At 35.5% G+C, this 143,964-nt stretch overlaps 1 protein-coding gene and 1 long non-coding RNA gene across 20 annotated transcripts; both read right to left on the bottom strand.

Moving 5' to 3' along the window:
* Nucleotides 1-15,673: 15,673 nt before the first annotated feature.
* LOC149772940 (uncharacterized) lies at nucleotides 15,674-19,189 on the bottom strand. The gene is made up of 2 exons (XR_016417521.1): nucleotides 18,190-19,189; nucleotides 15,674-16,369 (listed from the first exon to the last, which is right to left on the bottom strand). It is a non-coding gene; the product is annotated as an uncharacterized LOC149772940 (long non-coding RNA).
* Nucleotides 19,190-49,013: 29,824 nt separating this feature from the next.
* Nucleotides 49,014-127,785, bottom strand: LOC149772939 (scavenger receptor cysteine-rich domain-containing protein DMBT1-like). Of its 19 annotated transcripts, none has more exons than XM_089947056.1 (30): nucleotides 126,485-127,774; nucleotides 124,467-124,608; nucleotides 123,876-124,051; nucleotides 122,917-123,058; nucleotides 122,541-122,719; nucleotides 99,275-99,416; nucleotides 97,351-97,535; nucleotides 95,082-95,223; nucleotides 93,835-94,019; nucleotides 91,578-91,719; nucleotides 89,692-89,876; nucleotides 87,438-87,579; nucleotides 85,532-85,716; nucleotides 83,258-83,399; nucleotides 81,384-81,568; nucleotides 79,115-79,256; nucleotides 77,866-78,050; nucleotides 75,594-75,735; nucleotides 73,774-73,958; nucleotides 71,503-71,644; nucleotides 69,715-69,899; nucleotides 67,443-67,584; nucleotides 65,616-65,800; nucleotides 63,347-63,488; nucleotides 61,519-61,703; nucleotides 59,250-59,391; nucleotides 57,901-58,085; nucleotides 55,629-55,770; nucleotides 53,724-53,908; nucleotides 49,014-49,228 (listed from the first exon to the last, which is right to left on the bottom strand). In XM_089947056.1, the coding sequence occupies exons 1-30, from the start codon at nucleotides 127,629-127,631 to the stop codon at nucleotides 49,221-49,223; spliced, it is 5,718 nt and encodes a 1,905-aa protein (XP_089803182.1). In that variant the 5' UTR covers nucleotides 127,632-127,774; the 3' UTR covers nucleotides 49,014-49,220. The 19 variants fall into 19 exon arrangements, 16 of the variants coding, with proteins under 16 accessions (XP_089803182.1, XP_089803183.1, XP_089803184.1 ...); XM_089947057.1 differs by having other exon boundaries at nucleotides 122,541-122,716; XM_089947058.1 differs by lacking the exon at nucleotides 53,724-53,908 and having other exon boundaries at nucleotides 126,485-127,776.
* Between the last annotated feature and the right edge of the window lie 16,179 nt (nucleotides 127,786-143,964).

Genomic DNA, 143,964 nt, shown 5'->3' with positions numbered 1-143,964 from the left:
AGACAAAAAAATGATGCACCGAGAATCTTGCGCTTGTTCCAAGTCGGAACTGGATCTGTTTGCCATGCCCCCCCCCACCATGATGACGATGCAAGAATCCCAGTGGGTGGAATTTCATCCCGTCTCCTCTTTGACCGATTCCGCTCCCATCGAGTTTGAAATCAAAGGACAGCCCCAAGATTACATCGATCTGAATAGCAGTTACTTGTACTTGAAAGTCAAAGTAACCGAAGTGGACGGTGACGCTCTCATTGATACGTCCAGAGTAGCTCCCGTCAACAATTTCATGCATTCCTTGTTCAGTGGAGTGGACTTGTATTTGAATAACAAACTGGTCAGCAGCAGCATGGATACTTACCTTTACCGAGCGTACTTGGAAAATCTCTTGGCGTACGGAAAAGAAGCCAAGAATACTCATCTGGATGCTTGCGTGGTATGGAAGCCTGACGCATTAGGTGCAAAGTTCGACAGCACTATAATTGCTGGGGATGATCAAAATACAACGGGATTTATAGAACGAAGAAAGAAAATTGCACTAAGTCGTAGTTTAGAACTGATGGATCGTTTACATTTGGACATGTGGTTGCAAGAAAAGTATTTGCTGAACGGAGTGGATGTCCGCTTGAGACTGAATCGCAGCAGTGCCGCTTTCCATCTGTTGTTTAATGCTAACGATTACAAAACTGTCATCCAAGAAGCCAGACTCTACGTGCGACGTGTGGAAGTGTTACCTAAAGTAGGTAACGACATCAGTCAGACGTTGAGCAGAACGACCGCCAAGTATCCGATCCGACGAGTGGAAGTGAAAACCTTCACCATTCCCGCTGGACAGCGATCCATGATCGAAGATCATCTGTTCCAAGGACAGCTACCCAAACGTTTGATCCTTGGTATCGTCGAGAATACAGCCTTCAACGGAACTATCGATAAAAATCCTTTCAACTTTCGACACTTTGGCGTGTCCAAGATCGAAGTCAGTCGCGATGGCAAGACCTTGTGTACCCGACCTTTCGAACCTAACTTTGGTGCCGCGAAGAATTACTTGAGATCGTACTTGTCCCTGTACGAAGCTACCGGACAGTTAGGAACCAACACCAGTCACGGTATTACGTACGAGGATTATGCAGGAGGCTATGCTTTGTGGGCTTTCGATTTCACTCCAGACCAAGGCAGCGACGAGGGACATTTCCACCCTATAAAATCCGGCCAAATTCGAGTGGAAATTCAGTTTGCAAACCGAGACCCTGATGTAACGGTGAACGTCATCCTGTATGCCGAATTCGATAATGCCATAGAAATCAACAGTTTGAGAGAAGTCATTCTAGATTATTAGAAGCTATGGAAGACTGTTATCCCTCTTTACCTAGTGAAGAAACTTTGGACATGGAATGTGAGGAGACTGTGAAAGAAGAAGAAGTGATCATGATGAAGTCAAGATGGCCAGAACAAGAAGCCCATTTAGTCTCCTGTTTTGCCAAACACTTGGTCGAAAAAATGACGGAATTGATCAAGAAAAATTGCTATGGATGTCAAAACGATCATCCCAGTCAAATTCAACACGATAAATGCCTGATGTTGAGTCAAGAAGAAAAATTGGACGAGTACCTGGACGAAGCTTGGAGTCTCATCTCGGACGAAGACGTGTGGCACCAGTGGTATAAAGACTTGCGTGAACATTCTTGTCCACCATTAACCACTCAAGAGATCGATCGTATCGAAGCTCTCCTGAATCAAAGTGAGGAAACGAAACGAAGAAACGGTTATTTGTCAGACATTTTCAAGCAAAAAGTCAGGATCGAATTGATGACTTATTATTACCTGTGAAGAAAAAAACAACACACAAAACATGGATACCTGGGAACTTTATTACCTTTTGAACCACAGTTCGTATACGGCTTCTTGGAATCCTGTCGTCTGTGCTAAAGATGAACTCCCTCATCGCAAACCTCAAGACCATCAAGCTTATGTGATCAACACGGACGACAGTCATCTCCCAGGAACCCACTGGGTAGCCGTTTACTTTCCTCAAGAAGGATGTGTGGAATATTTCGATTCGTATGGATTGCCACCTTTGGAAGGCGATATTATTGGCTTTATGAGAAGAAATGCTCAAACCACCCGATTCAATAATGTGAAATTACAAGGCACAGATTCCTTGGTGTGTGGACAATATTGTGTGTATTTTCTGCATCATCGCAGCCTGGGCTATTCCTTAGAACATTTAGTGACTCATTTTGATCCTCGTTCTTCTTCTAGAAACGATGTGAAAGTAGATCGATGGTTCTGTGACCATTATGCTTATCTTTTGTCTCAAGCTAGGAAACGTAGCGTCCATCAATGGCCTAATGACTTCCAACAGTGGAAATCACAATTTCATTCACAACGTTGTCAGCCCTGTTTAAAGTAGACTGTAAATTGAAAAAAATGTTTGTGATTTGAAAAAAATGTTTGATGTTATAATGTTGGATTATTGTTAAAAATGTTAGAGTTGTTGTTGGTTAGTGCTAAGTGATTATTGAATAAAAAATGTTGTGTTTTGAAAAAATGCCTTTGTCTTTTGTTTGGCTATAAGAATGTTTGATTGATGCTCTTTAATTTCTTACTATCCCTCTCATGTCACTCATTGAACGTTGCGGCTCGAAAACCGTGGAGGGATGTTTTCCTTCACGTCCGCGCTTTGACTTTAAGAACCGGGTTGTTTCCAGTCTAACCATCCATTGTCGACTCATCCTCCTACGAAGATGTGCTCCAAACTAGCTAAGCTAAATGAAGCCTACGTGAATTTGCATACGGTCAGACACAGTCTATTACCGAAGCCAGAAGAGATAGAGAATGTGAGAATGTTAAAAGTCACTGAAGACCTAATAGAAGAGCTTTTCAGAGAAGAAGTGAACAGGGAGAAAGAAGAATGGACAGAGAAGTACAGACTTCAGAGACAGCAGCAACAGCAGCAACAGCAACAGCAACAACAACAGCAGCAGCAGCAACCTGAACCTGACAGAGGCTTTGTCGATTGTCGTATCGACACCAAAGAGTTCTTCTTCTCTTTCCGAAGAAGCAGACCTATCGCCAGAAAGTCTATCCTCAGAGGACATCGCATTCTTAGAAACTAAAAGATTGCCATAGCAAACAAAAAAACAGCCCTTTTCAGGGCTACCCCAATACTCAAGAAAAGAAATAACAATCGATTTGCCAATGTGTAGGTAGAGTAGTGTGAATATAAACACTAACTCTTTTTTAATAGCGCGAGTGTATGTGTTTGTGTATAAGTTTGTGTGTTTGTAAGTGCTCACGTACGTTGGTATGGATAGTAGATTAAGATCATGTTTTTTTTGGTGTTTGAGGTGTGGGGAGAGTAGATTTGGGGGTTTGATTGGATTGCTTTGCGTATGTGAATAGTCTATTGAAGTGATTAATGAAAAAAAAAATTTACAATAGGAATGGGTAGTATAAAAAAGTGAGTGAGTGTTTCTTTTAGGTCCGCGCGTTGTTTTTTTTTGGTCATGATCTAGGTAAGATCAATTTTATGTTCTTAGGGGGGAATGTTTTCCTTCACGTCCGCACTTTTAGTATAAATTGAAACTCGTTCGGCAGTCCAGCTACCCTTGTTGATTGATCAACACCAAAAATGAACACCAGACTAGCGAAACTGTTGGAACTTCATGTGCATCTGAAATATGCCAGGCGCCTGTTGAACGAACTGGCCGCGGAAGCCATTGTCGAAGAGGGAAGGATGAGAGTGGAGGAGGAGAGAAGAAACAAAGAAGAGGAGGAGAGAAGATACAAAGAAGAGGAGGAGGAGGAGAGAAGAAACAAAGAAGAGGAGGAAAAGGAGAGAAGAAGAAGAAGAAATTTCAGAATCCCAGAGACCGAAAATTGGGATTCTGAAGCTATTTATCCTGCCTCTGCTCTCTCCCCCAAAAAAGTAAAAAGCAACTGGGGAACAAGATGTGTATGTGGCGCCAGGCCTGGAAGGTGCCGCCATTAACGAGGTGTCCATGAAGTTCCAAAAAAAACAGCCCTTTTCAGGGCTACCCAATACTATAGAAGAGAAATAACTATCAATTTGCCAATGTGTGTGTAGGTAGAGTAGTGTGAATATAAACACTAACTCTTTTTTAATAGTGTGAGTGTATGTGTTTGTGTGTTTGTGTTTGTGTTTGTAACAGTTCACGTAAGTTTGTGTGAATAGTAGATTATGGGTTTCTTTATTGTTTCTTAGCGTATGTGGAGAGTATAGTTAGGGTTTTATTATATGAAATGAGAAAGTGGGAGATGTTTTCCTTCACGTCCGCGCGTTGTTTGGTCATGATCTAGGTAAGATCAATTTTATGCTTTTAAGGGGATGTTTTCCATCACGTCCGCGCTTTCACTATAAGAACCCACAGTATTCGTCGTTCAAACCATTCTACAAAGAATAAAAAAAGAAGATGGAAGTGTCCCAACTGTTCAATGATTTAAGGCATGTTTATTTTTGGATGGTGGATGGTGAATATGGAGTTGAAAGGATTGAAAGAGATTGGAGGTTAAGAACCAGTGTGCACTACGTGAACGAACTAAAATTAGCCAGGGAGATGATAGAAGGATTAATTGAAGAAGAAGTGAAGAGACTGAGAGGGCTAATAAATCCCCCTTATGTCAGAGTGGGAACATTAAAAGAGGCCCTGGAGAAGGTAGAAGAAGTAAGAAGGTTTATGGAAGAGATAGAAAAAAGGTCAGAGTGGCCCTTTGTCAAAAGGACTGTTGAAAGATTGAAAAAATGGGAAGAAAAGATGAGAAAGGTGATAGATGAAGAAGTGGAGAAAATAAAGGACAGGTGGGCAAAAGATAGAAAAGAAGAAGAAAATAGAAAGAAAAAGGAAGAACTAGAGAAACTGAACGCTAACTGGATAAAAATCCAAGAGAAGTTCCGAGCCATGGGTTACCCGGACTGGATACCGGAAACAGAAAAGAAGAAGAAGAAAGGAATGATGGAAAAAATAAGAGGATGGTGGAAGAAGTTAAGGAGTTAGAAGAAGAAGAAAAAACCCAAAAGCCCTTTTCAGGGCCACCCATATTTCTCGAAAAGAGAATGACTTTCAATTGCCCACCCCTTTTTTTAAAAAAAAATTTTTTTTTTTTTAAAAAAAAAAAATTAAAAAAAAAATCCCATATTCAATTTCCCTTGACGCTAGATAGTCCCACGATTTTTTCTCCATATTCAATTCCCCTTGACGCTAGACAGTCCCACGATTTATTCCCATGTTAAATTCCCCTTGACGCTAGATTGTCCCACGATTTTTCTCCATGTTAATTTTCCCTTGACGCTAGAGTGTCCCAGGGTGCTTTTTAATGATAAGTCCCATTGATGCAAAGGTATCCCCATTCACTACTTACATTAACGAAAGAAACGAACATAACCATGGTAGTATTTAGTGTGTGAGTAATATTACAAAATATAGTTCTGTCAAAATTTATAAGCGTGAGAATATTTAGTGTTTGGATGCATTTTATCGCAGAGAAAGAAAAACGTCTATGAACAATATTACGAGGAAAATAATTTAGTACAAATCATTATGAGAAAATTTAAAATAAAATGAACGAAATACACTTGCAATGAGGCTGGAATATGCAAATGATTACAAGGAGGTAGACAAGTCCTGACCGTTCAAAAACGATCTTATGGAATCAGATGTATATCTCATATCATTATACGAACTGATGTAATGCCATCAAATAAATATATCATATCATTATACCAACTCAGTTCAATCCCATAATATTATATTACTCTTTATAGTACTGTCTAATTAAATTCCTATCATGGTAGGATCTAATTAAATTCTTATCATGGTAGGATCTAATTAAATTCCTATCATGGTAGGATTGAATTAAATTCCTATCATGGTAGGATCTAATTCAATTCCTGTCATGGTAGGATCGAATTAAATTCCTATCATGGTAGGATCGAATTAAATTCCTATCATGGTAGGATCTAATTCAATTCCTATCATGGTCGGATCTAATAAATTCATATCATGGTAGGATCTATATAAATTCCTATCATGGTCGGATCTAATAAATTCATATCATGGTAGGATCTATATAAATTCCTATCATGGTAGGATCTAATTAAATTCCTATCATGGTAGGATCGAATTAAATTCCTATCATGGTAGGATCTAATAAATTCATATCATGGTAGAATCGAATTAAATTCTTATCATGGTAGGATCTAATAAATTCCTGACAGGGTAGGATCTAATTAAATTCCTATCATGGTAGGATCTAATTAAATTCCTATCATGGTAGGATCGAATTAAATTCATATCATGGTAGGATCTAATAAATTCCTATCATGGTAGGATCTAATTAAATTCCTATCATGGTAGGATCTAATTAAATTTCTACCATTTTAGGATCTAATTAAATTCCTATCATGGTAGGATCTAATTAAATTCCTATCATGGTAGGATCTAATTAAATTCATATCATTTTAGGATCTAATGAAATTCCTATCATGGTAGGATCTAATTAAATTTCTATCATGGTAGGATCTAATTAAATTCCTATCATTTTAGGATCTGATTAAATTCCTATCATGGTAGGATCTAATTAAATTCCTTTCATGGTAGGATCTAATTAAATTCCTATCATGGCAAGATCTAATTAAATTTATATCATGGTAGGATCCGATTAAATTCTTATCATGGTAGGATCTAATTAAATTTCTATCATGCTAGGATCTAATTAAATTCATATTGCGGTAGATCTAATTATATTCATCTCAAGGCAGGATTTAATTCAATTCAGATCGCATTAATTTATATTTGGTTAAATGGAAAACCCTCATACATTTCATATTTTATATTCGTGTTCATCGTACATTTTTGGGTACCACTGCATACTTTTCTTTCGTCTTTGTCATTTCGGAAAACATATATCTTTCTTCTTAAAGCCCACAGTTCGTGTACAGGCACATAACTAAATCCATCCTTGAAAAGTACTATTATTTAAAATATTTTTATATAATTGTTCAACAGCGAAAAAATTATCATGTTTAAAATCAGCTGTTGATAAACTGAATATCACTCTTTATGTCATTGCCAAAGTTATTTATCTCGAAATGAATACATAACTAATCTGAGTCTGTCATTGACAAGCTGATTTGGTTACCATATTTTCTCTTTTAAGCTCGTTGTTGTAGAGGTGATTCGCCACAGATTTTTTTCTAACATGGTAGAAACACCATAAATGGTTTTAATATTTTTTCTTGTGTTTTACACTTATTAAAGCTACATTTTCTCATCGGATCGTTCTTTTTTAAATTATTTTCTTTTGATATTTTAAGTATTTATTTTCATCCGTTCATGTGTTTACATTCCGTCTTTTATATAGATACTCCATCTCTTTACCGAACTCGAAATAGCTTTAAGAAATCTTTTTAAATAAGCGATTGATTTCTCAGTCATAGTCTAGTTCAATTGAACGTACGTGTTTTAACACAATGGCAAAAACAAAAACAAAACAAAAACGAGCAAAAAGCGAAGAACCCTAATCCCCCAACCCCCAAAAGAACAAACAAAAACAAACAACTTTTACATAGCGTATTCCACATCATTTCGTATCCGTCCATCTTCCGTCCAGGTAGTATGTGTGATTGATATTCGCGTATTGGTTTGGTGTCATATATATTCCTCTTCTAATTCCCGACTTAACGATCAGGAATATATCATATGTTTTTAGCATTTCTAATTTCCGTTACTTGTTTTAAATGTAGCATCGTACGTTAGACAAGGTACTCGGACATAAGTGTTGAATCTAATGTAGAACTTAACATACATACATTTATAAACGATTACAAATTTCACAGAACAGTAATATCCATCTTCACGTAGTACTTTTTTTTAAAGTCACACACTTAGTTCAATTCAAAATGTCTCATACAATCTTCTACATACTGATAATCATTTTGTGTTACGCATGACCCACAAAGACCGGAATACAATTTTTCTGTTTGTCGTAAATTAGTTTTCTTAAACTTCTTCTGGCCATCCATGTGTTTTTCATATTTTGGTTCCATGTTTAAGGTGTTGTTACCTTTGGTTCCTCTCAATTGTTTTATAGTTTCAGTAATATTTTTGTTCAGATTCCTTGTAAACTGATCTACCGATTGTGGCATGCACAGAGAATCACGAAGGAATCTGATCACCTCTAAACTACAATGCTTCTATGGTCTTTTTCAAAACTATCAACTATTAAGTTCGTTACTAAGTAAATGTATATTTCATCTAAATTTAGTCTTATCATTAATTCTTGATCCAGTTCGTTATTCACTATGGTTTTCATAATCAGATGAGAATCATAACTGGTAAGTAATGTGGGTGCCTGTAATTCACGTTTTACCATATACGATCAATACAGATCTGTATTAACTGGTTCAATTATTACGATCTCTTACTTTCCTGCTGGAGGTGTCGAGTGTGTTGACTTCAGCTTTGTGGTTGCTTTACTTCCACAAATATGACACATGTTTCTGTAATGAAAATGCTTCCATTATTTTACAAATATGTTTTAGCAGCTTTACTATTCTAGTTCGTACAACTTGTATGCAGTATGTTACGCAGTATATTTTAGTCTAATTGTCTTTGCGAGCTATTTAATGTGAAGGCAAAATCCTAATAGTATATGTTTTAGTTCGTCTGTTTGGTTGGTTTTTGGCAGGGGGAAGTTGTAAACGCCATTTTCAACACCCGAAAAACAATCCATGACAGACAGTATATTTACTGCAGAGAGAACCCGAGAGGAACTACCTAACTACCGGAAGCTACTGACAACCTTTCTAACATATCCACGTTATTCGAGTCGAGATTCAAAGTCGCGCCTGTAGAAGAGAGAGGTGTGAGTGTTCGCTCTGGTCGCCAAATACTTTAGATGACTTTATTGTCCATGAAATATTTATGTCTTTAACTGGTGAGGTAAGTATGTAAATTTAACAACATAACACCTCTCTCTCTCTCTCTTTCTGTATATATATATATATATATATATATATATATATATATATATATATATATATATGTATGTATATGTATATACTCTATTGCATAATGATTTGTATTCTTGTAATTTACTTCAGTATTAAATTTATTTAGAGATGCTTTGCTAATATACTTTCTTGGGGTGCCTGTTCACTTAAGATGGCACCAGTTCTAATGCATTCTTTATTCCGCAATAATATAATAAATTGTATGTCTACAAATTTGCATATGTGGTAAAGTACACAGTTCAGTCTAACAAAGTGCGTAACGACTGTGAAGAGATTTAAAATGCATGTTATTCTTGGATATTTTCTGTCCTGGAAATATGGCAAGTATTGCTCATCCTGGCTCAGTGATACGCTACGTGACATCTTGTGGAATAGCGTATGGACTAATGAATGAACCACCCTGACTGATATGTGCAGGAATCGTCATTTCGTTTACAATGTTTGATTCAACTGCGGCTGGTTGGGAGTGTTTCACGAAGTTTGAAGAATCAGATAATTTAAGCTTCTTTTAATGACGCTAACCTGAAAATTTGATAAGTTACAGATATGATAAATATTCGCAATGCTATGTGTAGTTTCTTGCATAAAGCCAATTAATTTCGTCTGCATGTGTTTGGCTGACTCTCTCAAAATGTTTTTTTTATGCTGTGTTATCTAAGTTGTAGAGATCTTAAGTTGCTTTATGACTAAATGTATTTTTGTTATATATCTGTTGTTGTTGTTTGATTTTCTAACAACTCTGTAAGGCACAGCAGAAGACAACAGGGCTTTTTTTCTTCTTCTTAAAAGTACTTTCTAGGGCGTGGATGCCATGACTGAGACGACCTGTCCGAGACAACCAGACTAAGATAATTTAAATAAGGTTAGCAAAATACTAGATTTCTCTGTCGTATGGGTGAGAAATGTATCTATATGCAATGATAGAGATGTATCTATATATAATGTTAAATATATAGCCATATGAAATGTTAGATATGTATCGATATATAGTGATAGGCATGTATATGTATGAAATGTTAGATATGTATCTATATGCAATGTTAGATATGTATCTATATATAATGTTAGATATGTATCTATATATAATGTTAGATATGTATCTATATGCAATGTTAGATATGTATCTATATATAATGTTAGATATGTATCTATATATAATGTTAGATATGTATCTATATATAATGTTAGATATGTATCTATATGCAATGTTAGATATGTATCTATATATAATGTTAGATATGTATCTATATATAATGTTAGATATGTATCTATATATAATGTTAGATATGTATCTATATATAATGTTAGATATGTATCTATATATAATGTTAGATATGTATCTATATATAATGTTAGATATGTATCTATATGCAATGTTAGATATGTATCTATATATAATGTTAGATATGTACCTATATATAATGTTAGATATGTACCTATATATAATGTTAGATATGTATCTATATGCAATGTTAGATATGTATCTATATGCAATGTTAGATATGTATCTATATGCAATGTTAGATATGTATCTATATGCAATGTTAGATATGTATCTATATGCAATGTTAGATATGTATCTGTATATAATGTTAGATATGTATTTATATGCAATGTTAGATATGTATCTATATATAATGTTAGATATGTACCTATATGCGATGGTGTATACATATCTCCATGCAATATTTGACATGTATCTGTATGCAATGTTAAATATATATCTATATGCAATGTTAGATTTGTATCTGTATGCAATGCTGTATATGTATCTATATGCAATGTTATCTGTCTATATATTTATCTATCTATCTATCTATCTATCTGCAGTCTTAGATATCTATTTATATGTCATACAATACATGAATCTCTATACGATGCTATATATGTATATGTATTGTATATGTAATGTCAGATATGTGTCTTATATGTAAGGTCAGATGTGTTTATATGTAACGTCAGATATGTGTTCATATATAATGTCAGATATATGTTCATATGTAATGTCAGATATGTGTTTATATGTCAGATATTTATCTTATATGTAATATCAGATATGTGTTTATATATAATATCAGATGTGTTTATATGTCAGATATTTATCTGATATATAATGTCATATATATATATATATATATATATATATATATATATATATATATATATATATATATATATATATATCTTATAAGTAATGTCAGACGTATATTTATATGTGGTGTCAGATCTGTATATATCTACAGGTTTTCGTCAGTGCATGTAATAATCTCTGTTTCTATTATCTGAAAAGCTTTCATATGGTCTCACCTAAACCTATTATTATCTGCGAGGAGATAACGGTTACAATTTAGTCACGGTTGGAATTATATTGTCATAAATATGTTTGGTGCAGCACATCTGTTGAAATTATTTTTATCGATGTCCCAATATGTATATATATATATATATATATATATATATATATATATATATATATATATATATATATAATTGGGTAGACAAATCTTCTATGTTTCATTTGTTTAATAGACACCGTATTTTGAGCGAACATGAGCAGGTAAATTAATCATCCTATCCTTATAATTTGTATAGCACGTATTTATGCTTACAGGTTACTGTTTTGTTCTTGAAAGTCTTTCCCATTTTGAAGACGTCATTTAGTTTGTCGTGTGGAGATAATTCCTCCTGGTAAAATATGCTTCCAATATTCTTTTATTTTAGATATTCCAAAATTATACCCAACGGGTAACCTAAAAATTGCCAGTTTGATTTTACACAACTGCTTGAAATGTGGCAAGAAACCTGTCCTACCAGATTTATATATTAAAATTCTAACTGTCTGACCAATATTATATATTGGAAGTACACGTGTATCAGTTATAGGATAAACCACAATGTTGAACTTTACTTCAGATTTGTTTCTGTACCTGCTCGCTTTAATTGGAGTCATATAAATTGATCATGACATATTAAAGGTGTTACTGTGTCCATTCATAAAGGCAAATTATATATCGACCAATTTTCAAAGCGGCATTTTGAGTACAATATATGATCATTCTAGTTTAACAATTCTTGTAAACCTTTCTGTTACTGAACAATGTTTGTCTAACCATATATAAAATTATTCGAAATGTTCTTCTCCAATATCACTTTAACTATGTGATTGCCAAATCTGTTTCACTTTACCGAATACTCTCGGTTTTACGCCATTTTAAGATTCCTGTAAATTCGTCCTATGCAGCATGTCTTCTTTATACTTTACTTTCTTAGCAAACGAATGATTGGGGGAAATATAAATCGCTGTCAATATGCATTGATATAATTGATATTTCTTCTCCTATAATAGCGTGTAATAATATATGCGTGTCAGTTGTCATTATCTTCTTTAACTTAGAACGTCTGTTGGGAAATAAATGTCTTGCTTGTTGTGCAGTTTGTAGTTAGACAATTCAGTTATTCATTGGTTCAATTCAACTTCTTCTATTTTCGTTTTTGTTCTGTCTAATACGTTCCTACAAGTGACTAATACTTTTGCAAGGAACTTGACCTCAGAGATCATGTTATATATACATAAAATGCTCTTGTCTGCCAAATATAAATTTTAACATTACTAACATATTGTAAAAGGACAGTTTTGTATTTTAACATGACTGTCACATTTTAAATGAATAATAGTGTACTTTAACATAACTGCCACATTTTAAATGAACTGTTTTGTACCTTAATAGTTCTCTCATGTTAAATGGGCAGTTTTGTACTAAATTTCAAATTGTTTGAAAAAATAATATGGATTTTATTCTTTCGTAGTACGGAAAGTATATTGGTACTGAAAGTAATGTTTGTTTCTACGTTTAGAGGTTGAAAAGAATACTTAATTATTTCAAAAATAATATGTGATAATTTTCTTTTCGCAAGACACGTAATTGCATATAACATTAAATGAACATCACCCTGGAATTATCATTAACTCTTTCATTCTCTCAGAGGACAAAACAAAATATTAGACATTATTAGATACTTGAGAGGAATGATATTCATGTTTAGCTGCTGTTATATTTACAGCTTCATTACGACTATAAAAAATAAATTGAATTTTTAAAAAATTTCATATCGCTCAAGTTAAAAATTGCAAAAATAAAAATAACAGAAATTTCCGACTTGTTTGTAATAAATGCATCGTTGAAAAGGAACATTTGTATGAAATATTGTATAACATAATAAGAATTAAAGAAAAGACCTATAGTTTTGGGGTCAAAATTATATATTCACATGTTGATCTAATAGTACCACACTGTGATGAGTTGTCAAGTATGAACAAAATCCATTTCATGAGTTTATCTCATGTAATTCAAGTGTATTTGTCTGTTACATAAGAAAGCTAATATTCCTAGCGAGCATCGTATGGTTATTTACCCGTAACAATAATTATAGGTTACTGCATAAGTATGGGAAACTATGAACGAGTTTTTTGGATGGAATACTGTACTCCCTTGGGAGTGCATTATATCCATCCGACAAAACGAGTTCATATTTTCCGATAAAAATGTAGTAACCTTTTTATTATATACTCATTTTCTTATTCTACCTAAGGCTTAATTAAATAAACAAAAAACACTACAAGAAACAACGTAAATGAATGTATGCCTTATTCCAAACTAAATAAACAGGCGCAGATTCATCATTACCCAACAAGATTACTAATGCACACATAACTCCGCCCGGATAAATCTGAACTTTTTGCGCGCTAGACATATGTTTCGAAAGAAAATGGTATTTTTGTCCACTTAAAATTGAAAATTGGAGTCATATTGTGTATGAAGGAGAATTGCAGCAAGTTTTACATTTGATCTGGAATGAATAGATGTTGGTATGTGTATCGATTCTACGAAATTATGTGATTATGGACTGGATTCATCTGTGCAAATTGTACCTGAAATACATCGGATTGAGGCACTGCGTGAGAAGCGTGTTTTTATCTGCAAATGTGTTTGTTCTTTCATTGACTATTTGAAATCATAATGTGGGAAAAATATGAAGTGTTTCAATTGCAATTATCAAAAAGACGATATTGAATTTGATGTTAATTTCATTTTGAGGGCAGTAAGGAGGATGTAATTACACCTGGAATATAGTCGAAATTACAGTAAAATTTCCAAATGTGAAATCAGGCTTGAGAACTCATAACATGGCTCATGTAATTTGGATTTGCAGAACATTATAAGGAAATTCAGAATATGAAACTGTAAGTATATTTTTTGCCATTCTTGTTACCAGCTATTTATAAATTGCATGTTATTTGTAGGTACCAGGCAATTTTATGAAATCTGGATTCTATCACGAAAATCCAAAACATTGTATCAAAAATGTTAACGCGGAATATAACAAAGCAGCTAGAATGTGGCAGTCCATGAAACATCTGCTTTAGTTCATTCAGAAACAAATTTATTCAACCAAAACGAAGTGCGTCTGCTACACGAGAGTACATGATTTGTTTACAAAGTAGTTCCTAATACACTAATGGGCACATGTGGCAACCTGCGCGTGAGTGAAATATGAAGGTGTGCAATGCGTAAAATACTGAACGATTCTGACAATGTAAAGTTAATGGAGAAAAAAATGAGTATATAATAAGTACGGATATTGACGTCGAGAAGAAACTGACTCTTTCACACTTGGTTTATTTACAGCAGCCTGTTAGATGGGATTACCACTAATACCCACTGAACATGAGTTTAATTGCTAATGGTTTGTGAGCATTTCTAATTATTTTTGTTTGCACAATTTCCGAAGATAGCTAAATGTACATATTTGCATTCTTTCAATAGGTTTCATTGTTGCAAGCTTGTTATGTGCACACGTAACGTTTTACTATTCATCGACTTAGAACAAACACTATGGCCATTTAATTTTTACGTTAATGAAAATAATACTTTGCTCAATCCTTCTAACTAAATTGTGCATCTATTAGACACAGATTTCATTTGAACATTGTTAAATAGTTTGTTCTAACCATGTGTAGCCGTGCATGAATACATGCAAAATGACAACTGTATTCGTAGTTTGCATGAAACCAATTTGAAAATAAAAACCTGTTTCCTGACAACATGATATAAACTTGCCTTTGGCCATTCAATCAATGGATGAACAATCTCAAGTGAACAATGCACTACAATTACTTTAACACATAGTGAAAAATTCACATTTGATTAGTGGCAACATTAATTTCAATTCGTTTAATTACTTATGCCTCAACATTCACTATATCCCTTGTAATAATCGGGTATCTGTCTACGAAATATGTTCTTGACCATAAAAAAATGTAGCACAATCGAAGGCAGACAAGGAATATATGAAAATCAATGTGAAACCATGTGGTATTTTAATATTCAGACCGGAGCAGAGATATAAAACAGGAGGTCAGATATCATTCCTCAAAACAAACATCGAGTATGGCTGGGCAAACCAAGTGGTCAAACGACTAAAGTATACAAAACAGTCTAGAAAAACCCAGATAAAGCATGCCGTGCAAATCACATGAGGACGTATTGAACAAGGTACTCTACTTAACAGCAAAAATGCCGTATCAAGTAGTGTCGACATTAGACAACATAATGTAGTTTCAGAATAAAAGAGAGAGAAACACCATTAAGAGATAATAATAATAATATTCGTTATTTCTTATGCAAATATCAAGCTCAAAATACAAAATCATCAATTGAGACATTACAAAAGTCTAAACGTCCAATCTGCACCACAATTAGATTTAAAAGATGGAATGATAATCAATATAATTCCTTTATTTTCAACAATATTAACATACAATTGATACATTCTTATAACTGCAATGTCATTTATTACCTCATAAACAGACTTCTAGGAATATAATTGGTCACTCATGAAGATCTGAATCCCATATTCATTATATCATTGTTGCTAACCTTACATATGGTATTTGCAGTTTAATATATTTGATATGTCAAAACGATAACATACCCCTTAAGTGTTACTGATTTGTCCAAATATCCCCCTTCTCATTACTGATTGGATACGACTGTGGGAATTTTCTTTGTTCCGCCTTTCTTTACCATTCATATATGGCGCCAGGTATAGGACATTATTTAAACTTTTTTTTTCTAAAATTTTCATGTATTGGCATGCACTAGTATTTTGATGTATAGAGAAACAGGGACGAGTGGAAAAGAAAATAATGAAGGACTTATACAAACGATGTACAGACTAAACTAGGATTCATTGAGAGTTATGCTTCAACAACCCTCTATGGAAACAATCCACCGGACCTGTGTCTCTTCCGTTACAGGTTACCTCGTCCAGCCGGAAGACCTGGTAAACATTTGATAATTTGTTTGCAATAATTCACAAGACTAAATACTTGCCATTCAGCAGTGGCATGATTCATATAAATGAGAGAGAGAGAGAGAGAAGCACAGAGAGAGAGAGAGAGAATTGTCAGCTTCAAATTATACAAATGTTTCCCCAGTGTTTAATGCTAGTCTAGTTGTTAGTAAATGAATGATCAGTTTACAAAACGAATCAAAGACGTAACGCAAATGCTAAAGGACCCTCTGGAATATTTACATATTTATACCACAGAGAACGCTACAGAAGAGAAAGCAGATGAATAATTGTACGATAATATGAAAATTCCATGTCAATTTATGTGCTGGTCGAAACAAATAAAACTATGATGTGTGTATAAAAGGAATACGATCATCTAAAATCCGAAACTACAAAATGTGCAAACAAACTATATAAAGGGAGAAGATAGCAAACAAGTAGTTGAACTTGACGAACGGTGCGGCTTTTGGTGGGAAAATAATTTTTTTATGGATTAAAGCTACATCGAACATGCTTATCATATATCAAAAATTGAAATTGATGTTGTGAGGGAATGCATCATTGTGTCTTGATATCAATGATATTACAACAAGTGCGATATATTTCATGTGCCTCATTATTTGGGTGTTTATTTCCTGCAAATAAAGTAATATTTTAAATAGTTTCCGATACCAGTTCTTTCAAGAAATGTCACATGATTTTTTATTTTCACTTTTCTCAACGCAATTAATTTACAGCATTTTGTCAGCACAATATTCTCATCAACAATACTGCCTTAACAAGCCATTTCCACATAGCGATTTGACAATGACACATCATTGTCCTGCTGAAATGATAGATTCAAATTTGTTTAGTACTACATAATTGCACTATTATGTCATTGCTATTTCGTCACTTCTTCAGTCACTAGTTCGTGACACAATGAACAATGGGAGAGAGTAGACGTCTGTTGATATGATTGCGAGTGTGGTATCTTACTGAATACTTAATAATTAACGCTTATATATAATATAAATGATCTTAATACGATTACCATAGTAGAAATAAACTAAGGAAGCTGTATAGGATCTATGTTTAATTTAACGAGCTGCAACTTCTTTCAAAAAAGGATTTTTCTATTTAATTAGTTTTGATAATTTTTTTATATACATATTTTATGATTTCAGTTTTTCTCATAGTTCCTCCATATGTTTTTTTCAATGGTTTTGCATCATATTTTCAATTCAATATTATTATCAATAATGTTGCGTTTCTCATATTTTTGTATGGCTACACAATACAACTAGTTTATAATGAACCAAAAGAAATAAATGGCAAGAATATTTCGAGATGCAACTACCTTACAGTTAGAATCAGAAAAGAAAGTGAAATTGAAGCTAAATACCGGATAGTTTTCCGCAGATGACTCCTCCTCATAGTCCTTACTACCAGAGGACCCACAGGGTTTATGAAGGCAATCCACCAAGGCTGTATGGTTTCAGATTTTCTCATATTTTTCGTATATAGTTTTCTATAATGGGTTTAATCACATTTTCAATTCAATATTATTATCAAACAATTATGCCTGATCGAGCTACCTTTTATTCAATGTTTTGATAATGCCTAATTATACTTCCGATCACATTATGAATTATCCACTATTAGCAAACATGTTTTCACTACACAGTTTTTATATGGCGTGACTATGTTGCAGAAATTTGTTTGATCCAACACAATCCAACTCTTTCACAAGAAAAACCCCACAGAATACGTCGAAATGAAACTGCCGTACTGTACCCAAACCAATTGAAATTGAAGTTGAATACCTGGTAGTTAGCCACAGATAACTCCAGCATCCTCTTTGTGACTACATCCCCTGGGTCCCCAGGTAGAATGAGGGCAATCCACTATGGTTGTCTCAGTTCCTTTACAATGTAAAAAGGTCAGCAATATTGGTCCAGCGCCATCACCATAAAAAGCATTCGCAACTGCATGGCCAGGCCCACTAAAAGGAACAAGGGGTTTGATGGGAGTGGTATTACAATGTGCACTGGATCCCCATAAACTATTTATAAACTGCATGTGTACTCTGAAGAAAGTATTACACGTGGGCATTCCTTATTTAGTTGGTTATACAGTAACCTCGACCCTTACATGCCAGTAATTAAAGACTAAACAGCAAGTGGATGAGGAAACAAGCCGGACGTACTTTGCAATATGAATTGTAACCATTTTCAGATTTACTGCCAATATTACCATTGATTGGATCCTTTTGATATCAGTTAGGATTTCCAGTGCTAGATTGGAAAATCATTTGGGACTATTATGTCACAGCAATGTGAAATTGTTTGACCTCGGATCAACTATAATCGCCTGACCAGCAGGCCCACTAAGAAGAGCAAGGGTATGGCGAAAGTGGTATTTAAATGCACACTGGATATCCATAAAATGATTTATAAACTTCATGTACACTGAAGGAAATAATAAATGTCCGTAGTTAGAGACTATACAAAGGGTGGACGGAGAAACGAACCGAACGTATTTTACAAAGTAAACTGTCAATAGCCTATTTATTTCGTTTTATTAAGGATTCTTTTTATAATCGTGTATGGTTTCCACTGCTAGAATATGAAGTCATTTGTGATTGTCATGATATAAGAATGTTGTACTTGGTTGAAATCGGACCAAGTATAATCGACTAGAAACATGAACCAAAATGGCATTAAGCCATATTATAAAGATAATGCATTAAACAGGATTATAATAACGTCTGAAAGAAATACAACCTCTTGATATGACTTGTATAAAGTACACTATAGTGGTAAATCTTGCTAAAAGTCATGAGATACGTTATCAAAAATCCCACTAGGTTGCTTTCTGTTGCTTGATAGCCATGCACATGGAAGGAACATAATAATTTAGACCAGGTAGAAAACCTAACAAAACCAATGTGTTTTAGTGCAAATAGAGTACTGATGCATGAGCTAAAAAAGAACAGCTATAATGAGATAAAAAAATAAACTATGCATGCAAATATTACTGTCAATTACCTGTTGTTGAAGATTAAATGAAGGTAAATAATGATGAACTAAAGAAGCTGTTTCGTCCATTTGAAAGTAGAGATGCTAAAGTAAAATAAGAGAACGAACCTGATGTGATATTCACAATGAGCTCCATAAACGTGAGAGACGCATCATCAAAAACACCACTTTGATCATCTAAACAGTTTTAGGAGAACCATTCCATTTATTTGTCATAAATAGAATGGTTCAGAGTATGGTCAGTTCTCACTGGGGTTGTAAAAATAACATAGAAAAACCATATATATATATATACATATAAGGTCAGGGAGTGCATTAAAATGTTGATATTTTACTCACTTACTCTTGACTTGAAAGAAATCTTCAAACACACACACACACACACACACACACACACACACAGATATAAATATAGATATATATAAAGAGAGATAGACAGACACACATACACACACACACACACGTACACAAGTATACCTAAAGCAGTGGTTAGGAAGAAACAAGGAGAGAGGAGATTCTGTTACGTTCCGTGTATCGAAAAATCTCTCAGCGGTTAGATTGTGCTTGTAATTTGTGTGGATTCTGACCAGGCGTGGTACTAGTATGTTTCCTAGTGCCTGTTTTCGGGAACACCGCTAATAGCTAGAGTTCTTATTGTGAGAAAAAGGTAGTGGTTAGTTGTGTCATTTGTCGTATTTATTGTCTATGTTTGAAAATCACACAATGATATTTGGTGCTTTTATCATGTGTGGACTCAATCCAGTCGGTTCTAGTATGGTTCCTAGAGACTGTTTAAGAGAATAGGCGGCAAGCTGAGTAGATACGGACTTTATTATAAGTAAGGTAAAACATATTATAGTGAGATGTAAACAGCACATAGTTTAAATTGTCCGCAGGCTTAGTAATTTTCCTATCTTGTACTAAAGTACTTAGTTATTATACGAGGTGGTATGACCCAAAATGGCTGCGTGGCGGTCAGTTTGGCTGGATTTCCTTTGTCTGCTCTGGTCAAGATGGCGGCTAAGGGCTGCTAGTCGGTCAGATTAGGTCCGATTTTATGGGTCTTCTTCCCTCTGTGGCTGGATATGTAAGCTGTGTGGATTTGGCGGTCAAAGGATTTGAAATCCAAAAGTCGAAGAACAAACCATCTATCAGAGCGGAGTGCATGCCTAGATAGGTATAGCGTATGGGTCCGGTGTCAAATTAGGTCTTCTCCCTTCAGTGGTCTTAAAGTGAATGACAACACGACAGGATTCCAAGAAGCAGTGTATGAACTGTGGTTCAAAAGGTAATACAGTTCCCAGGTATCCATTTTTGTCTTGTTTTGTTTTTTCTTGTCTTTTTCTTCACTGGTAATGATACATGATCAATTCAATCAGAACTTTTTGCCTGAATTTGTCTGTGAAGTAAACGACTATTAGCTCCGTCTTCAAAAACTGGGCCAAGAGAGTTTCGATGCGACGGATCTCCAGAGTAGTTAATGGAGGACATGAATGTTCACGCAGGCCTTTATACCACTGATGAAACACGGCTTCTTCCTAGATGAGAACCCAAACTTTGTCCAGATACTCGTCCACTTTTTCTTCTTGACTTAGCATCAGACATTTATCATGGTGAATTTGACTGGGATGATCGTTTTGCCATCCATAGCAATCTTTCTTGATCAATTCCGTATTTGGTTCTGCTAGATGTTTGGCAAAACAGGAAACTAAATGCTGTTCTTGTTCTGGCCATCTGGACTTTATCACTATGTCCTTTTTGTCTTTGTGTTGGGGATCTGTTTCCACGGTCTCCACACATACCATGTAAAAAGATTCTCCACTATGTAAAGAGGGATAACATTCTTCCATGGCTTCTAATAGTCTAGAATGACTTCTCTCAAGATGTTGATTTCTATGGTATTATCGAATTCAGCATAAAGGATCACGTTCACCGTCTCGGTTGGAGCTCAGTGTGCAAAGAAAGTTCCACACGAATCTGGCCTAATTTTATAGGGTGGAAATGTCCCTCGTCGTTGCCTTGGTCTGGAGTAAAATCTAACGCCCACAAAGCGTAGCCTTCTGAATATTCTTCGTACGTAATGCTGTGATTGGTGTTGGTCCCAAACTGCCTTGTACATTCATACAGGGACAAGTATGATCTCAAATAATTGTTCTGGATAAAGTTAGGTTCGAAAGGCCTGGTACACAATATTTTGCAATTCGATTTTGACCACGTTCTTATGCTGAAACTGGAAAGGATTTGCATTGTAAGCTCCGTTGAAGGTTGAATTCTTGACGATACAAATGATCAAACGCTTGGGTAACTGTCCTTGGAATAGATGAACTTGAATCATGGATCGGAGTCCACCAGTGGGAATAGTGAAAGTTTTCACTTCCACGCGTCGTATAGGATACTTGGCGGTCGTTCTGCTCAAAGTGTGACTAATATCGTTTCCCACTTTAGGTAACACTTCCACACGACGCACGTAGAACCTGGCTTCTTCGATTTTAGTTTTATAATTGGCATCAGCTGCAGCTATCAGATGGAAAGCGGCACTACTGCGATTCAGTCTCAGACGAACATCCACACCCTTCATTAAATACTTCTTTTGCAAACACATGTCCAAATGCAAGCGATCCATCAGTTCTTAACTACAGCTTGCTTCGATTTTCTCTTTACGGCTATTGCAACCTACATTTCAAAGAGTGGCACCTTCTGGCGCAGTTATGTCGTTAAACTTGCCTGCTGTGTTAGGTTTCCATGCCACGCAAGCATCCATATGAGTGGTTATCGTCTCCTTTACGTACGTCAAGAAATTTTCCAGGTAGGCTCGGTAAGGGTAAGTATCCATGCTGCTGCAGACCAGTTTGTTATTCAAGTACAAATCCACGTCACTGAACAGGGAATACATGAAATTGTTGACGGTGGCTACATTATCATCGTCGACTGTATTGCTACCGTCCAATTCGGTTACTTTGACTTTCAGGTACAAGTAACTACTATTCAGATCAATGTAATATTCGGGTTGTCCTTTGATTTCAAACGCGATGTGAGCTGAATACGTCAAAGAAGAAACCGGATGAAATTCGACCCATTGGGACACTTGCATCGTTATCATAGTGGGTGGCATGGCAAACAGATCCAGTTCCTACCTGGAACAGGCACAAGACTCTCGGTGCATCATTTTTTGTTTTTATGATTTAATAATCAAAAACGTCTAAGTCTCGGGAGGTGCTTCTTTTCTTAGTATTTCTAGCTTTAGGTGTATGAAGTCTTCTGAAGGGGTGTTTTTTGCGTAGTCTCTTTCTGTCTTGTCCTTGCTGTTTCGTCAGGGACGTAGGAATGCCTGATTCCGCAGCGTTCAGGGCATTTATAGTAGTTTCTCTTCGGCCCAAAATGTCTTTGCCTGTCTGAAACAAGATATTTGTGCCTGCTCTCAAGAACGCTTCTTTAGGGTTTTGTTTGCCAATGATGACATTTTGGAAAAATTCTTTGCCGTGGGTCAATGCGGCATCATTCAAGGCGTGCAATCCTCGTGTCACCATCGGTTTCAACACTGGGGCCACCGAACGAAAGACCGATTTCAACATATCTCCTAAACCGTGTCCTCGCTGTCGAGCGACGCCTCGGTACACTGGATACATAACTTACAAGATGTTAGGGATTCGTTTTTCGAAAATGGAGTTTCACCGTGACTTTTCCTTTGGTGAATGGAATATTTTGTCCCAGATCTTCTTTTATAGTAATGTCGACAGTATCGAAATACGACTTGCTGACGGGTAAATAGTGAGGATAAACAAATTCCACCTTCCTCGTCAGCGTTCGTGATAGAATCCACTTTAAAAGGAATGAACGCAGTAAGGTACGAAGGTGTGCCCCACTACCTTGTACTCCACCATATCTTAGTACACAGTCAAATTTAGTCTTTGGTTCAGTTCTACCGGGGAACGAAATAACCTGGTAAAAGAATCGTTGTTGGAAATACCAATTCGTCTTTTTTTCTATTTCCTTCCTCATTGCATTGTCCCCGCCCAAAATGTCAAACAATTCAGGACAAAATAAAATAGAAAACACTTTACCCTCTGAAAATGTCACCAGTAGGCGACGAGCTACTTCATGGTACTCAAGGGTGACACTTTTTCTGACACTCTCCAAAGCTTTAAGAAACACGACGCTAAACCTGGAAGCAATTGTGCTCACCATATGTTGACCGCTAAAATAATAGCCTGGGTAAATTATCAAGTGATATGACCACTTTTGAGTTTTTGAGTTGTGTTTTATTCTCATATTTTACATGGGTATCCAAGTACTTTTTGCATTTGCACGTCATGAAGTTCGACCGTAAAAATTTGATTTGGAAGGACATTGAGGACTTGATTCCGGTGAATGATTTCCACCAAAGCCACTTTCCAATGGGCTTCGTGATCTAACTGGATGGCCTGAGGTAATTTCGCCGTGTAACAACACAAAGTGTTACGGGGAAACACCTCCATGGAACTGTCACTGGGTAAGGTTAAGTAAAATTGGTTATTGTGGTTCATATTTCCAGAGTTATGTAGCTGTCAGAGGGGTCAATGGAAGTCAGAGGAGTGTCTCCGCCCAAAGTGTTGTTGCTGTTGTTGGAGTGGTGACTGACACTGGACGCAAGATTCCCCTTGATGTCGTTCGAAGAGAATTTCAGGGAAGGATTGGGAAGAAGGTAACCGATACAACTGCTCAATAAAATGGTCCACAATTGTTTCTCACCTTGTTGCAAAGTCATATTGGCGATGGCCGCACCGATGATACAATACACCACAAAGATGTGGCAAAGAAAGACGATTTGCCTTTTAGGCACACGTTCTCCACACCACACCCACAAAGGATGCTTTTGTAGATATTGCAGAGAAGAACTGGGTGAAAGAGTGGTCACTGTAGTGGTAGCGGTAGCTGCGGCTATGTGGAAGGGCATGATAGTCACTTCTTTTTATAGTCGATGACATGTGAAGCGTTGATCCAAGAATCAAAACAGGGAGGATATCCATTCCAACGCACTTTGAGTTCTTTGGCACGTAGTTTTCACACTTTACGGGTTCTTCGTTCGAGAATGTTTTCGATGTCGTACACGTCGTCTTCTTTTTTGGTCACGCGTTGTAACTCAGAGCACAAAAACACTAATACCCATGCTTTCTCTCAGGCCTTTTTTATACTGGAACCCATCGCCAATGATTATCTTTACTTGGTATCAACTTGATCACAGGCGTCACGCGTCGTGGAGTGGTTCGCAACGGACTAAATCTGGACAGTTCCTGCTTGGACAAATCCAGTAAACTCTGTAACATGCCCGATCTCTCTTAGACTTTGATTTTGGGAGCTTATGCTTTGTGAGCAGCTACCACTACAGCTAAAGAGGAGGAGGGTGTCACCGTTGGAGGTGAAGATCTTGGAGACGTGGGTTTTGCATGGTTTCATGAACTGAGGAACAACTGGTGTCAAATTGGGTTGGGCAGATATCACCAGCAACGGAGAAGTGGAAGAACCTGAGGCTACCGGAGACGCGGTCACCGTCATTGTAGGCCGTTGTTTTCGCATGTAAGGTTGCGTCCTGGCCTAAGTGCCTCTCTTGCGGGTAGAGGCTCTTTTCTGAGGGCTTTTCTTTTTATGGGGACTTTTTTCTTTTGCTGGGGTTGTGACCTGGTCTTGACACCGTTGCTCTTTTTCTTTTTTGGGCTTCGTTGGAATTTTTGGGGAGTGGCTTTTTATCTCGGGGAGAACTTTGGTGGTATTAGAATGCCATCTTAGGAGGGAGCGAATGATAACACCTCCTAGAGTACCGCTCCGTCCAGGTTTCAAAATGTTTTGTATTCTGGTTTAAGTGTCGATGCGGGGATAGGCCAGTAGTGTTACGGCTACTTTGTTTCTATTAAAAAAGGGTTTGGTTTGATGAGGAATCTGAATGATCCCTTGTATTAATTGACGTACTGTCACCGTAAACCATCGTACGACTTCTTTGAGACTGGCTTCTAAGACACGAGCACGTATTTATGGATTTTGTTCGCGACTGATGCCATACAAAGCGCGTATCACCTTGACGGGAAGATGAGACTGAAGAACGTCATGTTGACGATGTATGAGACAGACGAAAAGTGTCCGAGGTTTTTATAGATTATTTTGGTTAAGTCGACAACGGACACATGCACAGGAAAGGCCCTCCGTCTTGACACTAGTGTTGAAACAAATGGATAAGAAATCGCAAATAATCGTGAGTGGTGGGTTTTAAATCGACGAGTGAATAGGCATGTGGGGTTTGAGTGGCATCGTTGTGCGCATGAGTTAGGCAACGCATTCCTAACTTTTTGGCTAAGACTTGCACTTGCGATTTATCTCTAGGGCTTTTAAACAAGACCACGTAATGAGCAATGAGACTGTTGGTGCGATGGGCCTTACTTTGTTGAAACAAATTTTGAGTAATATAAATGGCACTGGCATTACGATGATGCCCTTTGCGCGTAAACCAAAATTTAATTACTTCTTCGCCTTCTCCTAACATGTCGAAAATGACCAGATGAGTTAGACTGGGGTCAGACACGATTCCGTTGTCTTTGTTAGGAATGTCTTCCACAAACACGATGGAATCGCCTTGACTTTCTCGCAAGAGACTGTACGTCGAGTGCCACTCTTTGTAACACCACACGATTCGTTGAGGTGGACGATCGATCAAATGATGTTTATGTTCGATCAAACGTTTGACAAATTCGGTTTTGCCTGAACCGCTAGGTCCAGCAATGAACGTTTTAAAGGGATGGCGACGACACAAAGCCTCCCAACTGGCACAAGTGTTCTTCGATGACTTTGAAAGTGGAGGAAGAGTGAGCAGAGACAACAGAGATAGTCATAGTGCAAGGAATGTCACTTTTGACACGAAGACAAATAAGACAAGAGCTTGTATACTTGTTTCAGGACACGTTTATTGATTTTTTAAAAATAACCACGAAAGACAAAAATACATAAAAGCCAAAGAGTTAAGTACAACGATAAAATACACATCAAAACGATCAAAGTAGAATAGAAAGAAGTATCTGTACAACATATTTTGGGTAACCAAGATGTCCTAGGGCGAATGTGTGACATTCTTACAGTCTCTACATGTGGTAATGTCACACAAGTGTCCTCCCGGAATGGTCTTTCGGGAATGTCCATGACAGTCCTGTCCTGAAGGAAGTGATTGTCCTCGGTGACGGGCTCTTCTGGCACTGTCACTAACACAGGATTAAAAGTGCCTTTTTACCTAGGACGTTTGAATGGAAGATCACAACTCTCGAGCATAATGGGTCACTTCTTGGGTCCAAGCCTCAAAACCCCAATTTTTCCAGTCACGTACATCTGTCCAATGAGGGTGTAAGTCACAAGCTACACACACATCGTCATTCACATCTGCGGTACCTAAAAGTTGACGAATCTTTTTTCCCGTAGAGGTCGAGAAGTATCCAGATGAAAACACGAGCTTTGAGCAAAATGAGCCTCTCGAACCACTTTCATGTTTTATTGTGTAGTAAGTACTGTTCGTAAAGAGTCCACAAGGAATCGACAGGTAAACGAAATCCCAGAAAACAAGTCACTTAGACACACGTCACACGACGATCCCAATTGAATGAATACAGTTCTCGTAATAAGTGTTTGTAATCTTCCACTGTATGAATAGTGCCATTGATTTCCTTGCACGGAATCTGTTGAATCACTTCTGATAAAGGTTGTGGCATGGTAGCCTGTGTTTATACCTTCATTGTTCGGAAGCAATAAATGTACTTTCAGCACAGAGATAATCGGACTCCAGTAGCGGATCTAAATGGTTCAGTCACTAACATACACATCACCGTTTGTTCAGAAAATCATTAACATACCGATACTTCCGATACATCGCGTCCACGAACAGTTGAACAAGGTCTGACGACTTAAACAGTTTCAAATGAATTATTCCTCTTATAGCATTCAGGTACCAGTGGTTTAAAATCCGGTGACGTAACAGATGCAATTGTTCTTTACGTTTCACTTGTATTTTGACCAACTATCGGGAAACGGGTTCTCTCAACTCCACAGGCAAACCATGAATGTTTTCTTGTAAAGTATTCATGATCATGTCATACTAAACTCTCTTTTGTAGGAGGTAATAAGTGTACTTTCTAAACAGCATCGGTTTTATTTTAGTTCCGTACCAATTTGATTTAGTCACTAACTCACACACCACACGTCGTACAGAAGTTTCCTCTTCAACCAAGATTTCTTGGTGCAAAAGATTGTGGTAATCCTCTATCTCGTCCGTTGGAATTCGGTGTATTATGATCATCTTGTAAGTAGAATCAGTGTCATCCAAAACTTTACGAATCTCACGAGAATCATCAATGTCCGACCAATGGAACACTTTGAAATGAATCGGTGCTCTATAGCATTCAGGTACCAGTGGTTTAAACATCTAATATAATTGTTCTTTGCGTTTCACTTGTGTTTTAACCAACTCTCGGTAAATGCTTTCTCTCAACTCCACAGATAAACCCCGAATGTTCTCTTATAAAGTATCCATTCAAGGATTAGTGATATCGTCCCACTAAAGGTAAATAGTGACAATTCGGGGACCATCGAACATGTTCCAGGTATGTTGAATCTGATTGTTTCCACTGGTGTAGTGACACACCACAACTGAAGCAGTTTACTTTATCCCCTTCGCCCATGTAGAAAAATCCGGCTCTGGCTAATTCTTCGGGGGTCGGTCCTGCCAGATATCTAGGCCATTTTCCTTGGAAGGTTTGAAAACGATTTCCAGAGTCACTGTATTCAGGCAAACGCACAGAGAACGAATATCAATCTTTCACAAGTTCGTTTTGATCAGGGTAGGGTGACATAGACAGGAGTTTGCTTAGTGTTGGATGACATCCGCAGGGTGGTAGACGCATGGCCTCACGTGAAGGTGGACACTGACAATGCAAACCAGTAAAGAGTCCACGATAACGAGTGGCATCACTTTCACATCCGTCAAATTTGACACGAACATCATCCCTTTCTATGGTAGGTGTAGTGGTCGTAGTAGTGATAACAAATTTCCCATGATGCTTTACTGCATCACTCTCATCGCAAGGCACAGCATCGCACTCTACATGAGAATCAACGAACTTGAATGATGTCTGTTTGAAAGGATTCATATTTTTCACTTGGTTTTGGTAGTTACAATGAACTATCAATCTTGTATATTGTGACCGTACAGCAAAGTGAAGTGGTTGGGAAGCCGCACTCGCTTCTGGAACACAATTTGATACAGTTTTTCGAAGGGTCGACTGACGATTTTGGTTAGTGGGTAAACGTACAATCTGACCCAGGCGATCGATTTAGATACAATTGTTAGTGTCAAAGTACAGGACACGACCACCTAACAGTTCTAAAGCTTCGTACAATTTTAAGCGAGCATGGGCTGTCACGTAAGCCGCAATGATGACATTTTCAAATTCGTTGGCTTGTACCAAGTCCAGATCTTCTTCGTAATTGACTAAGATCAAATCCTCATGAACGACCTCCACGTGGTTCGTGTATTTGTTTTTGTCGTGAATCATCTGGAACTACCGGGAAGGTTCTTTCGAATACTCTGTCTTGGGTAAACACGGTCGTTGTGCCATTTTACCCCACAAGCAATTTAACATCACTTTGGCAAACGATCGCCTGTCTTCGTGTTCCTCGATGTGGTCTAAAGTGAAGCCCTTCTGTTCCCAGTATTTCTCTTTGAATGTCTTTTGATCTTCGGGAGTGTGACACCAGGAAGGATAGCCACTGGCTTCTTGCTTCAGTTTCAAAAAAGCATCCACGTATTCTGCAAAAATGCCTTTCTGAGTCTCGTCACCCTTGTGGTATTTTTGTATCTTGGGAAAGTGGTAAATTTTATACATTTCTAACAGTTGGTATCCCGTGTCCAGAGCTTTGAACAATTCCACGCTGACCCACGTTCCCGTCAAGGTGCGTTCTTTCTGGGTGTGCTGACAAGGCTGGTCTTGGTTACACGTTTCGGCAAAAGTACGGTACAACAGAAACATCGGTTTTCCTTGGAAATGGTGAGGTAACACGGGATGGTACAAGTCGGTGGGAGGCAAAACTTTGCACTTGATCAAGCCTTCGTATTGTCGAATGTTGTCCAGGTCAATGTATTCCGTCAGCAATTGCGGGTGACCAGTAGGAAAGCGACAACGTTTGCACACGTAGGAATACAGTGAACACACGTCCACGTATTTGATTTCTTCTCCTTTCCCTTCGTCGGCGTGATACAGCAAACAGTTGCCATTTGTGCGTCATCCGTACAATCTATCCCTCAATGAGTTGATCAGCTTGTAACTTTCCACGATACGTTTAAATTTGGGATCTGTTTTCAAACGGTGATCGTACTCGTGTTCCCACATTTCCACTACATGGTAGCCTTGCTGTTCTAACTTCAAGGGTCGCTGACAAGTGGTCTGGTACAAGTCTTCCATGGTCCGTTCTAAACACTGATTTCTAGTGTCACGTTGAGGGTAACAGACGGGACATCCCTGAAAGAACCAACCGTTAAACTCGTACACGATCTTTGGGTTTTCTAAGTCCCAGACATCCACCGAATACGTTCGAATGGTCTTTTCGCCTCCTCTTTTGCGGGCATGTTGGATCCATTTGTCTTCCTTGTCGCACAAGTAATGTAACCAGCGTAGGGATTAGACCGAGTATTGACGTTAAAGTTGTTTGTCTGAGGGCTGATGACAGCCAGGGTGTTTTTGGGCATGAATCGTTGACGGTACACTAAGGTACATGCTTTGGCAATGGTGCAAGCTTCTTTCAAAGGATCGACCCCTCCGTGTTCCATGAACTGTTTTCGAAATTTTCCACAGCAACGTCGTAAAATGTCCACGTTGGAACGAAAATACTTTAACATTTCTTCCTGAAAGTCGAAAGGGTCCGAGGCGTGAGCCTTGTACCAAGCGTAGGAAGCTTCTCGTTGTTCGGTGCGCATGTTGTTGGGGTCGTAATCGTGAGCCTCAGGCAAATGGGGTAGAACGGTGTGCTGATTGGCTTCGGTATTGCAAAAGTGCGGAAAGTAGCCTTTGGCCATTTCTGTCATTCCAAACGTTTTAGACATTCGACTAAAAGGCATGGCCATGTAGCTCATCGAATCTTTAAACTGTACTTGTCCCACTTGCATGGAAATGATTTTGGCTCCGTTTAAAGTCACTTTAGGACGTTCGGTGCCTTGTTCCGTATATTATCTCAAAAGAAACTGTCCATCGTATCGCGAGAAATTGTGAGCTATCACTGTGGCATGACGATGACAATCTCCGTAACGTTCGATGTCCTCTTGGCTCCACGTCTCGTCGATGGGGTATAAGATCCATTGGGCGAAATCAGCCAGTGTGTTCGGTCCCCGAAAGAGGTTTTCACTTCCTCCTGGAATCTTACTGCAGTGAGGGCAATAACTAAAGATAGGTTCTTGGATGCACTTTTCGCACTCTCGATGAGCCACACATAAATTAGGAATGTAAATGCCGATCTCTTGCATGCATTCGAAATCGAAAAAGATGAAATTGCCTTTCTTATGGTTAGCTTTCTCCTGTTTGTAATGGTATTTGTGAATGAAGCATTGATGTTCCAAGTCCACGATTTGGTGACAAATGTGACATCATTTCTTTCCTGAACATACGTATGACTTGGCATTATTGGTATGTATGCCATGTCCACAAGTAGGAAACAATCTCAGGAGTTGACAAGCATTTATCTGCTGTGAACCTTGCGTCTTCAGATGATGTAGGTAACAGGCAGGGCTGAAATAAGTACGCTGACAAGCAGAGCAATGTTCTTGTCCTTCGTCCAGACAGGGTTGAGCGGCCAAACATCCTGAGCATTTCGATCCACAATACTTGTGTTGCTCTCGATTGGTATAGCAATGGTCACATTTCTCACAGCAATAACCGTGTCCCAAGAATGCGGTGATACTGGTAATAATATCGAAATGTTCATCGTGATGACAGACGTGAATGTATTTTCCGTCGTGGAAATATTTGCCTCTAAACAACAAAGATCCGCGAACTTCTTGAGGGTGTAATTTCAAGGTGTAGCGTGGAGCTAGGACATGTTGCATTTTTTTTGCATTTCAGGAATGCCACAGGGTGTGTCTTTAGACAGGCCGGCTTGTTGTAACAGGAGTTCTGCTTCACTTCGTTGTTAGGCTCGGTTCGATTTTCCAATGTTCTCCCATACCCTTTTCCATTCTAGCTCGTCGTTCTTGTCGGTGTATGTTCTTCCCCCCACGATAGACCTGGCTAAACACATCTGGCCTTGAGAATTGTTAATTTGAACGAGGCTACGCTTGATGCTACGAAAGTCGTCCACCAATAACACCTTTCTGCGTTGTCCGGTCCTCTTGGGGAGAGAGACGTGGGTCATGAACAGTGTCGGTGATGTGAAATATGTCGTTGGATTGTTGCACGTGTTGAATCTTGTCGATGACTTTGGAAGATGTCAATTATATTGCGTTGCTAAACTCGATCAAAACAGGGGAATTCAGATTGTCGTGATGAATGGAAAGTCTCAAGCGATCGTCTTCTTTGACTTTACATTGGCGTTTCAGAGTGGTTAACAAAGAATCCCACACCTCGGTGATGAAGCCCTCTGCTTTCTCTAGTGGTACGTTGGACTTGAAATCTTTAAACTTCACCGTGTAGGTGTAAGCCGTTGTTCTAAATTTTCTCTCGAATGTGATAGTAATGTTTAGGGTTTACTAATGGTGGTGAACTTTAGCTGAGTGTAGAATCGCTGGGTCTGGATTCTGGTTCACTCATGTCATCTTCAATATCACTGGCATGAATTTAACCCAAGACTTCAGCTACTGTGCGAAGCGATAAATCACGTTTCTGCCTCTTACTTTCTTATCCTTTCTTCACTAATTGATGCGATCGTTTCATCTTTGCTGCAAAAAGTCAAATGACTACATTTTAAACACCATGGGTCACTTTATATCCTTGCCAGACCAGCGTATATATAAAGAGTGTTTGACTTCCCTTCCAATATTCATTTCACTATCAAACCAAGAGAACGATGAAAGAAACCACACAGAGCGATCTTTTGATGAGAAGTTTGTGAGGTGTCATCTGAAAATTTTCTTCAGACAATCCGATGGACTACTCACTCTCCTTTCGAGTTAAAAGTCAAGATACTTGTTATATCTGTAAGAAGAAAGGGCATTGGTCTTCAGTGTGTCCAGACCGTCAAAAAATCAAAACAGGTGCTAGAAGAGACAAAGTCAAGATACCTGTTATCATTGTCAAGAAAAAGCACATTGGTCTTCAGATGGCCCTAAGAAGCAACATGAACAAGAACAAGAGAGGGCCTCTGAACTGCAAGAAGAGGTACCCGCCCCAAAGGAAGAACCCAGACATGTGCAGAAAGAAAAACATGAGAAGAAAAGAAGAAGAGGAGAAAGTGAGGAAGAAGTGAAACAAAAATTTGTGAAAGTGAAGAAATTTAAAACAAACAGAGAGTGAAGAAAGAGACAGAAGAATCCTATATACTTTTTAAAGTGTTATGTTGTGTTGTGAATTGGATTGTAAACTTTTTACCAGAATAGGCCAGGCATAAAAAGTAAGTGTCTCTTGGTTTTGATTTTTAGAATAAGAACCTACACTCACTCAAATATTCACACACGTACATGATGGGTAAAAAAAGGGCATTTGAGTTTTAATTGATTTTGACAATTGAAATGCTATCTCTTTTCGAGAGAAGTGGATGGCCCTGGAAAGGATCTGTGGGTATTTGTTTGTTTAAAAAACAAACTCAGGAACGGGAATCAATCAGCTTTAAATGCCTTAAGCCTTTGACACGGCCAAGGCTTACTTCTGGACTGCCTCCTGTCGATGATTTGGTACAAACCACTAGGGGTGGTACGGTAGGTGTAGTAACAGGGATGGGTTATTTAGCTTGGAACGGTCTTTTTCTCTTCGGTCATAATAAAGAAGTCTGATACATTTGTTTAAGACTCCTTAACTCTGCTAAAATGTCTAAGAGTACCGTGGCCGTTTGACTTTCATTATTATCCTTCCCTCCTATGCCATGTTTCCTTCTTGCCTTTTCTTCTCGCTGTTGTTGAAGAAGAAAAGCTTGTTCTGCTTCCTTTTGCTGCTGTAAAAAATTATCCAATTCTTCTTTCTGTCTCTGTTTAAAATACTCCACGTGTGGTAAAGAAGGAGAACGTAGCAAAGGTACTGGTACCGGATTAAATTCTTGCGAAGAAGTAAGAAAATCGACAAAATCCTAATTAAATTTAACCTCTTCTGGAAGTAGGTCTATGTTGACTTGGGTAGTCGCTGCTATTCCATCGCTTCTCGTCTCCACAGCCGGTGAATCCCAATTCATCGTCTTCTTAGTTTCCTTCCTGTTTGAAAACTGTGTCGCATGGATTGACTGTGCACAGACGCTAGCGCCTCTATATAGGAATGTGACGTCACAGACTGCTCGCTTCGGATTGGAAGACTGACTCCGTGTTGTGACTGAATTTTGTAACGCGTGCTTAGATTGGTGAATAAGTTCAGTCCGTTTCGATCCTTCCTTCTCCTATAAATAACCGCAGTTTACTGCATTCCCTTCACCTGTTCTCGTCACAAGATGTGGACCAACGTATAATCCTCTACCAATGCTGTTCCGTACGGACTTACCCATGTATGTCATATCATCATGGATAATTGTCAGGATCACGGAAACAAGCGTTTGGAAAAGAAGGATTTATGTGGAGAGACAAGGTTCTTTGAAAAGGGTTCTGATCTACGGACCAGAAGTGAGAAGAAGTTTAAGGAAAAGAAGAAGGCCTATGCGATGCCTAATATGTTAACGTAATAATGTTAACATAAACCCAAAAGTCCTTTTGAGGGTCACTCTTATGCCTCGAAAGGATTTGCTTTCTTGCCTCAATTTTTTTAAAATGTTGTATAGGTGTTTGTCTGTTGTCGGTGTTATATCTGTACACCCACTCTTTGCTCAGTACTGTGACGTCACCTCCCATGGTTACAACATTGTTACCTATCTCCCATGTCGTGACATCAGACGCTATACAAACTCCACTTTCCCTTGTCCGTAAACAAACCCAATATTCCCCATGTTCAATTGCCATTGTCCCTATACATCTTATCCCTATATCGTCCTAGGACCGTTTTGACTGGATTTTCCAAAGTCCCCCTATCGTCCCACTACACTACTGTGGATGGTATTGTCAGCTTTCATTTTTATTGAACATCCTAAACTTTAACTGATATTAAAGCTAACTTATTGCGCCTTAGATCGGAACGATTTGATTATGGGATATATAAATAATGTAGGTAGTCCTTGTTTATGCTGTTGTATGTATTTTCCTGTCCAATTGGATAGTTCCGATATGGCAATCAAACCGTGAACATTGATTATTTTAGCCAATCTAAAATAGGTATCGAATTCCCTGCGTATGCTATCCGTAGTATTTGCTCACAAAGAAAAAGACTATGCTGAATTGTATTCGTTATAGATTAGAAAGGAATTTGAAAGACATGGCAGAATACCTTTATCAACTACATACTCAAGGAGGGTTTTTTATAAAGACAAATCCCAAACCAAACACCAAAATAGAAAACGTAAGCGTTGGAAGTGGTTGATTATTTACAATCATATTCCATATGCAAATACACAAAACTGTTTTTAAAACATCACCTCATTTGTGGTGCGTGTGAAAAGGTTGAATACAATTGTTTATTAATGTATGCTTATGTTTGAATTGTATACCATATATGAGTCATAATATTGCAGGAATGAAAAAAATAGGTGTGTACGTGTTGATAATTTCTTTCGTTTTATTACCCTGACTTGTTTTTCTGAATATTTATTTTGACATTTTGCTTCTTTGGGGCTGAGTTTGTTATAATTGTGAAAGTGGTGCATTTACTTGCAACTGGTATCAAGTTGATAAAAGACTAGGCCGATAAATCAGCCGATCACCCGTGATAATATCGATTGGCGGCTTAGGGGCTGATATCACCTATTCATTAAAACAGGTAAAAATCTGTATAAAGTTTAGGCTGCACACATCGATGTACATTTTATACACTTACCGGTATTTCTCGCGGTTGTAGAGCTACCATCAGGTGAATTTTTTTTTGTGGCATGTACATTATATTTCCTGGGAAAATCCTATGTTTGGTGACTTGTAAATCCATGTGGAACAGCACAACCATTGGCCATTTTGTATTTCGCGCTCAATATGGCTGATACCAAATACCGGTATGTGTCTAAAGTATACACAGGCTTGTTCCGGAAAGATTTGCATGCAGCAAAATTGCACATTTGAATGAACAGGTGACACGAGACCCATATATCGTCCATAAGTATCAACGCAGATTTGTGGGGTTGATGGATCGGACAAATAAAAGTGCACCCTATACATTAACTTCTAGAATGGCCCTGATCCTATTAATGCCTATAATTGCACAATATAATTGTTATATAAACAATTTAAAATTTTTAAATATAATTATTTGAAAAACAATTTTTTTTATGCAGGATTTATATGTTAGTGCATTTGTATGAGAAAATATGAACGAGTTTTTGGATGGAATACTGCACGACCTTGGGAGTGCAGTATATCCTTCCGACAAAACGAGTTCATATTTTCCCATACAAATGCAGTAACCTTATTATTATAGGCTCATTTTTTTTATTCTACCTAAGGTTTAACTATATATAAAAAGTACACTACAAGAAACAACGTAAATGAATGTATGCCACATTCCAGACTAAATACACAAGCGCATATTCATCATTACACTAATCAACATTATTTCTGCGCAGATAACTCCGCCCAGATAAATTTGAACTTAGTCGCGCGCTCGACATAACTGTCGATAGAAAATAGCGTGTCTATTTAAAATTTAAATTTGGAGTCATATTGTGAATGAATGTGCATTGCAGCAACTTTTCCATTTGATCTGGAATGAATAGATTTTGGTATTTTTCTCTATTCTAGGAAATTTCGTGATTATGGACTGGATTTGTATGTGAAAATTCCACATGAAATACATGAGATTGATGTAGCGTATTGACATCTGCAAATGTGTTTCTGTTTCTATCATTGAATGCTTGAAATCATAATGTGGGAAATGATAAAGTCTTTCAATTGTAATTATCAAGAAGACGCTATGGAATTTAATGCTTATTTCATTTTGAGTGCAGTAAGGAGGATGCAATTGCACTTATCGTCGAAATCACAGCACAATTTCGAAATGTGTAATCCAGATTGAAAACCTATGACATGGCTCATGTAATTCCGATTTGCAGAATTAAGAAAATACATTTTGAGTTAATTCAGGATGTAAAACTGTAAGTATATTTTATTTTGCCATTCTTATCACCAGCTAAAGAAGAGAGTATATGACTTGTCACTTGTATGTTATTTTTATGGACCTTATCTTGCGTCTGTTATATACTGTAGGTAGTCTAAATCCGTAACATTGTATCAGCGCGGAATGTGCTAAAGCAGCTGGTATGTGGCAGTCCAGGAAACATCTGTTTTAGTTCATTTAGAAACAAATTTAAACAACCACAACGTAAAGAGCATCTTAAGCGGGTGTACTTGATTTGTGTACAAATTAAAAGTGCTGGCGTCTTCGTCCTTTGTTTGTTTACAATAGAAAGTAGTTACTTTATTCACGTGAATGCTATATGTGTATTGTCGCGCGGATTCAATTTCGGGTAATACTGCACGATTCTGATAATGTAAAGTTAAACCGGGAAAAAATGAACATATACTAATAAGCATATAATAATAAAAAATATTCTAACTTTATCAAGATGTGAAAATGTAATAAATATTTATTTTGTCTTTATTATAGGTTGAGACTGAAAAGAACAGTAAGCTATGTCATGTCATTTATTTACATGTTTATTATGCGGACTTAAGATAGATGTGATCACTAACAAATTACTGATTTTATAGCACCTGCAAAATATGTTGACATCAATCAAGATAAAATGAGTCACACTATTAGCGAAGAAATGTAAATGTGGATAGAAATGGTCCCCCGTCTTATGTCAAATATAAAGTGATGTTGTGAAGGAATGCATCGTTGTATCTTGATGTCAATGATTTTACAACAAGTGTGATATTTTGCATATACCACATTATTTGGGTTTTCATTTCCTGGAAAGAAAAGTAGCCTTTTAAATAGTTTCTGATACATTTTCTTTCAAGAAATGGTTCACCATTTTTATATTTTCACTTTTCGCCTGCAACGTTCGTCTATGGAAATCATTTACATCAAGTTGTGAGCACAATATTCTCAACAACAATACTGCCTTAAGAAGCATATTTTATGAAATGATTTTAGAATGACGCATCAATTCCCTGATGAAATGATGGATTGTTAAATCAGGTAGCAGGCATTTGTTTAGTGCTACATAAGTACACCATTATGTCATTGTTATTTTGTCACTTCTTGCGTCAATAGTTATGGCGCTATGAACTATGGGAGAGAGTGAATTGCTAATGCGGTATCTTAATGAATAGTTGAAAGCTGACACGTATATGAAATACAAATGATCCCAATACGAGTACCATGCCAGCAAATATGACCATGGAAACTGTATAGAATCCAACCTTAATTGAACGACTTCCGGGTTCTTGATCAAAGGATTGTTTATTTAATTAAAATTTGATATCTGTTTACAAACATATTGTATGGTTTCAGTTTTTCTCATATTTCGTACATACTTTTTAATAGCTTTAATCACATTTTCCATTCAATATTATTATCAACAATTATGCATGATCCAGTACCTTTTATCAATGTATTGATAATGCAAAAGTGACAAAAGTAGAATAAAACATAAATGTTTACGTTACAGTCAACGGCATGTAGTAGTAGTAAAAGGGTGGTGAAGATTGTTAGACCACTTGCAGACTAAGAAAATTATCTATCTGTCTATCTATCTATCTATCTATCTATCTATCTATCTATCTATCTATCTATCTATCTATCTATCTATCAGTTCCGATTCTAACTGTAAAGCCTGTGCATTTTAGAATATTGTTTCTAATAAATTCTAAACTTTCACTGTGCACAAGTTGTATTGTATAGGGCATAACAGATTTTGTATACATAATCACATCATATCAATAAAAACTTATTTATCAACAGAGGATAGTTGGGCATTATCAATCATATTTAATTAAGTTGTTGAATAAGATAACATTGTTTATGGTAAAATTGAATTGAAAATGTGATGAAACCCATTGAGGAAACAACATAAATTAGGAAATAGGAATAGAACGAATAGCCTATCATATTGATAGAAACACAATTTTGAAAAGAATAAATAGGCAACAGTATCTGCATGAGGTCAAATTGAAGACGCATCATATATAACTGATTTGATCTTATATTGACTCTTACAGTGTTGTTTAAGAATGAAAATAAGTAAACTAATTGAATAGAAATATGTAGATGGGAATAGGAGAAAAATAACAAAATAATATTACATTTCTACAAATAACAGTCAATATAAACTATTTAAACAATTAATTATCTCCGTAAAAAATAAAAATAAAGTTTATAAGGCATATTAAAGCAATTACATTTTCTGTAACAACAGTGACATGACAAAACTATAAAGCTACATTACCTCCTAAATACAATACCAGCCAACCATGTTTTGCGAAGGATAACAGGTTTAAAACAAGAAAACGCAAGGTAGATCCAATAATCTTCCTCTTCTGAGTTGTTATCTACAGCAGGTTAGGAAGAAACTTAGAGGTGTATCTGCATCTGGATAGCACTTAATTATCTGTCAGACACTAAACTACTATCAATTACAGGAACTTTTGATAAAGAAACATGACATTTCTATTAATTTCTCTCCATCATTATACTGAAACACTAAACTATACCAAGACTTGAGTCCAATGCGGCAAAACATAATATAAAAGCTTAGATAGTTCTTTGTAACCTTTACCACTCTTAAGGGAAAAAATAGATTCATGCATCCAACGTGTTACGACCTGCGTTTTTTAATTAAAATCAAACACCGATGAACGACCCTCAAAACCACACTTTGATATTCTTGATATTGTATGTCTCTTATGCACCAGATTATATGAAGAGTCGGGAATAGAGACCTAAAGAATTGTGTTGGATAGTCAGCATGATCCTTCCAATCATATTATTATTTTGACTCAAGAATTAACCCATGTTCTAAATGTCCTATCAATGTAAAGTTCTACGTGAATCACATTTCAAATCCCGTGGAAAATCCAAGATGGATGGCGATGGCGTCTGTAATAGCCTTCAAAGTGCAGATGTGTCAAAATTCTCTTGTTGAATCACAGAAAATATTATTCCAGTTTTTGAATTTCGTACAAATTCCAGTAAATGTCTTTGTCCAAGAATTATTAGAGCACTTGTGTATATCTAAGGAAAATAATGACTTGAAATTCAATAATTTGAAGAAAATAAAAACTCAGCCCAAACTGGTCACGACATAAAAAATCTTGACGCCTCTAGTGTTAAGGCACGAATGCTAGAAATCTTATCATAACATCGTTTATGAAATTAACTAAAACGCAAAACAGGTTCCCTTATTGGGGTCAAGAGTTCATCCTTCCTGAAGGAATGGAAGTTTATTACATGAAACTTATCATATAGTCCATTTATGACCTTGGCCCAACTTAACTACTCTTACTCTGAGAAAGAATAAAACAAAATAAAAAGAGTTGTTTACTAAAACTGTCACAAGATTGTAATTGTTCTCCGTGTTAATGGATATTTTAAATAGTTCTCATTCAGAAGGACCAAAGTACAACATTACAACTGTTTACAACAGATACAGATGTTTTCTAAAGCATCTACTCTCATCGATCAGTTGAGATAAAGATATCTGAAGTAATTCAACTGCACCGTAGCGATAAAAATCATGACATGCATAAATGAACACAGCCAATGCTGTCGAAAGATCCAAAGAGACTCGAAGAGTTTATAAACGAATCCGAGGATGGAAAGAGGTAGGGCAGCCCGTATTGCAGTTGAAGTACGACATGGGACCTGCATGTGAAATCCTTCAATACCTCGAACGTCGAGGAAGCATGATCCTAAGACGAAAAGAAGTTCCCATAGCTTCAGTTTGGAAAGAAATTAGCGACATATTTCATTGCACAAGACGGCAACCACCATCAAGAGAATTTATGAACCGAAGCAGAAACCACCAGCATATATCTATCCATCTATCTATTTATCTATTTATCTATCTATCTATCTATCTATCTATCTATCTATCTATCTATCTGTCTATCTATCTATATATCGGCTTACATAAATTTTGTCTCTTTCTATTGAGTTATATATGTTCCATACAATATTATATTTAACAATACTGCCGTAATAAGCACTATGAACGATATGAGTAAACGTACGTTGATATGAATGGTAATGTTGTATCTTTTTAAGTAAAAATTCAAGCGCAATCGTGTATAAAATTTGAGTGATCTCAATAACAATACCATAAAAACTCAACAAACTATATATTATACATTTTTAATGAAATGAGTTCTCTCTTTTTCCAAATCAGTTTGTCTATTTAATTATTTTTGTTAACCTTTTTCGATTAACCATTTGTTTTCTCTTAATGCCTACATGTGTTGCATCTCCTAGGGTTTTTAATTTTAATTCAACATAATCATAAACATTGATGTTGTATTCATCACCTCTAATTGAATGGACTAATATTGCACCACTATACTTCCGTTAAAATCATGAATCATTCGCTGACGTTAAATCTGCTTACGTTGCGCATTTTGATATGGCCTCATGTCCAATGCAGTTATTTTGGTTAACGATGTTATTGGCTTTATGAGTAATTTGGTTTTTAATTCGTTTTCTTAAGTGATATGTTTCGAAAATATAATAGATGGCAAAATAGATTTAATTTGTATTTTACCACCATAAGTTCTGACTGGTATTGAAACTAACTCCTGGTCACGAAGCTCTAAACTATTTAGTCTAGGGCATATATTAGTAGGGAAAGTAGCGCTCATCATGCCACGTAATGAGCTTACACATGTAGTCCTGTTCCAACGTACGTAGTCATACACCAGATTGTAATGGAAATGTTTTAGGCCTGTGGTAATCATCCATAGGAAAAGTTTGCAATATTTCTTCCAGATGTTGTAAAGATTAAACCAAACAGATGTTGTTTGGGAGATTGGTGTGCTAAGTAACCACGAAGTGGATATGCTTGTTATGTATTTATTTATTTTGCATGATTCTAGGCGACAGTTCTATTGGAAGTTTCTATTATCAATCGAGTTTGTATTCTACACGTATTTTAATTTCTGCCAGATAATTGCGCGGTCTTCAGGTTTAGGGACGTTGTGCAGTTTCTCATGAACAGCATCGTCTGAAGTTGCCGTTTTGCTTCAGGGATGTATTAAGACATACTTATGAGAATTACTCAGAACCATTGTCTAATGGATTGATGACAGTATCTTCCCAATAGTGCACTTTCTTGACGGAAAACTTAAAACTAAGGGATTTCCTGTGATATCTTTAATTCATTTTATTCTACATTGATTCAGGTGGCGGAAATCTCTTTAGTGTCACATAATTACATCATTAGGCCATTGTTGTAATATCATTTCTTGCGTAAATAGTTCTTAGCGCTATGAACTATGGGAGAGAATGGACGTAAGTTTATATGATTGTGAATGCAGTGTCTGTATGAATACTTAATAACCTATATCTAATTTCAATAATCTCAGTAAGAATACCATAAAGAAAATGTTTGAGCCAGAAAAAAAGTATTCGGCTCTTTAGAAGATGATTATCGATTTAAAAGCTGCTATGGCGGGCAAGCGGATTGAGAAATTCAATATAACATGAACAAATGTGATGCAGAGAAAACATACAGGTTAATTCGAAAACATACACCATATCGGAGAATTTGACATGAATAATGTTTGGTTATCAAAAACACAACATATTTATATTTAAATAGTTATTCTGCAAAAATAATGTGCACGTTTGGTGACCGGATATAATTTATTATGCCTTGATATGTAACTGCTATTAAATTATTAAATTATTGAATAAATTTTAAATAGATCTAGCACTGTTAGTCATTGCGTTTCAACTAATAAATCGTAACTACGTAAAGATACCCGTTAATTTAATAAAGTTCTACACACAATATATTTTTTGATATCTAATAAACCTTTTCTTAAATGTATGATTTTTATTATTTAAGTCTGCATTTATAATCTGGTGTTTATCTTATATATATATATATATATATATATATATATATATATATATATATATATATATATATATAGAGAGAGAGAGAGAGAGAGAGAGAGAGAGAGAGAGAGAAAGAGAGAGAGAGAAGCTTAGTGATAACATGGGAAATAACAGATCAACGTATGGTTTTCTTACATACAGTACCAGAGATTTGTTTAAAAGTAACTAATTTCGCTTACATCTTATGGAAAACATAAAGAGTTATTTAGAATATGATCGTGATGTTGAATACAAACTTGCATCAGTTTCGGTAATAAACTCTGCTTAAACTCGACAACTGACACAGTTTCTACTATAAGCAAATAATAACGGCATCCTGTACATGCAGTCCAGTAAAACTTTGAAGTATGTATTGGAAAACAATTAATATTACATTCAGATGACATCAGGAGTTTTAGAATAGGATTCAAACCCTGTCTGACCGATGTGTCTTCGTATATATATATATATATATATATATATATATATATATATATATAAATAACGAGAAAGGGTGAGATAGATAAGATATGTATTATTGTTGTATTTGTGGTATGTTACTATCTGAATATTATAGTCAAAGTTAGTGGATTTGTTATTCGTACTCGACGTAGATTTTAGCCCGGTCTGCGGGTTAGGGCACTAATTAGTTTGCCTGTACGGACAAACCCCTGCACAGTCTCGACCATATCCATTGTCTAAATGATAATTTATACCTGGGTATAAACAAGGAAAAAATGATCTCTCTATCTATCTGTCTATCTATCTGTCTGTCTGTCTGTCTATCTATCTATCTATCTATCTATCTATCTATCGTCATTAGAGGGAAAACTAGAAATATGCCCATTTGTTATTAATTCTTTCACTTTCGTATAATTATATATCCCTCAGAGGGAACTACAGGAACATCCATGTGATTGTTGTCAGAATTATAGAGTGAATTAAATATCGATATATTGCTGATCTACCGTAAACGTGAACACACACACACACACACACACACACACACACACACACATACATACATACATACATGCATGCATGCATGCAGGCATGCATGCATGCATGCAGGCAGGCATGCATACATACATACATACATACATACATACTCTTCGATTTTCCATCATGTCCGAGGATGACGTTAGCTGTGCAGCCAACGGTGACTACGCATGTGGTTCCTTAGTACAAGGATGGATGTAAACTAGTACTAGTACAGTATTGGCTGCACACAAAAAAAAAACCCTGTGCAGGAGAGATTATTAAAGTGGGAAACTTGTTTCACAGGGGTGATCACACTTTTTCGGCCGCGGGAGCCAGTTCGCAGTGGCACGGTTAATCGCTACGATTGGAGACTCCGTTGCTTCAGTGGATGGCCATGACTTATAATGTGCCTCATCATTTGCCTTGGCGCTCTACAACACTTTGCTGGTCCGCCATTGTGGTCGTCGGCTCGACTATGATCTCTTTTGTCCAGTCAACTGACCAGACTTTACTTTGAAAGGTAGGCAGGTCCCTCTATTTAAGCTATAGGTGAGATAGTGGTTGATGTGACGCCAGGGCTTGCCCATACACCTGTAGACCTGCACGCTACACATCTGGGCTCCACTGAGATCCCCTTCAGTTCAGCCTGTGGTCGAATTATACCCAGTTACCTCGTGTTGCCACGAGAAGGCACTGCAGGAGTCTTGGCGGTAGAGAGGTTATGTACTGGCAGAGGGAGGCTTACACACGTGGCTCCCCTTTTAGCCACTGAATTTTCATGGCTAGCCAAGGGCAGCAGCAGGAAGAAGAAAGTGCAAGTGGAAACTCTAAGTACACTACTGCATTAGATGAATCACATACACCCTGTGGCACAGCCACGAACTCACCACAAACATACATACATGCATACATACATACGTACATACGCAGGCAGCCACGCACACACATACGTACGTACGTGCATGCATGAATGCATGCATGCATGCATGCATACATACATACATACATACATACATATTTACCTGTTTATAACTTATTCAAATATGTCAAAAATCAAATTCACTCATGGATATGTTGGTGACAAAGGTATCTGAAGTAGTTACAGAGCAACATTCACTTCAATTTGAGTTTAGGAATTATTCATGTCTTCAAATAACAGTTAAATTTTTTACCAGTTTCTACACATTTACATATCCCATGTGTCACTAAATAGCCTTTGTTCGACCTTTATATTGAAATAATAACAAACTAAGGCATCCAGTGCCGTCACATTCACTATAAATGCGTGTCGATTGTTGAACACAGAAGAGGACAGCTTAAGAACATGAGATACAACTTGGACCAAATAGTCAACAGGAAAGGAAGAACTCTTTATATGGTGATACGGGATAGAAATTCAAAATGACGACGAGAGAGGGTTATTGAACGTCATTATTGAGTTTTCTTTTAAAATCCTGGGTAACATGTTCGATGCATAAAGCCATATTTTTGTTACGAAATCGCAAAGGTGATAATTAACTGAGAATTTAGTTTTGTTTCTCCCTGGATTCTCGTCGTTGTGTAGCTTTATGAATAAATATCATCACATTGGTTTGGATTCAACCTGTCCCTGGAAATTTAGGTCTTTCTTTACATCAATCGGTTTTGCATTTTACAGGACTTTAAATGTCTGTTTGATTATTTCACCGTCTTCATGCACAGGGACGTTGCTACGTTTCTTATAAAAAACATCATCTAAAGTAGTCTGTTATGATCAGGAATGTAATAAATCATAATTCGTATCAAGAACTCTTAACGATTATCTGCTGGGTTGATGAACATATATTCCTGATCGCCCACTTTTTTTTTTACTGATTATCTGTCTTTTAGTGTTAAATTGTATTTTAGGTATGTATCACATTGTGAGCATCTATTACGCTTTCCAGCGCTAACAAAAATGGTAGTTAGCTGGGACTTTACGGATGTGTGCGCGTTTCTTCGCAAGCGCGAGTGTGTCTGATCACTCAGTTTTTGGAAAACTCGCAAATTTTTCCATTCGAGTACATTGTACATTTTCGGGTCAAGGAAAAAAATTGACACTTTTGGGACAGAAGGATTTTGTCACAGAGAACTCAATTGGGCAAACGTTTAAAACTATTTCGGTTAGCGCTGATGGAATTACCGATAAATTACCCATTGGTTTTGTTCTTTATGTATTCTGTGAAAAACTAACAATGGGATCTCTCTGTACCATGTGATATATTATTTTGTTTTGGCCGAAATGTGTCTTCTTGGTTCGTTAGAACTGTTCTAAGTTTTCCACTGTAGCCACGAATATATACGGGTAAGTACACATGAGGCTGGGCTTTCGACATGTTAATAAAACATCTAAATCATGAAAGTAATGGTCGCACACCGTATCCCATATACCCCCCAAAAACATTATTATTCTTTCCCGGTGATGGGAAGTAACTTCGACAAGCCGTATAATAATGAAACAGATATGCAATCAACAATGTACAGAGTCTGTTGAATTCAAGCAAACAATTAATGTGTCTTATCTTGTATTGTTAACTCACAAACATATCAAAATATTAGGTAACTGATAGGAAATTTATATTTCCTCATCAGTTTCACATATATTATCCACTATAATGAAGAGGAAGGTATTCCACTAATATGAAATGGAAGGTAACTATATTATCCACTAATATGAAGAGGAAGATAACTATATTATCCACTAATACGAAGAGGAAGGTAACTATATTTTGCATTTTCATGTTGCAAAAACTGTTTAATGGCGTAGGTATGACTTGACTTCTTATATCACTTAATGAGGAATGGCACAATGTATTCTGCAATCGTGGAATATTGTGTTGCGTTGTTGATCACATACCTAGATAGACCGAAGTAAAAGGTCAGCCAGTCGTAGGCAAATGTATAAAATCTACCCACATTAGCACGAGCGCTGCGACACATACGTACACAGTTCTCTGTATCCTAAAAAGACATGGTAGGTTGAACATAACATTGAAAGAATTGTTGAACATGAGGACCAGGAACACCGAGTCTAATTGTAAAAATGTCATCTTGACTGAGCCTGATCAAAAGTTGCTCTCGGCATTTGATGAGTTTTGTACAGGCCGAACGAGTTGAACCGAGTAATCTATGTGCATAATCGCGTTACGTGTCATGTAGTAACTGAAACTGTTTTGGGAATGAATGCAGCTTTTGTTATTTGTTTTAGAGATGTTAAAACGAATGTCATATTCTTCACGAGCCTGGTTCTTCTTGAAGCTAAAGATGTATCTTAAATTAATAATTTGTTATTGCTCTCCTTCACATAAAGTTTGTAATTTTTAATGTCCCTTTTATTTGTCACCAACTGTTTACACAAAAGGGTTGACGTATGAATTTCAATTTAATATGAACACAAACATAATTCCCTTATTATGCACACGTTATGAAATGTATTCAAAATGATTCGCAATAGAACCGATCCTGCGGAAGATATTTGCTACCCTAAAACCTGCCTTTATTTCACAGATTATTTCTGATGTGATCAGGTGACGAAAACATGCCCGAAATTGTATTTTTACTTCAATCCTATAATGCCTCGTGTGGCATAAGTTTTTCATAGCCATATGAAGAATGGGAGTTTGGACGTAGGTTGATTTGACTGCGGATGTAGTATCTTGTTGAATAATAAAAAGCGTATTTAGAATCATCTTATTATGTATACTGCTGAGAATAGAATAAGGTCAACAAACAGTATACGACTCCTTGAGAGATCATCAAATCATGATCTGCACTGGCAGGCTCGCAGTTCGAAAATCTCAGTGTAATCACAGATAATAATTCACTAAGCAACACATATATTTCCTATATGTCATTAAAAGCATGTGTGATCTTTAAACAGCACAAAGTTTTCATTCTTAAATACTCTTCTGGCTAAGATTGTGTGGGATTTTACTGACTAGACACCTTTGGGATGATTTTGTATGAGCTTCCACTTAAATAGTAGCCATATCCTAACATAACCTAAGGCAGTCATGTATAACCTGCAGCCGCGGAGTGGATCGAGTTCACGACCTGGTTGTATCCGATTCTTTTGCATCATACATCTTCGCTTTAAAAAGCGCTATCTAGCCAGTGCGCTGGAGGAAGTTGCACATACCGTACTGAGGGAAAGGAGTGTGTGATTCGATTAGCTTGGAAACGGATTTTTTAAATTTATGTTAATATTTATTTCACAGCGTTGTTTCAACCGGACTCTAATATTCGTTTCATATCCCATCAAAGTAAATATACATTTCTTCAGGAAATAATTCTTAGTAAATATAAGGTCTATTATAAAATTCGTTTTAATTAAGAACTCGTGGTTTTCTGCGTGTACATGTGTGTGTGTGTGTGTGTGTGTGTGTGTGTGTGTGTGTGTGTGTGAGAGAGAGAGAGAGAGAAAGAGAGAGATTTTAGTAAATCTCTACTATATACCCATAGACTGTATTTCTTTCATAAGTCTATCAGCAGTTAAATACTAATGTGACCATTCACATGCATCGGTGTATGATAATTCAACCTGAAGGTAAGAATTTTACGTCAGACACTCGAGATAGCCTTGTGTGATGCACACTGGTTATTCAGAGGGTAATAGTTTTGTTTCTGATACGGAATCACAGTGAGTTTTTTTTATGTCCCATTCTTTAAAGGAAAATGAAGGTCAAAGTCCCAAAAGCTTATTGTAAATACTGATGTAACTTTAAAACAGAAAAAAAATCATATTCGTAAATTAACATAAATAGTAAAAAGGTTGGATTTAAACTGACGGTATTATTGAACGCTTGAAATGGTGTAAAAGCAGATATTAATTTTAGCAGCAGCGGGGTGAACTGATTTCTTTTGGGACTGATCTAGATGGGACCTTTAACGGCCCCGAATTTACATCCGAGCTTGGAAAAATGCTGAGATCTTAATTGCCAAAAGCCGATCCGAGTCTTGCAAGTAAACCGAGGGGTGATCCGACCATTTTTTAAAACCGAACACTCTACAAAAACGCCACGAAGACCCGCGACAAAATATTACAAGAGATAAAATAAGGCCCAGTACACCCCGATGCGGTCTCCATCACCACATGGGGGTGAGGGGGGGGGATGTGGTGTGAAAAAATTAAATTATGGGCACGTCGCTAGTTTGACGGACATTTTACAGTTTGATGTGCATTTTTTGTATATGTGCTGACTGGTAATGTGCAATTGAATCGTAATAATAATAATGTGTGATTATGCGCTAATTATGGAATCTAGCATATCTCCACGTCCTTGATTCTATCAAGCAACAACTGCTACAACGTCAGGAAGCTCAGGTTTTATTTACAAATGGTGCAGGACAGTTATTTAAACCAATTGTCGAACCTACCATAAAAATGGTTTAATCAACCAAGGCAGTACAAAAAGCTCTCGAGACAATACCGGCAGACATAGCTTTTCTTCTTCAATTCGCTCCATCTCCCCATCGACCTCTTCAACCACAACCCGAAGTTCAACCACCTCAGCAACCTCTTCAACCACCTACAAAATGAGAATGAGCACAATAGATACATTTACTGACGAATGCATTGGCGCTATCAGGGATAAGTACCAAATACATGATATTGCCGCGTGTCAATACGGTAGAAGAAATCAACATGTAAATCCCGAACATATCTGCAGTCTAAAATCAGGGTCAAAGATGTATATCGCGTTGCTGGTAACATTAATAAATCAGATTTAAAAAAAATATTAAGGAGTTTAAAATCTGTAACCAAGCAGTAGACAAATATGTTGCAAGAGCACAACAAGAAAGGGAAAAAAGCATGAAAGAAAATGAAGCGACAACTTGAAAAAGCGACAGAAGGAAGGTGAAATCAGGAGTAAAATAAGATATAGAATATGGAAAGAAAAAGCATATGAAGGAAAAACAGGAGATGGGCTAACTCACAACGTGCTTACACATCGTGTTTATAAGAAACAAAATATGTTCCCTGAATCGTCAGCAATTTACGATAGACTTTGTCTCAATATCGTCCTCGCTGAAGTTGATAGACTGGAAATTTTGATTGGTGGAAGACAAGTCGGCAATAATTCCCCTAAAATTATCAATGAAGCAGCTGCTATATGTCAGCGTTTATTTACCGATGGCTTCGTTGACAAGAGTGGTTATCGGACACTTGTCGATGAAATTACAGACGATTAATAACAAAATATATCATAGTTGCTAACCTTAAATATAGTGTTTGCGGTTTAATTATTTGAAATGTCAAAACGATAACATATGCCTTTAGTGTAACTGATTGGTCGAAATATCCCCCTTGGCATTCCTGATTGGATGTGACTGGAAAATTTCCTTGCTCCGCCTTTCTTTACCATTCACTTATGCCGCCAAGTATAGGCCATTATTTAACCCTTTTTCTATCTAAAATTTACATGTATCGACAGGCATTAGTATATTGATGTATAGAGAAACAGGAACGAGTGAAATTGAAAATAATGGAAGACTTATAAAAACTATGCACAGGCTAAACAAGGATTCATTGTGAGTTGTGCTTCAACACCCTCTATGGAAACAATCCACCAGATTTGTGTCGCTTCCGTTACAGATTACCTCATCAAGCCAGAAGAGCTGGTAAACATTTGATAATATTTTTGCCATATTGGTCCAGCGCCCTCACCGTGGAAAGCATTCCCAATTGCATGGCCAGGCCCACTAAAAGGAGCAAGGGGTTTGATGAGAGTGGTATTAGAATATGCACTGGATTCCCATAAAACTATTTATAAACATCATGTGTACACTGATGAAAATATTAAACGTGCGAATTCATTATTTAGATGGTTGTACAGTTACCAAGACCATTACATGTCAGTAATTAAAGACTAAACAGCAAGTGCACGAGGAAACAAGCCGGATGTACTTTGCTATATGAATTGTATCCATTTTCAGATTTAGTGCCAATATTACCATTGATAGGATCCTTTTTATATCGGTTAGGGCATCCAGTGCTAGACTGAGAAATCATTTGGGACTATTATGTCACAGCAATTTGAAATTCATTGACCTCGGATCAAATATAATCACCTGACCCAGGCCCACTAAGAAGAGCAAGGGTTTGACGAAAATTATTTATACATTCATGTACACTGAAGAAAATAATAAATGTACGTAAGTAGAGATTACACAAAGAGTGGACGGAGAAACAAACCGAACGTATTTTACAAAGTAAACTGTCAATAACCTATTTCTGTCGATTTATAAAGGATTCTTTTCATAATCGTGTATGGCTTCCGCTGGTTGGTTATGATGTTATTTGTGAGTGTCATGATAGAAGAATGTTGTATTTGGTCGAACTCGGGCCAATTATAATCGACGAGAATCATGAACCAAAATGGCATAAAGCCATACCATAAATGTTGCTACAAGTCATGAGAAACGTTATCAAAGTGAAGCAAGCGAACGAACGTGATGTGATATTCACAATGAGCTCAACAGACGTGAAAAAAGGAACACCGAAACACCATTTTGATCATCTAAACATCTAGGAAAACCAATCCATTTACTTGTCATAAATAGAATGGTTCAGACATTGGTCAGTTCTCGCTGAGGTTGTAAAAATAACATAGAGAAACAACACACACAGACAAACACGCACACACACACAGACACATCTCTCTCTCTATATATATCTATCTATATATCTATCTATCTATCTATCTATCTATCTATCTATCTATCTATCTATATATATATATATATATATATATATATATATATATATATATATATATATATATATATATATATATATATATATATGTGGAAAGGAAGTGCATTAAAATGTGAATATTTTACTCACTGACTCTTGACTTGAACAAATCTTCAAAGAAACACAGACACACACAGATATATATATATATATATATATATATATATATATATATATATATATATATATATAGAGAGAGAGAGAGAGAGAGAGAGAGAGAGAGAGAGAGATAGACACACACAAGTACACAAGTATAACTAAGGCCAAACATACGGCAGACAACATTTGTATGTATCTGCGTTATCCCAGTCATCGTCGCACACTGTGCCCTATTGTCAAAACGAACTCCACCATCACTTTGGGATCTTACTTGTACCAGTCGTACATCGACATATGTTTGAAATCCGATCATAAAATATACTACGGCAAGATGTTAATATGGATATTTCCTTAGACTGCTAAACATGTATTATCCAGACAAGGAGGTAGTCATGAGTAAAGGAGAATTCCAGAAGTGAATGTTTCCGTGGTATTGATGTTACGATCTGTGAAGAAATGGGGGAAATTCAGATGCGTTGTTCTACATGTACATTTCAAAAAATCTTTGAAATATTCCGCCAGTCACAGTAAGAGATATTAATGAGTGCTTAAAAAATCCGCATTACAATTGCTTTACGTATCCAAACTCAACTATCTGTATTGAACCATATGTGTGCATTTGGTTCGAAACACATGTTAGGATACATATGTGTTAAAAATAAAGCATTCACCTGATTCAATTGAAAGTGATTTTTGAGTTGGGATGAAATGACTTTAATTTTGGATGCAATTAAATGAAGGTGGTATGGAAATACAGAAGATCTCAATAATCATTGACGATAAGTATATTTAGTGTTGACAAGTTATATATAACTTGTATTTTCATTAGTTTTGCTTTTCAATAGAAATTCTGCTCAATTCTCTTTTGGAGGGACAAAAGTACAACATTACAAGAGTTTGTAACAGAATCAGATAGTTTTGAAAATGACCCACCATCATTGATTACTAGTGACGAGGATACCTGAGTGAATTAAAAGGGACAGATGCATATGTCGTGATATGTATAAATCAACGTAACCAATGATGTCGAGACACTGAACGAGACCCAAGACCTCTTTACCGAACGGAACGGTGGAGAAAGCCAACCCGTACGAGCTACAAGCTGACGAGTGAATAAGATATTAATACGGTTCCAGCGAGGTCGTTGCATTCTTTCATACAGACACAATTGTACATATGTTCTCAGTTACAACATCAAGTATCGTTCCCTACTTGTCAGTCCTATACTGGTTCATCCCATGTTCAACTTAATTGGTAGACTCTCAATGGGGATTTTCTAATGTTAAGTTCAGTTACAGTTAAACGTATTGCATTAATATTGATGGTACTGCGATTCATGTGGTTTTTCCTACGTTGTCATAAGCATGCTGGTCGAAAAGACAGTGGATGGTATAGTCAGATTTCATTTTTGAACTTTTATATAAACAATTTCAAAATTTTAAATATAATTATTTGAATGACAATTTTTACTATGGAGTATTTTAAAAAGAAATATTCTAACTATATCAAGAGGTGAAACTGTAATAAATATTTCTTTTTTCTTTTTTAGGATTGAGACTGTAAATAAAAGCAAGATATGTCATGTCATTTATTTACACGGAATTCAAATAGATCTGATCACTAACAAAATATTGATTTTATAGCACCTGCCAAATCTGTTGACATCAATCAAGATAAAACGAGTCACACTATTAGCGAGGAAAGTTACATGCTAATGGAAACGTTCCCGTCAAAGTGTCTGCAGTGACTTAATTCGCTATGCTATTGATATTTTTTTCTTTGCGAGAAATTATGATAAATGATCGTTTGACACGGATATCTGTTTGCATACATATTATATGGTTTCAATTTTTCTCATATTTTTGTATATACTATTTTAATTTATTAGTCATATTTTCAGTTCAATATTATTAGCAACAATTATGCTTGATCCAGCTACCTTTTATTCAATGTATTGATAATGACTCAGGATACTTCTGATCAGATTATGAATTATCCATCGTTATCAAACACGCTTTCGCATCGCAGGTTTTATATGGCGTGACTATGTTGCAGAAATGTGTTTGGTCCTACACAATCCAACTATTTCGCATTGGAGAAAACAACATAATATGTCGAAATGAAACGGCCGTATTGTACCAAAACGAAATGAAATTGAAGCTGAATACCTGGTAGTTGGCCACAGAAAACTCCAGCATCCTGTCTGTGACTACAGCCAGTGACTCCCCAGGAATAAGAATGAGAAAGGCAATCCAACACGGTTGTCTCATTTCCTTTGCAATTTAACGAACTCAGCCATATTGGTCCAGTGCCCTCACCATATAAAGCGTTCCAAATCGCATGACCAGGCCCACTAAAAGGAGCAAGGGTTTGATGAGAGTGGTATTAAGGTGTGCACGGATCCCCATAGAACTGTTTATAAACATTATGTGTACACTGAAGAAAGTTTTACATGTGGGCATTCCTTATTTAGTTGGTTATACAATTAAATCAACCCTTACATGTCAGTAATTAAAGACTATACTGCAAGTGTACTTGGAAACAAGGCGGACGTACTTTGCTATATGAATTTTAACCATTTTCAGATTTACTGCCAACATTACCAATGATAGGATCCTTTTCATATCAACTCTGATTTCCAGTGCTAGATTGGGAAATCGTTTTGGACTATTATGTCACAGCAATATGAAATTGAATGACCTCGGATCAACTATAATCGCCTGACCAGCAGGCCCACTAAGAAGAGCAAGGGTTTGACGAAAGTGGCATATAAAAGCACACTGGATATCCATGAAATTATTTATAAACTTCATGTACACTGAAGAAAATAATAAATGTCCGTACAAAGAGTGGACGTAGAAACAAACCGAACTTATTTTACTAAGTAAACTGACAATATCGTATTTCTGTCGATTCATAAAGGATTCTTTTCATAATCGTTTATGGTTTCCGCTGCTAGAATATGAAGTTATTTGTGAGTGTCATGATAGAAGAATGTTGTACTTGGTTGAACTCTGGCCAATTATAATCGACGAGAAACATGAACCAAAATGTCATTAAGCCATACCATAAAGAGAATGGGTTAAGCAGCGTTAAACTAATGTCTGATAGAAATGCAGTCTCTTGTTACGAATTGTATAAGTACACTATAGATGTAAATCTTCCTTAAAGTCATGACATACGTTATCAAAACTCCAACTAGGTAGCTTTCTGTTGCCTTATAGCTATGTACATGGAAGGAACAGAATACTTTGGAGCAGGTAAAAGACCTAATGAAACCAATGTGTTTTAGTGCAAATAGAGTACTGATGCATGAGTCAAAAAGGAACAGCAATAATGAGAAAAAATAATAAAATATGGATGGAAATATTACTGTCAATGACGTGACGTTGAAGATCAAATGAAGGTAAATAATGATGAACTAAAGAATCTGTTTCGTCCATTTGAAAGTAGAGATGCTAAAGTGAAGTAAGCGAACGAACGTGATGTGATATTCACAATGAACTCAAGAAACGTGAGATGCGCCACATCAAAACACCATTTTGATCATGTAAACAGTTATTTAGGAGAACCACTCCATTTAATTGTCATAAGTAGAATGGTTCAGACTATGGTCAGTTCTCAGTGGGATTGCACATATAACATAGAAAAACCCAATATATATAAATATCTATATCTATATCTATCTATCTATCTATCTCTCTATCTATCTATCTATCTATCTATCTATCTATATATATATATATATATATATATATATATATATATATATATATATATATATATATATATATATATATATATATATATATAATATATATATATATATATATCAGGCGAGGAAGTGCATAAAAGATATATAAGGCCGCGGAGTGCATTACAAGTTGGATATTTTACTCACTGGCTATTGACCTGAACAAATCTTCAAACGCACACAGAAACAGACACACACACACACACGTATATATATATATATATATATATATATATATATATATATATATATATATATATATATATATATATATATCTGTGTATATGGAGGGTCACACACACACATTCTACAAGTATACCTTAGGCCAAGCATGCGGCAGACGACATTTGCATCGTGTTTATCCCACCCATTGTCGCACACTGTGCCCCATTGACCAAGAAAAAGAACTTCTACTCTCCCTTCACTTTTGGATCTTCCTTGCACTAGCCTTACATCGACATCTGTTGGAAAAGTATACACTTGATAAGAACTTGCAAGGCGGCTGCATATATATGTGTAACATACTCAAACATGGTGTAATATCCTTAGCTAATATTCTACGCAATGTAGCACTTGTCGTCCCTAGTTTGCGACTATACAAATATGTAAGCCTCGCCATTTTCTTACTGTTTTGTTTCCCAATAATTATTGAAAATAAAGGGAAGATAGATTTTTTTAAGTATTGTGTATTTCCGTGTGTTCCAGCAGCAGTTCTTAGCAAATACGATCATAAAACATACAACGGCAAGATGTTAGTATGGATATTTTCTAGAACTCCTAAACATGTATTATCTAGAGAAAGACGGTAGTCATGAATAAAGGAGAATTCCAGAAGTGAATATTTCCGTGGTATTGATGTTACGACCTATGAAGAAATAGGGGAAATTCAGATGCGTTGTTCTACATGTACCTTTCAATAAATCTTTGAAATATTCCTCCAGTCACAGTAAGGGATATTAATGAGTGCTTTAAACATCCGCATTACAATTGCTTTACGGATCCAAACTCAACTATCTGAATTGAACTATCTGTGTGGATTTGGTTGGAAACACATGCTAGGATACATATGTGTTAAAAATAAAGCATTCACCTTATTCAATTGAAAGTGATTTTTTGAGTTGGGAGGAAATGACTTCAATTTTCGCTGCAATTAAATGAAGGTGGTATGGAAATACAGAAGATCTCAATAATCATTGACGATAAGTATATTTAGTGTTGACAAGTTATATGTAACTTGTATTTTCATTAGTTTTGCTTTTCAATAGAAATTCTGCTCAATTCTCTTTTGGAGGGACAAAAGTACAACATTACAAGAGTTTGTAACAGAATCAGATAGTTTTGAAAATGACCCACCATCATTGATTACTAGTGACGAGGATACGTGAGTGAATTAAAAGGGACAGATGCATATGGCGTGATATGTATAAATTAACGTAACCAATGATGTCGAGAGACTGAACGAGACCCAAAGACCTCTTTAGCAAACGGAACGGTATTAAAAGTCAACCCGTACGAGTTACAAGCTGACGATTGAATAAGATATTGATACGGTTCCAGCGAGGTCGTTGCATTCTTTCATACAGACACAATTGTACATATGTTCTCAGTTATAGCATCAAGTATCGTTCCCTACTTGTCAGTCCTATATTGGTTCATCCCATGTTCAACTTAATTGGTAGACTCTCAATGGGGATTTTCTAATGTCAAGTTCAGTTACAGTTAAACGTATTGCATTGATATTGATGGTGCTGCGATTCTTGTGGTTTTTCATACGTTGTCATAAGTATGCTGGTCGAAAACACAGTGGATGGTATAGTCAGATTTCATTTTTTAATATTTACATAATGAATTTCATAATTTGAAATATAATTATTTGAATGACAATTTTTTTAATGGAGTATTTTAAAAAGAAATATTCTAACTATATCAAGAGGTGAAACTTTAATAAATATTTATATTGTCTTTTTTAGGATTGACACTGTAAAGAAAAGCAAGCTATGTCATGTCATTTATTTACATGGACTTCAAATAGATCTGATCACTAACAAATTACTGATTTTATAGCACCTGCCAAATCTGTTGACATCAATCAAGGTAAAACGAGTCACACTATTAGCGAAGAAAGTTACATTGCTACTGGAAATGTTCCCCGTCAAAGGGCCTGCAGTGACTTAATTCGCTATGCTATTGATATTTCTTTCTTTGTGAGAAATTATGATAAATGATCGTTTGACACGGATATCTGTTTGCATACATATTATATGGTTTCAATTTTTCTCATATTTTGGTATATACTATTTTAGTTTATTAGTCATATTTTCAGTTCAATATTATTAGCAACAATTATGCTTGATCCAGCTACCTTTTATTCAATGTATTGATAATGACTCAGTATACTTCTGATCAGATTATGAATTATCCATCGTTGTCAAACACGCTTTCGCATCGCAGGTTTTATATGGCTTGACTATGTTACAGAAATGTGTTTGGTCCTACACAATCCAACTATTTCGCATTGGAAAAAAAAACATAATATGTCGAAATGAAACGGCCGTACTGTACCAAAACGAAATGAAATTGAAGCTGAATACCTGGTAGTTGGCCACAGAAAACTCCAGCATCCTGTCTGTGACTACAACCAGGGACTCCCCAGGAATAAGAATGAGAAAGGCAATCCAACACGGTTGTCTCATTTCCTTTGCAATTTAACGAACTCAGCCATATTGGTCCAGTGCCCTTACCATATAAAGCGTTCCGAATCGCATGACCAGGCCCACTAAAAGGAGCAAGGGTTTGATGAGAGTGGTATTAAGGTGTGCACGGATCCCCAAAGAACTGTTTATAAACATTATGTATTCGCTGAAGAGAGTATTACACGTGGGCATTAATTATTTAGTTGGTTATACAATTAAATCGACCAATACATGTCAGTAATTAAAGACTATGCAGCAAGTGGACGAGGAAACAAGTCGGACATACTTTGCTATATGAATTTTAACCATTTTCAGATTTACTGCCAACATTACCAATGATAGGATCCTTTTGATATCAGTTAAGATTTCCAGTGCTAGATTGGGAAATCGTTTTGGACTATTATGTCACGGCAATTTGAAATTGCATGACCTCGGATCAACTATAATCTCCTGACCAGCAGGAACACTGAGAAGAGCCAGGGTTTGATGAAAGTGACATTTAAATGCATACTGGATATCCATGAAATTATTTATAAACTTCATGTACACTGAAGAAAATAATAAATGTCCGTAGTTAGAGACTATACAAAGAGTGGACGAAGAAACAAACCGAACTTATTTTACTAAGTAAACTGACAATATCGTATTTCTGTAGATTTATAAAGGATTCTTTTCACAATCGTGTATGGTTTCCGCTACTAGAATATGAAGTTATTTGTGAGTGTCATGATAGAAGAATGTTGTACTTGGTTGAACTCTGGCCAATTATAAGCGACGAGAAACATGATTAAAACTATGATTAAGCCATACCATAAAGAGAATGGATGAAACAGCATTATAATAACGTCTGAAAGAAATGGAATTTCTTGTTATGAATTGTATAAGTACACTATAGATGTAAATCTTGCTTAAAGTCATGACATACGTTATCAAAAATCCAAATAGGTTGATTTCTGTTATATATATATATATATATATATATATATATATATATATATATATATATATATATATATATATATATATATATATATATATTATATCATGCGAGGGAGTACAATAAAACTATATAAGCCAGGAAGTGCATTAAAAAGTCGATATTTTCCTTATTTACTCCTGACCTGAACAAATCTTCAAAGACATACAGACACAGATGTATATATATATATATATATATATATATATATATATATATATATATATATATATATATATATAGGGAGGGTCACGCACACACTCAAATATACCTTAGGCCAAGCATGCGACAGATGACATTTGCATCTGCGTTATCCCACCCATCGTCGCAAACTGTGCCCCATTGACCATGAACAAGAACTTCTACCCTTCCATCACTTTTGGATCTTCCTTGCACCAGCCTTACATTGACATCTGTTGGAAAAGTATACACTTGATAAGAACTTGCAAAGCGGCTGCATATATGTGTAACATAATCAAACATGGTGTAATATGCATAGCTAATATTATACGCAATGCAGCACTTGTCTTCCCTAGTTTGCGACTAAACAAATATGTAAGCCTCGCCATTTTCTTACTGGTTTGTTTCCCAATAATTATTGAAAATAAAAGGAAGATAAATTTTTTTAGCTATTGTGTATTTCCGTGTCTTCCAGCAGCAGATCTTAGCAAATACGATCATAAAATATACAACGGCAAGATGTTAGTATGGATATTTTCTAGAACTCCTAAACATGTATTATCTAGAGAAAGACGGTAGTCATGAGCAAAGGTGAATTCCAGAAGTGAATGTTTCCGTGATATAGATGTTACGACCTGTGTGAAGAAATAGGGGAAATTCAGATGCGTTGTTCTACATGTACCTTTCAATAAATCTTTGAAATATTCCGACAGTCACAGTAAGAGATATTAATGAGTGCTTTAAACATCCGCATTACAATTGCTTTACGTATCCAAACTCAACTATCTGTATTGAACTATATGTGTGGATTTGGTTGGAAACACATGTTAGGATAGATATGTGTTAAAAATAAAGCATTCACCTGATTCAATTGAAAGTGATTTTTGAGTTGGGATGAAATGACTTTAGTTTTGGATGCAATTAAATGAAGGTGGTATGGAAATACAGAAGATCTCAATAATCATTGACGATAAGTATATTTAGTGTTGACAAGTTATATATAACTTGTATTTTCATTAGTTTTGCTTTTCAATAGAAATTCTGCTCATTTCTCTTTTGGAGGGACAAAAGTACAACATTACAAGAGTTTGTAACAGAATCAGATAGTTTTGAAAATGACCCACCATCATTGATTACTAGTGACGAGGATACCTGAGTGAATTAAAAGGGACAGATGCATATGTCGTGATATGTATAAATCAACGTAACCAATGATGTCGAGAGACTGAACGAGACCCAAGACTTCTTTACCGAACGGAACGGTGGAAAAAGCCAACCCGTACGAGCTACAAGCTGACGAGTGAATAAGATATTGATACGGTTCCAGCGAGGTCGTTGCATTCTTTCATACAGACACAATTGTACATAAGTTATTAGTTACAATATCAAGTATCGTTCCCTACTTGTCAGTCCTATACTGGTTCATCCCATGTTCAACTTAATTGGTAGACTCTCAATGGGGATTTTCTAATGTTAAGTTCAGTTACAGTAAAACGTATTGCATTAATATTGATGGTACTGCGATTCATGTGGTTTTTCCTACGTTGTCATAAGCATGCTGGTCGAAAAGACAGTGGATGGTATAGTCAGATTTCATTTTTGAACTTTTATATAAACAATTTCAAAATTTTAAATATAATTATTTGAATGACAATTTTTACTATGGAGTATTTTAAAAAGAAATATTCTAACTATATCAAGAGGTGAAACTGTAATAAATATTTCTTTTTTCTTTTTTAGGATTGAGACTGTAAATAAAAGCAAGATATGTCATGTCATTTATTTACACGGAATTCAAATAGATCTGATCACTAACAAAATATTGATTTTATAGCACCTTCAAAATCTGTTGACATCAATCAAGATAAAACGAGTCACACTATTAGCGAGGAAAGTTACATGCTAATGGAAACATTCCCCGTCAAAGTGTCTGCAGTGACTTAATTCGCTATGCTATTGATATTTTTTTCTTTGTGAGAAATTATGATAAATGATCGTTTGACACGGATATCTGTTTGCATACATATTATATGGTTTCAATTTTTCTCATATTTTTGTATATACTATTTTAATTTATTAGTCATATTTTCAGATCAATACTATTAGCAACAATTATGCCTGATCCAGCTACCTTTTATTCAATGCATTGATAATAACTCAGTATACTTCCGATCAGATTATGAATTATCCATCGTTGTCAAACACGCTTTCGTATGGCAGTTTTTATATGGCGTGACTATGTTGCAGAAATGTGTTTGGTCCTACACAATCCAACTATTTCGCATTGGAAAAAACAACATAATATGTCGAAATGAAACGGCCGTATTGTATAAAAACGAAATGAAATTGAAGCTGAATACCTGGTAGTTGGCCACAGAAAACTCCAGCATCCTGTCTGTGACTACAATCAGGGACTCCCCAGGAATAAGAATGAGAAAGGCAATCCAACACGGTTGTCTCATTTTCTTTGCAATTTAACGAACTCAGCCATATTGGTCCAGTGCCCTTACCATATAAAGCGTTCCGAATCGCATGACCAGGCCCACTAAAAGGAGCAAGGGTTTGATGAGAGTGGTATTAAGGTGTGCACGGATCCCCATAGAACTGTTTATAAACATTATGTGTACACTGAAGAAAGTTTTACATGTGGGCATTCCTTATTTAGTTGGTTATACAATTAAATCAACCCTTACATGTCAGTAATTAAAGACTATACAGCAAGTGGACTTGGAAACAAGGCGGACGTACTTTGCTATAGGAATTTTAACTATTTTCAGATTTACTGCCAACATTACCAATGATAGGATCCTTTTCATATCAACTCTGATTTCCAGTGCTAGATTGGGAAATCATTTGGGACTATTATGTCACAGCAATATGAAATTGAATGACCTCGGATCAACTATAATCGCCTGACCAGCAGGCCCACTAAGAAGAGCAAGGGTTTGACGAAAGTGGCATATAAAAGCACACTGGATATCCATGAAATTATTTATAAACTTCATGTACACTGAAGAAAATAATAAATGTCCGTACAAAGAGTGGACGTAGAAACAAACCGAACTTATTTTACTAAGTAAACTGACAATATCGTATTTCTGTCGATTCATAAAGGATTCTTTTCATAATCGTTTATGGTTTCCGCTGCTAGAATATGAAGTTATTTGTGAGTGTCATGATAGAAGAATGTTGTACTTGGTTGAACTCTGGCCAATTATAATCGACGAGAAACATGAACCAAAATGTCATTAAGCCATACCATAAAGAGAATGGGTTAAGCAGCGTTAAACTAATGTCTGATAGAAATGCAGTCTCTTGTTACGAATTGTATAAGTACACTATAGATGTAAATCTTCCTTAAAGTCATGACATACGTTATCAAAACTCCAACTAGGTAGCTTTATGTTGCCTTATAGCTATGTACATGGAAGGAACAGAATACTTTGGAGCAGGTAAAAGACCTAATGAAACCAATGTGTTTTAGTGCAAATAGAGTACTGATGCATGAGTCAAAAAGGAACAGCAATAATGAGAAAAAATAATAAAATATGGATGGAAATATTACTGTCAATGACGTGACGTTGAAGATCAAATGAAGGTAAATAATGATGAACTAAAGAATCTGTTTCGTCCATTTGAAAGTAGAGATGCTAAAGTGAAGTAAGCGAACGAACGTGATGTGATATTCACAATGAACTCAAGAAACGTGAGATGCGCCACATCAAAACACCATTTTGATCATGTAAACAGTTATGTAGGAGAACCACTCCATTGAATTGTCATAAGTAGAATGGTTCAGACTATGGTCAGTTCTCAGTGGGATTGCAAATATAACATAGAAAACCATATATATATATATATATATATATATATATATATATATATATATATATATATATATATATATATATATATATATATATATATATATATCAGGCGAGGAAGTGGATAAAAGATGAAAGATATATAAGGCCGCGGAGTGCATTACAAGTTGGATATTTTACTCACTGTCTATTGACCTGAACAAATCTTCAAACGCACACAGAAACAGACACACACACACACACGTATATATATATATATATATATATATATATATATATATATATATATATATATATATATATATATATATATATATATATCTGTCTATATGGAGGGTCACACACACACATTCTACAAGTATACCTTAGGCCAAGCATGCGGCAGACGACATTTGCATCGTCTTTATCCCACCCATTGTTGCACACTGTGCCCCATTGACCAAGAAAAAGAACTTCTACTCTCCCTTCACTTTTGGATCTTCCTTGCACTAGCCTTACATCGACATCTGTTGGAAAAGTATACACTTGATAAGAACTTGCAAGGCGGCTGCATATATATGTGTAACATACTCAAACATGGTGTAATATCCTTAGCTAATATTCTACGCAATGTAGCACTTGTCGTCCCTAGTTTGCGACTATACAAATATGTAAGCCTCGCCATTTTCTTACTGTTTTGTTTCCCAATAATTATTGAAAATAAAGGGAAGATAGATTTTTTTAGGTATTGTGTATTTCCGTGTGTTCCAGCAGCAGTTCTTAGCAAATACGATCATAAAACATACAACGGCAAGATGTTAGTATGGATATTTTCTAGAACTCCTAAACATGTATTATTTAGACAAAGACGGTAGTCATGAGTAAAGGAGAATTCCAGAAGTGAATATTTCCGTGGTATTGATGTTACGACCTGTGAAGAAATAGGGGAAATTCAGATGCGTTGTTCTACATGTACCTTTCAATAAATCTTTGAAATATTCCGACAGTCACAGTAAGAGATATTAATGAGTGCTTTAAACATCCGCATTACAATTGCTTTACGTATCCAAACTCAACTGTCTATATTGAACTATATGTGTGGATTTGGTTGGAAACACATGTTAGGATACATATGTGTTAAAAATAAAGCATTCACCTGATTCAATTGAAAGTGATTTTTGAGTTGGGATGAAATAACTTTAATTTTGGATGCAATTAAATGAAGGTGGTATGGAAATACAGAAGATCTCAATAATCATTGACGATAAGTATATTTAGTGTTGACAAGTTATATATAACTTGTAGTTTCATTAGTTTTGCTTTTCAGTAGAAATTCTGCTCAATTCTCTTTTGGAGGGACAAAAGTACAACATTACAAGAGTTTGTAACAGAATCAGATAGTTTTGAAAATGACCCACCATCATTGATTACTAGTGACGAGGATACCTGAGTGAATTAAAAGGGACAGATGCATATGTCGTGATATGTATAAATCAACGTAACCAATGATGTCGAGAGACTGAACGAGACCCAAGACTTCTTTACCGAACGGAACGGTGGAAAAAGCCAACCCGTACGAGCTACAAGCTGACGAGTGAATAAGATATTGATACGGTTCCAGCGAGGTCGTTGCACTCTTTCATACAGACACAACTGTACATATGTTCTCAGTTACAATATCAAGTATCGTTCCCTACTTGTCAGTCCTATACTGGTTCATCCCATGTTCAACTTAATTGGTAGACTCTCAATGGGGATTTTCTAATGTTAAGTTCAGTTACAGTTAAACGTATTGCATTAATATTGATGGTACTGCGATTCATGTGGTTTTTCCTACGTTGTCATAAGCATGCTGGTCGAAAAGACAGTGGATGGTATAGTCAGATTTCATTTTTGAACTTTTATATAAACAATTTCAAACTTTTAAATATCATTATTTGAATGACAATTTTTACTATGGAGTATTTTAAAAAGAAATATTCTAACTATATCAAGAGGTGAAACTGTAATAAATATTTCTTTTTTCTTTTTTAGGATTGAGACTGTAAATAAAAGCAAGATATGTCATGTCATTTATTTACACGGAATTCAAATAGATCTGATCACTAACAAAATATTGATTTTATAGCACCTTCAAAATCTGTTGACATCAATCAAGATAAAACGAGTCACACTATTAGCGAGGAAAGTTACATGCTAATGGAAACATTCCCCGTCAAAGTGTCTGCAGTGACTTAATTCGCTATGCTATTGATATTTTTTTCTTTGTGAGAAATTATGATAAATGATCGTTTGACACGGATATCTGTTTGCATACATATTATATGGTTTCAATTTTTCTCATATTTTTGTATATACTATTTTAATTTATTAGTCATATTTTCAGATCAATACTATTAGCAACAATTATGCCTGATCCAGCTACCTTTTATTCAATGCATTGATAATAACTCAGTATACTTCCGATCAGATTATGAATTATCCATCGTTGTCAAACACGCTTTCGTATGGCAGTTTTTATATGGCGTGACTATGTTGCAGAAATGTGTTTGGTCCTACACAATCCAACTATTTCGCATTGGAAAAAACAACATAATATGTCGAAATGAAACGGCCGTACTGTACCAAAACGAAATGAAATTGAAGCTGAATACCTGGTAGTTGGCCACAGAAAACTCCAGCATCCTGTCTGTGACTACAACCAGTGACTCCCCAGGAATAAGAATGAGAAAGGCAATCCAACACGGTTGTCTCATTTCCTTTGCAATTTAACGAACTCAGCCATATTGGTCCAGTGCCCTCACCATATAAAGCGTTCCGAATCGCATGACCAGGCCCACTAAAAGGAGCAAGGGTTTGATGAGAGTGGTATTAAGGTGTGCACGGATCCCCATAGAACTGTTTATAAACATTATGTGTACACTGAAGAAAGTTTTACATGTGGGCATTCCTTATTTAGTTGGTTATACAATTAAATCAACCCTTACATGTCAGTAATTAAAGACTATACAGCAAGTGGACTTGGAAACAAGGCGGACGTACTTTGCTATAGGAATTTTAACCATTTTCAGATTTACTGCCAACATTACCAATGATAGGATCCTTTTCATATCAACTCTGATTTCCAGTGCTAGATTGGGAAATCATTTGGGACTATTATGTCACAGCAATATGAAATTGAATGACCTCGGATCAACTATAATCGCCTGACCAGCAGGCCCACTAAGAAGAGCAAGGGTTTGACGAAAGTGGCATATAAAAGCACACTGGATATCCATGAAATTATTTATAAACTTCATGTACACTGAAGAAAATAATAAATGTCCGTACAAAGAGTGGACGTAGAAACAAACCGAACTTATTTTACTAAGTAAACTGACAATATCGTATTTCTGTCGATTTATAAAGGATTCTTTTCATAATCGTTTATGGTTTCGCTGCTAGAATATGAAGTTATTTGTGAGTGTCATGATAGAAGAATGTTGTACTTGGTTGAACTCTGGCCAATTATAATCGACGAGAAACATGAACCAAAATGTCATTAAGCCATACAATAAAGAGAATGGGTTAAGCAGCGTTAAACTAATGTCTGATAGAAATGCAGTCTCTTGTTACGAATTGTATAAGTACACTATAGATGTAAATCTTCCTTAAAGTCATGACATACGTTATCAAAACTCCAACTAGGTAGCTTTCTGTTGCCTTATAGCTATGTACATGGAAGGAACAGAATACTTTGGAGCAGGTTAAAGACCTAATGAAACCAATGTGTTTTAGTTCAAATAGAGTACTGATGCATGAGTCAAAAAGGAACAGCAATAATGAGAAAAAATAATAAAATATGGATGGAAATATTACTGTCAATGACGTGACGTTGAAGATCAAATGAAGGTAAATAATGATGAACTAAAGAATCTGTTTCGTCCATTTGAAAGTAGAGATGCTAAAGTGAAGTAAGCGAACGAACGTGATGTGATATTCACAATGAACTCAAGAAACGTGAGATGCGCCACATCAAAACACCATTTTGATCATGTAAACAGTTATTTAGGAGAACCACTCCATTTAATTGTCATAAGTAGAATAGTTCAGACTATGGTCAGTTCTCAGTGGGATTGCAAATATAACATAGAAAACCATATATATATATATATATATATATATATATATATATATATATATATATATATATATATATATATATATATATATATATATATATATATATATAACAGGCGAGGAAGTGGATAAAAGATAAGAGATATATAAGGCCGCGGAGTGCATTACAAGTTGGATATTTTACTCACTGTCTATTGACCTGAACAAATCTTCAAACGCACACAGAAACAGACACACACACACACACACGTATATATATATATATATATATATATATATATATATATATATATATATATATATATATATATATATATATCTGTCTATATGGAGGGTCACACACACACATTCTACAAGTATACCTTAGGCCAAGCATGCGGCAGACGACATTTGCATCGTCTTTATCCCACCCATTGTTGCACACTGTGCCCCATAGACCAAGAAAAAGAACTTCTACTCTCCCTTCACTTTTGGATCTTCCTTGCACTAGCCTTACATCGACATCTGTTGGAAAAGTATACACTTGATAAGAACTTGCAAGGCGGCTGCATATATATGTGTAACATACTCAAACATGGTGTAATATCCTTAGCTAATATTCTACGCAATGTAGCACTTGTCGTCCCTAGTTTGCGACTATACAAATATGTAAGCCTCGCCATTTTCTTACTGTTTTGTTTCCCAATAATTATTGAAAATAAAGGGAAGATAGATTTTTTTAGGTATTGTGTATTTCCGTGTGTTCCAGCAGCAGTTCTTAGCAAATACGATCATAAAACATACAACGGCAAGATGTTAGTATGGATATTTTCTAGAACTCCTAAACATGTATTATCTAGAGAAAGACGGTAGTCATGAATAAAGGAGAATTCCAGAAGTGAATATTTCCGTGGTATTGATGTTACGACCTATGAAGAAATAGGGGAAATTCAGATGCGTTGTTCTACATGTACCTTTCAATAAATCTTTGAAATATTCCTCCAGTCACAGTAAGGGATATTAATGAGTGCTTTAAACATCCGCATTACAATTGCTTTACGGATCCAAACTCAACTATCTGAATTGAACTATCTGTGTGGATTTGGTTGGAAACACATGCTAGGATACATATGTGTTAAAAATAAAGCATTCACCTTATTCAATTGAAAGTGATTTTTTGAGTTGGGAGGAAATGACTTCAATTTTCGCTGCAATTAAATGAAGGTGGTATGGAAATACAGAAGATCTCAATAATCATTGACGATAAGTATATTTAGTGTTGACAAGTTATATGTAACTTGTATTTTCATTAGTTTTGCTTTTCAATAGAAATTCTGATCAATTCTCTTTTGGAGGGACAAAAGTACAACATTACAAGAGTTTGTAACAGAATCAGATAGTTTTGAAAATGACCCACCATCATTGATTACTAGTGACGAGGATACCTGAGTGAATTAAAAGGGACAGATGCATATGGCGTGATATGTATATATTAACGTAACCAATGATGTCGAGAGACTGAACGAGACCCAAAGACCTCTTTAGCAAACGGAACGGTATTAAAAGTCAACCCGTACGAGTTACAAGCTGACGAGTGAATAAGATATTGATACGGTTCCAGCGAGGTCGTTGCATTCTTTCATACAGACACAATTGTACATATGTTCTCAGTTATAGCATCAAGTATCGTTCCCTACTTGTCAGTCCTATATTGGTTCATCCCATGTTCAACTTAATTGGTAGACTCTCAATGGGGATTTTCTAATGTCAAGTTCAGTTACAGTTAAACGTATTGCATTGATATTGATGGTACTGCGATTCTTGTGGTTTATCATCCGTTGTCATAAGTATGCTGGTCGAAAACACAGTGGATGGTATAGTCAGATTTCATTTTTTAATATTTACATAATGAATTTCATAATTTGAAATATAATTATTTGAATGACAATTTTTTTAATGGAGTATTTTAAAAAGAAATATTCTAACTATATCAAGAGGTGAAAATTTAATAAATATTTATATTGTCTTTTTTAGGATTGACACTGTAAAGAAAAGCAAGCTATGTCATGTCATTTATTTACATGGACTTCAAATAGATCTGATCACTAACAAATTACTGATTTTATAGCACCTGCCAAATCTGTTGACATCAATCAAGATAAAACGAGTCACACTATTAGCGAAGAAAGTTACATTGCTACTGGAAATGTTCCCCGTCAAAGGGCCTGCAGTGACCTAATTCGCTATGCTATTGATATTTCTTTCTTTGTGAGAAATTATGATAAATGATCGTTTGACACGGATATCTGTTTGCATACATATTATATGGTTTCAATTTTTCTCATATTTTTGTATATACTATTTTAATTTATTAGTCATATTTTCAGTTCAATAGTATTAGCAACAAATTTGCTTGATCCAGCTACCTTTTATTCAATGTATTGATAATGACTCAGTATACTTCTGATCAGATTATGAATTATCCATCGTTGTCAAACACGCTTTCGTATCGCAGTTTTTATATGGCGTGACTATGTTGCAGAAATGTGTTTGGTCCTACACAATCCAACTATTTCGCATTGGAAAAAACAACATAATATGTCGAAATGAAACGGCCGTATTGTACCAAAACGAAATGAAATTGAAGCTGAATACCTGGTAGTTGGCCACAGAAAACTCCAGCATCCTGTCTGTGACTACAACCAGGGACTCCCCAGGAATAAGAAGGAGAAAGGCAATCCAACACGGTTGTCTCATTTCCTTTGCAATTTAACCAACTCAGCCATATTGGTCCAGTGCCCTCACCATATAAAGCGTTCAGAATCGCATGACCAGGCCCACTAAAAGGAGCAAGGGTTTGATGAGAGTGGTATTAAGGTGTGCACGGATCCCCATAGAACTGTTTATAAACATTATGTGTACACTGAAGAAAGTTTTACATGTGGGCATTCCTTATTTAGTTGGTTATACAATTAAATCAACCCTTACATGTCAGTAATTAAAGACTATACAGCAAGTGGACTTGGAAACAAGGCGGACGTACTTTGCTATAGGAATTTTAACCATTTTCAGATTTACTGCCAACATTACCAATGATAGGATCCTTTTCATATCAACTCTGATTTCCAGTGCTAGATTGGGAAATCATTTGGGACTATTATGTCACAGCAATATGAAATTGAATGACCTCGGATCAACTATAATCGCCTGACCAGCAGGCCCACTAAGAAGAGCAAGGGTTTGACGAAAGTGGCATATAAAAGCACACTGGATATCCATGAAATTATTTATAAACTTCATGTACACTGAAGAAAATAATAAATATCCGTACAAAGAGTGGACGTAGAAACAAACCGAACTTATTTTACTAAGTAAACTGACAATATCGTATTTCTGTCGATTTATAAAGGATTCTTTTCATAATCGTTTATGGTTTCCGCTGCTAGAATATGAAGTTATTTGTGAGTGTCATGATAGAAGAATGTTGTACTTGGTTGAACTCTGGCCAATTATAATCGACGAGAAACATGAACCAAAATGTCATTAAGCCATACCATAAAGAGAATGGGTTAAGCAGCGTTAAACTAATGTCTGATAGAAATGCAGTCTCTTGTTACGAATTGTATAAGTACACTATAGATGTAAATCTTCCTTAAAGTCATGACATACGTTATCAAAACTCCAACTAGGTAGCTTTCTGTTGCCTTATAGCTATGTACATGGAAGGAACAGAATACTTTGGAGCAGGTAAAAGACCTAATGAAACCAATGTGTTTTAGTGCAAATAGAGTACTGATGCATGAGTCAAAAAGGAACAGCAATAATGAGAAAAAATAATAAAATATGGATGGAAATATTACTGTCAATGACGTGACGTTGAAGATCAAATGAAGGTAAATAATGATGAACTAAAGAATCTGTTTCGTCCATTTGAAAGTAGAGATGCTAAAGTGAAGTAAGCGAACGAACGTGATGTGATATTCACAATGAACTCAAGAAACGTGAGATGCGCCACATCAAAACACCATTTTGATCATGTAAACAGTTATTTAGGAGAACCACTCCATTTAATTGTCATAAGTAGAATAGTTCAGACTATGGTCAGTTCTCAGTGGGATTGCAAATATAACATAGAAAACCATATATATATATATATATATATATATATATATATATATATATATATATATATATATATATATATATATGACAGGCGAGGAAGTCGATAAAAGATAAAAGATATATAAGGCCGCGGAGTGCATTACAAGTTGGATATTTTGCTCACTGTCTATTGACCTGAACAAATCTTCAAACGCACACAGAAACAGACACACACACACACACGTATATATATATATATATATATATATATATATATATATATATATATATATATATATCTGTCTATATGGAGGGTCACACACACACATTCTACAAGTATACCTTAGGCCAAGCATGCGGCAGACGACATTTGCATCGTCTTTATCCCACCCATTGTTGCACACTGTGCCCCATTGACCAAGAAAAAGAACTTCTACTCTCCCTTCACTTTTGGATCTTCCTTGCACTAGCCTTACATCGACATCTGTTGGAAAAGTATACACTTGATAAGAACTTGCAAGGCGGCTGCATATATATGTGTAACATACTCAAACATGGTGTAATATCCTTAGCTAATATTCTACGCAATGTAGCACTTGTCGTCCCTAGTTTGCGACTATACAAATATGTAAGCCTCGCCATTTTCTTACTGTTTTGTTTCCCAATAATTATTGAAAATAAAGGGAAGATAGATTTTTTTAGGTATTGTGTATTTCCGTGTGTTCCAGCAGCAGTTCTTAGCAAATACGATCATAAAACATACAACGGCAAGATGTTAGTATGGATATTTTCTAGAACTCCTAAACATGTATTATCTAGAGAAAGACGGTAGTCATGAATAAAGGAGAATTCCAGAAGTGAATATTTCCGTGGTATTGATGTTACGACCTATGAAGAAATAGGGGAAATTCAGATGCGTTGTTCTACATGTACCTTTCAATAAATCTTTGAAATATTCCTCCAGTCACAGTAAGGGATATTAATGAGTGCTTTAAACATCCGCATTACAATTGCTTTACGGATCCAAACTCAACTATCTGAATTGAACTATCTGTGTGGATTTGGTTGGAAACACATGCTAGGATACATATGTGTTAAAAATAAAGCATTCACCTTATTCAATTGAAAGTGATTTTTTGAGTTGGGAGGAAATGACTTCAATTTTCGCTGCAATTAAATGAAGGTGGTATGGAAATACAGAAGATCTCAATAATCATTGACGATAAGTATATTTAGTGTTGACAAGTTATATGTAACTTGTATTTTCATTAGTTTTGCTTTTCAATAGAAATTCTGATCAATTCTCTTTTGGAGGGACAAAAGTACAACATTACAAGAGTTTGTAACAGAATCAGATAGTTTTGAAAATGACCCACCATCATTGATTACTAGTGACGAGGATACCTGAGTGAATTAAAAGGGACAGATGCATATGGCGTGATATGTATATATTAACGTAACCAATGATGTCGAGAGACTGAACGAGACCCAAAGACCTCTTTAGCAAACGGAACGGTATTAAAAGTCAACCCGTACGAGTTACAAGCTGACGAGTGAATAAGATATTGATACGGTTCCAGCGAGGTCGTTGCATTCTTTCATACAGACACAATTGTACATATGTTCTCAGTTATAGCATCAAGTATCGTTCCCTACTTGTCAGTCCTATATTGGTTCATCCCATGTTCAACTTAATTGGTAGACTCTCAATGGGGATTTTCTAATGTCAAGTTCAGTTACAGTTAAACGTATTGCATTGATATTGATGGTACTGCGATTCTTGTGGTTTTTCATACGTTGTCATAAGTATGCTGGTCGAAAAGACAGTGGATGGTATAGTCAGATTTCATTTTTTAATATTTACATAATGAATTTCATAATTTGAAATATAATTATTTGAATGACAATTTTTTAATGGAGTATTTTAAAAAGAAATATTCTAACTATATCAAGAGGTGAAAATTTAATAAATATTTATATTGTCTTTTTTAGGATTGACACTGTAAAGAAAAGCAAGCTATGTCATGTCATTTATTTACATGGACTTCAAATAGATCTGATCACTAACAAATTACTGATTTTATAGCACCTGCCAAATCTGTTGACATCAATCAAGATAAAACGAGTCACACTATTAGCGAAGAAAGTTACATTGCTACTGGAAATGTTCCCCGTCAAAGGGCCTGCAGTGACTTAATTCGCTATGCTATTGATATTTCTTTCTTTGTGAGAAATTATGATAAATGATCGTTTGACACGGATATCTGTTTGCATACATATTATATGGTTTCAATTTTTCTCATATTTTTGTATATACTATTTTAATTTATTAGTCATATTTTCAGTTCAATATTATTAGCAACAAATATGCTTGATCCAGCTACCTTTTATTCAAGGTATTGATAATGACTCAGTATACTTCTGATCTTATTATGAATTATCCATCGTTGTCAAACACGCTTTCGTATCGCAGTTTTTATATGGCGTGACTATGTTGCAGAAATGTGTTTGGTCCTACACAATCCAACTATTTCGCATTGGAAAAAACAACATAATATGTCGAAATGAAACGGCCGTATTGTACCAAAACGAAATGAAATTGAAGCTGAATACCTGGTAGTTGGCCACAGAAAACTCCAGCATCCTGTATGTGACTACAACCAGTGACTCCCCAGGAATAAAAATGAGAATGGCAATCCAACACGGTTGTCTCATTTCCTTTGCAATTTAACGAACTCAGCCATATTGGTCCAGTGCCCTCACCATATAAAGCGTTCCGAATCGCATGACCAGGCCCACTAAAAGGAGCAAGGGTTTGATGAGAGTGGTATTAAGGTGTGCACGGATCCCCATAGAACTGTTTATAAACATTATGTGTACACTGAAGAAAGTTTTACATGTGGGCATTCCTTATCTAGTTGGTTATACAATTAAATCAACCCTTACATGTCAGTAATTAAAGACTATACAGCAAGTGGACTTGGAAACAAGGCGGACGTACTTTGCTATAGGAATTTTAACCATTTTCAGATTTACTGCCAACATTACCAATGATAGGATCCTTTTCATATCAACTCTGATTTCCAGTGCTAGATTGGGAAATCATTTGGGACTATTATGTCACAGCAATATGAAATTGAATGACCTCGGATCAACTATAATCGCCTGACCAGCAGGCCCACTAAGAAGAGCAAGGGTTTGACGAAAGTGGCATATAAAAGCACACTGGATATCCATGAAATTATTTATAAACTTCATGTACACTGAAGAAAATAATAAATATCCGTACAAAGAGTGGACGTAGAAACAAACCGAACTTATTTTACTAAGTAAACTGACAATATCGTATTTCTGTCGATTTATAAAGGATTCTTTTCATAATCGTTTATGGTTTCCGCTGCTAGAATATGAAGTTATTTGTGAGTGTCATGATAGAAGAATGTTGTACTTGGTTGAACTCTGGCCAATTATAATCGACGAGAAACATGAACCAAAATGTCATTAAGCCATACCATAAAGAGAATGGGTTAAGCAGCGTTAAACTAATGTCTGATAGAAATGCAGTCTCTTGTTACGAATTGTATAAGTACACTATAGATGTAAATCTTCCTTAAAGTCATGACATACGTTATCAAAACTCCAACTAGGTAGCTTTCTGTTGCCTTATAGCTATGTACATGGAAGGAACAGAATACTTTGGAGCAGGTAAAAGACCTAATGAAACCAATGTGTTTTAGTGCAAATAGAGTACTGATGCATGAGTCAAAAAGGAACAGCAATAATGAGAAAAAATAATAAAATATGGATGGAAATATTACTGTCAATGACGTGACGTTGAAGATCAAATGAAGGTAAATAATGATGAACTAAAGAATCTGTTTCGTCCATTTGAAAGTAGAGATGCTAAAGTGAAGTAAGCGAACGAACGTGATGTGATATTCACAATGAACTCAAGAAACGTGAGATGCGCCACATCAAAACACCATTTTGATCATGTAAACAGTTATTTAGGAGAACCACTCCATTTAATTGTCATAAGTAGAATAGTTCAGACTATGGTCAGTTCTCAGTGGGATTGCAAATATAACATAGAAAACCATATATATATATATATATATATATATATATATATATATATATATATATATATATATATATATATATATATCAGGCGAGGAAGTCGATAAAAGATAAAAGATATATAAGGCCGCGGAGTGCATTTCAAGTTGGATATTTTACTCACTGTCTATTGACCTGAACAAATCTTCAAACGCACACAGAAACAGACACACACACACACACGTATATATATATATATATATATATATATATATATATATATATATATATATATATATATATATATATATATATATATATATATATATATCTGTCTATATGGAGGGTCACACACACACATTCTACAAGTATACCTTAGGCCAAGCATGCGGCAGACGACATTTGCATCGTCTTTATCCCACCCATTGTTGCACACTGTGCCCCATTGACCAAGAAAAAGAAGTTCTACTCTCCCTTCACTTTTGGATCTTCCTTGCACTAGCCTTACATCGACATCTGTTGGAAAAGTATACACTTGATAAGAACTTGCAAGGCGGCTGCATATATATGTGTAACATACTCAAACATGGTGCAATATCCTTAGCTAATATTCTACGCAATGTAGCACTTGTCGTCCCTAGTTTGCGACTATACAAATATGTAAGCCTCGCCATTTTCTTACTGTTTTGTTTCCCAATAATTATTGAAAATAAAGGGAAGATAGACTTTTTTAGGTATTGTGTATTTCCGTGTGTTCCAGCAGCAGTTCTTAGCAAATACGATCATAAAACATACAACGGCAAGATGTTAGTATGGATATTTTCTAGAACTCCTAAACACGTATTATCTAGAGAAAGACGGTAGTCATGAATAAAGGAGAATTCCAGAAGTGAATATTTCCGTGGTATTGATGTTACGACCTATGAAGAAATAGGGGAAATTCAGATGCGTTGTTCTACATGTACCTTTCAATAAATCTTTGAAATATTCCTCCAGTCACAGTAAGGGATATTAATGAGTGCTTTAAACATCCGCATTACAATTGCTTTACGGATCCAAACTCAGCTATCTGAATTGAACTATCTGTGTGGATTTGGTTGGAAACATATGCTAGGATACATATGTGTTAAAAATAAAGCATTCACCTTATTCAATTGAAAGTGATTTTTTGAGTTGGGAGGAAATGACTTCAATTTTCGCTGCAATTAAATGAAGGTGATATGGAAATACAGAAGATCTCAATAATCATTGACGATAAGTATATTTAGTGTTGACAAGTTATATGTAACTTGTATTTTCATTAGTTTTGCTTTTCAATAGAAATTCTGATCAATTCTCTTTTGCAGGCACAAAAGTACAACATTACAAGAGTTTGTAACAGAATCAGATAGTTTTGAAAATGACCCACCATCATTGATTACTAGTGACGAGGATACCTGAGTGAATTAAAAGGGACAGATGCATATGTCGTGATATGTATAAATTAACGTAACCAATGATGTCGAGAGACTGAACGAGACCCAAAGACCTCTTTAGCAAACGGAACGGTATTAAAAGTCAACCCGTACGAGTTACAAGCTGACGAGTGAATAAGATATTGATACGGTTCCAGCGAGGTCGTTGCATTCTTTCATACAGACACAATTGTACATATGTTCTCAGTTATAGCATCAAGTATCGTTCCCTACTTGTCAGTCCTATATTGGTTCATCCCATGTTCAACTTAATTGGTAGACTCTCAATGGGGATTTTCTAATGTCAAGTTCAGTTACAGTTAAACGTATTGCATTGATATTGATGGTACTGCGATTCTTGTGGTTTATCATCCGTTGTCATAAGTATGCTGGTCGAAAACACAGTGGATGGTATAGTCAGATTTCATTTTTTAATATTTACATAATGAATTTCATAATTTGAAATATAATTATTTGAATGACAATTTTTTTAATGGAGTATTTTAAAAAGAAATATTCTAACTATATCAAGAGGTGAAAATTTAATAAATATTTATATTGTCTTTTTTAGGATTGACACTGTAAAGAAAAGCAAGCTATGTCATGTCATTTATTTACATGGACTTCAAATAGATCTGATCACTAACAAATTACTGATTTTATAGCACCTGCCAAATCTGTTGACATCAATCAAGATAAAACGAGTCACACTATTAGCGAAGAAAGTTACATTGCTACTGGAAATGTTCCCCGTCAAAGGGCCTGCAGTGACTTAATTCGCTATGCTATTGATATTTCTTTCTTTGTGAGAAATTATGATAAATGATCGTTTGACACGGATATCTGTTTGCATACATATTATATGGTTTCAATTTTTCTCATATTTTTGTATATACTATTTTAATTTATTAGTCATATTTTCAGTTCAATATTATTAGAAACAATTATGCTTGATCCAGCTACCTTTTATTCAATGTATTGATAATGACTCAGTATACTTCTGATCTTATTATGAATTATCCATCGTTATCAAACACGCTTTCGCATCTCAGGTTTTATATGGCTTGACTATGTTGCAGAAATGTGTTTGGTCCTACACAATCCAACTATTTCGCATTGGAACAAACAACATAATATGTCGAAATGAAACGGCCGTACTGTACCAAAACGAAATGAAATTGAAGCTGAATACCTGGTAGTTGGCCACAGAAAACTCCAGCATCCTGTCGGTGACTACAACCAGTGACTCCCCAGGAATAAGAATGAGAATGGCAATCCAACACGGTTGTCTCATTTCCTTTGCAATTTAACCAACGCAGCCATATTGGTCCAGTGCCCTCACCATATAAAGCATTCCGAATCGCATGACCAGGCCCACTGAAAGGAGCAAGGGTTTGATGAGAGTGGTACTAAGGTGTGCACGGATCCCCAAAGAACTGTTTATGAACATTATGTATTCGCTGAAGAAAGTATTGCACGTGGGCATTAATTATTTAGTTGGTTATACAATTAAATCGACCAATACATGTCAGTAATTAAAGACTATGCAGCAAGTGGACGAGGAAACAAGTCGGACATACTTTGCTATATGAATTTTAACCATTTTCAGATTTACTGCCAACATTACCAATGATAGGATCCTTTTGATATCAGTTAATATTTCCAGTGCTAGATTGGGAAATCGTTTTGGACTATTATGTCACGGCAATTTGAAATTGCATGACCTCGGATCAACTATAATCTCCTGACCAGCAGGACCACTGAGAAGAGCCAGGGTTTGACGAAAGGGGCATTTAAATGCACACTGGATATCCATGAAATTATTTATAAACTTCATGTACACTGAAGAAAATAATAAATGTCCGTAGTTAGAGACTATACAAAGAGTGGACTAGAATATGAAGTTATTTGTGAGTGTCATGATAGAAGAATGTTGTACTTGGTTGAACTCTGGCCAATTATAAGCGACGAGAAACATGATCCAAACTATGATTAAGCCATACCATAAAGAGAATGGATGAAACAGCATTATAATAACGTCTGAAAGAAATGGATTCTCTTGTTATGAATTGTATAAGTACACTATAGATGTAAATCTTGCTTAAAGTCATGACATACGTTATCAAAAATCCAAATAGGTTTATTTCTGTTATATATATATATATATATATATATATATATATATATATATATATATATATATCATGCGAGGGAGTACAATAAAAATATATAAGCCAGGAAGTGCATTAAAAAGTCGATATTGTCTTTTTTTACTCCTGACCTGAACAAATCTTCAAAGACATACAGACACAGATGTGTATATATATATATATATATATATATATATATATATATATATATATATATATATATATATATATATATATATATATATATATATATATATATATAGGGAGGGTCACGCACACACTCAAATATACCTTAGGCCAAGCATGCGACAGATGACATTTGCATCTGCGTTATCCCACCAATCGTCGCAAACTGTGCCCCATTGACCATGAACAAGAACTTCTACCCTTCCATCACTTTTGGATCTTCCTTGCACCAGCCTTACATTGACATCTGTTGGAAAAGTATACACTTGATAAGAACTTGCAAAGCGGCTGCATATATGTGTAACATAATCAAACATGGTGTAATATGCATAGCTAATATTATACGCAATGCAGCACTTGTCTTCCCTAGTTTGCGACTAAACAAATATGTAAGCCTCGCCATTTTCTTACTGGTTTGTTTCCCAATAATTATTGAAAATAAAACGAAGATAGATTTTTTTTAGCTATTGTGTATTTCCGTGTCTTCCAGCAGCAGATCTTAGCAAATACGATCACAAAATATACAACGGCAAGATGTTAGTATGGATATTTCCTAGAACTCCTAAACATGTATTATCTAGAGAAAGACGGTAGTCATGAGTAAAGGAGAATTCCAGAAGTGAATGTTTCCGTGGTATAGATGTTACGACCTGAGTGAAGAAATAGGGGAAATTCAGATGCGTTGTTCTACATGTACGTTTCAATAAATCTTTGAAATATTCCGACAGTCACAGTAAGAGATATTAATGAGTGCTTTAAACATCCGCATTACTATTGCTTTACGTATCCAAACTCAACTATCTATATTGAACTATATGTGTGGATTTGGTTGGAAACACATGTTAGGATACATATGTGTTAAAAATAAAGCATTCACCTGATTCAATTGAAAGTGATTTTTGAGTTGGGATGAAATGACTTTAATTTTGGATGCAATTAAATGAAGGTGGTATGGAAATACAGAAGATCTCAATAATCATTGACGATAAGTATATTTAGTGTTGACAAGTTATATATAACTTGTAGTTTCATTAGTTTTGCTTTTCAGTAGAAATTCTGCTCAATTCTCTTTTGGAGGGACAAAAGTACAACATTACAAGAGTTTGTAACAGAATCAGATAGTTTTGAAAATGACCCACCATCATTGATTACTAGTGACGAGGATACCTGAGTGAATTAAAAGGGACAGATGCATATGTCGTGATATGTATAAATCAACGTAACCAATGATGTCGAGAGACTGAACGAGACCCAAGACTTCTTTACTGAACGGAACGGTGGAAAAAGCCAACCCGTACGAGCTACAAGCTGACGAGTGAATAAGATATTGATACGGTTCCAGCGAGGTCGTTGCACTCTTTCATACAGACACAACTGTACATATGTTCTCAGTTACAATATCAAGTATCGTTCCCTACTTGTCAGTCCTATACTGGTTCATCCCATGTTCAACTTAACTGGTAGACTCTCAATGGGGATTTTCTAATGTTAAGTTCAGTTACAGTTAAACGTATTGCATTAATATTGATGGTACTGCGATTCATGTGGTTTTTCCTACGTTGTCGTAAGCATGCTGGTCGAAAAGACAGTGGATGGTATAGTCAGATTTCATTTTTGAACTTTTATATAAACAATTTCAAAATTTTAAATATAATTATTTGAATGACAATTTTTACTATGGAGTATTTTAAAAAGAAATATTCTAACTATATCAAGAGGTGAAACTGTAATAAATATTTCTTTTTTCTTTTTTAGGATTGAGACTGTAAATAAAAGCAAGATATGTCATGTCATTTATTTACACGGAATTCAAATAGATCTGATCACTAACAAAATATTGATTTTATAGCACCTTCAAAATCTGTTGACATCAATCAAGATAAAACGAGTCACACTATTAGCGAGGAAAGTTACATGCTAATGGAAACGTTCCCGTCAAAGTGTCTGCAGTGACTTAATTCGCTATGCTATTGATATTTTTTTCTTTGCGAGAAATTATGATAAATGATCGTTTGACACGGATATCTGTTTGCATACATATTATATGGTTTCAATTTTTCTCATATTTTTGTATATACTATTTTAATTTATTAGTCATATTTTCAGATCAATACTATTAGCAACAAATATGCTTGATCCAGCTACCTTTTATTCAATGTATTTGTAATGACTCAGTATACTTCTGATCAGATTATGAATTATCCATCGTTGTCAAACACGCTTTCGTATCGCAGTTTTTATATGGCGTGACTATGTTGCAGAAATGTGTTTGGTCCTACACAATCCAACTATTTCGCATTGGAAAAAACAACATAATATGTCGAAATGAAACGGCCGTATTGTACCAAAACGAAATGAAATTGAAGCTGAATACCTGGTAGTTGGCCACAGAAAACTCCAGCATCCTGTCTGTGACTACAACCAGTGACTCCCCAGGAATAAAAATGAGAAAGGCAATCCACCACGGTTGTCTCATTTCCTTTGCAATTTAACGAACTCAGCCATATTGGTCCAGTGCCCTCACCATATAAAGCGTTCAGAATCGCATGACCAGGCCCACTAAAAGGAGCAAGGGTTTGATGAGAGTGGTATTAAGGTGTGCACGGATCCCCATAGAACTGTTTATAAACATTATGTGTACACTGAAGAAAGTTTTACATGTGGGCATTCCTTATTTAGTTGGTTATACAATTAAATCAACCCTTACATGTCAGTAATTAAAGACTATACAGCAAGTGGACTTGGAAACAAGGCGGACGTACTTTGCTATAGGAATTTTAACCATTTTCAGATTTACTGCCAACATTACCAATGATAGGATCCTTTTCATATCAACTCTGATTTCCAGTGCTAGATTGGGAAATCATTTGGGACTATTATGTCACAGCAATATGAAATTGAATGACCTCGGATCAACTATAATCGCCTGACCAGCAGGCCCACTAAGAAGAGCAAGGGTTTGACGAAAGTGGCATATAAAAGCACACTGGATATCCATGAAATTATTTATAAACTTCATGTACACTGAAGAAAATAATAAATGTCCGTACAAAGAGTGGACGTAGAAACAAACCGAACTTATTTTACTAAGGAAACTGACAATATCGTATTTCTGTCGATTTATAAAGGATTCTTTTCATAATCGTTTATGGTTTCCGCTGCTAGAATATGAAGTTATTTGTGAGTGTCATGATAGAAGAATGTTGTACTTGGTTGAACTCTGGCAAATTATAATCGACGAGAAACATGAACCAAAATGTCATTAAGCCACACCATAAAGAGAATGGGTAAAGCAGCGTTAAGCTAATGTCTGATAGAAATGCAGTCTCTTGTTACGAATTGTATAAGTACACTATAGATGTAAATCTTCCTTAAGGTCATGACATACGTTATCAAAACTCCAACTAGGTAGCTTTATGTTGCCTTATAGCTATGTACATGGAAAAAACAGAATACTTTGGAGCAGGTAAAAGACCTAATGAAACCAATGTGTTTTAGTGCAAATAGAGTACTGATGCATGAGTCAAAAAGGAACAGCAATAATGAGAAAAAATAATAAAATATGGATGGAAATATTACTGTCAATGACGTGACGTTGAAGATCAAATGAAGGTAAATAATGATGAACTAAAGAATCTGTTTCGTCCATTTGAAAGTAGAGATGCTAAAGTGAAGTAAGCGAACGAACGTGATGTGATATTCACAATGAACTCAAGAAACGTGAGATGCGCCACATCAAGACACCATTTTGATCATGTAAACAGTTATTTAGGAGAACCACTCCATTTAATTGTCATAAGTAGAATGGTTCAGACTATGGTCAGTTCTCAGTGGGATTGCACATATAACATAGAAAAACCCAATATATATAAATATCTATATCTATATCTATCTATCTATCTATATATATATATATATATATATATATATATATATATATATATATAGATATAAATGTATATATATATATATATAAATATATATATATATATATATATATATATATATCAGGGGAGGAAGTGCATAAAAGATATATAAGGCCGCGGAGTGCATTACAAGTTGGATATTTTACTCACTGTCTATTGACCTGAACAAATCTTCAAACGCACACAGAAACAGACACACACACACACGTATATATATATATATATATGTATATATATATATATATATATATATATATATATATATATATATATATATATGTGTGTATATGGAGGGTCACACACACACATTCTACAAGTATACCTTAGGCCAAGCATGCGGCAGACGACATTTGCATCGTCTTTATCCCACCCATTGTTGCACACTGTGCCCCATTGACCAAGAAAAAGAACTTCTACTCTTCCATCACTTTTGGATCTTCCTTGAACTAGCCTTACATCGACATCTGTTGGAAAAGTATACACTTGATAAGAACTTGCAAGGCGGCTGCATATATATGTGTAACATACTCAAAAATGGTGTAATATCCTTAGCTAATATTCTACGCAATGTAGCACTTGTCGTCCCTAGTTTGCGACTATACAAATATGTAAGCCTCGCCATTTTCTTACTGTTTTGTTTCCCAATAATTATTAAAAATAAAGGGAAGATAGATTTTTTTAGGTATTGTGTATTTCCGTGTGTGTTCCAGCAGCAGTTCTTAGCAAATACAATCATAAAACATACAACGGCAAGATGTTAGTATGGATGTTTTCTAGAACTCCTAAACATGTATTATCTAGAGAAAGACGGTAGTCATGAATAAAGGAGAATTCCAGAAGTGAATATTTCCGTGGTATTGATGTTACGACCTGTGAAGAAATAGGGGAAATTCAGATGCGTTGTTCTACATGTACCTTTCAATAAATCTTTGAAATATTCCGCCAGTCACAGTAAGAGATATTAATGAGTGCTTTAAACATCCGCATTACAATTGCTTTACGTATCCAAACTCAACTATCTGAATTGAACTATCTGTGTGGATTTGGTTGGAAACACATGCTAGGATACATATGTGTTAAAAATAAAGCATTCAGCTTATTCAATTGAAAGTGATTTTTTGACTTGGGAGGAAATGACTTCAATTTTCGCTGCAATTAAATGAAGGTGGTATGGAAATACAGTAGATCTCAATAATCATTGACGATAAGTATATTTAGTGTTGACAAGTTATATGTAACTTGTATTTTCATTAGTTTTGCTTTTCAATAGAAATTCTGATCAATTCTCTTTTGCAGGCACAAAAGTACAACATTACAAGAGTTTGTAACAGAATCAGATAGTTTTGAAAATGACCCACCATCATTGATTACTAGTGACGAGGATACGTGAGTGAATTAAAAGGGACAGATGCATATGGCGTGATATGTATAAATTAACGTAACCAATGATGTCGAGAGACTGAACGAGACCCAAAGACCTCTTTAGCAAACGGAACGGTATTAAAAGTCAACCCGTACGAGTTACAAGCTGACGAGTGAATAAGATATTGATACGGTTCCAGCGAGGTCGTTGCATTCTTTCATACAGACACAATTGTACATATGTTCTCAGTTATAGCATCAAGTATCGTTCCCTACTTGTCAGTCCTATATTGGTTCATCCCATGTTCAACTTAATTGGTAGACTCTCAATGGGGATTTTCTAATGTCAAGTTCAGTTACAGTTAAACGTATTGCATTGATATTGATGGTACTGCGATTCTTGTGGTTTTTCATACGTTGTCATAAGTATGCTGGTCGAAAACACAGTGGATGGTATAGTCAGATTTCATTTTTTAATATTTACATAATGAATTTCATAATTTGAAATATAATTATTTGAATGACAATTTTTTTAATGGAGTATTTTAAAAAGAAATATTCTAACTATATCAAGAGGTGAAACTTTAATAAATATTTATATTGTCTTTTTTAGGATTGACACTGTAAAGAAAAGCAAGCTATGTCATGTCATTTATTTACATGGACTTCAAATAGATCTGATCACTAACAAATTACTGATTTTATAGCACCTGCCAAATCTGTTGACATCAATCAAGGTAAAACGAGTCACACTATTAGCGAAGAAAGTTACATTGCTACTGGAAATGTTCCCCGTCAAAGGGCCTGCAGTGACTTAATTCGCTATGCTATTGATATTTCTTTCTTTGTGAGAAATTATGATAAATGATCGTTTGACACGGATATCTGTTTGCATACATATTATATGGCTTCAATTTTTCTCATATTTTTGTATATACTATTTTAATTTATTAGTCATATTTTCAGTTCAATATTATTAGAAACAATTATGCTTGATCCAGCTACCTTTTATTCAAGGTATTGATAATGACTCAGTATACTTCCGATCAGATTATGAATTATCCATCGTTATCAAACACGCTTTCGCATCGCAGGTTTTATATGGCGTGACTATGTTGCAGAAATGTGTTTGGTCCTACACAATCCAACTATTTCGCATTGGAAAAAAAAACATAATATGTCGAAATGAAACGGCCGTACTGTACCAAAACGAAATGAAATTGAAGCTGAATACCTGGTAGTTGGCCACAGAAAACTCCAGCATCCTGTCTGTGACTACAACCAGGGACTCCCCAGGAATAAGAATGAGAAAGGCAATCCAACACGGTTGTCTCATTTCCTTTGCAATTTAACGAACTCAGCCATATTGGTCCAGTGCCCTCACCATATAAAGCGTTCAGAATCGCATGACCAGGCCCACTAAAAGGAGCAAGGGTTTGATGAGAGTGGTATTAAGGTGTGCACGGATCCCCATTGAACTGTTTATAAACATTATGTGTACACTGAAGAAAGTTTTACATGTGGGCATTCCTTATTTAGTTGGTTATACAATTAAATCAACCCTTACATGTCAGTAATTAAAGACTATACAGCAAGTGGACTTGGAAACAAGGCGGACGTACTTTGCTATAGGAATTTTAACCATTTTCAGATTTACTGCCAACATTACCAATGATAGGATCCTTTTCATATCAGCTCTGATTTCCAGTGCTAGATTGGGAAATCATTTGGGACTATTATGTCACAGCAATATGAAATTGAATGACCTCGGATCAACTATAATCGCCTGACCAGCAGGCCCACTAAGAAGAGCAAGGGTTTGACGAAAGTGGCATATAAAAGCACACTGGATATCCATGAAATTATTTATAAACTTCATGTACACTGAAGAAAATAATAAATGTCCGTACAAAGAGTGGACGTAGAAACAAACCGAACTTATTTTACTAAGGAAACTGACAATATCGTATTTCTGTCGATTTATAAAGGATTCTTTTCATAATCGTTTATGGTTTCCGCTGCTAGAATATGAAGTTATTTGTGAGTGTCATGATAGAAGAATGTTGTACTTGGTTGAACTCTGGCCAATTATAATCGACGAGAAACATGAACCAAAATGTCATTAAGCCATACCATAAAGAGAATGGGTTAAGCAGCGTTAAGCTAATGTCTGATAGAAATGCAGTCTCTTGTTACGAATTGTATAAGTACACTATAGATGTAAATCTTCCTTAAAGTCATGACATACGTTATCAAAACTCCAACTAGGTAGCTTTATGTTGCCTTATAGCTATGTACATGGAAAAAACAGAATACTTTGGAGCAGGTAAAAGACCTAATGAAACCAATGTGTTTTAGTGCAAATAGAGTACTGATGCATGAGTGAAAAAGGAACAGCAATAATGAGAAAAAATAATAAAATATGGATGGAAATATTACTGTCAATGACGTGACGTTGAAGATCAAATGAAGGTAAATAATGATGAACTAAAGAATCTGTTTCGTCCATTTGAAAGTAGAGATGCTAAAGTGAAGTAAGCGAACGAACGTGATGTGATATTCACAATGAACTCAAGAAACGTGAGATACGCCACATCAAAACACCATTTTGATCATGTAAACAGTTATTTAGGAGAACCACTCCATTTAATTGTCATAAGTAGAATGGTTCAGACTATGGTCAGTTCTCAGTGGGATTGCACATATAACATAGAAAAACCCAATATATTTAAATATCTATATCTATATCTATCTATCTATCTATCTCTCTATCTATCTATCTATCTATCTATATATATATATATATATATATATATATATATATATATATATATATATATATATATATATATATATATATATATATATATATATATATATATATATATATATATATATATATATATCAGGCGAGGAAGTGCATAAAAGATATATAAGGCCGCGGAGTGCATTACAAGTTGGATATTTTACTCACTGTCTATTGACCTGAACAAATCTTCAAACGCACACAGAAACAGACACACACACACACACGTATATATATATATATATATATATATATATATATATATATATATATATATATATATATATATATGTGTGTATATGGAGGGTCACACACACACATTCTACAAGTATACCTTAGGCCAAGCATGCGGCAGACGACATTTGCATCGTCTTTATCCCACCCATTGTTGCACACTGTGCCCCATTGACCAAGAAAAAGAACTTCTACTCTTCCATCACTTTTGGATCTTCCTTGCACTAGCCTTACATCGACATCTGTTGGAAAAGTATGCAATTGATAAGAACTTGCAAGGCGGCTGCATATATATGTGTAACATGCTCAAACATGGTGTAATATCCTTAGCTAATATTCTACGCAATGTAGCACTTGTCGTCCCTAGTTTGCGACTATACAAATATGTAAGCCTCGCCATTTTCTTACTGTTTTGTTTCCCAGTAATTATTGAAAATAAAGGGAAGATAGATTTTTTTAGGTATTGTGTATTTCCGTGTGTTCCAGCAGCAGTTCTTAGCAAATACGATCATAAAACATACAACGGCAAGATGTTAGTATGGATATTTTCTAGAACTCCTAAACATGTATTATTTAGACAAAGACGGTAGTCATGAGTAAAGGAGAATTCCAGAAGTGAATATTTCCGTGGTATTGATGTTACGACCTGTGAAGAAATAGGGGAAATTCAGATGCGTTGTTCTACATGTACCTTTCAATAAATCTTTGAAATATTCCGCCAGTCACAGTAAGAGATATTAATGAGTGCTTTAAACATCCGCATTACAATTGCTTTATGGATCCAAACTCAACTATCTGAATTGAACTATCTGTGTGGATTTGGTTGGAAACACATGTTAGGATACATATGTGTTAAAAATAAAGCATTCACCTTATTCAATTGAAAGTCATTTTTGAGTTGGGAGGAAATGACTTCAATTTTCGATGCAATTAAATTAAGGTGGTATGGAAATACAGAAGATCTCAATAATCATTGACGATAAGTATATTTAGTGTTGACAAGTTATATATAACTTGTATTTTCATTAGTTTTGCTTTTCAATAGAAATTCTGATCAATTCTCTTTTGGAGGGACAAAAGTACAACATTACAACTGTTTTTAACAGAATCAGATAGTTTTGAAAATGACCCACCATCATTGATTACTAGTGACGAGGATACGTGAGTGAATTAAAAGGGACAGATGCATATGGCGTGATATGTATAAATTAACGTAGCCAATGATGTCGAGAGACTGAACGAGACCCAAAGACCTCTTTAGCGAACGGAACGGTATTAAAAGTCAACCCGTACGAGTTACAAGCTGACGAGTGAATAAGATATTGATACGGTTCCAGCGAGGTCGTTGCATTCTTTCATACAGACACAATTGTACATATGTTCTTAGTTATAGCATCAAGTATCGTTCCCTACTTGTCAGTCCTATATTGGTTCATCCCATGTTCAACTTAATTGGTAGACTCTCAATGGGGATTTTCTAATGTTAAGTTCAGTTACAGTTAAACGTATTGCATTGATATTGATGGTACTGCGATTCATGTTGTTTTTCATACGTTGTCATAAGTATGCTGGTCGAAAACACAGTGGATGGTATAGTCAGATTTCATTTTTTAATATTTACATAATGAATTTCATAATTTTAAATATAATTATTTGAATGACAATTTTTTTAATGGAGTATTTTAAAAAGAAATATTCTAACTATATCAAGAGGTGAAACTTTAATAAATATTTATATCGTCTTTTTAGGATTGAAACTATAAAGAAAAGCAAGCTATGCCATGTCATTTATTTACATGGACTTGAAATAGATCTGATCACTAACAAATTACTGATTTTATAGCACCTGCCAAATATGTTGACATCAGTCAAGGTAAAACGAGTCACACTATTAGCGAAGAAAGTTACATTGCTACTGGAAATGTTCCCCGTCAAAGGGCCTGCAGTGACTTAATTCGCTATGCTATTGATATTTCTTTCTTTGTGAGAAATTATGATAAATGATCTGTTTGCATACATATTATATGGTTTCAATTTTTCTCATATTTTTGTATATACTATTTTAATTTATTAGTCATATTTTCAGTTCAATATTATTAGCAACAATTATGCTTGATCCAGCTACCTTTTATTCAATGTATTGATAATGACGCAGTATACTTCTGATCAGATTATGAATTATCCATCGTTATCAAACACGCTTTCGCATCGCAGGTTTTATATGGCTTGACTATGTTGCAGAAATGTGTTTGGTCCTACACAATCCAACTATTTCGCATTGGAAAAAACAACATAAAATGTCGAAATGAAACGGCCGTACTGTACCAAAACGAAATGAAATTGAAGCTGAATACCTGGTAGTTGGCCACAGAAAACTCCAGCATCCTGTCTGTGACTACAACCAGTGACTCCCCAGGAATAAGAATGAGAAAGGCAATCCACCACGGTTGTCTCATTTCCTTTGCAATTTAACGAACTCAGCCATATTGGTCCAGTGCCCTCACCATATAAAGCGTTCAGAATCGCATGACCAGGCCCACTAAAAGGAGCAAGGGTTTGATGAGAGTGGTATTAAGGTGTGCACGGATCCCCATTGAACTGTTTATAAACATTATGTGTACACTGAAGAAAGTTTTACATGTGGGCATTCCTTATTTAGTTGGTTATACAATTAAATCAACCCTTACATGTCAGTAATTAAAGACTATACAGCAAGTGGACTTGGAAACAAGGCGGACGTACTTTGCTATAGGAATTTTAACCATTTTCAGATTTACTGCCAACATTACCAATGATAGGATCCTTTTCATATCAGCTCTGATTTCCAGTGCTAGATTGGGAAATCATTTGGGACTATTATGTCACAGCAATATGAAATTGAATGACCTCGGATCAACTATAATCGCCTGACCAGCAGGCCCACTAAGAAGAGCAAGGGTTTGACGAAAGTGGCATATAAAAGCACACTGGATATCCATGAAATTATTTATAAACTTCATGTACACTGAAGAAAATAATAAATGTCCGTACAAAGAGTGGACGTAGAAACAAACCGAACTTATTTTACTATGGAAACTGACAATATCGTATTTCTGTCGATTTATAAAGGATTCTTTTCATAATCGTTTATGGTTTCCGCTGCTAGAATATGAAGTTATTTGTGAGTGTCATGATAGAAGAATGTTGTACTTGGTTGAACTCTGGCAAATTATAATCGACGAGAAACATGAACCAAAATGTCATTAAGCCATACCATAAAGAGAATGGGTTAAGCAGCGTTAAACTAATGTCTGATAGAAATGCAGTCTCTTGTTACGAATTGTATAAGTACACTATAGATGTAAATCTTCCTTAAAGTCATGACATACGTTATCAAAACTCCAACTAGGTAGCTTTCTGTTGCCTTATAGCTATGTACATGGAAGGAACAGAATACTTTGGAGCAGGTAAAAGACCTAATGAAACCAATGTGTTTTAGTGCAAATAGAGTACTGATGCATGAGTCAAAAAGGAACAGCAATAATGAGAAAAAATAATAAAATATGGATGGAAATATTACTGTCAATGACGTGACGTTGAAGATCAAATGAAGGTAAATAATGATGAACTAAAGAATCTGTTTCGTCCATTTGAAAGTAGAGATGCTAAAGTGAAGTAAGCGAACGAACGTGATGTGATATTCACAATGAACTCAAGAAACGTGAGATGCGCCACATCAAAACACCATTTTGATCATGTAAACAGTTATTTAGGAGAACCACTCCATTTAATTGTCATAAGTAGAATGGTTCAGACTATGGTCAGTTCTCAGTGGGATTGCACATATAACATAGAAAAACCCAATATATATAATTATCTATATCTATCTATCTATCTATCTCTCTATCTATCTATCTATCTATCTATCTATCTATCTATATATATATATATATATATATATATATATATATATATATATATATATATATATATATATATATATATATATATATCAGGCGAGGAAGTGCATAAAAGATATATAAGGCCGCGGAGTGCATTACAAGTTGGATATTTTACTCACTGTCTATTGACCTGAACAAATCTTCAAACGCACACAGAAACAGACACACACACACACACGTATATATATATATATATATATATATATATATATATATATATATATATATATATATATATATATATATATATACATATTTGTCTATATGGAGGGTCACACACACACATTCTACAAGTATACCTTAGGCCAAGCATGCGGCAGACGACATTTGCATCGTCTTTATCCCACCCATTGTTGCACACTGTGCCCCATTGACCAAGAAAAAGAACTTCTACTCTTCCATCACTTTTGGATCTTCCTTGCACTAGCCTTACATCGACATCTGTTGGAAAAGTACGCAATTGATAAGAACTTGTAAGGCGGCTGCGTATAAATGTGTAACATGCTCAAACATGGTGTAATATCCTTAGCTAATATTCTACGCAATGTAGCACTTGTCGTCACTAGTTTGCGACTATACAAATATGTAAGCCTCGCCATTTTCTTACTGTTTTGTTTCCCAATAATTATTGAAAATAAAACGAAGATAGATTTTTTTTAGCTATTGTGTATTTCTGTGTCTTCCAACAGCAGATCTTAGCAAATACGATCATAAAATATACAACGGCAAGATGTTAGTATGGATATTTCCTAGAACTCCTAAACATGTATTATCTAGAGAAAGACGGTAGTCATGAGTAAAGGAGAATTCCAGAAGTGAATGTTTCCGTGGTATAGATGTTACGACCTGAGTGAAGAAATAGGGGAAATTCAGATGCGTTGTTCTACATGTACGTTTCAATAAATCTTTGAAATATTCCGCCAGTCACAGTAAGAGATATTAATGAGTGCTTTAAACATCCGCATTACAATAGCTTTATGGATCCAAACTCAACTATCTGAATTGAACTATCTGTGTGGATTTGGTTGGAAACACATGTTAGGATACATATGTGTTAAAAATAAAGCATTCACCTTATTCAATTGAAATTGATTTTTGAGTTGGGAGGAAATGACTTCAATTTTCGATGCAATTAAATTAAGGTGGTATGGAAATACAGAAGATCTCAATAATCATTGACGATAAGTATATTTAGTGTTGACAAGTTATATATAACTTGTATTTTCATTAGTTTTGCTTTTCAATAGAAATTCTGATCAATTCTCTTTTGGAGGGACAAAAGTACAACTTTACAAGAGTTTGTAAGAGAATCAGATAGTTTTGAAAATGACCCACCATCATTGATTACTAGTGACGAGGATACGTGAGTGAATTAAAAGGGACAGATGCATATGGCGTGATATGTATAAATTAACGTAGCCAATGATGTCGAGAGACTGAACGAGACCCAAAGACCTCTTTAGCGAACGGAACGGTATTAAAAGTCAACCCGTACGAGTTACAAGCTGACGAGTGAATAAGATATTGATACGGTTCCAGCGAGGTCGTTGCATTCTTTCATACAGACACAATTGTACATATGTTCTCAGTTACAGCATCAAGTATCGTTCCCTACTTGTCAGTCCTATATTGGTTCATCCCATGTTCAACTTAATTGGTAGACTCTCAATGGGGATTTTCTAATGTTAAGTTCAGTTACAGTTAAACGTATTGCCTTAATATTGATGGTACTGCGATTCATGTTGTTTTTCATACGTTGTCATAAGTATGCTGGTCGAAAACACAGTGGATGGTATAGTCAGATTTCATTTTTTAATATTTACATAATGAATTTCATAATTTTAAATATAATTATTTGAATGACAATTTTTTTAATGGAGTATTTTAAAAAGAAATATTCTAACTATATCAAGAGGTGAAACTTTAATAAATATTTATATCGTCTTTTTAGGATTGAAACTATAAAGAAAAGCAAGCTATGCCATGTCATTTATTTACATGGACTTGAAATAGATCTGATCACTAACAAATTACTGATTTTATAGCACCTGCCAAATCTGTTGACATCAGTCAAGGTAAAACGAGTCACACTATTAGCGAAGAAAGTTACATTGCTACTGGAAATGTTCCCCGTCAAAGGGCCTGCAGTGACTTAATTCGCTATGCTATTGATATTTCTTTCTTTGTGAGAAATTATGATAAATGATCTGTTTGCATACATATTATATGGTTTCAATTTTTCTCATATTTTTGTATATACTATTTTAATTTATTAGTCATAATTTCAGTTCAATATTATTAGCAACAATTATGCTTGATCCAGCTACCTTTTATTCAATGTATTGATAATGACTCAGTATACTTCTGATCAGATTATGAATTATCCATCGTTATCAAACACGCTTTCGCATCGCAGGTTTTATATGGCTTGACTATGTTGCAGAAATGTGTTTGGTCCTACACAATCCAACTATTTCGCATTGGAACAAACAACATAATATGTCGAAATGAAACGGCCGTACTGTACCAAAACGAAATGAAATTGAAGCTGAATACCTGGTAGTTGGCCACAGAAAACTCCAGCATCCTGTCGGTGACTACAATCAGGGACTCCCCAGGAATAAGAACGAGAAAGGCAATCCACCACGGTTGTCTCATTTCCTTTGCAATTTAACCAACGCAGCCATATTGGTCCAGTGCCCTCACCATATAAAGCATTCCGAATCGCATGACCAGGCCCACTAAAAGGAGCAAGGGTTTGATGAGAGTGGTATTAAGGTGTGCACGGATCCCCAAAGAACTGTTTATAAACATTATGTATTCGCTGAAGAAAGTATTGCACGTGGGCATTCCTTATTTAGTTGGTTATACAATTAAATCGACCAATACATGTCAGTAATTAAAGACTATGCAGCAAGTGGACGAGGAAACAAGTCGGACATACTTTGCTATATGAATTTTAACCATTTTCAGATTTACTGCCAACATTACCAATGATAGGATCCTTTTGATATCAGTTAATATTTCCAGTGCTAGATTGGGAAATCGTTTTGGACTATTATGTCACGGCAATTTGAAATTGCATGACCTCGGATCAACTATAATCTCCTGACCAGCAGACCCACTGAGAAGAGCCAGGGTTTGACGAAAGGGGCATTTAAATGCACACTGGATATCCATGAAATTATTTATAAACTTCATGTACACTGAAGAAAATAATAAATGTCCGTAGTTAGAGACTATACAAAGAGTGGACTAGAATATGAAGTTATTTGTGAGTGTCATGATAGAAGAATGTTGTACTTGGTTGAACTCTGGCCAATTATAAGCGACGAGAAACATGATCCAAACTATGATTAAGCCATACCATAAAGAGAATGGATGAAACAGCATTATAATAACGTCTGAAAGAAATGGAATCTCTTGTTATGAATTGTATAAGTACACTATAGATGTAAATCTTGCTTAAAGTCATGACATACGTTATCAAAAATCCACATAGGTTGATTTCTGTTATATATATATATATATATATATATATATATATATATATATATATATATATATATATATCATGCGAGGGAGTACAATAAAAATATATAAGCCAGGAAGTGCATTAAAAAGTCGATATTTTCCTTATTTACTCCTGACCTGAACAAATCTTCAAAGACATACAGACACAGATGTGTATATATATATATAGATATATATATATATATATATATATATATATATATATATATATATATATATATATATATATATATATATATAGGGAGGGTCACGCACACACTCAAATATACCTTAGGCCAAGCATGCGACAGATGACATTTGCATCTGCGTTATCCCACCCATCGTCGCAAACTGTGCCCCATTGACCATGAACAAGAACTTCTACCCTTCCATCACTTTTGGATCTTCCTTGCACCAGCCTTACATTGACATCTGTTGGAAAAGTATACACTTGATAAGAACTTGCAAAGCGGCTGCATATATGTGTAACATAATCAAACATGGTGTAATATGCATAGCTAATATTATACGCAATGCAGCACTTGTCTTCCCTAGTTTGCGACTAAACAAATATGTAAGCCTCGCCATTTTCTTACTGGTTTGTTTCCCAATAATTATTGAAAATAAAACGAAGATAGATTTTTTTTAGCTATTGTGTATTTCTGTGTCTTCCAACAGCAGATCTTAGCAAATACGATCATAAAATATACAACGGCAAGATGTTAGTATGGATATTTCCTAGAACTCCTAAACATGTATTATCTAGAGAAAGACGGTAGTCATGAGTAAAGGAGAATTCCAGAAGTGAATGTTTCCGTGGTATAGATGTTACGACCTGAGTGAAGAAATAGGGGAAATTCAGATGCGTTGTTCTACATGTACGTTTCAATAAATCTTTGAAATATGCCGACAGTCACAGTAAGAGATATTAATGAGTGCTTTAAACATCCGCATTACTATTGCTTTACGTATCCAAACTCAACTATCTATATTGAACTATATGTGTGGATTTGGTTGGAAACACATGTTAGGATACATATGTGTTAAAAATAAAGCATTCACCTGATTCAATTGAAAGTGATTTTTGAGTTGGGATGAAATGACTTTAATTTTGGATGCAATTAAATGAAGGTGGTATGGAAATACAGAAGATCTCAATAATCATTGACGATAAGTATATTTAGTGTTGACAAGTTATATATAACTTGTAGTTTCATTAGTTTTGCTTTTCAGTAGAAATTCTGCTCAATTCTCTTTTGGAGGGACAAAAGTACAACATTACAAGAGTTTGTAACAGAATCAGATAGTTTTGAAAATGACCCACCATCATTGATTACTAGTGACGAGGATACCTGAGTGAATTAAAAGGGACAGATGCATATGTCGTGATATGTATAAATCAACGTAACCAATGATGTCGAGAGACTGAACGAGACCCAAGACTTCTTTACCGAACGGAACGGTGGAAAAAGCCAACCCGTACGAGCTACAAGCTGACGAGTGAATAAGATATTGATACGGTTCCAGCGAGGTCGTTGCACTCTTTCATACAGACACAACTGTACATATGTTCTCAGTTACAATATCAAGTATCGCTCCCTACTTGTCAGTCCTATACTGGTTCATCCCATGTTCAACTTAATTGGTAGACTCTCAATGGGGATTTTCTAATGTTAAGTTCAGTTACAGTTAAACGTATTGCATTAATATTGATGGTACTGCGATTCATGTGGTTTTTCCTACGTTGTCATAAGCATGCTGGTCGAAAAGACAGTGGATGGTATAGTCAGATTTCATTTTTGAACTTTTATATAAACAATTTCAAACTTTTAAATATAATTATTTGAATGACAATTTTTACTATGGAGTATTTTAAAAAGAAATATTCTAACTATATCAAGAGGTGAAACTGTAATAAATATTTCTTTTTTCTTTCTTAGGATTGAGACTGTAAATAAAAGCAAGATATGTCATGTCATTTATTTACACGGAATTCAAATAGATCTGATCACTAACAAAATATTGATTTTATAGCACCTGCCAAATCTGTTGACATCAATCAAGATAAAACGAGTCACACTATTAGCGAGGAAAGTTACATGCTAATGGAAACGTTCCCGTCAAAGTGTCTGCAGTGACTTAATTCGCTATGCTATTGATATTTTTTTCTTTGCGAGAAATTATGATAAATGATCGTTTGACACGGATATCTGTTTGCATACATATTATATGGTTTCAATTTTTCTCATATTTTTGTATGTACTATTTTAATTTATTAGTCATAATTTCAGTTCAATATTATTAGAAACAATTATGCTTGATCCAGCTACCTTTTATTCAATGTATTGATAATGACTCAGTATACTTCTAATCAGATTATGAATTATCCATCGTTGTCAAACACGCTTTCGTATCGCAGTTTTTATATGGCGTGACTATGTTGCAGAAATGTGTTTGGTCCTACACAATCCAACTATTTCGCATTGGAAAAAACAACATAATATGTCGAAATGAAACGGCCGTATTGTACCAAAACGAAATGAAATTGAAGCTGAATACCTGGTAGTTGGCCACAGAAAACTCCAGCATCCTGTCTGTGACTACAACCAGTGACTCCCCAGGAATAAGAATGAGAAAGGCAATCCAACACGGTTGTCTCATTTCCTTTGCAATTTAACGAACTCAGCCATATTGGTCCAGTGCCCTCACCGTATAAAGCGTTCCGAATCGCATGACCAGGCCTACTAAAAGGAGCAAGGGTTTGATGAGAGTGGTATTAAGGTGTGCACGGATCCCCATAGAACTGTTTATAAACATTATGTGTACACTGAAGAAAGTTTTACATGTGGGCATTCCTTATTTAGTTGGTTATACAATTAAATCAACCCTTACATGTCAGTAATTAAAGACTATACAGCAAGTGGACTTGGAAACAAGGCGGACGTACTTTGCTATAGGAATTTTAACCATTTTCAGATTTACTGCCAACATTACCAATGATAGGATCCTTTTCATATCAACTCTGATTTCCAGTGCTAGATTGGGAAATCATTTGGGACTATTATGTCACAGCAATATGAAATTGAATGACCTCGGATCAATTATAATCGCCTGACCAGCAGGCCCACTAAGAAGAGCAAGGGTTTGACGAAAGTGGCATATAAAAGCACACTGGATATCCATGAAATTATTTATAAACTTCATGTACACTGAAGAAAATAATAAATGTCCGTACAAAGAGTGGACGTAGAAACAAACCGAACTTATTTTACTAAGTAAACTGACAATATCGTATTTCTGTCGATTTATAAAGGATTCTTTTCATAATCGTTTATGGTTTCCGCTGCTAGAATATGAAGTTATTTGTGAGTGTCATGATAGAAGAATGTTGTACTTGGTTGAACTCTGGCAAATTATAATCGACGAGAAACATGAACCAAAATGTCATTAAGCCATACCATAAAGAGAATGGGTTAAGCAGCGTGAAGCTAATGTCTGATAGAAATGCAGTCTCTTGTTACGAATTGTATAAGTACACTATAGATGTAAATCTTCCTTAAAGTCATGACATACGTTATCAAAACTCCAACTAGGTAGCTTTATGTTGCCTTATAGCTATGTACATGGAAAAATCAGAATACTTTGGAGCAGGTAAAAGACCTAATGAAACCAATGTGTTTTAGTGCAAATAGAGTACTGATGCATGAATCAAAAAGGAACAGCAATAATGAGAAAAAATAATAAAATATGGATGGAAATATTACTGTCAATGACGTGACGTTGAAGATCAAATGAAGGTAAATAATGATGAACTAAAGAATCTGTTTCGTCCATTTGAAAGTAGAGATGCTAAAGTGAAGTAAGCGAACGAACGTGATGTGATATTCACAATGAACTCAAGAAACGTGAGATGCGCCACATCAAAACACCATTTTGATCATGTAAACAGTTATTTAGGAGAACCACTCCATTTAATTGTCATAAGTAGAATGGTTCAGACTATGGTCAGTTCTCAGTGGGATTGCACATATAACATAGAAAAACCCAATATATATAAATATCTATATCTATATCTATCTATCTATCTATCTCTCTATCTATCTATCTATCTATCTATCTATCTATCTATCTATATATATATATATATATATATATATATATATATATATATATATATATATATATATATATATATATATATATATATATATATATATATAAATATATATATATATATATATATCAGGCGAGGAAGTGCATAAAAGATATATAAGGCCGCGGAGTGCATTACAAGTTGGATATTTTACTCACTGGCTATTGACCTGAACAAATCTTCAAACGCACACAGAAACAGACACACACACACACACGTATATATATATATATATATATATATATATATATATATATATATATATATATATATATATATATATATATCTGTGTATATGGAGGGTCACACACACACATTCTACAAGTATACCTTAGGCCAAGCATGCGGCAGACGACATTTGCATCGTGTTTATCCCACCCATTGTCGCACACTGTGCCCCATTGACCAAGAAAAAGAACTTCTACTCTTCCGTCACTTTTGGATCTTCCTTGAACTAGCCTTACATCGACATCTGTTGGAAAAGTATACACTTGATAAGAACTTGCAAGGCGGCTGCATATATATGTGTAACATACTCAAAAATGGTGTAATATCCTTAGCTAATATTCTACGCAATGTAGCACTTGTCGTCCCTAGTTTGCGACTATACAAATATGTAAGCCTCGCCATTTTCTTACTGTTTTTTTTCCCAATAATTATTGAAAATAAAGGGAAGATAGATTTTTTTAGGTATTGTGTATTTCCGTGTGTTCCAGCAGCAGTTCTTAGCAAATATTATCATAAAACATACAACGGCAAGATGTTAGTATGGATGTTTTCTAGAACTCCTAAACATGTATTATCTAGAGAAAGACGGTAGTCATGAATAAAGGAGAATTCCAGAAGTGAATATTTCCGTGGTATTGATGTTACCTGTGAAGAAATAGGGGAAATTCAAATGCGTTGTTCTACATGTACCTTTCAATAAATCTTTGAAATATTCCGCCAGTCACAGTAAGAGATATTAATGAGTGCTTTAAACATCCGCATTACAATTGCTTTACGTATCCAAACTCAACTATCTGAATTGAACTATCTGTGTGGATTTGGTTGGAAACACATGCTAGGATACATATGTGTTAAAAATAAAGCATTCACCTTATTCAGTTGAAAGTGATTTTTTGAGTTGGGAGGAAATGACTTCAATTTTCGCTGCAATTAAATGAAGGTGGTATGGAAATACAGAAGATCTCAATAATCATTGACGATAAGTATATTTAGTGTTGACAAGTTATATGTAACTTGTATTTTCATTAGTTTTGCTTTTCAATAGAAATTCTGATCAATTCTCTTTTGCAGGCACAAAAGTACAACATTACAAGAGTTTGTAACAGAATCAGATAGTTTTGAAAATGACCCACCATCATTGATTACTAGTGACGAGGATAAGTGAGTGAATTAAAAGGGACAGATGCATATGGCGTGATATGTAGAAATTAACGTAACCAATGATGTCGAGAGACTGAACGAGACCCAAAGACCTCTTTAGCAAACGGAACGGTATTAAAAGTCAACCCGTACGAGTTACAAGCTGACGAGTGAATAAGATATTGATACGGTTCCAGCGAGGTCGTTGCATTCTTTCATACAGACACAATTGTACATATGTTCTCTGTTATAGCATCAAGTATCGTTCCCTACTTGTCAGTCCTATATTGGTTCATCCCATGTTCAACTTAATTGGTAGACTCTCAATGGGGATTTTCTAATGTCAAGTTCAGTTACAGTTAAACGTATTGCATTGATATTGATGGTACTGCGATTCTTGTGGTTTTTCATACGTTGTCATAAGTATGCTGGTCGAAAACACAGTGGATGGTATAGTCAGATTTCATTTTTTAATATTTACATAATGAATTTCATAATTTTAAATATAATTATTTGAATGACAATTTTTATAATGGAGCATTTTGAAAAGAAATTTTCTGACTATATCAAGAAGTGAAACTTTAATAAATATTTATATCGTCTTTTTTAGGATTGAGACTGTAAAGAAAAGCAATGTATGTCATGTTGGTTATTTACACGTCTTTTAAAAGGACTTCAAATAGATTCGATCACTATGAAATTACAGATTTTATAGCACGTGCAAAATATTTTGACATCAATGAAGTAAGATAAAACGAGTCACACTATTAGCGAGGAAATGTAAATGTGGGCAGAAATGTTACCCCGTCAAAGTGCCTCCCGTGACTTAATTCGCTATGCAACAATTATTTCTTTCTCTGTTAAAGTTTACGGTAAATGATCGTTTTACATATATCGGATATAATTCAAATTTATTAGTTAATAAATAATATGTTCTATTCGTACAAATTAGTTTACATGTCAACGCGGTATAAAAGACATAAAGTTTTTATTTCAATCACTTTCGCAATATTTAATGAACTGTTATTTATGATCTGTTGCAACTTAAATTTTTGTTAAAAAAATAATGAAATTATTAATTAAAGATGGCAAGTACTAATTGTATTCTTACATGACAATAGTTGATGATGCATTACGTTTTCAAACAATTAGAGCCATAGCGAAAATGCATATGGTAGGTCCAAAAAAGTCATATTGTGACGGAAAGCATCTTTGTACCTAGATGCAAATGATTTCACAACAAGTGTGATATGTTATATATAATAATAATAATAATAATAATAATAATCATAATAATAATGATAATAATAATGAGTACTTTGTATAGCACATACAAACATACATACATACGTACATACATACATACATACATGGATACATACATACATACATACATGGACACATACATACATACATACGTTCAGGGAACATACATACATACATACATACATATATAAATACATACATGCTTACATACACACATACATACATACATACATACCAACATACACACCTATATACATATGTACATGGAACACACATACATACATATATATACATGCATACATACGTACATACCTGCATGAATACAACATTTGATCATTCAAACATACATGTATACATACATGCATACATACATACATACATACATACATATATACATACATACATAAATACATACATATATACATACATATATACAAACATCCATACATACCTTGATACATACATATTCATACATACATACATACATACATACATACATACATACATACATACATACGTACATAGAACATACATACATACATCCATACATACATACATACATGCATACATACATACATTCATACATATATACACAAATACACACAGACACACACATACATATATACATACATAGATAGATACATCGATCAATACATCCATACATCCATACATACATTTTTACATACATACATACATACTTCAACACATACAAACTTCAATGCATACATACCTACATACATACATACATACATACATACATACATACATACACACACACATACATACATACATACATACATACATACATACATACATACATACATGCATACATACATGCATGCATGCATGCATGCAAGCATGGATCCATGCATGCCTGCATGCATGCATACATACATACATACATACATAGATACATACATACATACATACATACATACATACATGTATATATACATACGTACATACATATATACATACATACATACGTAGATACCTGCATGCATACAACATTCATTCATTCATAAATACATTCATGTATACATGCATACATACATACATACATACATACATACATACATACATACATAAATGGACACATATATACACACATACATACATGGACACATACATACATACATACGTTCAAGGAACATACATACATACATACATACATACATACATACATACATACATACATACATATACAAATACATACATACTTACATACACACATACATACATACATGCATACCTACATACATACCTATATACATATGTACATGGAACATACATACATACATTTATATACATGCATACACACGTACATACCTGCATGAATACAACATTTCTTCATTCAAACATACATGTATACATACATGCATACATACATACACACATACATACATATATACAAACATATATACAAACATACATACATAAATTGATACATACTTATTCATAAAAACATACATACATACGTACATAGAACATACATACATAGATACATACATACATACACAAATACACACAGACACACATATACATATATACATACATAGATACATACATAGATACATACATCAAAACATCCATGCAACCATACATACATTCTTACATGCATACATACTTCAATACATACATACTTCAATACATACATAGATACATACATATATACATGCATACATACATACATAGATACATACATACATACATACATACATACATACATACATACATACATACATACATACATACATACATACATACATGCATGGATGCATGCATGCAAGCATGGATGTATGCATGCATGCATACATACATACATGCATACATACATACATACATACATACATACATATATACATACATAGATACATACATACATACATACATACATACATACATATATACATACATAGATGTAAACATCCATACGTACATACATATATGCATACATACATACTTAGATACCTGCATGCATACAACATTCATTCATTCATAAATACGTTCATGTATACATACATACATACATACATGCATACATACATACATACATACATGCATGCATACATACATACATACATACATACATATATACATACATACATATATACATACAAACATGCATACAGACATACTTACATACATATATACATGCATACATACACAGAAAAACACAGATACACACATACATACATACGTACATACATAGATACATACATCCATACATCCATAAATATAAACATACATACATACATACATACATACATTGATGCATACATACATATATACATACATACATAGATACATACATTCATACTTACATACATACATTCTTACATACACACATACATACATACATACATACATACATACATACATACATACGTACATACGTGCATGGAACATACATAGATACATATATACATACATACCTACGTACATACCTGTATGCATACAAGATTAATTCATTCATTCATAAATACGTTCATGTATACATACATACATACATACATACATACATACATACATACATACATACATACATACATACATGCATGCATGCATGCATACATACATACATACATATATACATACATACATATATACATACATACATGCATACAGACATACTTACATACATATATACATGCATGCATACACAGAAACACACAGATACACACATACATACATACGTACATACATAGATACATACATCCATACATCCATAAATATAAACATACATACATACATACATACATACATTGATGCATACATACATATATACATACATACATTGATACATACATTCATACTTACATACATACATTCTAACATACACACATACATACATACATACATACATACATACATACATACATACATACATACATACATACATACATACATACATACATACATGCATGCATACATACATACATACATACATACATACATAAGTACATACATACATTCATTCATACATACATACATACATACAACATTCATGTATACATATATTCATACATACATACATACATACATACATACATACATACATACATACATACATACATACATACATACATACATACATACATACATATATACATACATTCAAACATACATACATGCATACATGCATATATATATATATATACTTACATACATACATACATACATACATACATACATACATACACAAATACACACAGACACACATATACATATATACATACATAGATAGATACATACATCAAAACATCCATGCATCCATACATACATTCTTACATACATACATACTTCAATACATACATACTTCAATACATACATACATACATACATACATACATACATACATACATACATACATGCATACATACATACATACATACATACATACATACATACATAAGTACATATATACATTCATTCATACATACATACATACATACAACATTCATGTATACATATATTCATACATACATACATACATACATATATACATGCATACATACATACATACATACATACATACATGCATGCATGCATGCATGCATGCAAGCATGGATGTATGCATGCATGCATACATACATACATACATATATACATACATACATACATACATACATACATACATACATACATACATACATACATACATACATACATGTAAACATACATACGTACATACATATATGCATACATACATACTTAGATACCTGCATGCATACAACATTCATTCATTCATGAATACGTTCATGTATACATACATACATACATACATACATACATACATGCATACATGCATACATACATACATACATACATACATACATACATACATACATACATACATGCATGCATACAAAAATACATACATACATACATACATACATACATACATACATACATACATACAAACATACATATATACATACATACATGCATGCAGACATACTTGCATACATATATACATGCATACATACACAGATACACACAGATACACACATACATACATACGTACATACATAGATACATACATCCATACATCCCTAAATATAAACATACATACATACATACATTGATGCATACATACATATATACATACATACATAGATACATACATTCATACTTACATACATACATTCTTACATACACATATACATACATACATACATACATACATACATACATACATACGTACATACGTACATGGAACATACATACATACATATATACATACATACCTACGTACATACCTGTATGCATACAAGATTGATTCATTCATAGATACATACATGTATACATACTCACATACATACATACATACATACATATATACATACATACATACTTATATACATACATACATACATACATACATACATACATACATACATACATACATACATACATACATACATACATACATGCATACATACATACATACATACATACATAAGTACGTACATACATTCATTCATACATACATACATACATACATACATACAACATTCATGAATACATTTATTCATACATACATACATACATACATACATACATACATACATACATACATACATACATACATACATACATATATACATACCTTCAAACATACATACATGCATACATGCATATTATATATATACATACTTACATACATACATACATACATACATACATACATTCATACATACATACATACATACAAACATACATACATACATACTTACATACATACATAAATACATACATACATGCATACAGACATACTTACATACATATATACATGCATACATAGCACAGATACACACAGATACACACAGATACACACATACATACGTACGTACATACATAGATACATACATTCATACATCCATAAATATAAACATACATACATACATACATACATTGATGCATACATACATACATACATACATACATACATACATACATACATACATACATACATTCATACTTACATACATATATTCTTACATACACACATACATACATACATACATACATACATACATACGTACATAAAAATATACATATATACATATATACATACATTCAAACATACATACATGCATACATACATATATATATACATACATACATACATACATACATACATACATACATACATACATACATACATACATACATACATACATACATACATACATACTTACATACATACATACATACATACGTACATACATACATACATACATACATACATACCTACCTACATACATTCATACATTGATACATACATACATACATACATACATACATACATACATACATACATACATGCATACATACATATATACACCATACATGCATACTTGGACAAGCCGTACAATAATGAGACAGATATGCAATCAACAATTTACAGTCTGTTGATCTTAAGCATGGAATTAATATATCTTATCTTGTACTATTAACTCACAAAGATATCAAAATATTAGGTGACTGAGAGGATATGTAGATTTTCCTCATCGATTTCACATATATTATCCACTAATATGAAGAGGAAGGTATTCCACTAATAAGAAATGGAAGGTAACTATATTATCCACTAATATGAAGAGGAAGATAATTATATTATCCACTAATATGAAGAGGAAGATAACTATATTATCCACTAATATGAAGAGGAATGTAACTATATTATCCACTAATATGAAGAGGAAGGTAACTATATTATCCACTAATATGAAGAGGAAGATAACTATATTATCCACTAATATGAGGAGGAAGGTAACTATATTATCCACTAATATGAAGAGGAAGGTAATTATCTTGTCCACAAATATGAAGAAGAAGATAATTATATTATCCACTAATGTGAAGTTTAAGGTAACTATATTATCCACTAATATGAATAGGAAGGTAAGTATATTATACACTAATATGAAGATTAAGGTAACTATATTATCCAGTAAGATGAAGATTAAGGTAACCATATTATCCACTAATATGAAGATTAAAGTAACTATATTATCAAGTAATATGAAAATTAAGGTAACTTTATTATCCTGTAATACGAAGATTAAGGTAACTATATTATACACTAATATGAAGAGGAAGGTAACTATATTATCCACTAATATGAAGATTAAGTAACTATATTATCAAGTAATATGAAAATTAAGGTAACTTTATTATCCTGTAATATGAAGATTAAGGTAACTATATTATACACTAATATGAAGAGGAAGGTAACTATATTATCCACTAATATGAAGATTAAGGTAACTATATTATCCTGTAATATGAAGAGGAAGGTAACTATATTGTACACTAATATGAGGAGGAAGGTAACTGTATCATACACTAATATGAATATTAAGGTATCTATATTATCCAGTAATATGAAGATTAAGGTATCTATAGTATTCAGTAATATGAAGATTAAGGTAACTATGTTATCCAGTAATATGAAGATTAAGGTAGCTATATTGTACACTAATATGAAGAGGAAGGTATCTATATTATCCAGTAATATGAAGATTAAGGTAACTATATTATTCAGTAATATGAAGATTAACGTATCTATATTATCCAGTAATATGAAGATCAAAGTAATATTTTGTCCAGTAATATGAAGATTAAGATAACTATAGTATTAACTAATATGAAGAGGAAAGTAACTATATTATAAACTAATATGAAAAGGAAGGTAACTATATTATCCAGTAATATGAAGAGAAAGGTAACTATATTATCCACTAACATGAAGTTTATAGTAACTGTATTGTCCACTAATGTGAAGAGGAAGGTAAGTTTATTATCCACTAATATGAAGAGGAAGGTAACTATATTATACACTAATATGAAGAGGAAGTTAACTAAATTATCCAGTAATATGAAGAGGAAGGTAACTATGTTATCCAGTAATATGAAGAGGAAGGTAACTATATTATCCACTAATATGAAGAGGAAGGTAAATGTATTATCCAATAATATGAAGAGGAAGGTAAATGTATTATCTACTAATATGAAGAGGAAGGCAACTATATTATCCACTACTATAAAGAGGATGGATGGTAACTATATTTTCCAGTAATATGAAGATTAAGGTAACTATATTATCCAGTAATATGAAGATTAAGGTAACTATATTATACACTAATATGAAGATTAAGGTAACTATATTATAGACTTATATGAAGTTAAAGGTAACTGTATTACACACTAATATGCAGATGAAGGTAACTATTGTATCCACTAATATGAAGAGGAAGGTAACTATATTATCCAGTAATATGAAGAGGAAGGTAAATATATTATCCACTAATATGAAGAGGAAGGTTACTATATTATACACTAATAAGAAGAGGAAGGTTACTATATTATACATTAATATGAAGAGGATGGTAAATATATTATACACTAATATGAAGAGGATGGTAACTATATTATACACTAATATGAAGAGGAAGGTAACTTTATTATCCACTAATATGCAGATGAAGGTAACTATTGTATCCACTAATATGAAGAGGAAGGTAACTATATTATCCAGTAATATGAAGAGGAAGGTAAATATATTATCCACTAATAAGAAGAGGAAGGTTACTATATTATACACTAATATGAAGAGGATGGTAACTATATTATACACTAATATGAAGAGGAAGGTAACTATTTTATCCAGTAATATGGAGAGGAAGGTACCTATATTGTCCACTAATATGAATAGGTAGGTAAGTAAACTATATTATCCAGTAACACGAAGATTAAATTAATTATATTATACACTAATATGAAGAGGATGGTAACTATATTGTCCACTAATATGAAGAGGAAGGTAACTTTATTATCCACTAATATGAAGAGAAAGGTAACTATATTATACATTAATATGAAGAGGATGGTAACTATATTATCCAGTAAAATGAAGAGGAAGGTAAAGTTATTATACACTAATATGAAGATTAAGGTAACTATATTATCCAGTAATGCGAAGATTAAGGTAACTGTATTGTCCTCTAATATGAAAAGGAAGGTAACTATATTATTGACCATAACATTGAAAGAATTGTTGAACATTAGAACATAGAACACCGAGTCTAATTGTAAAAAAAATCTCATCTTCACTGAGCCTGATCAAAATATATTGTCGGCATTGCATGGTTTTGTACAGGCTAAACGAATTCAAATGAACGATATGTGGGCATAATCACGTGATGTTTCATGTATTAATTGAAACTGATTTAGGAATGAATGCAGCTTATGTTATTTGTTTCAGAGATATTGAAACGAATGTCATATTCTTCACGAGCCTGTTCTTAGGGATGCTGCTTCTTGAAACTAAAGGTGTATCTTAATATTTTATTACTCTTCTTCACATACATTTTGTAATATTTTATATCCCTCTTATTTATAACCACCTATGTTTACACAAATGCGTTGACGTATGAATTCCAATTTAATATGAACAAAAACATGATTCCCTTGTTAAGCTGCTTTTTCGAAATGTATTCAGAATGATTTGACATAGAACCGATCCTATGGTAGATATTTGCTACCCTAAAACCCGCCTCTACTTCACAGATTACTTTTGATGTGATTAGATGACGAAATAATGCCCGAAATTGTATTTTCATTTCAATCCTGTAATGTCTCGTGTCACATAAGGTTTTCATAGCCATATGATGAATGGGAGATTTGATATGGTTGATTTGACTCCGGATGTAGTATCTTGTTGAATAATAAAAAGCGTATTTAGAATCATCTTATTAAGTGTTTTGCTGAAAATAGAATAAGGTCAACAAACAGTATACGACTCTGTGAGAGATCAACATCAAATCGTTGCCTGCCTTGGCAGGCTCGCATATCGAAAATCTCAGTGTAATCACAGTTAAATATTCACTAAGCAGCACACATCTTTCCTATATGTCACTAAAAGTATGTGTGATCTTTAGACAGCACAAAGTCTGCATTCTTAAATACTCTTTAGGCAGAGATTGTGTGGGATTTTACTGACTAGAGACCATTTGGGATGATTTTCTATTTACTCTCCCTTAAATAGTAGATATATCTTAACATAACCTAAGGCAGGCATGTACAACCTGCAGCTGCGGGGTGGATCGAGTTCACGACCTGGTTGTATCCCATTATTTTACATCATACATTTTCGCTTTAAAAAGCGCTATGATGTTTTGGGGGACCGACCTTGATGGGCCCTTTAAAGGCCCCGAATTTACATCCTAGCTTGGAAAAATTCTGAGATCTTAATTGCCAAAAGCCGATCCGAGTCTTGTATGTAACCCGAGGGGTGATCCGACCATTTTTTTTTAAAAAACAGAACCCTCTACAAAAGCGCCACAAAGACCAGCGACAAATTATTACAAGAGAGAAATAAGGCCCAGTACTCCACGACGCGGTCTCCAAGACCACTTGGGGGTGTGAGGTGTGGGTGGGGATGGGGTGCAAAACAATTAAATTATGGGCCGCGCACGTCGCTAGCTTTACGGATATCTTACAGTTTGATGTGCATTTTTGTATATTTGCTGCCTGTTGATGTGTAATTGAATAGTTGTTTTAATAATAATATTGTGTGATTATGCGCTAACTATGGAATCTGGAATAGCTATCCTAGCTCGACAACGAGTGGAGGCAATATAGAAATATAAAAATATCACCCCGTCCATGATTCTGCCAAACAGCAACTGCTACAACGTTATGAAGCTCAGGTGGAATTTACAAATGGTAAAAAACAGTTATTTAAAACAATTGTCGAACCAAACATAAAATGGTTAACGCAACCAAGGCAGCACAAAAAGCTCTCGAGACAATACCGGCAGACATAGCTTGTCGTCTTCAACCCGCTGCATCTCCCCATCGACCTTTTCAACCACAACCCGAAGTTCAACCACGACAGCAACCTCTTCAACCATCAACGAAAATTAGAATTAGCACAATTGATACATTTACTGAGGAATGTATTGGCGCTATCAAGGATAAATACCATATACTTGATATTGCCGCTTTTGAATACGATAGATGAGATCAACATGCAAAGCCCGAACATATTTACAGTCTAAAATCAGCCGATTGGGTCAAAGATGTATCGCCTTGCTGGTAACATTAGGAAATCATATCTAAAGAAGATATTAAGGAGTTTTAAATCTGTAACCAAGCAGTAGAGTAATATGTTGCAAGAGCACAACAAAAAAGGGAAAAAGCATGAAAAAATGAAGCGTCACCTTGAAAAAGCGACAGAAGAAAGGTGAAATCAGGAGTTAAACTACATATAGAATATGGAAAGTTAAAGCATATGAAGAAAAAACAGGAGAGGGGCTAACACATGAAGTGCATGTACATCGAGTTCGTAAGAAACAAAATCTAATCCCTGAATCATCAGCGATTTTCGATAGATTTTATCTCAATAGCTTCCTCGCTGACGTTGATAGACTGGAAATTTTGATTGGTGGAAGACGAGCCGGAAATACATCCCCCAGAATAATCACTGAAGCCGCTGCTATATGTCAGCATTTATTTACCGATGTCTTCGTTGAAAACAGTGGTTATTGGACACTAATCGATGACAATACAGACGATTACGACAGCGATTGATTACTTTGATCGGTGAAAACAAAATAACATGATTATTCACAATGTCCAACGTGGATCAGTAATGATCAGGGTGATAAATTAACGATTACCAGTATATACAGTTATCCACGGAGATAGAATTGGTGATGTTGTTCAAGGTTTATTCAGAAGGATTGCTCAAAAAGCATTCCAGATTGCAAAACAATTAAAAATGAAAGCGATGGAACTAGTTCCAGATAAAGCTAATGTCGCTGGTTCCAGATAAAACTACTGTCGCTGTTGGTGATGCCGCTGGGAAAGTATTCCCAGAGGTCAAGTACAGACCCGCCCGATTATATCTCAGCCGCAGCCAGTAAAACGGGCAAGTACCGAAATGATACCGCAAGTGTCAGTAAAATAATAAATCAAGCTGCAAACGATCGGTTGAAAGAATGATCACCCAGAGAACCATAAAATAACAATGAATGCTGATGGAGACTCAGTTGCATCGATGATGAAAGTTTTAACCAGGGTTAAGCAGCATGTTGATCAATGCTAAACGGTGATAAAACATTTTCCTGTTCGATTCCACTATCACATATCTTTGGAATTTGCAGAGATGTTAGAAACGTTATCTTTGGTACTAAACACACAGTTGTACTTGTTCGAAAGGACAACGACAAGGATGCTATATGGCGTCCCAAGTACGGATGATGCTTGTGAACTGAAACTGACAAAATTTTTGTTCTGGTTGCCAACAATGATGCTATCACTCATTAAAGAATAATTTCTGTTCTCTTTTATGGATAACGGTAGCAAATCAATATTGTCCTCGTTGGCGATGACCACAGATGGTATTCAGGGTAGTGTTGCTGGGTTATTCACATGGCAGATAACGTCATCTCAGAGGATTACAGCATCACGACATATATTTATCAGCTCTTCAGGAAGACTCCCATGTAGGCTCACATACACGAAACTCAATGGTATTTGACACACCGGGGTTAAGTAATTTTTTCTGGGAATAAACGTACATCAAGAACGCATCCTGCGAATGCGATCAACGATATAGCAAGGACTGTTGACATATTTCCACTAGCGGTTTTACCAGTGCTGATAACAGCTTTGGCTCCAGCTGTTGAAACAGCATCTACATTCTTTGTCGTTGGAACAGCTGCTGGCTTGGCATTGGAAGAAAGCAGCGGGGAAAGTTCTAAAAACTTCAGTAAAGGGACGGAAAATACGATTACCAGGAAAACGGTACGATCATGATCTGCACCTACCAGAAAGGCTAGTTTATGAATTCTCGCAGAAGCTTTCAGAGAATGTATAGAGTTGTTTGTGATTTCTTTGGAAATTTAATGGATGTCGATATTACGCTTGCTGACAATTGCACACGATTCAGTGACATCGCTAAAATATCAGAAAGAGTGTAATTCATACGTCCCCTATTACCAACGCCGTGTACATGGTGGGGTCTGGATCATCCATATGGTCGAAACAAGGAACACCATCAGATATATTGGTGAGGTCACCGGCTTATATAGGCACTCAGTATTTAGCGCTGAAAAAGTTAGGATATTTGCGACATATCCATGGCATCATTCAACTGATGAATTTTCTGGAACCGTGTCAATCCTGATAAATCAAAATAACGACGAAATATTCTTGTTTGATCACGCAGGTAAACAAATTAACTGCAACTAATTATTGGTGTGCCTTGAATTAGTCTCGCGAACACTGTTGGATATGCGGTGTCCTCGGTGGTTGCTTCAACAACAATCCTAATCGGCGCATTATCAGCGACGTATTTGATATCACCAGTGATAGGAATTGATGTCTCTTTTGTTGGCGGCGTTGCTGGTATCCCTAATTGTTATTGCGAAAAAACTATCAGTATGTGCGGCTAAGAAATTACATGAACACACATAAATAGTGCGGGCGGCGACATATGCATGGTAAATATCATCGATAATGTCAACGTTGTTAAATGACGGTGTAATATCAGATAGTGAATTTGCTGTATATTAGTGATATTTATCGTCGGTATCTAGCGATAACTTCTCGCAAGGACGCAAGGGTCCCGACGCCTCATGATCCAGAGTTAGCGATCATTTTTAAGTCGCCACGTTGACTGCAAGCGGTCGAACACGGCTCTCCAACGCTACATTTAGCACCTCCACAGATAATAATGATAGCCGAAATAACTACATGACAGGAAGAAATAATCGTCAACACAACACCGGCTACGACCACAATGATATCAGCGACGTCAACATAGCCAGAATTCTACATCAGTTTCACTACATCAATGAACCAAGAGTGATGAAACGGGCCAGCCAGCCCAACCGGGAAGTAGTCGGCATTCGAGCTAGATCGTATCAAAGCAAACAAATAAATGATGAACTTCAGCGTAGAATCAAACCTATCAAAGATCGCTATCAAAGTATATGAGCAAACGCTGTACGCCACAATTGAAATGTCCGAGGCTTGTGCTGTTGACATGTATCAGTCGTCGATCAGAACTGTGTTGGGATGGCCGCTGCTAGCGCTGACTTACGCTAGACCACCATTACCACAACAATCTGGTTTTTAAGGAGAGAACTTGGATTTCCAATGAAATTAGATTTCTATAGATTCCCGTTTGAACGGCGATTTCCAGATATTATCGCCGAACGGAGGTAGGGAGAAGACATATTGTGGGCAATTTATAGAGATGGTGTAATCGCCAGGGGGATGACGCAGGAACATGAAAGCACACCGCCATCTGAGAGCACTATTTGAGCAGTATGTGCTTGAATATCCGAATGATGAACTTAAACAAAAAGTAATTAGTACTGTAAAACATGTGAACCTATTGAGATATGAAGTTGAATCACAAATGAAAAATGCTGTCAGAGTGATCAATATTGATGCTGAATATCTAAAAATATTTCTTGATTATTATAAGATCAATGAAGCCCAATTGTCTTCCTTCAATCCACCAGGGGTGGATATGCAGCTGGATCCCAATGACATAATTGACTAATATTTTTCAAAGATCTATGTGGCATGGAACAGATTAAAAGGCTCTGAAAATATTCTCAAACATAATTATTAACCAGATGATGGTGGTCGTCATATATCGTCTGGCATTGTCAATATCACGTCGACTATTTCTGTGAATCTTATCTGTGACGCTGTAGATGGTAGTTTTGCAGCTGAGGTCAACGGATCACAAGCGCAGCAAGGATATGTTGTTTCTAGCTTTCCTCTAGAGGTCCCCTCGGGTCATTTGTATCCGTTCCTGCTAATCCTGTTTATTTATGATGTCATTATCAGTCGTGTTCACGAATACGATTTCATCTGATCGACCAAGACGGGCATTTAATACGCGGAGACTAATTAATAGAGAGTTTGTATGTGCGTGATAGACCATGAAATGGTGGGCCGTGAACGCTAGCGTTCTCAACGGTCTGCCGCGAGCGACAAAAAAAAAGAAGCGAGCTTGGAACTTCATTCAGTGAGGGATCCGGTTCCAGGTCTCTTAGATCCAGAGACCCCGTTGGATTGATTAGCTTCATTTTATAACCATTAATATGACCAATAAGACAACCATTATTGTTCAATCCGTTAAAATACATGTAAACAAATTTGTGGAAGGGATACTTTGTTTTTCTGGTATAGATCATGAGGTAACCGGTATTAACGACAGAACTGCTAGAAGGTTTGATTTTGATAGCGTAGATAAGAAAAACTGTTCACCATATGATTTATAATTATATGATTATATCATAATGGCTAAGGAGGAGTTCAAGCGCGATGTTTGCAGCGCATATTTGGTCAACGTGCCGGAAAAAAACATAGGTATTTTATATCGATGCTACAATGAATGACCAGCGGGCATGAATGATTATTGATCGTTTAATTGGTGATAAAAAGTATTTATTTAGAATTAAATTTAATGTCCAACATTATGGCGGCTATCATGATGGCCCAATGTGGATTATCCGGGAAAAACTCGACCCTGTTCAGGAACCACGTGAACAGGTGTTCTTACCGTGGACAAACTTATAAACCTGGAATTCTGACCGGTATTACCAGGCCATATAAAGAAAAACCATATCGTGTGTTTTCGCACTTTCTCCATTAAATGAGCCTAATATTAAGGCTCCTTTATCGATGCCGGCTGCAAGTGCACCGACTAGTATCTTAAATTGTGTAGCTATCGTGTCTAATAAAATTGTATGAACGTTCGACGAGCAAATGGATTGACAGAATCACGAATCATAAAAAACGAATGGGCAGAGCATGTTAGAGAGAATGGAGCCCACATAAATGGCATTGCGGTGTTGAAACATTTTTTACGATAGTAGTAAAAACAATAACCGACGAAGTTTTGCCCAATTCCGGCAATTATAAAATAAATGGCGTGCCTATAATGATAGTTGACCAGAACGCTAATGCGTGGACTCCAAGCATGACATAATTTCCACCTGAAAGAAACTACTAAATTTTATCACGGTAATATTTTTGAGGAAATGTACAATGTTAGTCAAACGGATCCAGTTTCAGTCTGGCTGTTTCAGAATCGGAATTGGGATCCAGCAGGTCCAGATTTCATCAATTTGTGATACCATCTGGCAAACATCATCGCGAAGAATCTCTTCATTCGCAGATGAAACATATAACGTTAAAATACGCCGACGACATAAATGTCGTAGAGGAGATGGGAAATAACATTTTAACAATCTGGTATGTGGTTGCCCACTTTGCCCGGAAGAAAAGCTCATGGCGTCCAACCCCGAAATTCTTTTTTGAGGATATAGCACATTCATGTATTGAATTAGTACATGGAGGTCTTTGGAACACAAGTCATAATCCTGATGATTTAATTTATGCTGATATGGTAGTTTGTTAACCCGCTTGTTTTTTGTAGCAGCTGAATTATAAGTCATATTTCTGGCGGTTTGATTATTAAAAACATGAGATAACCAGAGATGCTACGTTCGGTCCGCTGGCAGCAGATTTAAGTGGATTTCCTGAGATTGAATCATTTTAGTTTGCAAACAAATATTCATCCGGTTATTATTGCTTCGTTTGGTCATCATTTTAATAAACCAGCTCCCGAGATAATTCTCATAGACTACTGTGCAATCCCCCCCCCCAAAAAAAAAGTGTGGATCAGGGGAAATTGACATCGCTGACAGTGAGTGAGTCAATACTTTCATATCGGCCAAAAAAAATGTATGGCTGCCCAGCCCAGAAAACAACGTTGCAAAAGATTATTGGCAAATTTTGCAGAGAGAGCATCATCTGATAACAAACACTACTGTAAAAGGTTAATTATGTAAGAAGCAGAACTTAATTTTATTACCGCAGATATAGCAGCAAAAGGTGTATTAGACACCAGAAAGCAGGCAAACCTACCAAATGGAACCATGATCGGTACTATTGTCAGCTACTGCGACGGTGATTCACCACAGTTTAACCATTTGAGATGTTTGATGCATGTATAAGATAAATAAAATTGTTACCTATCTATTACTGAGATGACAAACAAATAAACGCGAGTTTGATCTTCAGGCTACATTTATCATACCGCAATGACAATAATAAAGTACTCACTTGCTTCTTTTAACACAATAATGTTACAGCAATTTTTTCCCAATGACCAAAGACAACATACCGTGGATAGAATTAATAGCAATTTGAGCCATACACGCGAATATATCACGCTGACATGTCTTGAATGCAACCGACGTAGAGGAGCTAGTGCCCTTAGCTACATCTTTGCTGTTGTTTTTTTAATTGTGTATTTTGAGGAATTACTTGCAATTTCCACGGACAAATCCACGCTTTGGAGCGTTCGAATCTAGCCTATAGAATGCGGGCCATCGGTCGAAGATCTTGATGGTAGTAGTAACAATCTTGTAGTTGACAACGATGTCATGCTTGACAAACAAACAAATCCAGCTAGAATATTTTCAAAAGGCAGACAAAAAAACAAACACAGACGTCGTTTGCGTTACACAGCGGGACGCTCATATCCCCAAATGATCATAGATAACTGTAAGTTTTTGGTTATCTTTAACGGCATTGATAAACATACACAGTGAAATATTCAATAGACATGGTGTCCCGACGACATGGACATCAATAAGTCTCAAACCTTCTTCGCACATGCTCAGAGAACTCCAAACGTATTCATTATAATCAATTTCCACGATACAAAATCATGACAACGCATTGGGCTCTATACAGTCTTTGGCTGAATAACCAGTCCGCACATATACTAACATGCACTTCACGCAGCCAAATATCAGTAAACCTATTGTTTTCTTTTTTGTGGTGGTGGTGGTGGGTGGGTCACCCAAGATGCGAAGTTGGAGACCACATACTAGCCCTTTTTTAACTCTTGTAAATATTTTTTGTCATGGGTAATTGTGGCTTTTTCGTAGAGGGTTTGGTTTAAAAAAATGGTCGGTTCGCCCCTCAATTTCAAAACCGAGATCTGCTAACCAGGCTCACTTAAAAGGTTCGGATCAGCTTTGGCAATTAAGATCTCAGCATTTTTCCAGCGCCCGGATATAAAATTGGTCCCAAAAAAGATCGGTTCACCACCAACCCGAACCTCGCTACAAAATTCAATGAAATATTGGTGAAATAGGTAAGATAATGACGATATCAAGCGTCCAAATTGTGTATTGTTTATATGTTGCGCTATGACACAGATGTGTTTTTTAAAAAAATGTTGATTTTTTACCCCACACTTATTTATAAAATTATTTTAGAGAGACGAAAATAATGGAATATTACAGGATTCATAGTTTCGCTAGAATTTATTTACCTTTATAAATAATACACAGAATATCATTTTCAAAATGACAATGAGAACAGTTCTTCTATTTGTATACGAAGCTCTGTATGTAGCTAGACAGACCAATGCGTAACCTTCTGTTGGCGTCACATGAACTTCATCCTCTCCTTGTTTCTAGATTTGTATGTGTTGTAATTAATGCTATCTTCACTATTTAAAACAATTGCACAAGGAAGAATGAAATAAGGTGGTTTTCCACTTCATGTGCACAATTATTGCATTAGAAAATCATACGATTAAACCAATAATCAGGATAGATGTATTCTACGTGGTTTTACAGCAAGAGACAAAATCATACTCATATAGAAATTATGGAAATATAATCTAGTAAAAAGTAAAGTTGGAAAAGAAAGATGCGATTTAAGTCTTTATATATATATATATATATATATATATATATATATATATATATATATATATATATATATATATATATCTAATGGAAATTCTGGAAATCTTTCAAGCATTTCTTTCGATGTAATTCGTTCGTCCGTCGACGCGGAAGTATATGTATGCATACGATGCTAAATCATTATATTCGAAAGACCTTATCTTAGTAATCAAGTTTTTGTTAATAAATTTGGTAGTGTCGTTCTATTGTCGGTCAGGTTGGAGCGTGTCCATGGGTTTGGATAACCCTTTTTCCTTGGTCTTGAGCATGTCTGCGATAGTAAATATTACAGTGTTTAATAACTTATCAGCGCAAAAATGTTGTCTAGGATGGTAGTTTTTGAACGTTCAGTTTTTTCTTCAAAGATGTTCAGAGGATAGAACAACTTGACGTGTTTTCTCAGAAGTCGAACGAGATGCAGATGTCTAAGTGAAGTTTGTTTCGATCACGTTCAGCCGACTATACCATGCTATGGATGGTAGTTACTGCCTAATAATTAGTTTTTTTGTCATTACCATATGATTATTCTTATTCTGTGCAATTAGTGGCATGATTATGGAATGCGAAGTTGTTTAATTCTTTTAAAGTAGTCACGCATAAGGCAGCTGATTGAAGTCTCTGAATTGCAGAAGTTGATGCACGCTCAGGCCATTTCTGTTTCCATATAAAGGCCCTTAACTTCCTTTTTTGGTATCATATAGTCTATAATGTAGTGCACAAACCCATCTAAAATTGAAATGTTTGGATAGCCTCTTTTGAAAAACCAAAAGAAAACTTAAACTTGTTAAGAGTTCGTAAACATTTTTAACTGATGCATAATTACTGTAGTGAAAATATTCTTTCATTTTATATAGTTGTGTCCCCATTATTATATCCCTACGCACGTTTCTGCACAATTTGGTTTGGAAAAATCTGTTACCAAACTTTTCTCGGGTGGCTAATTTTCCAATTTATTGGAGTCATAGTAGTTGGAGTCTTAGCTCATTTTGAACAGATATGCCTCCCGTCGTTTCTGCAAAACACGTTTCCTTGGATTTGCGTACAATTTGCTTCGATCAAATTCATAATGGAGCCATAAAGCAAGCTCAGAATGTTTCTGGATATCCAATTAATATTACAAAACCGTCAGACCATTTTGCAATCTGACAGGCTCCCATTGATATACCTTGTCATTGTAAAGATGCAATCTAAACCTATCGTGGGGCCCATGAGCTCTAATGAACAACAACTTGGAAATACAAACGGTCCACTACAACAACAACGCCATAAATTCAACAATAGAAAAAGCTAAGACCTCTGACCGATGTAGTCTACTACGATACAAGGCTAAGTTTACTAAAAATGTTATCCCCTTCATTACAACAGTGTTGCCACAACTGTAAACATTGCGGAATTCTAATACTTTCAAGATGAGTCAAAAAGAAACAAAAGATCACCTAAACCATTTCTTTTTGAGATTTGTGCCATCCATTATATCTACTATGTTTTGTCTTTTACGTTGGTCAAATAATATATGAATAAAAATATATATATATAGTCAAAACATATACACGGTTATATAGTGATGGGTTACTACCAATGACACACATGCATCGTAGCTGGGCTAATTCTTATTATTATGTTAAAATGGAAAACACATACTCTTAGTATAGTTAAATTTCATTTCTGAGATTTACAAAATAAAATTGTTGGTGGGTAGAGGAAAAAAGCAGATATATACATCATTCGTGAAATTTCCTCCAACACGCCGGACATTGGCAACTCTTAAAATCAATACAACATTGAAAAATATAATACAATTTCACATCTATTTTTTATCACGTTTCTCCCCAGTAAAACAAAAGAGCGAGATGGAATGTAAATAATGTTTATCTTATAATAAAGAGGATGTCATTAAAATGTAACTATAACTATTGGATCAATAATTGGCGTATAAACACATTATTACACGTCGGAACTTCTCAAAAACGTTGAACCATGTTCAACGATTAATGTATGGTTATACATAAAAGTTTTAGGTAGTATATAATTCCAGATACCGATCCATCTATTCGGATATCCGAACCGCGACACAACTTTTCTCATCATATTGACTTAACATGATAATGATGACGTCATGAAGGGTCATAAAATCAATCCGATGGATAGAGCATGACGATTACTATGTGTAGGCAATCCTTATTTGCGTATTTTGCATGATCTATCATTCGTAATATCCAGAGAAAAGCGTACGTGTATTTGCTAAACCGGCAACTGTTTACAATAGGCAAGATAATGATTTTCTTGTTTGTATCTATTTGCAAATGACTACAGCCTCCAATGATGACCGAAATTTCATATTGTATCCAACACATTTGCTGGCAATTAGACGAACATGTATCGTCCCATTTAAATTATCTTTAGAAAATCATTTGCGAATCTTGCATGTAAGATAAAATACAAGTTGTCCATAGTAAATAGATGCAATGAAATTGCAACAACAGTATTCAATATAGAGATTTCAAAGGTTAGTGAAGCATATTACCTGGCAGCTGTCCGCAGATCAAAAAAGCATATCTGCTGGAACATAAAATGATGCCCGATGTTCCGGGCCATACATTGTATGCGCAATCAGCCAGGTTTGTTTCATTTCCTTTACAATTTACGTCGTCCAGCGATATGCGAGTGAAGAGCATGATCTCAAAATGAATACAAGGTCCAATAATAAAAGAAATTTCAAATAGCGTCTAATACCTTTGCTTGGCAATGAGGCGAGCATGTAGTGTTCCCTTTTAATTGTTCTTAATTAGTCATTTTCATTAGTCATATTGATTAACATGGAAAAGAGACGCTCATATTTATTTGCTAAATCAAACACGGTGTGCATTAAACGAAACAAAGTACGCGAGTGAAGAGCATGCTTTGTTGTGTATAGATCTCAAAATGAATACAACGTAAAATGATAAAAGAAATTTCAAATAGTGTCTAGCACCTTTGCTGGCAGTGAAACTAGCATGTAGCGTTCCCTTTTAATTTTTCTTAATTAGTCATTTTCAAATCTTGCATGCAAGATCAATTACAATTTGTGGACAGTAAGTAGAAAAAAATTGCAGAAATAGGATTGAACATAGAGAGTTCAAAGGAATATAATTGTGCAAGGTGGAGCATGATACCTGGTAGATGTCCGCAGATGACTCCAGCATCATTGTAATGACCACAATCGTGCTGCCCCCATCCTCCGTGTAAACAATCTGCCAGGTCTGTCTCATTTCCTTTACAATTAACATTGTCCAGCCATATTGGTCCTATTCCCAGATCGTACGCCGCGAAGCCAATTGCATGGCCAGACCTACTGAGAAATGCCAACGATCAGGTGAAATTAACACTAAAATGTATATAGTGTACCCACATCACTATGAATATATTTTTGTACCTATACAAAACTAGAATCATACATTTTACTGAAGCTTTTTATTGTCGATCCCTTTTAGAAAATGTTTGAATCGCATGAAAATCAAAATCAAAAAGGATAGAATTTGATAAACGCACCTGATGCCCATCATCCGACAAACAACCGTTGCATCTTTATCATCCCATCCATCATCGCAAACCGTGCCCCATTGTCCTCCGTGCAGCATTTCTACACGTCCCTCATTCACGAAACGTCCTCCAACAAGGCGGACATTGACATCTATTAAAAGCAACTATTAATAAACACCATGACATTTTACCTCGACTGGTCATTACGTTTTCCAGTTTTGGTCAGTAAAATAAAAGAGCGAGACAGAAGCGAGATACGTTAAAAGAATGTTTGTCTTCTTAGAAAGAGGATTTCATTATAATGTAACGTGACATTTTTTGAAACAATAATTTTCATAGGAAAGCATCATTAGACATGGCCATTTTTTGAAACGTTGAATTGTTTTGCATGATAAATCTATGTTTATACATAAACGTTTAATGTAGTACATCATTTCCATTTATTGATTCACATATTCGGATATCCGCATCTCGAAACGTATTGTCGTAATTTTGACTTAACATGGTAATGACGACGTTAGGAAGAAACATAAGATCAATACTATTGACAGGCTATGTCAATAACTTCTTGAATGCAACATTTAGCTAGGCATTTCGTTTGGACTTTCGTTCGTAAAATTAATATTGATCAGCATTGAAAAGAAACGCGCATATTTATTTTCTAAAGCAAACACGGTGCTCATTAAAGGAAATAAAGTGCGCGAGTGAAGAACATGCTTTGGTGTGTGCAGATCTCAAAATGAATACAAGGTCCAATGATTAAAGAAATTTCAAATAGTGTCTAGCACCTTTGCTGGCAATGAGGCGAGCATATAGTGTTCCTTTTAATTTTTCTTCATTAGTCATTTTCAAATCTTGCATGCAAGATCAATTACAACTTGTGGTCAGTAAGTAGAAAAGCAGTGCATATATAGGATTGAACATAGAGAGTTCAAAGAAATATAATTGTGCAAGGTGAAGCATGATACCTGGTAGATGTCCGCATATGACTCCAGCATCATTGTAATGACCACAGTCGTGCTGCCCCCATCCTCCGTGTAAACAATCTGCCAGTTCTGTCTCATTTCCTTTACAAGTTACATTGTCCAGCCATATTGGTCCTATTCCCTGATCATAAGCCGCCAGGCCAATTGCATGACCAGACCTACCGAGAAATGCCAACGATCAGGTGAAATCAGCACTGTAATGTATATAGTGTACCCACATCACTATTACATTTTTGTACCCAGACCAATATGTATACATTTTTGTAGCCATAACACTATAAATAAAGGTTTGTATCCATTACAAAATTAATACACACTTGTACACCATAATGCTGTAAATACTTTTTCTACCCATAGACTATAAATACATTTCTTTACCCATAAGCTATAAATTCATTTTCGTACCCATTGAAATGTTCATACATTTTTTACACATTTCAATATAAATACATTTTAATGTAGACTGAGGACACTGTTAATAACCTCGACATCCTTGACTAATGCGTTTATTTCTTGCACCATACTGAGATCAAATAAACATCAACGTGTTGTAACTGAATAAGATTACCGTACCTGTAACCCAACATGCGACAAATGACTGTAGCATCTGTATCATCCCATTCATCATCGCACACCGTTCCCCACTTTTGTTTGTGCAGGATTTCCACACGGCCTTCATTTACGAAACGTCCTCCTACCAGCCGTATATGGCTTTCTATTTTAAAAAACAAAAAAACATACATCTTCTGCAAACTTGGTAATATTTGATTTCTAATATAAACAAGTTCAATCTATCCTCTCCAATAAAACAATATAGAATCGTATTCGTTTTAAGCGGAGGATGTAATTTGTACACCTTTTTGAGTATCATTAGTTGATAAATAAATGATGTCTCTCGTAAAAAGTTTTAACTCTTTTAAATGTTTACTTTGGTATGTTATCTCTTTTTACCGGGTGACCTTGTTTTACAACGGTTATCTCCACTTATATTGTCATAATGTTCTCAAGACACCATTCTTGCTACTTTAAGACGAAATGTAAAATAAATAATGGCGACACACCTTGATAAATTAATCGAGATACAGTATTGGGACAAACGTGAAAAACCAATTAAGAGGACGTCACAAGAAGAACACTAATCTAATTCGTCTTTCTGAAGAATCTACTGAGAAAACAATGAAAAAAATAGTACTTACAAACTCGGCAAACTATTTCCTTGGTCTTATCATAGCAACTTATTTCCCTTTGACTTATCATAGCAACTTTCAGCGCATTTACATAGCACTCTTTATCTTCAAATGTATTTAAAATTAACGTATGGAATGTTGTATATTTAGAGATAATTTTAGACGGCGTACGAATTCCACATTAGGGGTTCTGTTTTCTGGTCTCGGCTCTATGTTTTATATTTCCTATCAGGATTTCCTGATTTCAATTCCAATTTATAAAGCTAGGTCAATCTAAAATTAAATGGTGACACTTGGTCTGCTTATTCATTATCAGTGAAAGATGTGTCAGGTATTACATTTGGGGTGGGGTCATATTTTCAAGGTTAACAGCAACAATTAATATTTTAAGTTTTCTTCGCTCTTTCCATTACGCTATATAGCACTAAAGGAATGGAACTATATACACTTGGTAATCAACATTAGGAATGTTATGTATTGCAAAGCGGTCAATGTAGCAGACGGGACAGAATCTTAAGTTTGACGTCACACTTTATTCACTGTTTCATAACGTTCGAACTCATTCAGCTATAAGGCACATCATTGAATACTTGTGGAAAGGATATTATATACCACATTAAAGGTCGTGTATTCAATGTCATATTAATGGTCGTATGTGCATTGTAATTTCAAAGAACGATATCAGATAATTTTGATTATTCGTTTGCTTTCTATGTTTTCCCCCGGTAATCAGTTTGCTTACTTATACGTTAATAGCCTTGTGATTATTAGTATCTAATAACTTGTTTCCTGATATGCCTTGCTAATTAAACGATGTTCAGCCGGCAACCGAAGAAGCATGACATTGTCAACATGGAGAAAGTAAATTACTTTGTGCAAATTATTGTTTCACTCCTATGAAATATATTTATCACATTGTTCATTATTGTATTCTAAAACCGACACCAGGACCAATAACATTATTTCTAATCTTCCTTCACTCTACAGTCAACACTGGACAATGTAGGTACTTCGGATGAACACAATATGTCTAGCCTGAGATCAAATATTAAATAGAATGATGAAGCATACAATATCTTATTATAAAAGATGAACCATCGTCGGATATATTCTTTCGGTGTTAAAGGTAAAGACGTTTATTGCCCAACTAATCTTTTGCTATTTTTTCTCAAAGTTTATCATGCAACGAATGCCAGAAGGGACTTGAAAACATTTTTAGCACTGATTCTAAATTTACCATGGTGACCAATAATTTTCTTGTACTTGATTTGTTAAAGCAGTACATGGTGCTTTAGTTGGTGCTGTTTCTAAAATAAGCAAACGCGATATTATTTTATGTTTGATATATTATTTTGAAACAATCACTTGCACATATATAGCAAATATACAAAAGTATTCGTATACCTGGCAATCTCTCCTTCGTCTCGTTCGATTCCTTAACCACCTGTATTACAGATTTATTCGTGTTATGATAATCCTGCTTCAGTGTTTCAAATCCAGTAATCGAATTCATAACTGACCTATATTCTCCCTTAATTTCTGCCAAAATGTTACTGAAGTTTGTGCTCTCCTGCTTTATAAGTTCAATCATTGACAGTATTTCCATCATATCGCTTTTTTCGGCTTTTACTTCCCCCTGCAGACTATAGAATGAGAGGTTTAGATGTTGACATTCCTGCTGATTTTTCGAAATTAATTCCTTCAGTTTGCTTCCTTCCTCTTTTAAATACTGCTGTGCAGAGGTAAGATATTGTATTTCGGTTCTGAGCGTTGCAAAATCGGTTTTCGTGATGGTTTGATCCTCTTTCATCTCCTGTAATTTTCTATTCAGATTGATATTTTCATCTTTAAGAGATGCAATCTCAGACATGAGCATACTTCGCATTCTCTTTTCTTCTTGCAGACCATTTTGCAATATTTCCATCATATCGCTTTTTTCGGCTTTTACTTCCCCCTGCAGACCATAGAATGAAAAGTTTAGATGTTGACTTTCCTGTTGATTTTTTGAAATTAATTCCTTCAGTTTGCTTCCTTCCTCTTTTAAATACTTCTGTGCTGAGGTAAGATATCGTGTTTCGGTTTTGAGCGTTGCAAAATCAGTTTTCGTGATGTTTTGGTCCTCTTCCATCTCCTGTAATTTCGTATTCAGATTTATAGTTTCATCTTTAAGAGATGCAATCTCAGACATGAACATACTTCGTATTCTCTTTTCTTCTTGCAGACCATTTTGCAGGGTTTGGATTAAATCTAGAAGCACATTATCCGTATTCGTTTTGTCATTGCGCACGATTTCGTTATTTTCGCATTTTTCAAAACAGCGAACAATTGTTTGATTCAACTGCAAAACCAATCGGTCTCTCTGTTTGAGATCCTGAAGTATTTGTTTCTGTGTGGCAATAATTTCTTCACGAAGATCTAAAATATATTCATCCAGTTTATCGACAGCAGGATCTCTTTGTAGTCCACAATGACCTTCTCTTGGTGAAAGCAACAGCATTAAGATCAAGCCAGCAAAAGTAGATAATATCCGCATTTTTAGAGTTTCTATCATGCTGAACTAAAACGAAAATACCATCATCAAAACAGACGCAACATCTATTATATCACTGCAATGTAGAGGACAAGTGTAACAGGATGTAGAAACAAAAAAGGATTTCAATGGTGACGGCAAGTTGTATTATTCCAGTCGACTTTCAAGTGGACTACATTGCTTGCAAACGGAAGATGTATCAAACTCTTGCCGTCTAGCATTATTATCATGCTGGATATGATTAAATTCAAGTGATTTACTCAATAACCAGTTAAGGATTTACTTCCTCACAAAACCAATGAAATTGATAGTGATTAGAGTGCTCTTTCAAAACCTGCTATTTACAATTTCAAACAATTTTCTTATCCACCACGATCGCCCATTTCAGGTTATTCTTTTTGTGAAACCTGCTTGTTGCGGGCTTAGAATAGCGTGGATTGCAACCGGTAACGTTTGGAAGCTTAAATAAGGGATTTCACAGAGAGTGTCTTTGTTTTCGATTGGATTTCATTAACATATTATTATAAAACTGGTTTTAAAACAGATAAACCGGTCGAAATTAAGTATTAATGGGCATTTGGGTCTGTCATGATTACCTTTCCGCCAGCTCGTTGATGTTATATCCTTGCATGAACAACAAAGCATTGTAGATAGGTCATTAATATGTTGTATCGTTTTCCCATTTGGTACGAATCTCCATTTATTTTTTACTCTTGCACACTCGGTCAACAATGCTTTTTAAGTAAGTGCCTCTGATCTCTGGCGATTTACTTTCCGATTTTGGATCTTATCTCTAAAACTCTGAAGTCAAGTCTGTATTCTAAGAGTAACCAAACAGTTCCATAACAAGTGAACACCTTACTCTTTTTATGTTTATGACCTATTAAAGTCAATCGAATATATTTTTATTGTAATTGAAACGAATCATAGTTCTTCTTAAATTAATGCAGTACTATGTGTTTAGTAAAGTATATAATTGTCCATGCTGTTGGAGCAGTTATTGTTTTCACTGTAATATATATTGCCATTCACGTTCCTCGTTTATCCGTGCTTTAGTTGCCCATCTAGTAAATATACCTAGCGGCTTTTATAAACTTTTGCTTGAACAGAAAGTCACGGAAATGTGAGGCAAAGTTTCTGTAGTCACAGAGATCTTCACTATTATGCAACATTTCATTATCACTTTTTCGAACATATTTGCACGTATCAATACATCCCTGAAGTTCATTATATGAGAATAAAGAGTGTTGGTGATGCATTTGATGCTATGTCTATGATTGATTTGGTAGCTGCATAAGAAAGCAATTCCTTTCATGAATGTGTCATTGAAAAGCTGAGCAAATGATTCAGAGATAATTGTACAAGATAAAAGTTTTCAAGAGTGTTGTCCTGGTTAGCACCTTAAATTACTTCAGATGATTTGGCTGGTAATATGTTAAACCAGACATTAGGGTAGAAGAGCAAACGGATATAGTGGACAGTTATCAACTTTATCTGAAAATCAAGTGGTATCCGAACATATTTAAAAACACTATAATCTGTGCAGTTTCGGTACCAGTCTATGGCACTTTAGTTTCTAATTACTAGACTTTGTTAGAAGTTTCATATTTATTGCATCTTCTATTTATGTGTTAATAAAGTCATTAATTATCAACGGTGATGTCATGCTGGCTACGATTAAAGATAATTTAATCAATACACACGCTAACATCAATCGATTCGGAACCTCCCAAAGCATAGTAATGTACAGTAATGGGCAGTAAAGGACAGTAATGGAGACGAAAATACAGTAATGTAAAAGAAATTCAAGTACTAGAGCAAGAAATTTAATCGCTCTGCACATAGTGCATTAATGATTGGTTTCATTAAATTGTATGTATGTATGTATGTATGTATGTATGTATGTATGTATGTATGTATGTATGTATGTATGTCTGTCTGTATTTTGTTAGGTAGGTAGGTAGGTAGGTATGTGTGTACGTGTGTGTGTGTGTATGTGTATGTATGTATGTATGTATGTATGTATGTATGTATGTATGTATGTATGTATGTATGTGTGACAATGACACTATTTTATTGCTAATGTAGGCCTTAGTCCCATAATACTACTGTTACACGCCATATAGAACACCATATTATAAATAAAGTAAACACCCGTAAAAGGAAAAGGAGCAAAATTCAGCATACACTATACAATATCAAGGTAAATTAGACGGAACTAGCATTACAGCTGCAATCTTACATATAGGTAGAAAAAGATGAACATTGGATCCATTCTTTGGAATGCTGGAAAAAATGTACTGAGCTAGTTTGAAATATTATGACAGGCTGCATCAGATAATATAATATTCATTTTCATGAGCGTTATAATAAGTGGCATGAATATGAGTAGTATAGTGGGGCACTCTATGGACAATGGGACTTACCATTAAAAACAGGGTCCCGGCACTCTGGGGACAAAGGGAATTTAATATGGAAAATTTGTTATGGGAAATACAGGACCGGTATTATGGAGACAATGGGAATTGAACATGGTGGTCCTATTTAGGGACAATGGGAACTGAACATAGGGAATTTGAACATGGTGGGTCTATAGAGGTACAGAAAGTATTGGGTCATTACAGCAGAGATAATACAGACAATAGACAACAAACAACTTACAAAAGACAAACACTGATACAAATAACAATACAATTTTTGAGGCAAGAAAGCAATCCTTTTTCGAGGTATATGAATGGCCCTGAGAAGGGCTTTTAGGTTTATGTTAACCTTATACGTTTAACATAGAAGGTATCGCATGTGTCTTCTTCTTTTCCTCAAACTTCTTCTGACTCTGCTCCGTAAATCAGAACCCTCTTCAAACAGCCTTGCCTCTCCACATGAATTCTTATTTTCCAAATGCTCGTATCCGTAAGTCCGTACGGAACAGCATTAACGAAACGAGGGTTGAGGTCCAATGTTGGTCTACATCTTGTGACGAGAACAGGTTAAGAGGATGCAGTGAACTGCGGTCATTTATAGGGGAAGGGAGGATCGACACGGTTTGAGTTTATTCACCAATCCAAGCATGCATTACAAAATTCAGTCACAACAGGGATTTAGTCTTCCAAACAGAAGTGAGCAGTCTGTGACTTCAGTCAATCTATGCGACACAGTTTTAAATCATGACGGAACCAAAGAAGACGATGAATTGGGGTGCACCGGCCGTGGAGACGACAAGCGATGGTATAGCAGCGGCTACTTAAGTTAACACATCTCTACGTCCAAAAGAGGTCGATTTTAATTGGGATTTAGTGGATTTTCTTTCTTCTTCGCAAGCATTTGTTCCGGTACCAGTACCTTCGCCACCTTCTCTTTCTTTACCACACGTGGATAATTTTAAACAGAGACAGAAAGAAGAATTGGAGAAATTATTACAGCAGCAAAAGGAAGCAGAACAAGTTATTCTCCTTCAACAGCAACAGCGAGAAGAAGAGGCAAGAAGGAAACGACAGGAAGAAGAAGAAGAAGCAGGATGAAGTAAGGCCTAAGAGGAAAGAGTGAAAACTATGACGGTACTTTTAGACATTTTAGCAGAGTTAAGGAGTCAAAACAAAATTTATCAGACTTCTTTATTACGACCCAAGAGAAAAAGACCTTCCCCAGCTAAACAACCCAATCCTGTGACTTCACCTACGATACCACCCCTAGTGATTTCTACCAAGTCATCATCGACAGGAGCTAGTCCAGAAGTAGGCCTTGGGCGGGGCAAAGACTTAAGGCAGTTAAAGATGTTTACGACCTGTTCCTGATTTGTTATTTTTTTAAACAAACAAATATCCAACGATCATTTTCAGGGCCACACACTTCCCTAAAAAAGATATACTATTTCAATTGCCAAAATCAATTAAAACTCAAAAAGCACTTTTTTTAAAACCCATATTGTATGTGTGACAGTGTGTGAGTGTACGTTCTTATTCTAAAACTCAAAACCAAGAGACACTTACGTTTTATGCCTGTTCTATTCTGGTACAAATTTTACAATCCAATGCATAGCACAACACAACACTTTAAAAAAGCCCATAGGCATCTTCGGTCTCTGTGTTCACTCTCTCTGTTTTTTTAAATTTCTCAACTTTCACAGGTTTTTCCTTCACTTCTTCCTCACGTTCTCCTCGTCTTCCTTTCTTCTCATGTTTCTCTTTCTGAACGTGTCTGGATTCTTCCTTTTGGGGTGGAGTACCTCTTCTTATTCCTGTTGCGAAAATCCCTCTTCTTCTTGCTCCTGTTGTTTCTTAGGGCAATCTGAAGACCAATGTTCTTTTTCTTGACAATGATAACAGGTATATTGACTTGTCTCTTATAGTACCTGTGTTGCTTTTTTGACGGTCTGGACGCTCTGAAGACCAATGTCCTTTCTTCTTGCAGATATAGCAAGTATCTTGACTTGTATCTCGAAAGGTTGGAGAGTAGTTCATCGGCTTGTCCGACATAGACATTCCCGAAAGACCATTCCGGGAGGACACTTGTGTGACATTGCACATTATCCCTAGGACATCTTGGTTACCAAAACAATGTTGTACAGAGACATGTTTCTATTACACTTTGATCATTTAGATGTGTACTTTATCGTTGTACTTAACTCTTTGGCTTTTATGTATTTTTGTCTTTCGTGTTTATTTTTAAAAAATCAATTAACGTGTACTGAAAAAAGTATAAAAACTCTTGTCTTGTCTGTTTCTGTGTCACAAATGACATTCTTTAAACTATGGCTACCTCTGCTGTCTCTGCTCCCTCTTCCTCCACTTTCAAATTCATCGACGAGCACTTAGATCGTGCCAGTTGAGAGGCATTGTATCTTCGTCATACCTTTAACATGTTATTTGCTGGGCCTAGAGGTTTAGGCAAAACCGAAGTTGTCAAACGTTTGATCAAACATAAACATCATTTGATCGATCGTCCATCTCAACGAATCGTATTGTGTTACAAAGAGTGGCAATCGGCGTACAGCCTCTTGCGAGAAAGTAAAGGTGATTCCTTCGTGTTTGAGGAAGGCATTCCTAACGAAGACGACGGAATCGTGTCTCACCCCAGTCAAACCCATCTGGTCATTTTCGACACATTGGGAGAAGACGAAGAAGAAATTAAACGACAAAGTAAAGCCCATCGCACCATCAGTCTCAATGCTCATTCCATGGTCTTGCCTAAGAGAAAAATCGTATGTGCAAGTATTTGAAACCCACTCACCCCAATTATTTGCGATTTCGTCCCCATTTGTTTCACAACTTGTGTCAAGACGGAGGGCCTGTCCTGTACATGTCTCCGTCGTCGACTTAACCAAAACAAAATGTATAAAAATCTCGCACACTTTGCGTATGTCTCACACATCGTCAACATGACGCCCCATCGGGCTTATCTTCCCGTCAAAATGATTTGTGCCTTGTACGGCATCATTCGCGAAAGAAAATCCACAAATACGTGCTCGTGTCTTAGAAGTCAGTCTCAAAGAAGTCTTACGATGGTTTACGGTGACAGCACGTCAATTACTTCAAGGCATCAATCTCATCAAACCAAACGCTTTTTTGACAGAAACAAAGTAGCCTTGACACAACTTGCCGATCCCCGCATCGACAATCAAACTAAAAATCAAATCATTTTGAAACCTGGAGGGAGCGGTGGTCTAGGAGGTGTCATCATTTGTTCCCTCTTAAAATGGGATCCGAATGCCCCTAAAGTTCTCCCCAAGAAAAATGCCACTCCCGAAAAAGCCAAACGATGCCCAAAGAAGAAAAGAGCAACGGTGTCAAGACAAGGTCTCAGCCCCAGAAATAGAAAAGCCCACAAAAAAGTCCTCAGAAAAAGAAAACCCTACAGAAATCAACTTCAACCCGCAAGAGAGGCACTTCATCCAGGACGCAACCTTACATTCGCAAACCACGACCTGCAACGACAGTGACCGCGTCTCCGGTAGTCTCAGGATCTTCCACTTCTCCGCTGCTGGTGATGCCACCCAAGCCCCATTTGACATCCGTTCTTCCTCAGTTGAGGACACCATGGAAACCCACGTCTCAAAGAACTTCACATCCAGCGGTGACACGCTCCTCCTCTTTAGCTGCAGTGGCAGCTGATCACAAAGTACCTGCTCCCAAAATCAAAGTCAAAGAGAGATCGGGCATGTTACAGAGTTTACTGGATTTGTCCAAGCAAGAACTGTTCCGATTTAGTCCATCGCGAACCCCTCCCCGACGCGTGATGCCTGTCATCAAGTTGATACGACGTGAACACAATCATTAGCGACGTATTTCAGTATAAAAAGGCCTGAGACAAAGCATGGGTATCAGTGTTTTGTTTCTGCTGCTGAACACCCAAAGATGTCACCTCAAAAATGGTCACACTTTGTGGGCTTTTGATTTCACTCCACACCAAGGCAGTGTCGATGGATATTTCCACCTTATAAAATCTGGTCAACTGCGTGTGGGACTTCAGTTTGCAGAAGAGCTAACCCCCACGATGAACGTCATCCTGTATGCAGAATTCAACAATTCCATAGAAATCAAGAGTTTGAGAAAAATTATTCTAGACTATTAGAAGCCATGGAAGACTGTTATCCTTGTTTACATAGTGGAGAATCTTTGGACATGAAATGTGCGGAAACCGTAGAAGTAGAACCGTAACACAAAGAATAAAAGGACATAGTGATAAAGTCCAGATGGCCAGAACAAGAACAGCATTTATTTCCTGGTTTGCAAAACACTTGGCAGAAATATTTACGGAATTGATCAAGAAAGATTGCAATGGATGTCAAAACGATCATCCTAGTCAACTTTAATACGATGAATGTCTGATGCTGAGTCAAGAAGAAAAATTGGACGAGTATGTGGACAAAGCTTGGGGTCTCATCTCGGAAAAAGCCGTGTTTCATCAGTGGTATAAAGGCCTGCGTGAACATTCTTGTCCACCATTGACGACTCTGGAGATCAGGCGCATCGAACGTTTCTTTGCCCAGGGTAGGAAGACAGAGCTAATAGCGGGTTTACTTGTCAGAGATTTTCAGGGAGAAAGTCATGATTGAATTGATCACTTATCATTACTTGTGAAGGAAAAAGAAGAAAAACAAAACAACACAAAAATGGATACCTGATAACTTTATTACCTTTTAAACAACAGTTCGTACACTGCTTCTTGGAATCCTGTCGTGTGTGCTAAAGATGAACTACCTCATCGCGAACCTCAAGACCATCAAGCTTATTTATCAACATGGACGACAGTCATCTGCCAGGAACCCACTGGGTAGCCGTCTACCTTCCTAAAGAAGGATGTGTGAAGTATTTCCATTCGTATGGATTGCCCCCTTTGGATGACGTTATCATTGACTTTATGAGAATAAATGCCCAGACGACACGATTCAATAATGTGAAATTACAAGGCACAGATTCATCGGTGTATGGACACTATTGTGCATATTTTCTGCATCAACACAGTCCTGGATATTCTTTAGAACATTTAGTGACTTATTTTAATGGCCACTCCTCTAGAAACGACGAGAAAGTAGATAGATGGTTTTGTGACCATTATGGTTATCTTTTGTCTTTAGCTAGGAAACGTAGTGTCTATCAATGGCCCAATGACTTCCAACAGTGGAACTTCAGTTCACAGCGTTGTCAACCTTGTCCAAAATAAATGGTCAATTGAAATAATGTTTATTGTTGAATTTAATTGTTAATTTTACAAATTTGTTAATTGTTAGTTGTTAATTATTTGATTAAAATTTGTTTTGTTTTGAAAAAATTATTCTGCCGTTTGTTTGCTATTTGCATCATGAACCGTGCTCTTTGACTTTTCGCTATTCCTCAAAACAAACTAATTTAGCGTTCCGACTCTAATCCGTGTAGGGATGTTTTCGATCGCGTCCGCGCTTGAACCGTAAAGAGCGGGGCAGTCTCCAATCTGACCAACATATAAGTCGACAGCAAAGAGAGCAGTAAACAGTACATAAACAGTAATAACGCTAGCGATGGATATGATTCCCGCTCAAGCCATGAACGTTTTGAAAGGCCTTGGTCTTTCTATTGCAACGGGATGGAGCTTGAGAGCACAGGATAAAAGAAACTTTACTCCTGATTTGGGAAAAACCAAGAAAAAGCAATGGCAACAATAAAGCATGGAAAGAGAAAAGGAATGTGCAGCAGCCTAATGAACGGACTACTAGCACTCCAGCGATAACCACCACTGCAAGTACTACAACCGCAGCTACACGGGAGAAGCGGACTATTTCACCAAAACAACCGGAACTTGTAGCAAAACAACAACAACAACAAAGAAAGCAACAACAGGAGAAAGCAATAAAATTTGCTAGTGTTGTTGCATCGATTCCTTCACCACCACCACCAAAATTTAAGAGGTCGTCAAATATCAGCACTCCTAAATCATCTGTAATTTCGCAAGTTGAACAAGCGCAAGTATTACTGAACATATAGAGGCTATTAGAAACAACACGAGTACAGAGATTACCATCTCCGGAAACACCAGTAAGGGTTCAAGTCCTAGCGGCAAAAGGTGAGACAGAACAACCGGAAAAAAGGAACTCAGACATTAAGAGGCTATCACCATTGGGGCTGGAGATGGCACTGGGAGATCTCAGGTTATCAAATGACATCATTAAATCAACAATGTATGTAGCCTGAATATCACTAAAGCATAAAAAGCCGACCCCCCAGCAGTGGCACACAGGGAGACGCATTTTGCAGAAACGGTTCAACGTGGCGCATACGCAACACCCGCTGTCAACCCTGATAGATGCAGCTTACTTCCTGGGTAGTTTCCACGGGTATGAGGCATTCCCGACACAGACAAAAGAATGAAACCCGAACGCCCGCCGAAATCTCTGAAGAAGAAGAGCGCCGGAACACCTTTCCTCCTGCGGGAAAATAATAATAGCCCTTCTAAGGGCTAACATCCAAATTGCCTCTTATTTAATAGGAACCATTTTGGCTTGGTTTCCCAATTTGATCAAACCACACAAATCTGACTTGATCTTTTCGATTGTATGCATCAAAATTTTTAAACCAAATTATCTAATAGTGATTTTACTCTTATTTGTCGCTTAGACAATTAGTTAAGGAAATTGTTAGGGCATTTTATTATGTACACTATGTGCTAGTATTAATCGAGTTTTTAAGGAGTTAGATAAATTATCAGACTCAGTTGAATTTGACTCATTTGCACAGGTTGCTTACACAACATTGGTTGATAAGAGTGCATTTAGAAACAACTGGATATAATTTGATTAAGTATGGGCTGGTCCTCAGTAACACCTTTTGCGGATAGCCTTCTTGCCAGAACTTCCCTCGCTTTCCACGTCCGACATCCGTACATGGGGGGAGATGTGGAACGATTTCCACCCGCCTAAAACTGGTGTCCCAGTGTGACGTCATTGTCGCCAACCAATCGCGACTGACGTTACAAACTGTACTGGTTGATACCACAGTGATTGGTTAACAGAAAAATACTTATTGGCATCATGAGTGCATGTGTCCAATCCCTCTCATGAAACAGCCCTTCATTCAGCCCGCAATACCACAGTGATTGGTTAACAGAAAAATACTTATTGGCATCATGAGTGCATGTGTCCAATCCCTCTCATGAAACAGCCCTTCATTCAGCCCGCAATGAGTCAAAAAAGGACTCGCGAGCTGATGCTAAAATTACCAGTGCACCTTGCGCACATAAACGCCTGGGGGATGAGGCTCTAATTCCTTCCCCCAGGAACAATTGTCAGGTCGCTGTGCGATCAATAAACAGTTTCCCATGCACATATGTGCGCACGCCACTATAATTTAAATTCAGTAAGTAAGTCTGACCATTTATTGTTGACTCATCCTCCTTGAGATGTGCTCAAGATTAGCCAAGCTGAACGAAGCTTAAGTTAAATTTCATCGTGTCAGGCAAAGCCTGATACAGAAGCCTGAAGAGATAGAGAATGTCGGAATTCTGAAAGTATCTGAAGACCTGATAGAAACGCTCTTCACTGAGGAAATAAACAAGGAGAAAGAAGAATGGATGGAGAAGTACAGACTTCCGGAACAGCAGAGAGAACAGAGAGATCAGCAGCAGCATAAACCTGACATGGTTTTGTTAACTGCCCTATCGACAGCAAAGAGTTGTCCTTCTCTTGCCGAAGAAGCAGACCCTATCCTGTGGGAAAGCCTGTCGCCTGAGGAGGCCGCAATCTTAGATCATAAAAGATTGCCATAGCTGCTGGCTCACAAAAAAAATCCCTTTTCAGGGCTATCCAATACTCTAGAAAAGAGATGCTAATTCAATTGCCAATGATATATTATTAAGTTTAAAAACAGAAGTGCGTCCATAAGCACATTCATTCTTTATATTTGTTAGAAGTGCGTATATTAGCCCTTCGCTTCCGTAGCTTATCAAAATTTTAAATTAGTGATTGTTAATAAACAAAGGAGTGAGTGTACGTGCGTCATTTTGTGATAATATGGATAGTGTAAGTTTTAGTGTCATGATATGTTTTCCTTCACGTCTGTGCTTGGTTAATATAAAGGAAACGATCGTCAGTCTGGCTATCCCTGTTGATTTGTGAAGAACGAAAAATGAGTAGCAGAATCAGTAAACTCTTGAACTTCAGATGCGTTGGGCTTGGAGGCCATTGGCGAAGATGCTAGAACAGAAGACGAAGAGGATGGGAAGGAAAAGAAGAAAGAAGAAGAGGGAAATAAAAGAGGAATCCTACCTCACCTCATGCTGAGGCACAGTTGTGAGGTGAACCTGTGGTTAGGACACTTCCACAGACAGTAACAGCACCACAACATCGTCAATGACAGCCACAGCCGCCTCTTCCACCAATACGAAGACCATTGGTTCACCAGAATGAAAATTGGGAAAAAGAAATAAGGAGGCCACAGCATCCACGCTTGTGGCATAGAAGAAGAGAAAGGGAAGTCTTCACTGTCCCTCAAAGTGAAGATTGGTATAGTGAAGCCAGTCATCGTCTATTAGCGCTACGAACCACACGAATCAATTGGGAAGGGGATTGGAGTCGGAGATGTGTCTGTGGTGCCAGACTAGGAAGATGCAATCGTTAGCCAGATGCATTTGGAGTTATAAAAACAGCCCTTTTCAGGGCTAACCAAAGCTATGGAAAAGTGACACTATTCAATTTGCCAATTTATGTGAATGTGGAGTAGTGTGACAATAAACACTCACTCCTTACTGATGTGATTGAGTGTGTGTGTGTTTGTGTTAGAATGAGCTCACGTACGTTTGTGTAAATAGTATATTATTGGGGCTTGTAATTGCATCACGTACGTTTGTGCGGAATATTGGGGTTTGTAATTGCTCTGGTACGTTTGTGTGGATTGTAGAGTGTGTGCTTGTTTGTTTTTGTTTTTTTTTTGTTGCTTTTTTTCTTCGCGTGTGTAGATAGTATATTTGTGTTTTGTTTTGCTCCTTTGCGTGTGTGGATAGTAAATTGTGTTTTTGTTTTTTTTTTATTCTTCGCGTGTGCGGATATTAAATTTGTGGTTAGTTAATTCACCTGTCCGTGTGTGGAGAGTATATTTAGTGTGTTGTTTTGCTTCTTCGCGTGTGTGGATAGTATATTTTTGGTTAGTTGTATCACATTTCCGTGTTTGGTTAGTATATTTGTGGCTAGATTTTGCTTCTTTGCGAGTGTGGTTTGTTACCTTCCCTTCTGTGTGGATGGTATAATTAGGTTTGTGTTTTCTCCTCGTGTGTGGATTGGATATTTGTGTTATGTTTTGTCTTCTTCGCGTGAGTGGATAGTATAGTTTTTGTTTGTTTTTGCTTCCTCGCGTTTGTGGATGGTAGATAGCATGTGAAGAGATAAGTAGGGGATGTTTTTCTTCACGTCCGTGCTTGACATATAAAAACTCAAGCGTCCGTCATTCGCGTCATTCTACGGAATAAAAAAGATGTCTTCATAACATCTGTTCAAAATGAGGGAGTTACAAGACGTGCGGGACAATTTGGGGATAATAGAGCAGATGATAGTAAAACTGGACGAGGATCACTATTCTTATAACCCAAATAGAATAAAGATGGAGATAAACAACTTAAGAAAGCTAAAGGACATAATAAGCGATCTGCTTAAAGAAGAAAAGGAGAAGGGGGATGAAGAGGAAACAATAAGGCTGAGGGAGTGGAATGAAAAATAGAAAAGGAATAAGAAAATGAGGAAGAAAGAGGAGGAGAAGGTTAAAAAGGAGAAAAAGAAGGAGGAAAAAATGAGAAGAAGAGAAATATTGTAGGAGAGAAAATAAGAAGTTGGTGTGAAAACATAAGAAATTAGAACAAGAAATCTGAAAGGCCCTTTGGGGGCCACGCATATGCCTCGCAAAGAATTGCTTTCTTGCCTCAAATTGTTTTGTCTGATATATGTTGCATCAGTTTTTGTCTGTTGTCTAGTGTCTGTATTATCTCTGATGTAATGTATTTTACTATCGTCCCTAGACAGACCCAATACTTTCTGTCCCTCTATGACCACTCATGTTAAAATTCCCTATGTTCAATTCCCATTGTCCCTAGACAGGCCAACCATGTTCAATTCTCATTGTTCCCACAGCACCGGTCCTGTATTTCCCATGTCGAATTTCCCATGCTAAATTCCCATTGTTCCCAGAGTACCGGGACCCTGTTTTTAACGGTAAGTCCCATTGTCCTTAGAGTGCCCCACTATACTACTACTTCTCGTGAGCTTTATATGCATGAATATGATTTAAGTCCTGCATATTAAGGACAATGTAAAACAAATCCATAGTCATCGTCCGTTTTGGATTTGTTTAGATAACATGCATATGTTGTTTTGAGAGAATTTCATTATGCCGTCGTTCTTCTACAACTAAATTGTGAGCGGAACATCGGAGTCAGCTTAATGAATGCTGTAGAAGGGTAGGCAAATTATTGATTGTACAAAACTGAGCGGAAAAGTTCTTTTAGTGATACACCTTATACCATTTGTATACGGCTGATGAATTCCAGTTTTGAATTAAATCATCGTTCAGACGTTGTCTCAAATTGTACAAAAATACCTTTATATTTCCTACAACATTTGTTAACAAGTATTGCTGAATTCATATCTGAATAGCATATCCTTACCTGTATATAAATCCGTTTTAATGTTGCCATCATCGTCCATTTTGTTTTTCAGAATAAAACAATATTGTCTTGGATATCGGTTATCACTCATTCTAATCAACCTTATCCATTACTTAATACATGCAAAAAGACAAGTTAAACATTCAGATAATTTTCAACATTCTCATCGGTCTAAAAGGGTATATGTATATTTCGGAGTATGTATGTATGTATGTATGTATGTATGTATGTATGTATGTATGTGTATGAATTAATGGATGGATGGATGGATGAATGGATGGATGGATGGATGGGTGGATGGATGGATGGATGGATGGATGGATGGAAGAATGGATGGATAGATGGATGGATGGATGGATGGATGGATGGATGGATGTGACAAAGACAGATAGAGACAAAGAGAGAATACAGCAATTATAATTGGAAACGTACTTGAAATCTTGATATGTTATTTCAAAATATTATGTTGGGTCACATTTCGAGGCGTACTTAAGTGACTCATGAACACATGACTTAATAAAGACCTACTTTGGTATACGATTTTGAGCTGTATTTAGGTTATTAAGTGGAAAAGAGGCCAAATGAATAACTTTTTATGAATTTCAGACGAAAATATCTTGACCTTCTTCCGTTAAAGGTCGTCCCTACAATTGAGTATCACTTATAATTGAATTAGACCATGTTTTCTTCAGCATGTACATATGGTCCTGGTTGTCCCTTGTATTACACCGTGAACTGTATGTACAAAACATTATATGTGACATTAATATGCGTATATAAACATTGTTTCAGCAGTAGACCTTTCGTTTCTAATGGTCAATGATGACTTTCCACTGATTGAACAGAAGGGCATACGAAAGTAACAAAATAAAATATTAATACTCAATGTTTTCGAAACGTATTAAATATGGTACATACTTTCAACGACCATGCTTTCTGCTCCCCTACCCCATCTTGGTTGCTCAGGCAGCAAAATAGTCGACCAAACGAGAAATAGTAATAGACGATACAAAAATAATCTTATTTCAAAGTTCCAAAAATACCATTTAACCCATCTCTCTCTCTCTCTCTCTCTGCAGGATAGGGCCAAATACCCGTGAAAAAAGAGAGTGTAGCGGAATTTAGCCTGTGTCATGAAACTATTTATTGTAACCAATGAATGATGGTAAATTTACAGACAAACAGACTAAAGAAACAATAAAAAAGAAAGATTGAGGATAAAATCAATATTATGGTCAGCAGCAATGTTACAGCATAATAATGACTTACGTCATTTGTACGTACATTTAAATATTTGAATTCGGTCCGCTTGGTCTGTCATTTCGCTTAGTTTCTCTGTTCAAGAAACTAATATTACTCTATTTTCTTCATTTAAATGATCATTCTTGTTTAAATTATAAGTGTCTTTAATTTATTTAATCAATATGAATTAAAGTAGAAGCTCATAAAGAAGGAAAGAAGCAACTTATCAATGTACATAGAGTAATGTTAATAGCTACAAAAGTAATAGAACTATATGTAGTAGGCATGTGAAGAGTTCATTCACTCGGTCAATACACATTAGCCTGTAATCAACCTTAACTCCGGTGGAGATGTTAGTGTGTGTATTGGCATGTGAGATTAATAAATTATGTGTACAGTATGCGGACTGTATCTTTGATATATCAAACGTTGTATATTTTTTCGATATAATGTGAACGCATATATTTGTTCATTTTGATAAAAAATGTATATATCTCGTGGTATATCAATGTTACATATATTGCCCTATAGATGCTCTAACCTGTGGGATAATAATCTTTCCCACTACATAATTCCACTCTATATTGTAATACACTCTCCTTTAAGACCCATGGATAACACCTTCCTCTCTGTCGAGTATATAGTTCTATCCATCTATATCAATTTCTATATGACTTGATTTCAGGAATTCGGGGTGACTTCGTATTAGATGGGAACTAATTTCAGCGATGACACGCGAGTGAGCTTGCAAAGCACCAATGCTTATACCAGCCAATAGATTCCATCCTTTGTATGGATGTGTGCGTGATTTACAGGATGTTTAGCATTTGCTTTCTACTTGTTCTGTATTTTTAAAAAATTAAACATTCCTGTCCATTTTTAGCTCGTTCCGTTGTTCTATGACATATGACCATGATCATGAATAATAACAGCTAATATCACGTTTCTTCAAACATTCTTTAAATCTTGCACATCCATATGTTGATTTTGTCATGTGCAATAGTGCTAACAGCTGTCGGGGTCTATTCATTTGTTTTTAATGTCAGATGCAATGTGCAGTTATTGAAGGCATAATTTGCTTCAGATGCCCATTAATTGCTTTGTTTGTTACAAAGTTGAGTGTTGGAGTGCAGGAAGGATTGTTTGTTTGGAGCGTTTGAACTTAGGACTGGAAATTTCATCTGGGTCAGTGCTTAAAAGTGTTTTGCCTCTTAATTAAGTGGACTTGGAGTAGTTTCTTTTTCTGAACACTTGAAAAATCTCAGCATGTTGCACAGTGGATGTTGTAAACAGAAATGAGGTCAGAGAGTTGTATGTATTTTGTTCCATTTCAATTGGTAAAAATAATATCTTTGAGACTTATAATTATTTCATGACTTAGTATAGTGGATGCACCACAATTATCGCATTTACGGGCTTATAAGCAAATGACAACTGCAAACTGCTCAGACTCAGATCTGCTGTTGTATAATGTGTTGACACGTATGCCTCTATGCATTTTTCAAAAGTAATCAGTAGAACAAACAAAACACACCCTGATATACTGGTGCATTATGCAATGGCATATATATATATATATATATATATATATATATATATATATATATATATATATATATATAAGTTTATTTTTGGACAAGCACAAAGAATATGGCAGACACAGAGGGGCCTTGAGCATTTGGTTATTAAATTCTTTTAACACTGGGATTTTGCATAGTTTGATCTAAATTCATAGGGGTGCTGGTGGACATCAACAGTCTAGTTGTTTTTGTTGAATATTTGGGCAGCAACTGTAAGTTTTAATAGAATCCTCACTCTTGTCCCTTGTGGTCAGTCATAAATAAAATATTTCTGGTAGTCAACCCTAGTATCACTTATAGCATCAGTTGCTATCATGTGACCAGTTTAATATTGAACCCTATCATTATTACAACTGTTGGGCATGCATGAGGAGAAAGGGTTTTGCTTTCACTATACCTTGTCTGCAGTGTTAGAG

Source organism: Sinohyriopsis cumingii, unplaced genomic scaffold (genome assembly GCF_028554795.1).
Source record: "Sinohyriopsis cumingii isolate HCF-2022 unplaced genomic scaffold, ASM2855479v2 utg000957l, whole genome shotgun sequence".
Taxonomy (NCBI): Eukaryota; Metazoa; Mollusca; class Bivalvia; order Unionida; family Unionidae; genus Sinohyriopsis; species Sinohyriopsis cumingii.
The sequence above is the reverse complement of the archived record's forward strand: the minus strand, read 5'-3'. Positions and strand labels throughout refer to the sequence as shown.

Coding starts and splice junctions, on each gene's coding strand:
- LOC149772939 (XM_089947056.1), bottom strand. CDS start 127,631: ATGATAGAAACTCTAAAAATGCGGATATTATCTACTTTTGCTGGCTTG. Junction 85,717..87,437: donor TGCCGCATGCTTGGCCTAAG/GTATACTTGTAG, acceptor TGCTCCTTTTAG/TGGGCCTGGTCATGCGATTC. Junction 61,704..63,346: donor TGCCGCATGCTTGGCCTAAG/GTATACTTGTAG, acceptor TGCTCCTTTTAG/TGGGCCTGGTCATGCGATTC.